Below are 144,179 nucleotides of genomic sequence, written 5' to 3' on the forward strand. Positions count from 1 at the left end.
TCAATTTAGCCCGCGCCCGGCTTAATTGAGTTCTGGATCACGGAGTGAGATTCCACTCCACCTCCCTTAACGCTGCAAGGGCGATCCCGAGTCTTATGTGCGGTGATCTGTTCAGAGTTCAGCTAGGCAGCGATTTAAGCGCCCCGCCGAACTAGAGGATATGGAAATGAAGTGTGGTGGAAATCCCAGGTAAATGTGTCTCTCTCGGTCTGGAATGTGGGCTCCTGAGGATTCATCCGGATGAAACCGGTTTAAATCCAGATTCCTCAACTTGAATGTGTTGTGGATGAGAAGTGTCCCTCCCCCGCCCCGGGTGCCACAAGGAAACTGACTCTCCATCCCTCGACACTGAAGCAATCTGCCGCAACAACTTCACTGCCCGGTGAATTCGGAGCGCAACGGATTCGGTCCTGCTCCGCTTAAACCGTCCCGACCCTAACCACGCGCGCAGCTCCAAAGTAACTCCCTGGTGTTTTTAAAGGGGCTTACTCCGGAGTAAGAGGTCAGAGGGTCGCCTCCAAGTTCTGCCTTGGAAGTAAACCCGAAAAGGAGCCTTTGAAAGCAAAGAGTTGCGTTTCGGGGACCCGTGTACTCCGCCTCAACGAGGTCGCGCGGCTCTCTCACATACACACTTAAGCCGGCTGCTTGGGAATAACGCTGTTGGGCGCGAGCATTTCCTTCCGCTCACACATAATAAAATAAAATATCATTGCATCCAAACGCCAACCTAGCGATGATTTAGTCGGGTAAAAGCAGAGATCGTTTGAACGATGACTACTGGAACGTTTCGCCGTGGGGGGCGAGCAGGCGTGGATGGGGGGGGGAGAGAGAAAGAAAGATCGACCCCCCCCCCCAGATCACACCGGTTCCTCAATGGATGTCTCGCCTTGGCTGAAAGTTCCTGAATTCCTCCGATTTTGTTTCAAATGTAAAACAAGAGGGTTGGCTTGCCGGGGGTGGGGGCGGCGGCGGAGGAGGAGGGAAAGTCCTTTGAAAATGATTATTAATAGAGCGGGAAAGCGACTCTTAACATTGAGCAGGAACCTGATGCTGGTGCGTGGGAGCGATAAAACACATATAATAAATAAATATTTATTTAGTTATTTAGTTATTTATTTCAGGGGAGTGATATGCACACCCGCTCCCACATGCAAGGAAAAGATCGACGACTCGGGTCTTTATAACGACCCCCATATTTTATAGGTGGATTTCCTCCCCCCCCCCCCCTTCTTCTTTTAAAGCATTTTAGTGGCTCCTTCTACCCAGGGAGTGAAGTCCGGACAGGTTGTTATAGCTACCCTGAGCCACAGGGGTCCCCCCCTGTCTATTTAAACCCCCTAAATCTTCCTTTCCCCTTTTCTTCTTCTCCGCCCCCCCCTTTTCTTAAACCAACCCCCCTCTCTACTTCCCATCCTCCCCACCCCTCCGGGGGCTGGTGGGCCAACATGTCCTTAATGAGTATTAAAACACTATCTCTTCGCAATTAGCTCATTCCTTCGCCTGGCTTGCTGGATTGACGCACAGCGCAGAAGGAGCTGGAGAAGCCCCGGCAATTTCCCCTTTGGCGATAAGTGCTGATTGGGTCTCTCGCTCAAGCAAGCCTGCTCCAAACTTTTTTCTTCTTCTCCCTCCTCTCTCCCCTGCTAAATGTTTGCCTTTAGTGTCTCTTGGCTGCGAGAAGAGGGATTTCCCCCCCCGTAAAAAACCCACCTCTCCGATATTTATTTTTTTTCTTATTTATTGTTTTCGTCTTCTTTGAGAGAGAAGACGAGAAAGAAGATAATTTCTATATAGATATTTGTATATACCTATATACACCCATAGATAGATATATACAGAGAGAACTAGCTACCTGCTTGGGCTGGGTTGGTTTTTAATTTTTTCTGGGGGGTGGGGGTATTTTCTCCGCCCCCCTCCCCTGCACCCAAGAAGAGAAAGTTGGACGTTTTGCTGGTTTTAGAGGGGGCAGATATAAAAAGGCTTTTTTTGCCAACTTTTGGGGGGCGAGATGGCCCTTTTGGGATATTTCCTGTTTCTTTGTGGGTTGACCCAAGGTCTCTCAAGCTATCCCATCTGGTGGTAAGTTGACTTTCTTATTGATTGATTATTTGGGGGGTAGGGTGAACCCCTTTTTCTCCCTCTAGCGCTCGCTTTTCAAAGATGTGTTGGATCCCTCCCGTTCCCGAATATGTTGAATGTGGAGGGAAAAGAGATTGGGTTTTTTTAAGAACGCGCGCCCCAGCCCCTGTCGAAAGTCTTTTATTTATTTAAGCTGTATGTTTATTTTGACTGTGTTAGCCCTGATCTACCGTTCTCCTACTGTAAAGTTAAAAAAAACCCTAAAAACCTGAAAAGGTGGGGAGGGGGTGAGAGAGAGAGAGAAGAGATCAGAGTTGCTGGGTTGTGTTTTTTAAAAAAAAAAAAAAACTTGCTTTGATCCTCTCCTGCCAAGAACAAAAGGTACTGAGTGAATTAAACAGATAATGATACAAGTCGACACGAGTTTTTCAAGGTGATTTTAAGCTAGTCATGTGGAAGGAGAGGAGGAGGAAAGCAAACGCTCTCCCGACAAGAGGAATATATATATGTATAGATTGACGTGCAAAATAATGTGTACGTGTGCGTTTTAAAAGCACGAGCAAAATATTGTACAAGCGCGCAAAAGATTTTTTTTCTCGTGGCGACCGAGATGGACTTGCCTTTCCCTTTGGTAAGGCGGGAGCCTCCCCGCCCGCTTCTTAAATAACAACAAAAACAACAACCGACAATCGTGGGATCTTGAAACTTGGAACGAAATTCCTAAATATTGTGCCTGGATGAAATTCTGTCAACATGTGGGTGCCAGGACCTGCGTCAATGCTCGCTCTTTCCGTAGAGGTGTGTGTCTGTAGATACCTATCGCCAAAATATACACATTTTCCTCGGTGTCTATAGTAGCTGCAGGCAGATTCAGTGGGGACAGGGCATCATCGACACCCCCCCCCCAAAAAAAATCCTCTATTCCGATTTGAGACAGTGAAGGTTCTTAAGCACTCAGTGCAGAGATATGGACTCTGTATCTAGATCCCTAACTGCCCGGCGTCCTCTCTCCTTCGGTATATCAGAGATGGTCCTACTTGGGTTCTTAGGCTATTCGATCTCTCTTTTTACGCCTGGGTCGAGGCGCCTTTCGGATCCGGCTCTTCCTCCAAGGAAACGGCTGAGAGCCTTGTGCGACTCGCTGGTTCAGTCTGGGGAGTCCTCAACTCCTGGAAAAGGATCCCCTTTTCTCTCTTTCTGTCCGGGGGAGCCGCGCCAGGCTGCACAGATACTGTAGGCGGCGGCGTTTGAAATGGACCAGCCTAAAGACTTCGGGAAGGGAGGCGAAATTGACTGGGGTTTGCGCGGGTGTCCGGAAGGCAAAGCCTCTTTTTCCTCTCTCCACTTCACCCCGCCCCCGGCCCGCAACCATTCCCAATGATTCCTGGAAGCAAAGAGAAACGCGACCCATGAAGGAAATCTGATTGAGGGTGGTGGCGAAAGGTTAGGCAAAGATTAGGGTTTGGTGGGGGAAAAGGATTGCCCTCGGAATGGAGAAACCATCAAGACTCTTAAATGAATGGCTGTCAGACGCTCGCTTCCTCCATCAAAGCGCAGAGCGCTCGCCCAGTTGGTGTTAATGTTTCTGATAAAAAGTCTGGGAAAGGTAACTGGGGAAGGCTAGCGACGCTGCGCCCTGCCCCTTTAAGAGCTCGGATTTGGGGCTTTTTGCGGCCAAATGTGAAGGGACTAAGGGAGAGAGAGACTTGGAGAGAGAGAGAGGAGAGTTAGGCGCGCGGGCGTGTTGCGGCACATCAGCCCGATCGGCGGTAATTACAGACTCCAGGGAGTCGGGAAGGAGGAAGGAGGCGGCGGCGGCGGCGGCGGCGAAGCCACCGCGGTCGTTCGCGGGCTTCAGCCGGGAGAAAAGTGCGCCCCCGAGCCGAGCGCCGCAGGAGCGAACCCGAGAGAAGGCTTCGAGGGGGGCGGGTAGCGCTCTTCGCCCGCCGGGGCGCGCATTCACACGAGCGCAGAGGGAATCGAGGCCTTGGCGAGCGCTGCAAGTTCTTACTAGAGGCTGGGGGCGTTCCTGGAATTTTAATAGCCCTCCGCCACCCCCATGCCCGGAGGTATTGCCGGAGCGCCACCGACTAGCAAGCTGCAGAGCCGAGTCTTGTGTCGAGTCGCCCCGCAGGCAACCCCACACAGAAGCCCCACACACGCACGTGCTCCCGGCAGAGGCTCCGCTGGAGCAGTTGGTGCACTCGGTAGAATAAAGCGGCATAAGGGTTCACGGACTGGGACACTTTAGGCAGCCGTGGGGTGGGGGGTTGGAGGAAGGGGAATGGACCCGCACGACCGTCGTCCCGCCGGCAAATTTCCTTGCACATCGAAAAACAGCACCGTCTTCGGGAGTACAAGAAAAGGGTGTGTGTAAGAGGGAGAGAACGCAAACCGAGGGTGCAAACCTCCCCACCGCCCAAGTGGTGCAGTCCGGGTTTAGCTTCACCACTTGCTCGCAGTTTGCGCATAAAAAGGCCCTCTGTGCGCAAATCCACCTGCCTGTTTGTGGCTCAGATGCCCTTTCTTAAAATGTTAAAAAGTGTGTAAAAGGTCTAAACTAAAGGCAGTTGGTTTACACGTACATGGATGGTTTCCTGGTTTCTCAGTGTTCTGCTTCTGGGGATAATCTTTAGAACATTTTTAAAAATTAAATTAGATTTGGATCTCATGAGTGATGCCTTGTGTCAATATAGGCAGGCGTGAGCACTGGCGAAGACGGTTTTTGCAGAGCATCTATGCACATCGTATTAAAATATTAAGCCCGGCTGCTGTCTGAAACACAGGACAACATAAGGAATGGATGTTCATTTCGTGAGGGTGACAGAAGAAGGTTGATGCACTCGATCAATCTCTTTTTTTATGCGGTCATAAAGCCGAACAAGCTGAGACCCTAGCAAAAGTCTGTGTAGGGAATACAAGAAGAGCTTCTGCTGGTGTCCAAAAACGCAATTTCCCTTGCACACACTTAAAAGAAGAGAAAAAAAGCCGCTTTAGTCTCCTTAAGACACCTTGCTTTTTAAAATCCTCAGGAAAGGACAAAACTGGCATCTCCTAAAAAGCTCGTGTCTGTGTTTGTACTCACGACTCGCCTTTATGTCAAAATGCGGGGCGGAGAACTAGGGTCACCCAGATTCCCAGAGGAAACAGAAGGGAGTTAAGACAGTTTCTTGAGAGTAATTCAGTACTCAGGTATATAATGAATTACTGCTTCTACAGCTCTATATATGTGTGTAGGACAGTGGCAGACTGAAGCACACTTGACTTGCACGTTCAGTTTTCATTGAAAACAACAGACCATTCCTTGCAAGTAACCGTGTTTATGAGGATCAGCTTACAAAGGCTCCTTTTATAGCAGGTCCGAAAGTGGAGACAGAATTTTGGGGGCTTTTTATACATTGTTTGTGTGTGTCTTTTTAGAGGCACGGATAAAGCAATTTGAAAGAAGCGGCTCCCTTTACTAGCAGTGCAATCCTTTACATGTCTACTCAGAAGTAAATCCATTGAATTCAATAGGAATTGCTCCCGGTTTAGCAAGCATATGATTGCAGCCTAAATGATCAGCAATATGTGCGAGATTGCAAATACGACTTCGACCCAAAATCCAAAATACTGTACTTAAAAAATCGCTTACAAACATTCCCTCCCCCCTCCGGAAATAATTCCAAAGAACATTCGTTTATTCCATTCCTTAAAGAACGATATTTAATTAATATACAGGAAACTGGGTGGGCAGGGGGAAGGAGGGAGAATCTCTCCTTTTAGAAAATAAGATCGATTAAGGCTGCAATCCTATAGCCAATGGGGCTTGCTTCTGAGTAGACCCATAAAGGAACGCGCTGCGGGGAGAAAGTAGCAAGGCGGGCGTGTGAAGAGGGAACGCGGTTGAGGAAAAGGCCACCGTGTCTGTCAAGCGCGTTTGTTTTGTCTGGACTCCTATAATGTACACGTCTCTGAACATACATTCTCTCTCTCTCTCTCTCTCTCTCTCTCTCTCTCTCTCTCTCTCTCTCTCTCTCTCTCTCATTTTCTTTCGGGGGGTGGGAGGCGGGCGTCGTCGACGGCAGAATTCCCCAAATAGTTCAGGTATGACAGAGGGCACAAGATAATAAAATGTAAATATTAAATCCTTGATAAGACAGGTTACCTCGCACACCTGGGCTGCAAGCAACGTGGGGGCAGGGAAGCAAGTAGGTACTTATTTATTCAAATTCGAAGAAAGCCCCAATAAGCGCAGCCCTTCAATTTGACTATAAATGCCCCCCCCCCAAAAAAAAAAAACTATGGAAAGCGACAAGGAAGAGGAGGGCAATTTCCTTATATTTTCGCTCAACCCGCCCCCTATCCCGCCCTAAAAAATATAGGTTACGACCCTACTTACCTAGGAGTAAGTGTCATTGAACTCAGAGGGCTTACTTCTGAGTAGGCATGGCTAGACTTGCACTTGCAAGTCAAGACCAGAATCCTCTGTGCAAGCGTGATCTTTACAGGGAAATCCTAATCAGATTTATTCAGAAGGAAATCTTTCGGATCTCAGCAGTCCTGGGATTTATTTTCCAGATAAATATGCTCAGAACTGCAGCTTCTGTTTCTTAAGGCGGGGGTTCAAACCTGCCTGGAAATGATACTCGCTGTCTTCGCCCCCAGTCTGCAAATGAGACGGCAGTGTTTAGTCGGCAAGCGCTCTACACATGCTCAAAGGCACTAAAATCAGATTGAAATGCTGAAATCAAAGTATATTTTATATTCCTCGCCGTCCAAAACAGGTTACACAGCGAACAATTTATATTAAGCATCTCCGCCATGCCACCAAACACGCACTGTATTAATTTTATTTGTGGGGGTAGAGAGCTCTGAAATCTTAACTAGTGTTCTTCCAAACTGGGGTGGTGGGGGTATCGTGGCGATGCTCTCCATCAAGGTATAAACCAGCGAAATAGGTGCCCCAGTTTACAGTCTGTCTGGAAGCCTTAGTACATTTGCACCTTTTCACACGTGACGTCTCTTTGCTTGTTTAAAATCGTGTGCGTTGCAAATGCAAACCCATTGTCAACATAAACATACATTTTAGAGTCTTTTCACACCATATGCTAAAAGTGACTTTGAAGTTCTGCTATTTGTGGCACGTGTGGATGTTGTTAATCCGAGCAAGAAAACTGAGTTGTATCGAAGCTACACACTGTAGCCAAGGTTCTACAACTCCGTTACAGACCGACTGAAGGAAAAGGCTCTCTTTCATCACGTGCTACCCCATTCACACGTGTATTAAACAGGCAATATCCTTTTGGGGGCACGTGAGAAAACAGACTTCAGGTGTTGAAACCTGGCTATTGTTTTTGACAGAGGACTAGTAGATTTCGTTGAACTGCGGTTTTTTTCTTTACTACCGTCTGCCCCTTTTAAAACTGGCTCAGACCTGCTGTAATAAATAAAACCCTGTTTCAAAATAAAATAAAAACCAAAGGACGGGGGGAACTCAGATTTGTAAAGTAACCACTCATATTAAATTCAGGTAGCTTATCTCATACCTCATCCTCCTAAACATGATTGCTTGGGAATAAGTAGACTGGAGGGCACAATTTTAATGTTCAGATCCAAACGTTCCCATTTAGGATTACCCTCCATTGTAACCTTATTTCCAAGTTAGGACAAAATCCTTGCCATGCATATTTCCTTGAGAGCAAATAACCCTCATGGATGAATACAGCGGGATTTACTTTCAAGTAAACACACACACAGGGACATGGGTGGCGCTGTGGGTTAAAGCCTCAGTGCCTAGGACTTGCCGATCGAAAGGTGGGCGGTTCGAATCCCCGCGACGGGGTGCGCTCCCGTCGTTCGGCCCCAGCGCCTGCCAACCTAGCAGTTCAAAAGCACCTTCGGGTGCAAGTAGATAAATAGGGACCGTTTACCAGCAGGAAGGTAAACAGCGTTCCGTGTGCTGCGCTGGCTCGCCAGATGCAGCTTGTCACGCTGGCCACGTGACCCGGAAGTGTCTCCGGACAGCGCTGGCTCCCGGCCTATAGAGTGAGATGAGCGCACAACCCTAGAGTCTGGCAAGACTGGCCCATACGGGCAGGGGTACCTTTACCTTTACCTTTTTAAACACACACACACACTGTGGGTAAAACCTCAGCGCCTAGGACTTGCCGATCGCATGGTCGGCAGTTCGAATCCCCGCGGCAGGGTGCGCTCCCGTCGTTCGGTCCCAGCGCCTGCCAACCTAGCAGTTCGAAAGCACCCCCAGGTGCAAGTAGATAAATAGGGACCGCTTACTAGCAGGAAGGTAAACGGCGTTCCGTGTGCTGCGCTGGCTCGCCAGATGCAGCTTGTCACACTGGCCACGTGACCCGGAAGTGTCTGCGGACAGCGCTGGCTATAGAGTGAGATGAGCGCACAACCCTAGAGTCTGGCAAGACTGGCCCATACGGGCAGGGGTACCTTTACCTTTACCTTTAAACACACACTAGACCTGACTGTGTCTGCCTTTGGAATCTGCAGTGAAATGTCACATTCAGAAGAATTCTAAACTCTTGGAATGCGATGGGGACCATTTTGGGGGGAAGCATGATAAGTTCCCCTTAGTTCGCTTACCCAGGAGTAAACCTCAAGAATTTAACTAACAACTTCTGATCATCTGGCTGGCCACTGTGAGAAGAGGATGCTGGACTAGGTGGGCCCTTAGCGTGATTCAGCAGACTCTTCTTGTGAGTAGACATCATCGCTGTGAGCCGCTGGTCTATAAATTGAAATAATGGGATCCCTTTAGAGAGTACCTTTGCTCACACCCAGCCTGATCCTATGCATGTTTATTCCCACTGGGTTCAGAAGTAACACAGCATCATAAGCATTTTGACTCAGAAGAAGGTTGTATTGAATTGAATGGGTCTAGGATTGTAGCCCAGAAATCCTCCGCTTTTGTACCCCAGTTCCGTCTTCTCTAAAAGCGGTTGTAAAAGTCACACTCCTCATTAGCAGCCCTCATCACCTTTGTCCAAAGCCTCCTCTCCCCCAAAACCCAGCCATTTCCATTTGATTTAGGAACCTTATCCAAACCATTTCAGCAGCAAGAGCCACAGACAGCTTTTTGTTTTGGTTTTAACCGGCCTGAGTGGAAAAATCCAGCAAAACCAAGGCTGCCATTCCGTCACCACCCCGCAAAAAAGTGAAAACATTTTAATTTCACAATCATAATATAATAATCCCTGTAGCGCCTGCCTCTAGAAACCTGTGCTATTTTTATTAACGCATCTGGAGTCACGCCTCTTTTGAATTATAATTTTTTTAAGAACAAATTGTGGGGTGTTTTTTTTAAGAACAAAGACGTTTTCTCTTATAGAAAAAGCAGAGAGAGAGAGAGAGAGAGAGAAGGCCATCAAATCTTGCATCTCTTGGTGTGCATATTTCTTCTCCATCAGACCAAGATTTGAACTGCAAAGGGCGGAGGGGGGCGTGTCTGGAGGTGGATGTTGTGGAAAATGCAGTCACCTGCCTGCTGAGCAGTCACCCCCGCACACCTAATTTGTTTCCCTGTGTAAACTAGTTTCTGGAGAGTTAATGACATTTAATTATTATTTTTGGGTGTGTGTGCTTGTGCGAATAGGCAAACTGTCCTGGACAGTTAGTTAATCCAGCTTCTCTTACCCTTTCCCCATTTCAGCTCTGTGTGTGCACATCTGCCTTAGCGAGTTGGGTTGGAGCCCAGGTCACACGGCCTCTCGGAATTCTCCACCCTGTTTTGTGGGCATGGAAACCTGGGGGACCAGTTCACCCCATTTTTCTCCAGAAATGGAGGAGAAACTGTCCCAACAGTTTCCATTTTGGGGTTTAGCAGGAAGTACTTTTTACAGAGCACGTAAATTATGGAACTTGCTCTCACATGGAGCAGGGACGGCCACCAACTTGAATGGCTTTTACAAGAGGATTTAGACAAATTCATGGACGAGGGGAGAGGGCTCTTGCGCTCAAATCCTGTTTGCAGCCCACCCACAATCGGCAGCTGCTTGGCCAATGTGAGAACAGGATACAGTGGTACCTCAGGTTAAGTACTTAATTCATTCTGGAGGTCCGTTCTTAACCTGCAACTGTTCTTAACCTGAAGCTTTAGCTAATGGGGCCTCCCGCTGCTGCCGCGCCACCAGAGCACAATTTCTGTTCTCATCCTGAAGCAAAGCTCTTAACCTGAAGCACTATTTCTGGGTTAGCAGAGTCTGTAACCTGAAGCGTATGTAACCTGAGGTACCACTGGACTGGACTGGACTGGATGGGCCACTGGCATTATTCAGCAGGCTATTCTTATGTTCTTATGTTCCCCTTCCAGCTGCATCCCATGTTGGCATCCCATGGCCATCATTTTGCATCATCTGTAATGCCCAGGACCCTGGCTTCATTTCTGGCATGGTGAGGGGAGGGGAATGGTCTCTGTCACCAAAACATGGTTGAGACTATTCAGAGTAAAAACCACAAAGTGGCCCTTTTTGGGGGGGCGGGGAATAAAAATACCATAAATGTTCTCAAGAAACACATTCTCTGAGAAGCTTCTTCTCAGCTCTACGCTGGTGGAAAGCTTAGGCCTTTGCACAAATCCTAGAGACTAAGGCTGTACCTAGCCCTTCCCCCCTTTGCCTTGAAGTAAGCTGCATAGGTCCTCATTTGTCGGGACGCGGGTGGTGCTGTGGGTTAAGCCACAGAGCCTAGGACTTGCTGATCAGAAGGTCGGCGGTTCGAATCCCTGCGACGGGGTGAGCTCCCGTTGCTCGGTCCCTGCTCCTGCCAACCTAGCAGTTCGAAAGCACACCAGTGCAAGTAGATAAATAGGTACCGCTCTGGTGGGAAGGTAAACGGCGTTTCTGTGCTCTGCTCTGGTTCGCCAGAAGTGGCTTAGTCCTGCTGGCCACATGACCCGGAAGCTGTACGCCGGCTCCCTCGGCCAGTAAAGCGAGATGAGCGTCGCAACCCCAGAGTCAGCCACGACTGGACCTAATGGTCGGGGGTCCCTTTACCTTTAAGCTGCACTGAACTCAATAAGAGTTACTTTTGAGTAGCCTTAGACTAGCATTAAACTCAGTGGGACAAGAGCAACAGTGCACAGGGTTGTTTGGCACAGCTGGATTAGTAGTGTTGAGTGCAGAATTAAGATCTGCTTTGTACCCAATATTTATTCATCCAGCAGCAGTAGATCCAGGAAACACACTGGATGTTGTTATGGCAGTCAGCGGTTTGCCCCCTAGCATTTTGTCCAGAAAGATTCAAACATTTTTCCTCTGAGGGATTCTAGGATTGGCCAGCAAGTGTTTTAGTAAGTAGCCAAGTTTCTCAAATAGCTCACCAGGGACCAGCCATCTCTGCTATGTCAAGAGATTTTGCTCCAAGTGAAAATTGTGAATTGAAATCTGAGGACTTTCCCCTATCAAAATATCTGAGGAATTTTGTGAGAAGCTCCCCCTTCCCCCCCCCAAAAAAAAACATGGAGGGAAGGGAAAGCAAGCATAAGAAGAGTCCTATAGCTTCAGGCCAAAGGCCCATCTAGTCCAGCGTCCTGTTCGCACAGTGGCCAACCATTCACCATGGATATTTTGTTAACCCTGGTTGATGGGATATTGAATGGAATAGTTAAATAGTGCCGTTGATCTATTAGATTCACTCCCACAAGCTAAAGCGATGGCCAACAACTGGGGTAGCTTTAGAAGAAAACTTGACAAATCCACAGAGAACCCCCCCCCCCTCTGAGTGCACAGAGTTCTTCTAAACTATCAATTTGAACTGGGTACCACCTTTTGAAAAGGGATGCGGGTGGCGCTGTGGGTTAAACCACAGAGCCTTGAACTTGCCGATCAGAAGGTCAGCGGTTCAAATATCCGTGACGGGGTGAGCTCCCGTTGCTTGGTCCCTGCTCCTGCCAACCTAGCAGTTCGAAAGCACGTCAAAGTGCAAGTAGATAAATAGGTACCACTCCGGCGGGAAGGTAAACGTGTGCTACTCTGGTTTGCCAGAAGCGGCTTAGTCATGCTGGCCACATGACCCGGAAGCTGTACACCGGCTCCCTCGGCCAGTAAAGCGAGATGAGCACCGCAACTCCAGAGTCAGCCACGACTGGACCTAATGGGCAGGGGTCCCTTTACCTTTACCTTACCACCTTTTGAAGGGAGGCAGCAGTGTGAGCTGCATGCACTGAGTCCGTTGCTGGGTGCATTGGTGGTGCTGGAGGCTCTTATCAAAGCCTCCAGACTTGACTGTAGCATGGGAAACTCTGCAGCCAGGATCCGACACCGCAAAGAACCTTCTCTGGTTCTACCTTGACCCAGATTGTGGGCCAGGGGAAGAGCAAATGAAGGTGACTTGAGGGAACCAGATGACTGGAAGTGGTTCTCCATGGTTCCAGGACAGGGGTCTCTCACAGCCCTACCTGGAGATGCCAGTGCTTGAACCCAGGACCATCAGCATGCAAGTCAGCTGCAGTAGCACTCAGCTACAGCCCTTCTCCATACAAGGAACATAGTGAACTGCCTTGCACCACCAGAATGTCGGTCCATCTTGCTCAGTATGGTCTGCACTGACCAGCAGCGGTTCTCTAGGGTCCCAGGACAGGAGTCTTTCCCAGCCCGCCCTGGCGATGCCAGAGGTTGAACGGCCCTTACCTGAAGTATTCCCACCAAAGGTATGCATTAAGTTGAAGGAGTTAGAATCACTCTTTCTGGAACTATTTAAAACTGGATAGGACAAAGCCCTAAAGAATTTACAGTGGGAAACACGTCCCCGGGGAGAATGGAACGCATGAGCTCATCGTAAACCTTCCACACTCTGCGCTCAGGTATGTGAGTCAGGGAAGGAAATGTCTTTTTAAGTTTATGGGAGCTGCAATGTTGTCACAAAACACAGGCTGGGTAGGGATCACAGCAAGTGCCATACCTTTGTAAAGGGTGATGGCTATGTTCTATCTCCACTGTTGGAGGCAGCAATGCAATTCTGAGTTTCAGTTGCAAGAAACTGCAGGAGGGGTGTGGGTGGGTGGGTGTCCTTGCATTCATGTCCTGCTTGCAGGATTCACATGGGCATCTGGTTCGTCACTGTGAGAACAGGATCCTGGACTAGACGGGCCACTGCTCTCATCCACCAAGGCTTTTCTCACATCCTTAGGAGAGAACAGCAATCCTCAGGAAAAGAAAGAACACAACATCTTTACTGGAGATGTCTCTACATTGGTTCTTGTTCCTAGAATGCATGGTTTGAGTAACAAGCCTGCTGACCTGAAAAGGACTTTATGAGCCATAATAATAGCATTTACCAAACATTTCACAAGCACGTGTCGCAAAGGGGAAATCCTCTCTGAGTCACACTGCATCATGTTTGGATGGCTGAGGTTTTTACTCCCACCAGGTGTGCAGGTGCTGGGGCACCTGAATGAGAATATGGCATTCCACGGTCCATCCACAGACACCGCTGGGATGTTTCTTAAGCTAGGCCTGTGCTTTGCAGGAACCTGGCCTCTGTTTTGTCAAAAGCTTCCTCCCTCCACCCAAAGAGGCTTCCATTTTTCGGCCTCCTTTTTCAGGCACTTAAGAATTTCTTTAGAGTCCCCCTTATCATTGAAAGGTGAATTGGGGGTAGGGTTGCTAGACATCTGGATCTGACCTGAAGCCTCCAAATTTGCCTGGCCCCCACCAGGTGGCAGAGGGAGGGCTTGAATCTCCAGGTGGACAGGAGTGTCTTTAAGTTTAAAAAAATATTAAGAAGGCTATGCATACAACTTGCAAGCTTCAGACAATTATTCCATTGTCTCGGGGAGGTGGGATCTATCCTCTTCTGCTCCCTCTCCCAATTAACCTCCATCTCCAGGGCTCAGTGCTGGGAGGGAGAACAGAGGAAGAATCAGTACAGCTCATCCCCATAATATCTTTGGGGATGCCCCTAGGTCTCATGTTTGTGCCCTGAAATTTGAGGGTCTGGGCTGCTCCTGAGCTGGCAACCCTAACGGGGGGTGGTGTGTAGTATAAGCTGCCTTATAATAATTCAGACTATTGGTCCATCTAGTTCAGTATTGTTTTCACTGAGTGGCAGTGACTCTTCAGAGTTCCAGATAACGGTACCTCCAAATGCTACCCGGAGATGCTGGGGTTTGAACCTAGGACCTTCTGCATGGAAGTCAGATGCTCTACTACTGAGCTACAGTCCTTCCCAATATGTTTGTTTGGTCAACCAGCAATGTCTGGAGGGCCACACGTTCTCCATTCCTCCTGTAAAAAAAAAAAAATCGCCAGCTCTCTGCAGCCTCCCTGCCTGCCTAATCCCCAGGGTAGGAGTTATGTAGTAATGTCTTTCCATGTTCTTTAGTGGAAGTACAGGCACCCAGTAAGGCTGCTGATTGCAGACAAGTAGTGAGATGATTTGTAGAATGAAAGGAAGGACACTCGCAAACACCCCACATCCATATTATGGGGCCCAGAATGGAGCTATACAAACATACAGACACAGGGACATTGCAGTGAGAACAAAACCTGTCCTTGGGGAGAGGCTGCCATTTGCCTCTGAATATGAAGTGTAGCAGGCACCTTGCATTCTATGCCAGGGGGTGTCTGCGCCACACAGTCCTGCCCATCCGAGTGACAGGCATTTCACTAACTGAAACTGCAAAGGCATGACTGCAACGAAGGCTTTGTGTGTTGCTCTTTTCCGACAGTGTGGAGCTAAATGCTGGCATCATCTTCCAGTGTGGAATGAAAAGCGGTTAATAGCTGTCTTCAGTTGATGTTGGCAAGCAGACAGAGTGGGCCACCTCCATCGCTATTATGATATCAGCTTAGCTCTAACAAAGTCATATTAAGTTACAGCACGGAGGTGTCTGTGCCAAGGAGCAAGCTACTGATATACGCCATTAATTTGTGGGTTTCCCTCCACATTCTGGCGCTGCCTAAACCTAGTCTTCCTAAGGGCCTCCACAAAGCAGTTTGCCACACTGGGTGGTTGGACCTTCCTGTCCCCTCAGAGAAACAAAAATTAAAAGTAAAATGCTATGAGGAGACCAAACCCACCCCACCATTTATGATTGAGAAGCTGAATGTTGGCAGATTCAGAACATATAAAAGAAAGTATTTCTTCATGCAGTGCGTTGTTAAACTATGGAACTTGCTTCCACAAGAAGCAGTGATGGGCACCAATTTGGATGGCTTTAAAAGAGGCCTGGACAAATTCATGGCGGAGAAAGCTATCGAGGGTTGCTAGCAGTGCCAGATTTATGTATAGGCTAAGTAGGCTGAAGCCTAGGGCCTTAGATGTACTTTCTTTAAGAGATAAGTTTAGGATAAAAGCCTTTATTCCTATATTAGATGCACTTGAAGCCAATTTAAAAAGAAGTACTGTATACAGTGATGTTGCACAATTGTTTTCCATTCTTGCTACTCTGAAAGCATCTAAGCAAGAAATTTAGCAAGGTGTTGAACTGTTGATGGAAGCATACCCAGAAGATATGGACCTAAAACTTATTTAACTTTGCACTTTCACCTGTACGTGAGACAAAGCCATAGGCTTACCGCAGACCACTCTCTGTCTCATACAGACCTTTATAAAATTATATACAAGGACAAAATTCAGGTGGCCTTTCCTAACGTGGAAGCAATCTTGCGGCTATTTTTTAGCTTTATGGTCACTAACTGCTCGGGAGAGAGGAGTTTTTCAAGACTCAAAAGAATTAAAAATGAATTAAGGGCCATGATGTCTCAAGAGAGGTTGTGCGCACCGAGCATTCTGTACACTGAAACTGACAAACTTAGACAAATTTTGATGAGGTTTTCTAATATCCTTTAGAGGAGAAAATGTGAATTGCAGAATTTTAAACACCCATAATCACCCTTGGCTTCACTCAGGTTTTTTTATAGCCCTACCATTTTCTTCTAGTTGTGGGGGTGGGGGGCTCACAAGTGGAGTAGCCTAGGGCCTCTCTTCATCTAAATCCGGCCCTGGTTGCTAGACACGATGGCTCTGCTCTGCCTCCTTGGCAGAGGCAGAAATGCTTCTGAATAACAGTTGTTGGGAGCCATAGGGGGGAAGAGTGGTCAGATCCTGCATGTGGGATTCCCACTGCTGGTCACTGGGAGAACAGGATGGTAGACTTGATGGGCCATTAGTCTAACTAAGCAGGCTTATGTTCTTAACGCAAGCAATTATGGAACATTTTTACCAACTGGAAACCAAAGTTGCGTATGGACATTGGGCATAATCCAGCAAAGTGTGAATGAATCATGGAATGGAGCTGAGGACAGGGTAGAGGACTTAGCCATGATTTGGTGCCATAGCTCAGTGGTAGAGCATCTGCTGTGAATGGTCACAGGTTGCATCCCCAACATCTCCAACTCGGATTGAAGGAGAATGCTCCCTGAAACCCTGGAGAGCCACTGCATGTCCATGTAGACAATAGTGAGCCTGATGAACCAATGGTCTGACTTGGTATAAGGTAGCTTCCTATGTTCCTAACAAATATCTCATTTCTTTCATTGGCACTTAATAGTGACCAGTTTTTCAGGACTGTGCTGCATTAGTTATCTGGAGCAACAAGAAGACACACACTTACCCCTATCATTAACACAACACTATTCAAGTACATTGGTAGTGTGGCAATGATACAAATGTAATGAAGGTGAAGGTGTGGAGGACTCCTGATGTTGCTGAACTACAGTTCCCATCAGCCCCAGCAAGCATGATCAGTAGCCAGGGATTATGGGAGTTGTAATTCAGCAACATCAGGAAAGCTGAAGTCCACACCTAGAGTATCTCTTCTGTCTTTCTCTCCTCCTAAGTGCAGTTACCTCCAAAGCACAGCCTCATGCAAGTTAATGGAATGGTGAAATTGACTAAACCAGACAAGTTTGGTCTAGGCAATTTCATGCATCAGGGGAAATTCAAGTTTGCTGAACATCCTCTACAGCTTGAACAATCCACACAAGTGTGGATATGAGGATCAGTGAACTATACTAATTGTTGTAATTGTGAAGCTAGAACATTACTGGTGTAAGGGCAATTTCCATGAGTGCTATGTGTACAGTGGTACCTCAGGTTAAGTACTTCATTTGTTCCAGAGGTCCGTATTTAACCTGAAACTGTTCTTAACCTGAAGCATCACTTTAGCTAATGGGGCCTCCTGCTGCTGCCGTGCTGCCGGAGCCCAATTTCCGTTCTCATCCTGAAGCAAAGTTCTTAACCTGAAGCACTATTTCTGGGTTAGCGGAGTCGTTAACCTGAAGCGTATGTAACCTGAGGTACCACTGTACTTGAGTGCATTATAATGTTGCGAAAACAACTCTCGTTGATGTCTAATGTCCAGTCAAGTGCAATAATACAGGTGCATAAATTTGTGTGTGTGTGTTCAGGACACTCCAAAACCATGAAATGTTCCCAGAAAGAAGCCTCCCATGAAAGATATAGCAATCTGCTGTGAGCAAAAATCCAGTTTGATTGGTAGAGGTCAAGGGTCTTTGAGTGACCTTGCATGACCTCAGCGACTTACTTTCCACCTTCTGTTTCCTGCTGGATTATCCACCTTTCCTCAAACTGCTTCTATATAGCTGGGCTGTGGTTTCTATCTTCCCTTCAACTCAAAGACTCTCTGTTGAAGAAAAGGGTGATATATGGACCCTCTATTCCATATCTCTTTGTAACACTTCTATATTGCTGTCTGTGCTGTTATCTGGACAAAAAGAGATCAGCACAGGTGAAGAGAGGCTACAGGACTGGAACAGGGGAGGTGATGTGTGGATTTGAGTGGCTAAGCTTAAGAGACATGATCTATAAACTGTGTGATTCCTTAGAAGTGCTGCAGATAGTGGCAAAGAGAGTGAACTAAGAGATTCTGAATTCTAATCTCAGGGACTCAGAAGATGGTCTTAGAACAACCTTGACTGCTGAGCCTCAACCTCCCAGCTGCAATATGCTACTGGCTGACCTGCCAGGGTGATTCTGTTTGTAAGGATTACCAAAAGAATATTTGTGAAGTGCTCTGAAAACATTCAAGTATTAGATAGGTAAAAGGTAAAGGGACCCCTGACCATTAGGTCCAGTCGTAACCAACTCTGGAGTTGCGGCGCTCATCTCGCTTTATTGGCCGAGGGAGCCGGCGTACAGCTTCTGGACCATGTGGCCAGCATGACTAAGCCGCTTCTGGCGAACCAGAGCAGCACACAGAAACACTGTTTACCTTCCTGCCGGAGTGGTACCTATTTATCTACTTGCGCTTTGACGTGCTTTCGAACTGCTAGGTTGGCAGGAGCAGGGGCCGAGCAACGGGAGCTCACCCCGTCGTGGGGATTCGAACTGCCGACCTTCTGATTGGCAAGTCCTAGGCTCTCTGGTTTGACCCACAGCGCCACCCACGTCCCTTCTCAAGTATTAGATAGATGCCAAGTGTTATTAATTAAAATACTGTGCCCTCCAAAAGTGGGATTCTATCAGGGCCAGGCCACCCATGAGGAAAGATGAGTTGACTGCCTTATGCAGCAGGATCCATAGGAGCATCAGATCCTAATGTATCTCTTTTAGTTTCCCCTGCCATTGTTCCTGATGTAGATCTTCACACACTCCTTCTTTCCTGGTGGGAAGGGGGCCCCATTTTGTGATTGGGCTGTCCCTGAATTCTACTACCTGTGTACACACTGCAGCTTAAACAATTTACATACATTTCCTTAACTTGTGTAATATCTGCAGCTTCTGGTAGATTTTTTTTTTGGGGGGGGGGAGACATAAGGAACACAGGGACGTGGGTGGCGCTGTGGGTAAAAGCCTCAGCGCCTAGGGCTTGCCGATCGAAAGGTCGGCGGTTCGAATCCCCGCGGTGGGGTGCGCTCCCGTTGCTCGGTCCCAGCGCCTGCCAACCTAGCAGTTCGAAAGCACCCCCGGGTGCAAGTAGATAAATAGGGACCGCTTACCAGTGGGAAGGTAAACGGCGTTTCCGTGTGCGGCTCTGGCTCGCCAGAGCAGCGATGTCACGCTGGCCACGTGACCCGGAAGTGTCTCTGGACAGCGCTGGCCTCCGGCCTCTTGAGTGAGATGGGCGCACAACCCTAGAGTCTGTCAAGACTGGCCCGTACGAGCAGGGGTACCTTTACCTTTATAAGGAACACAGGTCACAGAAGCCTCATTTTCCAAGCACTTCACTCTCTATCATTCCAGAGACTATCACAGCCATTGCCAAGACACTTTAAAGTTTACAGTAAGCATAAGGAAACATAAGAAGAGCCTTCTGGATCAGGCCAGTGTCCTACCTAGCCTAGCATCCTGTTCTCACAATGGCCAACCAGATGCCAAATATGGGAAGCCTAAAGGCAGGAACTGAGGTTTCCAGCAAGTGAGATTCAGAAGCTTCCCCGCCTCCATTTGTGGAGGCAATCACAGCCCTCATAGCTTCTCTGCATGTATTTTCAGGGAATCCTGAATCTTTTGTGAATCAGTTTTCAGACTGAATACAGATTTCTGTGGGATGCGGGTGGCACTGTGGGTTAAACCACAGAGCCTAGGACTTGCCGATCAGAAGGTCAGCGGTTCGAATCCCCGCAGTGGGGTGAGCTCCCGTTGCTCGGTCCCTGCTCCTGCCAACCTAGCAGTTCGAAAGCACGTCAAAGGCAAGTAGATAAATAGGTACCGCTCCGGCGGGAAGGTAAACGGCGTTTCCGTGCGCTGCTCTGGTTCGCCAGAAGCGGCTTAGTCATGCTGGCCACATGACCCGGAAGCTGTACGCCGGCACCCTTGGCCAATAAAGCGAGATGAGCGCCGCAACTCCAGAGTTGGCCACGACTGGACCTAATAGTTAGGGGTCCCTTTACCTTTACCTTACAGATTTCTGCAAGGAGATCATTGCTGCATTTTCTTGCAATGCATAGATCATGTAAACAACAGACAAGCCACCCCCAATGCTATATTACATGCAACGAAATCCCATTTATACTCTCTCCCGATGTTTGTGAGAGAGTGAGTATAACTTGCACCCGACCTGTGTTTGTGATCTATCATGTGATGGTTTGGCCGAGCTATACATATTTTGCTCTTTGAAATTCCTCATCCCCTCTGGCCTTGCTTTCAGCACCTTGAACTCCCTCCAGTCTGTCTGCACCTATCTGGCAACAACACAAACGCGGAGTCAAATGCAACCATCCCAGGTGCAAAAATCCTTAACTACAAAGCTCGGGGGCCTCCGTCCTGGTCTACGAAGGGCCTCTTAGAAGCTGCAGGGGGGAATTCTGGTGGGCAAAAACCTGGGCTGTTGTATTTAATGCTGCACAAGATCCTCCATCCACAATGGAGGCTCTCCTCTGTGGCAGGGATGGGGGACACTCACCAGTCCCAGACAGCATAGCTAATGGTCAGGGATGTTGGGAGCTGACCTCCAGCAACATATTCTCCACCACTGCTTTGTTCTTTGAGCCATGGTGATTGTGTGGGTGGGTGGGGTATGGCTGGGCCAATCAAGGCCCACCACATTTTAAACTGTAGCCACTATTGTGACTTTTTATTTTATCCATTATGAGTAGGGTTGAGTAGGGAGAATTCCAGAGGAAACAGAAAAACAGGAGCCCAAATTGCCAGTGTTTGGTTATTGACCCCATGTCTGGAATGGAAATCAATCTGTTGTTGTCGCCTTCCATCCACAAGCAATATGTAATTGATTACATCCTCCGCCCCATTTACGTTGGGTTTCCCTTGCCTTGAAACTAATGGAGTGGAATAATGTAATGACAATGTTAAGTTACATGATTTTGCTGCAATGGACAGCACAATGAATTGACCCAGTTTTTTGATGAAAGGCGAATTGCAGGAGAACAGAAACCCCGCTGCAGGCATGCGGTGAATGCAGGGCAGAATGGAAAATGTTGCTTTCTTACATCTCTAGTCATCCATGTTTATTGCCATCATCAATAGCTCTTGTGAGGGTGAGCTCCCTAATTTAATTATGCACTATGTAAATAGGTACTTTCTTTGATTGTTCCTTCCAACATTCAGCTTCACTGGGTGCAAGTATAGTGGGGGAGGGAGGAAAAAAATCAATGGAGGAAAGAATCATGTTGTTGTTGTACTATTTATATAGCACCATCCGTGCTCATTGTGCTTTACATACAACAGGTCCTTGAGGACAAAGGGGTTGGTAGAAATATGCCTATGGGGCACAGGACCCAAATTGTTTTATTTATTTATTTTTAAATTCATATCCTGCTTTTCATCATGTAGGCTTCAAAGCAGCTTTCAACAATAAATTACAGAATTTATAAAATTTAAAACATAAGTAGAACTTTCAGTATTTAAAACCTCATATTTTTTATATTTTTAAAAATGTAAACATCTGAGAAGCATACAGGATGTAAAGGCCTCCTGAAGGAAAACAGTTTTGACCAGGTGTCTGAAACTCACTAGGGATAGTGTCTAACATGGGGGGGGCACTTCTGTAGAGCTGGGCCCCAGCTGTTTCTGGGTGTGTAATGAATTTATGGGGAAATGAGTTGAGTGGGGGATATTAAATTGGGAAATCAATTTAATTTCAGAAATTTTTAAGAGATGATTTGTGGGGGCTAGTGAAATGGGGGTGAAACAAAGAGAAATTGAATTCTTTTGAGGCCACATCTGTTGGGAATTAATTGGGAGTAAATGAATGGAGGAAGAATTCTATCAGGGTGGGATGCAACTGAACTGAAGAATTTATCTGATTTGGAGAGGTAAATTACTTGGGTTACATTTGTATTATCAATATGTGTGTGTGTGTTTATAAGTATATGCCAGTTGTATGCACATTTGTATCTATTAGCCCACGCCCTGAATCTTTTAAGTAGTAATACTCTTTCCCGATGAGCTTACAATCTAAAATTAGAGACAGGGTCGTGGGTGTACACTGAAATGGAGGGAGGGGGAGGGGAGGCAGGGGTAAACATCAGGGAAGCAATGCATGGTTGTATCAGTTGAACATGCTTTTAAAGGGTTCGTCCACACTTCCGCTTTTGTTGTGACAAGAAAGTATGGGTCCAAGCAGTTTCTCCCTTGCTCTGTTCGTTTCAAAGGGAAAACCCACTCTTTAACATTAGATCGGAACAAATGGCAATCTGGGGAAACCTAAATTGCCATTTTCTCCGGTTGAGCGCTAAAGAGCAGTTTCCCCTGGGGAAAAGCAGCAGGACAAGTGGAGGTGTGGATAAGCCCAAAGTTTAGGAAATTTGCAGACGGATGCAGAAATGTCATGGAACTTAAGATTGTAAGAATGAGAAACTGAAAGAAACAGAAACTGACAGATTTGTCCATCCGGATTCACAACCAGTGAATAGCTTCCTTCAGGGAAAGGGTTTCCTTGGGAGAAGATCCAATTTCCAGGCAGATTTGAAACTCAGGACTTTTAATTTCAAACAATAAAACCTGCAAGGTATCCATCATGGACATAGTTTGGGAGCCGCTGGAGATGAGCTGCAGGCAGAGCGTCAAGGCCACCGCAGAGAGGGAATTTCACAAGAGGTTGCTCTTTGGAAATTTCCAACCCAAAGTTTAAAGCACCTGGGGACCTGGTCTCTCAGTGAAGCATCCGAATAATTTTGGGTGCTTATCTCAAAATGCCCCAAACTTCATTGACTTTCATCATTTGATCTTTGCAAAAGGACCCAAAGGGAGAAATAACTGCATTGACAGAAGACAGAAAACTCTCATGAATGGCAAGATTTTGCTACAGGCTGTTTCTATCCTTTTCAAAAATCCATATCAGATAGATAACAATAAAGGACACATATTTTAGCTCAGGTGATCAGCCTTACAGTTCAGGTGGTTATCAAATTATCTGGCTGTATTTCACATGTCTGTGAGCCCATCACACATGGAGAGGAGCTGGAGTTGTGTGATTTGGCATCCGCAGCTTTCTTGATAAAAGTTGGTAACTAGGCTTCTAGCCCTCAAGGTGGTGGAGATAAGTCCAGTGTGTTTCTTGAGCTTGGGAAGAATTAAAACTTGGAATAATTGTTGTAAAAATCTCAGAAGAGCTTTTTCTGACTCGAGATCTTTAACTCTACTCGTGTTGGGGGATTGTCCCATGTTCAGATGGATGTGGCACAACGACAGACTGAAGTTAAGATGTCCTGGCTCACCGTATATAGTCCATGATCATCCCCGCCTAGGTGTGTCTGGCACCTTCATTGTATAGCTTTTGTCTTATACGCTGAAGATATACCTCTTTACCCTGGATATCACATTTGCACCATACATTTAAATGATGTGGTTTCCCCAAAAGAAGCCTGCAAACTCTAGTTTACCCTTCACAGAGCTACAATTCCCAGCACCTTTAACAAATGACAGTTTCCAGGATTTTGCGGGGATGCTGTGCTTTGAACATGCTATGGATGTGTGTGTGTGAGAGAGGCACAAATACAAGATGGGAGACACCTGGCTTGAGAGCAGTACATGTGAAAAGGATCTAGGAGTCTTGGTTGACCACAAACTTGACATGAGCCAACAGTGTGACGCGGCAGCTAAAAAAGCCAATGCAATTCTGGGCTGCATCAATAGGAGTATAGCATCTAGATCAAGGGAAGTAATAGTGCCACTGTATTCTGCTCTGGTCAGACCTCACCTGGAGTACTGTGTCCAGTTCTGGGCACCACAGTTCAAGAAGGACACTGACAAACTGGAACGTGTCCAGAGGAGGGCAACCAAAATGGTCAAAGGCCTGGAAACGATGCCTTATGAGGAACGGCTAAGGGAGCTGGGCATGTTTAGCCTGGAGAAGAGGAGGTTAAGGGGTGATATGATAGCCATGTTCAAATATATAAAAGGATGTCATATAGAGGAGGGAGAAAGGTTGTTTTCTGCTGCTCCAGAGAAGCGGACACGGAGCAATGGATCCAAACTACAAGAAAGAAGATTCCACCTAAACATTAGGAAGAACTTCCTGACAGTAAGAGCTGTTCGACAGTGGAATTTGCTGCCAAGGAGTGTGGCGGAGTCTCCTTCTTTGGAGGACTTTAAGCAGAGGCTTGACAACCATATGTCAGGAGTGCTCTGATGGTGTTTCCTGCTTGGCAGGGGGTTGGACTCGATGGCCCTTGTGGTCTATTCCAACTCTATGATTCTATGATTCTATGTGTGTATTTTTAGTGGCTTATTTTTAGTGAACTCCAGAGTAACTATGTGCTGTGTGAATAGATGCTTTCTCTGGCCTCCCTTGAATCTTTCAGCATGTGTTATTTTAAAAAGGTAAAGGACCCCTGACAGTTAAGTCCAGTCGTGAACGACTCTGGGGTTGCCGTGTTCATCTTGCTTTACTGGCCGAGGGAGCCAGTGTTTGTCCACAGACAGTTTTTCTGGCTCATGTGGCCAGCATGACTAAGGCGCTTCTGGTGAAACCAGAGCAGTACATGGAAATGCTGTTTACCTTCCCGCCAGAGTGGTACCTATTTATCTACTTGCACTTTGACATGCTTTTGAACTGCTAGGTTGACAGGAGCTGGGACCAAGCAACGGGAGCTCACTCCGTCACGGGGATTCGAACCGCCAACCTTCCGATCGGCAAGCCCTAGGCTCAGTGGTTTAGACCACAGCGCCACCCGCGTCCCTCATGTGTTATTTTAGTTAGCTGCAATACCAGTAGGCTGGCCACGTGTCCTTCATTAGAGGAGCAGTCCTCTACCCACATTGAAAGTCTGGCAAGAGGACATTATAATGATGGGGTGGGATTGAGTTGTCTCACTCTAAATGCTGAGCGCTGACTGTGGCCCTTTTATAAAAAGAAACAGTATGGAAAGGGCTTATATGGCTGGAAGCTATGGGGAGGCTTATCCAATGCTCATCTGGGTAGCTATTTATGACAGGGCATGCTTACTGGATCATTCCTCTTATCTTAACGCTTTGCCGCCCCGCCCCCCAAGGATGTTTTGCGGGGGGGGGGGGCAGTTGTTGATTGCATACAGTGGTACCTTGGGTTAAGTACTTAATTAGTTCCAGAGGTCCGTTCTTAACCTGAAACTGTTCTTAACCTGAAGCACCACTTTAGCTAACGGGGCCTTCTGCTGCCGCCGGAGCACGATTTCTGTTCTCATCCTGTAGCAAAGTTCTTAACCTGAAGCACTATTTCTGGGTTAGCGGAGTCTGTAACCTGAAGCGTATGTAACCTGAGGTACCACTGTACATTGGGAGCTCGGTTCATGATGCTGTGCGGTGCTTGAGCATGGATCCTGGAGATCTGAGCCGGGGAGAGGGGAGAGGGAGCCTGGGTCAGGAGAAATTAGTAAGGGTTTTGTGGAGGCCAGAGGTAATCTGGAACTAGGGGTTAGGGGAAATATGATTCCGTTTACATTTAAAGGTGTACCTGCTTAATTCACACTTTCCAAAGCAGCCATCCTTCAAAATCCACACTTTGGGGAATTTTGCAAAGCAGTTCTCCAGGCAAGTCATGTGTACAAAAATGCATATAGAAGTGTCCATTCAAATGAGTAACTGAAAGGAAACATTATTTTAAGGAAATTGCTTTGCATGAATGTGAATATTAGGCAGAACTGCATACAAACATGTACATATGAGGAGAAATCCACACTAACATACTGATGAATCTTCGTGAGGACTTTTTAAAAATGCAGACTGATGAAGAAATATGAAGAACTGAAGTTTAGAAACTGAAAATAAAGCAGTCTAATGGATGGTGCAAGGAATCCTGCAAAACCCATGTCAATGGGGCTCCAGCAATGTAAGCAAATGTATGATTTGCACAAGTTGCTTAATTTCAATCAACATCTGGGCTGAATGGTTGATTAATATGCCCGTTAACAGAATAATCAGTTGTTCAGTTGATTACATCGAAATATATCTGCCAGCACTTCAATTAACATGTCTTTTAAGCACAACTAAAGAAGAATAGGAACTTTCCCTTGATTTCCATACTTCAGACTGTAAGTGCCAATAATTATGAAGCCAAAACAGCACCATCCCAAGCACAAGAGAAAGAAATTGGCAGAACAGAAGTAAAAAAACCAAAAAGATTTTAAAAAAAATTTAAAAATTTTTTGGGTGGGTGGCTAAGGGATTGCCAAGACAGAGTAGTGAGGAGTAAAAGTGCTGAGTGGCCACAGAACACTGTCCCACCTGTAACTTACAATTTACTAAGTAAATCCTACTGCTCAGCGGCCACATGCACACCATATATTTAAGGCACATTTGAAACACATCCCTTCCCAAAGAATCCTGTGCACTGCAGTTTATCCTTCACAGATCTACAATCTCCAGCACGCTTAACAAACTACAGTTCCCAGGAATCTTTGTGTAGATGTGACCAGTGTTAGGTTAGATAAGGGATGCGGGTGGTGCTGTGGTCTAAACCACCGAGCCTCTTGGGCTTGCCTATCAGAAGGTTGGTGGTTCGAATCTGCACAACAGAGTGAGCTCCTGTTGCTCTGTCCCAGCTGCTGCCTACCTAGCAGTTTGAAAGCATACTAGTGCAAGTAGATAAATAGGTACCACTGTGGCGGGAAGGTAAATGGCATTTCCGTGCGCTCTGGTTTCCGTCATGGTGTTCCGTTGCACCAGAAGCGGTTTAGTCATGCTGGTCACATGACTTGGAAAGCTGTCTGTGGACAAACGCCAGCTCCCTTGGCCTGAAAGAGAGATGAGCGCCACAGCCCATAGTCTCCTTTGACTGGACTTAACCATCTAGGAGTCCTTTACCTTTAACCTTTAGGTTAGAATCCATCTCACTGATGGGGTAGATCTCTGTCTTGGAATCATAGAAGAGTACAGTTGGAAGAGACCCTGAGGGTCACCTAGTCCAACCCCCTGCAATGCAGGAATCTCAACTAAAGCATCCATGACAGATGGCCATCCAACCTCTGCTTAAAAACCTCCAAGGAAGGAGAGTCCATCACCACCCAAGGGAGTCCGTTCCACTGTCAAACAGCTCTTAGAAAGTTCTTTGTGATGTTCAGTTGACATCTCTGTTCTTGTAACTTGAAGCTATTGGTTCACATTCTACCCTCTAGAGCAAGAGAAAACGAGTTTGGTCCATGTTCCATGTGACAGTCCTTTAGATATCTGAAGTTGTTAGTTTGGGCTCAGTTCTCCAATCTGTTAAGGTCATTTTGAATCCTGATTCAGTCTTCTGCAGCATTGGCTACTCTTCCTGGTTTGGTGTCATCTGCAGATTTGATGAGCATTCTCTGAATTCCTTCTTCACGTTTAGAAAGGTGTTGAACAGCAATAGGCCCAGGACAGAACCCTGTAGCACCGGGTTTTTCCAGGATGATGAGGAACTATTTGGGTTTGATCAGTCAACCAGCTAACAGTTATCTCATCCAGCCAACATTTTACCATTCTATGCAAAAAAAATACATTTGGGTACTTCATCAAAAGCCTTACTGAAATCAAGATATACTGTATCCACAGCATTCCCCTGATCCGCCAAATTTGTAACTCTATCAAAAAAGGAATGACTTATTTTTTACCCCTGCTGGATCTTAGTAATCTCAACATCCTTTTCTAAGTGCTCGCAGACTGACAGTTTAATTATCTGTTCTAGAACCCTTCCTCGTATTAATGTCAAGCTTTAGTCAGTGGTTTGAGTCTTCTTTTTCTCCTTTCTGAAGCTGGGGTCCACATTTGCCCACTCCAGTCTACAAGGGTGTCACCTGTTCTCCAAGAAATCTCAAAGATTATAGACACAGGATCTGAGATTACATCTGCAAGCTCCTTTAGTACCTTTGGGTGCAGCTCATCAGCCCCTGGACATCTGAATTCATTTAAAGTAGCTAGGTGTTCCCTTACCATCTCTTTTTCTATCTTGGGCTGCAGCTCCATCCTTGCTTAGTTTATTCTGTTATCACCAGGTTGGGCACTGCTTTCTCTCTCTCAAATTTTATTTTGCATAGAGTCCACACCACACCCCCCGGGCAGTCTGAAATGGTGTAATCGACCCTCAGCTGATGTTCTCCTCCATGAGAACTAGGAGGGCCATCCAAATCCCTGATCCTCTTTCCTGGGGTTGGAAGCACAGACCCAGCTTTCATAGAATCATAGCCAGAAGATCAGTAGTAGTGAGCAAACGTTCATGAGATACAGCTTGCCCACAGCTCCCTTTTTTCCTGCAGACCCAGGAGGATGTTGTGTGTGTTCCAGGTAAGGATCAGCAGATCTGTCACTTTCACTCAATTCCTCCTTTTACAGTTCCCCACATTTCCACATCAGTTTTGTTTTGTTTTTAAGATGGCCAAGTCCTCACATTATGGAAAACAGGTGAGGGCTCCAGCTACTGTTTGAGCATAAATATAGAATTGTGCCCTTCTTCTGTTGTGGTTTACAAGGGATACCCTAAGGGACAGACATACACATGCTTAATGGGCAAGTGTGGTTGACCTGTCAAGGATGGGGAATATGTAGCCCTCCACATGTTACTGGACTACAACTTCCATCATCCCTGACCATTGACCATGATGGCTGCTGGGATATGTAGTCTGAGACACCATCTGGATTGCCACGGTTCTCCAACCCTTTGGTATCTCAAAAAGGGTGGGGAAACTGGAAGAAAGGGCATCCAAATAAAGCTATAACAAGTGGGAACACTACTGAAAAGACACCAAACATTATTGAGGTTTAAGAAATGATGCATGCTGTGCGGGAAATGGATAAGAGTGTTTCTCCACGTCTCAAAATGCTAGAACTCAGGAGGATCAGCTGATGAAACAGATTCAGAAACAGAAGTGGGGCAAAAATAACCAGAAAAATCAGAAAAATAAAACCAGAAAATCTGTGGCCTAAAAAGTTATGAGATTTCAACAGGAAATTATGAGATGTGCACTGATTGGAAATGAAGCCATGTGACTGCCGCAAACCTGCAAGTATTATTGAAAGTGGGATGCATATGATTGCCCTGATAGCATCATGAGCACAAATCATCATGAATGAGCAATTAAAAAGACACCTGGAGGGACTCTTAGTTGCTTTTAAAGGGGGGTTAGAGACATGAATGGTGGAGGAAAGGTCAACTATCAGCTATCAGCTGTGAAATAGAACCTCCATGTTTTGGGGCATGATACTTCTGATGGCATGATGTTAGGGGTAAAAAAACAGAAGACATCTGTTCCTTTATGCCCTGCTTTGAGAGCATCCTAGAAGCATATGACCATTAGCTGCTATAGGGAGCAGGATACTGGGCTTGATCTCATCCTGGCTTTGCTCAGTCAGTGATGCTGAGGTTCTCCAAGCCCCTGGAACCACCGCTTTCCAAGCCCAGAACGCCATAGGGCTTCCTTCACAGGCCCCGTTGTGCAAGGATGTTACAACCTCTGCACAGCCGCCGCTCACCTGGATGTCTCTCCCTTTTTTGCTTGCTGTGGCTTTTTCCTGTGTGCTCCAGATAAATAGCTTGGGGTGAAGGCCTGCTGCTGTACATTCTTTATTAAGCAAAAAGAAAAAATGCTGTCAAAGTAAGGAGGCAAAATCTGTGGCCCGGGGCACCATGTGCAAAGGAAAGCGTCTCCGATCCTTTGCACGGGCTTGTTTGAAATATGCAGCAACAGCAGCCGAAGTAGCTGTCTTCTGCTTGGAAGGAAAGCGGGGGAGGTGGGGAGAATCATCCAGTTTGGTCAAGCAAGCAGATCAGCATGGAGGTGAATGGGGGTGCCATGCCTGGCATTTAGCAGGACAGTCTTAAACACACCTAATTACATATCCACGTCCCAAAATGCTAGAACTCAGGAGGATCAGCTGATGAAACAGATTCAGAAACAGAAGTGGGACAAAAATAACCAGAAAAATCAGAAAAATAAAACCAGAAAATCAACTAGAAAATCTGCGGCCTAAAAAGTTATGAGATTTCAACAGGAAATTATGAGATGTGGACTGATTGGAAATGAAGCCATGTGACTGCCGTGGATATCCAAGTGTGTGTGTGATATGTATATATTATATCTTATATATATTTATATGCACACATATGCTCTGTGTGTATGTATATGTGTGTGTATAATACTTGGGGCTGTGCCTCTGCTCACCAACCCACCCGCCCCGCCATTCCTCCCATATTAACCCCCTAGAGATTCTCTCCTCCCACTCTTAAGCAACTATTAAGTTCACTTTTTACCTTCCCAACTCCATTTCTTCATGCAAATCCAGGTTTGATGCAGCAGTACAAATCCTCCAATGGGAGCTGTGCAATGACAGCCTAACATTTTTATGTATATTGAAAGAGATACGCATATGGCTTAGGTCTCCTTTACACATCACCATAGCAGAGCTGCTTCTGACTTCCCCATGACATTGTCTCAAGTCACCCCACAGATGTTTAAAAGCCCAGAACAACATAAGATGAAAGGAGCCAGTTTTGTGGGTCCTTCCCACATGAAGGCCACACAACTGAGAGGGTGATGATTGGTAGGAAGAGCCCAACTGATCAGCCTCGCCCCTGCGGCCCATAGCTTCTGTGGTGGCGGCAGCATGGGAAAAGGCTACGGGGAAGTGGGGAAGCCTAGAAAAGGGAGGGAACACTTATTCCATTGTAGTTTTCAGGATCATCTGAGCACAGTCTCTTGATTTTATCTTCATTCATGACAGGGATGCTAAAGAGGGGACTAGTTATAGCTCAGTGGGTGGAGCACATGCCTTGCATGTCTCCCAACTTTAATCCCTGGCATTAACCATAACTACATTCAGAGTAGAAAATGCTGGGCTAGATCGTGGCTGGGGAACTTCAAATGCAGCCCTCCAAACCTGTCTGCCTGAATCTCGGGATTGTGTCCCCAGGCCACACACACACACACACACACACACCCTTAAGACCATCCTTGGACAATTTTGCCAAAGTAAAATGTGTCCTTGAACTCTGATACTGTCTTTGGTTGCTCCCTGTGTTGAAGTTGAGAGTCATGGGCATGTCCAACTGGATTTTGTTAGGCTGTTTTGGTTATGCTCAGAGAATGACATATGGCACCTTCCTGTGTGAGACCAAGATTTAGCCTTGCAGAGGCCCTTGGCTCCTAAATTCCAGCCCCAACATTACCTCTGAGTGTAGAACCTCAGGCCAGGGGGGAATGAATGTGCTGCCCTAGACCTCTGTACTGGGCCCAGATCCCCTCAATGACCTGAGTGTTTTTCTCTTGCTGGAATGTGTTGTTGAACTCTGATAATGTCTCTTGTTCACCTGGATGGAGGACGGAGAGGGGTGTATGAGTTAGAAACTAGCCTAGTGTACAAAATAAAAATTTGCATCCATTACTGTACCCACTTTTGCCTCTGGCCCTGCTTACCACTGGCCTGTGGCCCTCCGAAGATTGCCCAGAAAGAAATGTGGTCCTCAGGGTGAAAAAGCCCGTCTGCCCCTGCTCTAATGGATGCCTACAGCTTAGTCCTTATTGGCGTTAGGTACGGCCAATCCAGAGCCTTCATCTTGCCAACCAATCATAGAAGCCAAATGTTGCATGCCTGTTCCTTTCTGTGCTTGAAGGGGTCTCCGAGGTTTGAACCCCGACTGTCCAAAGTAGCTCGTTAGGCCAGCTTCAGTTCACAAAGTTCCTTCACCAGAGTTCTGCGGGTTTCTTTTGGGTCCAACCCTCTCTGCACATCCTACCAAGGTGGCTTCCACGCCCTTAGGCCTTCATAAGCACTTTTAGTTCTGCACCTGACTTTTTTATGTCCCCACCCTGCCAGATCTTCCCCTGACAACATTCTTCACCCCATCCCTAATCCTCCAGTGCTTTGGAGCTGTGAAAGGAGTGTTTGTTGTTCTCCTTCTGGATTCCAAAGCTCTGTTCCGCAATCCTGGAAGTCTTACGGCACCCTCCCAAGAGTCTTAATTCCTCCTCCTCTGGTACAAATGTTAGTTTAGCAGCTGTCAGGCTGGCACAGGTTCAAGCATCTCAAGGAACGGAACAGGCACGGGTCTCCTCAATTTGTTTTTGAGAACCAATATTTGCATTAGCTTTGGCCTCCTGGAGAATTGCCTCCAAGTACTCATTTGTGACTCAGGTCAAGAGAATGGCTTCTTTGCAAGCTGAGATTCCTCAAGGGTAGATTCCTTGCCTAACGGAGATCTCCCATCACTCAACGGAACCACGTGGGACTCCAGTGGAGATGATCCTTCCTTAGTTGGGCCAAAGTTGAACAAGCTCTTAATTTGTGTGCCTCCCGCTGTCGATTAGCAACTAGGGTCAGGAGCAGTTTTTAAGGAGGAAGATGCAAAAAGAATTGCATTTCCATTTATTTATGGTTAAAAGAGGGGTTTTGGCCAAAGTAACCCCAAAGCATTATGTGATATTAAATGCAAACCTTACAACAAAATAGAACAGTCAACATGTGCAAAATTCATCTCTATTTCCCCCTCTCTCCCCAAGTCTGTGTACATACCAACCCATTATAGCACCAAAAATATACTTTTTCTTAATCAGGAATTGTTCGTGCTCATCCTCGGCATGCTTTCAATCTAGATTGATTCTAGTTGCTGCTTCCTACAAGGGTGGGTGTGGCGCTTGATACATGTTCGGAAACCCTCCTCTTGATTAGGCTATCCCCACTTCTTTCCTCCTGAACATGCCCCAGGTGAATGAAGAAGGAAATGGGGATTGTGATCAAAGTCACAGGGCAGGGATTAGGACCACCTGTATTGCTAGGACCCTCCATTGCTAGGACCACCTATATCTGTTTCCACCTCTTTTGAAATGGATGCGCTGCAAGGTAATCAAGAAACAATCTGCAATGAGCTTTTGTTTTCAAAAGGAAGCCAGGTTTTCAAGAAGCGTTTTTCAAGAGCAAAAAAGGGCGATGGATCTAGATTGTGTGTGGACTATGGGGGGGGGGGGTGAAACCCCAAGTACCCAGTCTCCATTGATTCTAGAATAATATATTACGCACCCCAAGCCAGCAGCAGCAAAACAGCGTCAGAGTTGCTTACTTGCATCGCTTCTTGGCCTTTTGGCTAAGATCAAGTGTAGTATCTGTTCTTATCAGAGTTGCTTACTTGGAAATTTTTTTGGGGGAAATAAACAACATGACTAGAGAGCTGCTCTAAGCAGTTGTAAAACATTGAAGGTAGAAATAGCCAGTCCACATACCACCTCTGAAGTACTTTTCATTCTTTCTTTAAAAGGGCAGGTTTTAAAATGATTTAGTCCTTTTAAAAATTCTGCCCACAAATGGGATGAAATGGAGCCAGTTTTGCAACAAAGGCAACCAGCAGGGGATGGAAATACACTGATCCCCAAAGGAACCTCTACCGCTCAAGGTCCCTTTCTAAACAACCTCCATTGCAGCCCTGGCCAACCTGGGGCTGATGGGAGTTGTATGGCCCCATGTTGGCCAAGGCTGTTCCACTCGGATCTCCAGCACTTGTGAGATGAAAGCAGGACATTGACACCCTAAGCCCTAGAAGCTGCTCCTTTTCTGTCCATTCTTCTCACTCAAGTAGTCTAATCATGGCCCTTATTGCATAATCCTCCAAGGCAATTGTACCATCAGACTGACAGGTAACACACAAGGAGCCATCTGTCAAACCCAATAACCCTGCCACTTTTATCACAAGGAGGAGGAGAAGAGGGTTTGTCTCCGGTTTCTAAAGCAAACACACATGGGATCTTGGCACAGGCCTTTGGGGATTCGCTCAATGCCGGCTCGCTGCTTCTTCCCCTCCTTTGGCAAGTCAAAGCTGGTATCTCTAGCTAACCGTGAGCAAGTGGCTGTGTGTGCTAGCAGATCACTAGCTGGAGGCCAGCCAGAGCTTCTGCAGTGCTGTGTGAAAGAAATCATTAATGGGAGTTGCACTGCTGAAAGACAGTTGGGTGCTGTGGAGTCTGCATGCTGCATGAAGCTGAGCGTTCCAAGATTCAGGACAGAAGACAGAAAGTACTTCTTTTTGCAGCACATACTTAGAACTATGGAATTTGCTGTAACAAATGGTAGCGGTGGCCACCAAGTTGGATGGCCTTGAAAGAGAATTAGACCAAACCATGGAGAAGGCTATTAATGGCTAATGGCCACAATAGCTATGTTTTACCTTCACTGCTGGCTGCAGTATGATGTTGAATACCATCCATCTAACATTTGTTAAGAAACCTGGAGCGTTTCAGTTAGGGATTGTAGGAAAAGACCTGCCAAGGAAGTTGAAAAATATCTTCATGTATGCGACAACGGAGGCGAGAGTTTTAATAGCACAAGGATGGAAGAACGAGGAAACCCCGACTAAAGAACTATGGCAAGAAAAACTGATGGACTATGCAGAACTGACAAAACTGACACATAAATTATGGGACAAGGATAACTGTGACTTTAAAGATGAATGAGAACCTTTTACAAAGTACTTAAAGAAGCAACAAAGTGAACTGGACTCCTTGGCAGGCTTTGAATAAACACTCACAAACTCTTTATTGATAATAACTAGTATAACTAGTCAGATAAATTAAGGGTTTATACAATTTTGTAACATGCAGAGAATAGCATCTATAGAGAAACCAGAGATTGGAACTGAGGGAAGTCTAGGGGGGAGGGGAGGGTGGGTTGTTGTATGGGGGGAAATGGGGGGGGGGGACTAAGGATGATATGTTGTAAGCTAATATGTTGCGTTTAAATTCCTAATAAAAAATAGGACTCATGTTTTGCTTGCAGGCTTCCCACAGGTGTCTGGTTGGCAACTTTGAGAACAGAATGGTGGACTAGATGGGCCACTGGCCTGATCCAACAGGCACTTCTTGTGTTCTTGTTATACCTCTTATCCCCAGGCTGCACCCATTACTGGCCTGGCTTTGCACACTCCTCAAATGTTTTTTTGTCTGGCTGGAATGTATTCCTGGCCTCCAATGATGCTTCTTGCTTGCTTGGATGGGGATGTGCAGGTCGGGTTCTGCTTTCAAACTTCCTAGGCACCTGGTAGTCCACAGTGAGAACAAAGTGCTGGACAACATGGTCCGTTCACCAGATCCAGCAGCCAGGCCCTTCTTAGAATCATAGAATCATAGAGTTGGAATAGACCACAAGGGCCATCGAGTCCAACCCCCCGCCAAGCAGGAAACACCATCAGAGCACTCCTGACATATGGTTGTCAAGCCTCTGCTTAAAGACCTCCAAAGAAGGAGACTCCACCGCACTCCTTGGCAGCAAATTCCACTGTCGAACAGCTCTTACTGTCAGGAAGTTCTTCCTAATGTTGAGGTGGAATCTTCTTTCTTGTAGTTTGGATCCATTGCTCCGTGTCCGCTTCTCTGGAGCAGCAGAAAACAACCTTTCTCCCTCCTCTATGTGACATCCTTTTCTATATTTGAACATGGCTATCATATCACCCCTTAACCTCCTCTTCTCCAGGCTAAATTCTTATGTGTTATGTGCTCCTCTTAACCTGGACTCTTTGATGTTTTCTCCCCATCTACCCACATCCAATGGAATATCCCTAGCTTGAACCTCAGTCATTTTGTCCCTCAAAATACCCATGCAAAATTTTAGAGAGATGCTGATGCTTTCTCTGGGTGTTTTAATCCTGTTAATCTTTGTTTATTGTTCTATATATATAAAAAACTGTTTTCTATTTTGTAAGCTCTTTGGGAGCTTAGGTGGGGTAAAAAATGTAAACAAAATGAAGTGTGTGAACAGGGTGTTGCACAGACACAGAAGGCCCTCAGCAGGGGAGGCAGGAGTGGGTGACGTCCTTGCAGGCGTTGTGAAAAGCACCCATTGACAAAGAAGTGTCACATCCAACATCTATCCAGTCTTCTGCTCAATTGGTGAGTCTCCCAAGCTGATAGCTGTGTGCTAATTTTCACACGTCCTGCAGCCAGCCCTCTCGATTGGGGGATTTGACTAAGTAAGAAATGGACCAGCCGGATGAAAGCAATAGGGAAAGTTCTCCCATTGCTATACACATTGTAACCTGGTGAGGGATTTTGGGGTGGGCAGGGGGAATAGAAAAACAGGATGTTTATCAATCTCCTGATGGACCCTTGTACTTAGCTAATGTGCCAGTTGCTGGAAACCACAGAAGAGGAGAATGCTCTTGTGCTTGAGTCTTGCTTGAGGGTTTTCCACAGGCATCTGGTCGGCCACTATGAGAATAGGATGCTGGACTAGATGAGTCATTGGCCTTATCCATCAGGGCTCTTCTTATGTTAATGGACAGTATTTGGCTTGGAAAACCACAACCTGTGTAAGAGCCCTTCTGGGTCTTCTTTTTATGGTGCATTGATGATGATTTGTGCTTAGGTTGTATTGGAGCAGCTATATGCAAACCCACTTTTAATACCATTTGTGCTTGCAAAAGTTTTGGTGCGGACATACTGCTTTGTTTCCAACCAGCGTATGCCCCCAAATTCCATGCTGAAATTCTGAAACTTTTCATACCACAAATGTTCCGGGTTGGGTGTGTTTGCCCTACTTTTGTTATGCTATAATGACACATGACCCGGAAGCTGTCTGCGGACAAATGCCGGCTCCTTCGGCCTATAGAGTGAGAAGAGCGCACAACCCCAGAGTCATCCGCGACTGGACCTAACAGTCAGGGGTACCTTTACCTTTAATGAAAGAGTGCCCCTCCATATGACACTATTGGGGAAGCGTTGCATAACAACTAATAAAGTGGAATGATGTGTAGATGGTCCAATATAAATCCACCACTATGAGTTTATCCACACATCCCTTGCCCTACTGCTCTCCCCTGGGGGGAAACTGCTCTTTAGTGCTCAATCAGAGCAAATGGCAATTTGGGATTTCCCCAGATTGCCATTTGTTCCGATCTACCACTAAAGAGCAGGTTTTCCCTTGGAAAGGAGAAGGGCAAAGGGGGAACTGCTTGGACCTGTGCTTTCCAGGCATGGCACAAGTGGAAATGTCAATGACATATTGCAGAATATACTCACAAAAAAATAGCGCCCAGGCTTGAGGACCCTAAGCATCTTTTGTCCTGTGCTTTCCCTCCCAATACACCTTTTATTCTATTTTATTTAATCACTTCATTCCTTTTCTTTCCCTTCCTGCCCCTTTCTCTTTCCTCACATTTGTTCATGGTCTTGCCTTGCACCTTGTCTAGCAAAGACCATGGCTTTCTCAGAGAGATTTGCTAATCGTCCTTATACCTAGTCAGAGTATTTTAATAGCAAGTATGTCTCTCTCTCTTAGGGACGCGGGTGGCGCTGTGGGTTAAACCACAGAGCCTAGGACTTGCCGATCAAAAGGTTAGCAGTTCAAATCCCCGCAATGGGGTGAACTCCCGTTTTTCGGTCCCAGCTCCTGCCAACCTAGCAGTTCGAAAGCACATCAAAGTGCAAGTAGATAAATAGGTACCACTCTGGTGGGAAGGTGTTTTCGTGCGCTGCTCTGGTTCGCCAGAAGCGGCTTAGTCATGCTGGCCACATGACCCAGAAGCTGTACGCCGGCTCCCTCGGCCAATAAAGCGAGATGAGCGCTGCAACCCCAGAGTCGGTCACGACTGGACCTAATGGTCAGGGGTCCCTTTACCTTTTTATCTCTCTCTCTCATAGGGTATATCTTGTTGTTGTTGTTGTTGTTGTTGTTGTTGTTGTTGTTGTTGTTGTTGTTGTTGTGTTGTTGATGATGATGATGGTATGGAACTCGCTCCCACAAGAGGCACTGATGGCCATCTTGGGTGCCTTTAAAAGAGGACCAGATAAATTCGTGGAGGAGAAGGCTTTCAATGGCTACTAGCCGCAACAGCTATGCCGCTGTCGGAGGCAGCAATGCTTTCAGAAGAAAGGAGGGGAGAGAGCTCTTGTGCTCAGGTCACACTTTGCGTTTCCTGCAGGCATCTGGTTGGCCACTGTGAGAACAGGATGCTGGACTGGATGGGCCATTGGCCTGATCCAGCAGGTTGCTCTTACCTTAGTATTATTATTATTGGCTACTCTAATTATTTGCCTGGGATACTGAATTTTAAAACTGCATGATTCTACCATTGTTGTAACTTGTACTGGGAAGGCCAAGCAATCAATCATATAAAAAAATAAATATTGGTTCATCTCACCTCAGATGCTCAGCTCTGACTCACCATCACCCTTGGGGAATCCACCTTTGGGGTTCCTGTCCAGTGTTAGGATTCAGTGGTATTCCATCAATCTTCACCACCAACCTTCTGTATTGCAAACTACTGACTCATCATCAGAACTAAGACTTACCCAATCCTGATAAAGCTCCGTGGTGATGAGAGACAACAGGCCACTGAGTCACCCAAGAGGTGCCAAGTGATGTATTCTGCAGTTTGGGAGAAGAAAAAAGAATAAATCTGGTGAACAGGCATGTACAGCCTCCTCTTGCCTCTCTGCCAATTGAAAAGGTGGCACATTTCACGGGTTGTAGATCATTGTCTTAAGAACTGGGCGCAGTTCCCACCACCTATCTAGTTTTTAACTAAAACACTAGTGAAGGAGGCATGATGACCAAAAATTGATCTGCCCACTCCCCCTCAAAATAAAGAACTACTCTGGTGCCCTTCACATTCTTTGGGACATTTGAAGCAAATTGCTATTTTATTTTGTCCTCTAAAATGCTTGCAATCCATCCTGGTTTTGTGCCACTGTGCATTTCCGTTTATGAATGCTCTTCCAACTAACTTTTAAGGGAAGACAGTTGGAAAGCTAAGATGCCACAGAAATTGCAAGTACTCCTAAGTACCGTGTTAAAATCTGACGGTTTTGTGTTGCTCTGCACAGTCCATAGTGTAAGATATGTTTTGCAAATCTATAGATTTCTGTGGATTTTCATCATGCCTGCACAATGTATAATCCAGTGCATGTGCATTTACGCAGGAAGACGTGATAGTATTGCAGCAGTTACTGTATTTTTTGCTCTATAAGACTCACTTTTTCCCTCCTAAAAAGTAAGGGGAAATGTGTGTGCGTCTTATGGAGTGAATGCAGGCTGTGCAGCTATCCCAGAAGCCAGAACAGCAAGAGGGATTCCTGCTTTCACTGCACAGCAATCCCTCTTGCTGTTCTGGCTTCTGAGATTCAGAATATATTTTTTTTCTTGTTTTCCTCCTCCAAAAACTAGGTGCGTCTTGTGGTCTGGTGCATCTTATAGAGCGAAAAATACAGTATATGTGATCTTGCTTTCAATAGTGTTTCCGCCTGTAAAGGTTTTGGGGTGGGCATACTCCTTTGCTCTCAATCAGTGCATGTTGCACAATTTCCTGCTGAAATCTTGTAACTTTTTATACCACAAATTCTCTGCAGGGGTGGGAGGATTATACTGCTTTTGTTGTGCTATAGTGCAAAAGTGCCCCTCTAGACAGCAATAATGCAGTAGCATTGAAGAACAACGAATAAAGCAGAACACTGTATGGATGATCCAGTAAAAATTTACCACTAATGCACTCTTATTGTGTACATGGCATTTGAAATTCAAGGTGGCCTACAACATACATACATACATACATACATACATACATACATACACACACATAATTTTATTTGTATGCTGCCTTTCCATAGACAAAATCATGCTCAAGGTGGCTTACAAAATAAAATAAAAAAATACAAAATTACGAACAAAACAAAATCTGTGTATCTGAAGAAGTGTGCATGCACACGAAAGTTCATACCAAGAACTAACTTAGTTGGTCTTTAAGGTGCTACTGGAAGGAATTTTTTTTGTTTTGAACAAAACAAAAGTAGTCATAAATAATAAATAAAATATCAAAAAGTACACAGCCCAATAAACAATTTCCACATAAATCATAATGAGATCTAAAATAAAGATACAAAACATTAATATCAAAAACAGCAACAATACCCTCCAAACAATACCTCAACCCAGGAGTCTGTTAAGCAGCCTCAGCTTTTGTAGCTGGAGTCAACCGGGGCCCCGTACTCCCAGGTCAGGTGGAAACAGGCCCGCAAGGCAGGGAGCGGGTTTTCCAGGACTCCCAGCCCAGATGGTATACAAAAGTAAGTGCAAGGTAATAAAAACAAACTACCTTCTGATCGTGTCTTGCACAAGGGTTATGTTCTGGGGATGGCACATATACACAAAATCACGTATACCTTTTTATTTTGCAATCTTACTTCCCAGTCCATCCCTAATGGGTTGTTGTGTAGTACAGTGGAGTGTGTGGTGAACCCAGAAGATTCAGGGCAGATAAAAGAAATTACAGTACTTCTTCACATAACCACATAGTTAAACTACAGAACTCGCTCCACTGGAGGCAGGGATGGCAACCAGAGAGACAAGGGTAGTCTATCACTGGAGACTTAGCAACTGTTGGAAGTCTAACCAGGAAGCTTTTGTAGGGGGTCAGGTAGGAACCACATAACAGCAGTGACATAGCGTGGGGGGTGCAGGGGGGGCTGGCCGCACCGGGCGCAACATCTGGGGGTTAGGGTTAGGGGGCGCAAATCCACCGGTTAGGGGGCGCAAATCCACGGGTTAGGGGGCACAAATTACTTGCCTTGCCCCAGGTGCTGACAACCCACGCTACGCCACTGCATAACAGCACATTCTGATCTATTGTCATTTTCCTATTGATCTATTTGGCTGTGCCTTATTTGGTCAAGAGTTTTGCAGTGCCAGCTGCAGGCAAAATCACAGCTTCATATCTCTTGGGACCAGTGGGCAGATTCTGTCCAAAGCCCCTCTCCCCAAATATGGGAATACTACTGGAAAAAGGAATAGTTCGGTGGAAGAGCATCTGCTTTGCATGCAGAAGGTCCTGGATTCAATCCCTGACATCTCCAGGTAAGGCTGGGAATATCTCCTGCCGGAACTCCTGGAGAGCCACTGCCTAGTACTGAGCTGGATGGACCATTGGTCTGGTTCAATATAAATCAGCCTCTGAATTCAAGCACAGGGCGAGGGAAAAATTCAAGGAGGATAACATTTGTGGTTCCATAAACAGCTGTAAGGTATGTCTCGAGTCGAGTCTGACCGGTCTACGTTGACAAGGCAATGCCTCCAATTATACAGCATGCTCCGGCCTGCAAGAGAAAAATCAATTTGCTATGTATATTTATTTATTTCTTGTTATGAGAGTATGGAGGGGAGGTGGTATGCACATTTCTGAAGGCTGGGAAACCCACTGCAAACCAGAGAAGACTCTGTATGAATCCTGTGATTTATGAGATTCTCATCCGCTCCCTCTTTTAAAACTAAGAACAGCCACAGAAGGAATTATCTGGATCTAGACCACGGCCCGAGGGGAGTTATTATTATTAATTTTAAAAGAAAGACACCTATACCATGCAACATAAAATAAATTGCTCGGCTGAATTTATACATAAACATAATAAAACAACCAGAAAGCTCATTAAAAGTACATGCAAATGGGGCAACTGCAAAACAGCAGAGCAGACGGAAACATTTAAAATGTTGGAACAAAGAGGTAGCTTTTAACTTGAGATCCAGTGTAGCGCAGCGGTTGGAATGTCATACTTTGTTGTTTAGTTGTTTAGTCCTGTCCGACTCTTCGTCACCCCATGGACCAGAGCATGCCAGGCACTCCTGTCTTCCACTGCCTCCCGCAGTTTGGTCAAACTCATGCTGGTAGCTTTGAGAACACTGTCCAACCATCTCGTCCTCTGTCGTCCCCTTCTCCTTGTGCCCTCCATCTTTCCCAACATCAGGGTCTTTTCCAGGGAGTCTTCTCTTCTCATGAGGTGGCCAAAGTCTTGGAGTCTCAGCAGGGTTTGAATCCCAACTCAGCCAACATAGCTGAATGGTTGACCTTGGCCTAGTCAATGTCTCTCAGCCTAACCTACAGGATTGTTGTGATGACAGAGTGAGGAGGGCAGGGAGTAACCCTAAGCTTCTTAAAAGAAACGTGGGTTATAAATGTAGCAATGACATAAACTTGGTGCCTGACTTATAACAGTGCCTGCCATGCTTCAGAGCAGAGGGCATCCCACAAGAAAGGGACCACCACCAAAAAAGGCTCAGTCCCACATTGCCACACAACAGACTTCATCTAGCTGCAAAGCATGGAGAAGATTCCCTGAAGATCTTAAGGCACAGCTGACCCTTCTCCTTCTGTACCATTTTCCTGATGAAAATTGCCCCCCAAAGCTATTTGCTCCTATTGGCAGCTTAAAGGGAGGAGGAGGGGTGGGGGATTTTCATCAGGAAAATGGCATGGAGGAGAAAGGGCTAACACTCCCTCCCATGTGTATGGCATGGTCAGCCAGTCATGGGGTTCACAGGACCCCTCCAGAAGGGGTTACTCTGCTTTCATCTTGATTTGCTTGCAAAAAGCTTTCGCAGTGATTAGACTATGCCCAATATCCATTGAGCATTCTTATGATTTGCTTATGAGGCTCTTAATTTCAGGGCCATAGGTTTCAGGCCCACATTGGGCAAAAGGAATCCTGCATTGCAGGGGGTGGACTAGATGACCCTCAGGGTCCCTTCCAACTCTACGGTTTTGTGATTCAGTACAGTCATGAGCACTCATACTTCCTTCATCCTGATTTGCTTGCAGGGTGATTACGCGCCTTCCCGCGAGTCGTTTGTTCATCCCATACGTTTCCCTCCCACTTTCCAAACTGCAAAGAGCCTGATGTTTGTTGTTGTTTTGTGGGGAGAAAAGGATTTGTTCTTCTACCCCAGGCTTGGGGAATCTATGCCTCTCCAGACGTCGCTGAACTACAACTCCCATCAAGCCCAGAAAGTGTGGCCAATAGCCAGGGAGGATGGAAGTTGTAGTTCTGCAACAGTGTGGTGAGAGCCAGTGTGGTGTAGTGGTTAAGAGCGGTAGTCTCGTAATCTGGGGAACTGGGTTCGCGTCTCCACTCCTCCACATGCAGCTGCTGGGTGACCTTGGGCTAGTCACACTTCTCTGAAGTCTCTCAGCCCCACTCACCTCACAGAGTGTTTGTTGTGGGGGAGGAAGGGAAAGGAGAATGTTAGCCGCTTTGAGACTCCTGAAGGGGAGTGAAAGGCGGGATATCAAATCCAAACTCTTCTTTTTCTTCTTCATCTGGAGCAGCAATGGTAGGACGACAGAATGCTTTAATTCATTACAGTTGTGCAAACCTCAAGTTTTCATCCCTCCTGAAAATTACTGACAGTCTGGAGGTGCACATAGAGTGTTGTTGAACCCAAAGTGTCCCATTTTGGGCTGGGTCCTATTGGGGTATTCTGGCTAGGCATGTCCAAGATTCAGGTCAGTGCACAGATGGGGGCTTCAAGCATGGGGGTCAAATGCAGCCACCCAGGCCAGTCTGGCCTCTGGGGCTCTTCCTCAGCTACACCCCTTCTTCCAAGATCACACCCATCACCCATCTTGCTTTCCACCCTCCTTGAATGTTTTTGCCTGACTGGAATGTATTTTCCGACTTTGATAATAGTTATTACTTGCTTGGATGGACGGACAGGTGCATAGATGGCTAGAGAAGGCTATGCAGGTGTGTAAAGAAATTAGCCTACAGTACAAAGGAAAAAAATTCACGTCAAATGCCCCACCCACTTTTGCATCTGGCCCCACCCACCATTGCCATGTGGTCCCTGGGAGATTAGCAAGTAACTAATCAGAACCACGGAGAGCTCACTGGGAATCTGGATGCACAAACAGGCTTGATACCAGAATATAGTCATACCTCGGGTTGAAGTCGCTTGAGGTTGAGCCTTTTCGGGTTGCGCTCAGCGGCGACCCGGAAGTAATGGAGCGCGTTACTTCCGGGTTTCGCTGCTCATGCATGCGCACACGCTCAAAATTACTTCAAGTGCATGCGCAGAAGTGGCAAATTGCGACCCGCGCACGTGCAGACGCGGGTTGCGTTCACTTCAGGATGCGAACGGGGCTCCGGAATGGATCCCGTTCGCATTCAGAGGTACCACTGTAACTGAAAAACCGGGGACTTAGAGGGTAGCCACTGGTTTGCTGTTGACTGAGCGTTGAATAAGTGTGGAAAAGAGGTGTGTAAAAGGTAAAGGTAAACGGACCCCTGACCCATTAGGTCCAGTCATGACAGACTCTGGGGTTGCGGCGCTCATCTTGCTTTATTGGCCAAGGGAGCCGGCGTACAGCTTCCGGGTCATGTGGCCAGCATGACTAAGCTGCTTCTGGCAAACCAGAGCAGCGCATGGAAACACCGTTTACCTTCCCACCAAAGTGGTACCTATTTATCTACTTGCACTTTGACCTGCTTTTGAACTGCTAGGTTGGCAGGAGCAGGGACCGAGCAACGGGAGCTCACCCCGTCACGGGGATTCGAACCGCCAACCTTCTGATCGGCAAGTCCTAGGCTCTGTGGTTTAACCCACAGCGCCATCCGCGTCCCCTAAGAGATGTGTATGTGTGTTTAAAACTCCACTGCCCCTGAGGGACCTGCCCATGATTTAAAGGGGCAGTACTCTATTATGGCAGCATGTGTGGGCGTAGTCTCAATGGACTCTTGGCATAGTGTTGCTAATAGCTCCCCTCCTAGTCCTGACCGCTCCTCTGGCATATCACATGCCAGTGTCCACCATTACTGTGGCCCAGGGCCAGCACACTCTAGGCACTAGAAACTCCCTAGCCCTGGACAGGCATACCTGAACTGGTACAGCAAGATTGTTACTGGAAGCCAAGCATGGTGGATCATCTACTTAGCATACAGAAGTTTCAAGTTCAAACCTCAGCATTTCCAGATAAGGCTGGGAGAGATTCCCTAGAAGGCTGCTGCCAGTTGGTGTAGATAATATTGAACTAGATGAACCTTTGGTCTGTTCCTTTATAAGGCAGCTTCCTGTATTCCTGATATACTACACCCATGATGCAATACCCAGCCAAGGAAAGTGTGTGTGTGTGTGTGTGTGTGTGTGTGTGTGTGTGTGTGTGTGTGTTCCTAGCAGGTGCAGAACCAACCAGGATCATCACCCACACAGTCAGGATTGACAAGTGTTGGCAGGCAATGGTAATGGTGGCAGCAGGGGCCCTAGGTTAGGTGGTATTATTCCTGGTGGCCCTGGCAGTTGCCTGAGTAGACCAGGTGCTGACACCAGGTCTGGTTGTATCCCAGCATGGCTGGGATGGTTATGGTCCATGTGCTTGGTGGATGGGTGGATCTTCCTGGGCCACAGGTGGGTCTGGGGAGGTTGGAGAGTCAAGTACCTCACTGCCCCCTGGAATTTTTCACCAGTAGACATTTCTAGTGGGGCAGCTACTTCACTGATTACCCCATTTACTTAAATAAGTATCCATTTCATTTCTGCCCCACTTTTCCTCCAATGAGCTCGAAGCAGCGTATATTCTCACCCCTCCTACACACAGGTTTTTTCTCACAATCACCCAGGAAGGTTGGGCTAAGGGAGAGTGATGGGTTCAAGGTGCCACAATGAGATTCATAGCTGAGTAGAGATTTAAACCTGGATCTTCCCAGTACTAAGATGATCATCTAACAGTTAGAGAGACCTACCACAGCACCACACTGCAATGATTCAGGACTACCATCACTGAGTCCTTGGAGCTCTTCTCTGGGGTGTGTGGGGTGGGGGGACGTCCTGGTCTATGACACAAATCTGTGGCAAGTTCTGGTCTGCAGCTATGATGAGGAATGACTCCAAACATGCCAACATTTCCCTGAAAAAGCCAACTAATCTTGACTTACCACCCCACTTCATGAATTGCCCCAGGCTCGTCTAGAAGAGATGTGCTTTGTAAAGGCAGGATGATGACTCCAGTATGGAATTGTCAGTCCTTTGCAGCTCTTACCCCCAAAGTGTCATTTCCCCCCCTCCAGCACACTGCATTTCTTTGGGAAATAAATCACTAATCGGCTCATTACTCATTATCTAGTGAAGTGCCTTTCAGAAGGGTGGGTGAAAAATAGGGAAGCTGCCTGTCTAAAGGTGTGTCCGGACCAACACATTCCATTTCTCATCATGGTGGCTGATTTAATTTGTCTTCTCCCAATACCCAAAACAGTTTACAACAATTTTTTGAAAACGTAATAAGCATCCTCCTCTTTAAAAAGTTAAAATCATCTCTATGATCAGTTGCTGTTCAAACATGCAGGAGATTACAATGGCAATTCACTACTTAAACGTGTGTGTTTTTCTGGCGAGGTCCGCATTCTGTTCAGAGCAATCTGTCAGGGGCCACATGCTGGCCTTTGCAGTAGCCGAGGTGAAACCAGAGACAAAAGTTTTCTGGTTGAACCAATCTGGAAAGCCAGGTGCCCACCTGCCATGAGGGAGCTGGTCAGGTGGAGCAGCATTCTTACAGCCCTTGTCTACACAATCAAGGAGTCCCTGAGTGTGTCTAGCACACACACACAACCTTTCCAGACCTTTGTGGTTCACTTGCAGGTCACAGAGCGCCTTTAGGGAGTAGGGAATTCCAAGTATCAAAGATGATCATTACAGTTGTACCTCGGGTTACAGATGCTTCAAGTTACAGACGCTTCAGGTTACAGACTCTGCTAACCCAGAAATAGTACCTCGAGTTAAGAACTTTGCTTCAGGATGGGAACAGAAAACGTGTGGCGGTGGCACGGTGGCAGTGGGAGGCCCTTTTAGCTAAAGCGGTATCTCAGGTTAAGAACAGTTTCAGGTTAAGAACGGACCTCCAGAACGAATTAAGTTCTTAACCCGAGGTACCACTGTACTTTGGAAAAGAAGGCAGCACTTTGAAAGGAGCTGTTGAAAACCCAGCAAGCAGTTTCAGAAGCCCCTTTCCAAGCACAGCAAACCCTCCTCCTTTGGGGCAGGTGGGTGTGGCTTGGCTGGGACAGGCCTTGTGGGCCTAATTAGGCTTGTGGCCAGAGGTTACCCACTCCTGCTTTGTTGTTGTTGTTTAGTCATTTAGTCGTGTCCGACTCTTCGTGACCCCATGGACCAGAGCACGCCAGGCACTTCTGTCCTCCACTGCCTCCCGCAGTTTGATCAAATTCATGCTGGTAGCTTCAAGAACACCATCCAACCATCTCATCCTCTGTCATCCCCTTCTCCTTGTGCCCTCCATCTTCCCCAACATCAGGGTCTTTTCCAGGGAGTCTTCTCTTCTCATGAGGTGGCCAAAGTCTTGGAGCCTCAGCTTCAGGATCTGTCCTTCCAGTGAGCACTCAGGGCTGATTTCCTTCAGAATGGATCGGTTTGATCTTCTTGCAGTCCATGGGACTCTCAAGAGTCTCCTCCAGCACCATAATTCAAAAGCATCCATTCTTCGGCGATCAGCCTTCTTTATGGTCCAGCTCTCACTTCCATACATCACTACTTTACTCCTGCATCACTACTTTACTCCTGCTTTAGATGATCATGAATTCTAAGAGGAAGAAGAAATGAATCAAAACCCATTGGGGTTGGCTGGTGATTCTTTTTCAACTCATTCCGACCTCTGACTCACCACTTGAACACACAAACCAACAATGTGCTTGAAGTGAGTTCAGGGGGTGACTGCATTTCAACCATTTATATCTCACCTTTCTGCACTGAAGTGTTCATAAGGTGTCTTGCAGCAAAACACCAACAACTAAGAAGCTTAAATACAAATTGCAAAAGCAGATCAACAAAATAATGATTTAAACATTCAGCAATTAAAATGTTAGTAGAGACGCCAGATTAAATCAATGCTCAGGGGAATGGGACAACGTGGGAGCCAGCTGCACCTCCCTTGGGAAGCTGGTCCCTCAACTGGGGCCATACCTGAGAGGGTCTCCCCTCTCTCATGTCCACTCAGTGCCTCAGAGGGTCTCCATTTATTAATGTTATGTAGAAATATTCATAAAGTGTGTAATCAAAATGTGTACATCAAATAAATTTTATTTTATTTGACAGAATTTGCACCCCACTGAATCGTAAAAAAACTCCAGGCAGTTTACATAAAATTTAAGTGTAATATAAAACAATTATCAAAACATGGTGAAAGTTCCTAGGACAGTTTATGGAGGTCTGCATATTGTGCAGCCAAGATCTGCCACAAATATGTCGCTGAGTACGGATCTGAAACCACCTCTTAGGGCTCTTCCATACTTCCGCTTGTCCCACCACTTCTCCCCATGGAAAAGCAGCCCTTTTCCGCTGAATCAGAGTCCAACCACATCTGGAGGGCCACATTTTAGGCCATGTATATCAAACCATCTCTCAGGAGTTGTCTCCGGAAAATTACAGATCTGCATAGGCAGGCTGGATGTGAGAGGCAAATGGGCTTGCGGAAGGGCTTTGGTTCTCTGTTAGTCAACTGATCCCTTCTCTTGAGAATGGAAAGACCACACTGTTCTCCTTCTCTTTTTAGGTCCTTGGCGATTGGCCATCAATATTCCTCCTTGGGAACTCAGCCCATCCTTTGTGGCAGCATCCCTGGCTTGGTGCCCAAGCAACTACGGTTCTGTCGGAACTACGTGGAGATCATGCCCAGCGTAGCCGAAGGGGTGAAAATCGGCATCCAGGAATGTCAGCACCAGTTTCGTGGTAGGAGGTGGAACTGCACCACTGTAAACGACAGCTTGGCTATCTTTGGGCCAGTGTTGGATAAAGGTGAGTACACAATGTTCTAAAATGAATGACAGAGATGATCAATTTGAGAAAATGGAATTGCGGGGTGAGTTTAGCTGATGAAATCTCTTGAGAAATAGACAATTTCTCTGTGTGTTTTTTCCTGTCTGGGGAATCAGACTGTGCTTGTGATTTCAGTTATGCTCCAATGCAGTTGTTGTTGTTTTTGTTGTTGTTGTTGTTGGCATCCATCTGTCTTGACATACAATGGAGTGCACCTCTGGGGGTAAAGTCAAACTGCTATGTTAGCAGCACCAAAGTGACCTCCCTGGGTGCAAGCCTGGACAGTGTGTATATAGGGCCTCAGCTGCCCAGACGACAGAACCCTCCTCTCAGCTTCACTGATGTGGTTCAAGGAAAAACAGATCAATATGTTTAGCATCAGCTTTGCTGAAGGAGTTGCTGGAAGGAGGCATGCAAGGCACCATCCAACTGTCTTAGGGACTCCACTCTGGATTTGTGTAGGGTTTTCTCTTTAGCCTTTTCTTCTCCCAAAGAAGGCAGTAGAGGTTTAGGATCAAAGCTTTCCTTCTCCTACATGGGCTATTTTCCCAGGTTGATGAGCCCCATCTGCCCCTCACTTCCCTCTACAGCACATGCAGAAACTACCTTCTTGACCGTTGGACCCATTATTGGTCTCGTCCACTCAATCTACTGGAGCAGGTCTTCACATGCAGGAGATGTTTTTAACTCACCAAGGCTTTGAGACCCACCAGGTATCCTCACCTAGTTTAGTCAGGCAGTCGAAACAGTTTCCTGGGGTGTGGCTGTTGTCTCATGCAGTAGTAGAATTTTGAAGACGGTGGTAAGCAGGCATTGGTACCTGAAAAGATGAGTATTATGCCCAGGGAGGGTAGCTGGGGAGTGCAGTGGCCAAGGGCAGATGGCCAAGGGCGGAACTCCTTCTAAGATGATAGGGTGGCTATCGCCATCTGGTTGCCACCACTGTGTGAACATACAGCACTCACAGTGCTGAGTTTGGATGATGTTGTGGAATGTTCCCAAACATTCTCACTGATTAGATGCAAGTTGACCATTAGAGATGTTTGGCCACGTGTAGATTTGGTGACAGAAATATAAGATCAGCTTGGATGGGAGGTAAACCTTCCACAGGATGTTGGGTCAAGAATGTCTATGTGTTCTTGATAGGAAGGAAGCACCAAAGCACAAATATTGAGGAAGTCTGGGTGCCAAGTGAATTCAGATGGAAGTAAACCAAGGGACATGGTGTCCAAAACACAGGTTGGAAGGCTGAATGCTCTATATGGCTTTGAAAATCTCACCCAAGATATAGAGATGCTGGTTGGGGAATCAGGATTTGTTCTCAAAGGTGCACTCAGTAGCAAGGTTTGCTGATGTGTAATGCATGAAATGGGACTTAGACTTCCTTATGCTGGCATTCGTTTGTTGATTTAGTTTATTCATTTATCTACCAGTTAGTGATTTGCATGAAATATGGAATATAAAGTTCCCAATAAAATAAGTTAGCCTTTCTTCAAAATAAAGTCAGCAGAGAGAGAGAGAGAGAGAGAGAGATTGATTATAAAATGAAATTACATATTAAAATACATGTCTGAGTAGGTTTGCTTAAACAAATTTTTTTTTAGCAGATGCTAAAAATAGAGAAGGACTCTGCTGAATACCATCAGGCAGGGAGCAGTCAAGTGACCATATTATGGGCTAAGGGAACCCTTCAAGTAAACTCAGTGGTGTAGCGTGGGGGGTGCAGGGGGGGCCGGCCGCACCGGGCGCAACATCTGGGGGTTAGGGTTAGGGGGCGCAAATCCAAGGGTTTTCCCAGGGAAAGTGGAGGGCAAACATAGAACCACTCAGACCCATGCCCAGAAAGCACAGCACAAGTGGAAATCCTCTCAAATTCGTGCTTTTTATGCATGATACAAGTGGAAGTGTGGACAAGCACACAGAATGCATTGCAGCACCTCTGCATTCAGTTATAGGTAAAGGTAAAGGGACCCCTGACCAATAGGTCCAGTCGTGACCGACTCTGGGGTTGCGGCGCTCATCTCGCTTTATTGGCCGAGGGAGCCAGTGTACAGCTTCCGGGTCATGTGGCCAGCATGACTAAGCCGCTTCTGGCAAACCAGAGCAGCGCACGGAAATGCCGTTTACCTTACCGCCGGAGCAGTACCTATTTATCTACTTGCACTTTGACGTGCTTTCGAACTGCTAGGTTGGCAGGAGCAGGGACCAAGCAATGGGAGCTCACCCTTTCGCGGGGATTCAAACTGCTGACCTTCTGATCGGCAAGTCCTAGGCTCTGTGGTTTAACCCACAGCACCACCCGCCATTCAGTTATACGTATCCCCAAAATTATTTTTTGAACATGACCTCTGTTGAGATCAAAAGCCAGAGTCCTGCTTTGGAAGGAAGCAACTTTAGCATAAACACAGGCCTGGTTTAACTGGACTGAACTTAAGCCTCTCTGGGTGTCATTATGGAAATAGTTAGCAGCCTCATACACTTCCCCAAGGGACTGACACTGCTGTTAAGATTATCTTACCCTAATGCTAGAGCAAACACCAATTGACCTTCCGTCAGAAGTGCAAGGCGACCCTTAGAATATGTTTAAGAGAGTCCATCTTGATGGTGATTTGTACGGTTGACCTTCTAAGTTCACCCTTGGGGGAGAGAAAGGCTAGGGCTTTCACTAGCAAACAGTGTATAGGGAAATTGTAGAAAGGACTCTCCTTTCCTTATTTATGTGTACTGAATGAGGCTATGAAGTTGGTTATAGCAATTCGTTAATAGCAATTCCTAGTTCCCAGTTTTGATTCAGTTGCAGTGGAGGAGCTGGGCTAGCCTGGACATCTCTGTACCTGAAAATAAGCGCTAAACTACCCCAAAATTATGTATCTCCACCATCAGCTGACACTGCCCCGCAGACTGCCCTAGCGGTGGTGCATCCCAGAACAAGCCTTAAGAACACAAGAAGCTGCTCAGCAAATTCCCTAGATAAGATCTAAGAAAATAGCTGTAGCTCAGTGGATGCAGCAACCTTGTTCTTGCAACCAATCCATATTGTATACGTACTTCATACATATCCAAAAACTTAGTGGCAGAGTACCCAGTTTGCACATGAAAGGTCTCAGGTCCAATCCCTGGTGTCTATAGTTAGGGTTGGGAAAGAATCCTCTCTGAAATCCAGAATAGTCCCTGCCAATCCCAAATAATGAGTTAGAGGGACCAACGGTCTTATTTAGTATAAGCCAGCTTCCTATTATCTAGTATGGGGAAGGGCTGTAGCTCTGAGGCACAGCACTAACTGGGACAGAAAGTCCCAGGTTCTTAGATACCATTGTGTGTCACACAGACCTCAAGGCAGTTTCCATACAACTATAATTATCATTACAAAATCAACAAAATTTCATAAAATACAAAATGCACGCCTTACTTTATAACCATTTCATGCCATTTAACAGCAGTAGCACAAGATAAAAATAGTCTTCCTCCAGAGATTTTTAAAAACAAATGAGCTTTCACCAAGCAACAAAAGCACATTGATGTTGTGGCCATGCATGCTTTCAAGGGGAGGCATTTCACAACTGGGGAGCCACTGCAGAGAAGGCCCTACTCCAGGTCCCTTTACAACAAGCAACACCAGTAGGGCCTCCTCTGTTGTTCTCCTATATACACAGCATCCCGCTCTGACTCCCAGCTTCTTTGCTTATGAGGGTTTGATTTCATGGTCTGGCTCCAGTGATGAGCAAATCTGCCCATTTCAATATCTTCCATTTTTTTCATTTTTCCAATCTAAAATTAAGTCCCCCACCCTTCCACATCATTTCCCCTAATATATGTTATTTTTATGAATATATGCATTTTAAAGGCATACTACTATAGCATTTGTATTTTTGTACACATTACTAGGCTGAAGAACTGCATTGCAAAATTCAGAGACATGCGAATTTCAAAGGATGGCTGTGTTTTGGCTTGTGTGTTGTTTCCAAAAGTGCATATTTGATAAAGGCATACTACTATAGCATTTGTATTTTTGTACACATTACTAGGCTGAAGAACTGCATTGCAAAATTCAGAGACATGCGAATTTCAAAGGATGGCTGTGTTTTGGCTCGTGTGTTGTTTCCGAAAGTGCATATTTGATAAATTTGCCTTTGAATGCAAGTTGAATCAAATTTCTCCCCCATTCCTACCTGGGTCCTCAACAAACCTACCCCCATCCTGAAAGTCCCACATTTCCTAGGCCCTCAGCTGACCAATGTTGTTGTTGTTTAGTCGTTTAGTCGTGTCCGACTCTTCGTGACCCCATGGACCAGAGCACGCCAGGCACCCCTGTCTTCCACCGCCTCCCGCAGTTTGGTCAGGCTCATGTTTGTAGCTTCGAGAACACTATCCAACCATCTCATCCTCTGTCGTCCCCTTCTCCTTGTGCCCTCCATCTTTCCCAACATCAGGGTCTTTTCCAGGGAGTCTTCTCTTCTCATGAGGTGGCCAAAGTACTGGAGCCTCAACTTCACGATCTGTCCTTCCAGTGACCACTCAGGTCTGATTTCCTTAAGAATGGATGCGTTTGATCTTCTTGCAGTCCATGGGACTCTCAAGAGTCTCCTCCAGCACCATAATTCAAAAGCATCAATTCTTCGGCGATCAGCCTTCTTTATGGTCCAGCTCTCACTTCCATACATCACTACTGGGAAAACCATGGCTTTAACTATACGGACCTTTGTTGGTAAGGTGATATCTCTACTTTTTAAGATGTTGTCTAGATTTGCCATCGCCTTTCTCCCAAGGAGCAGGCGTCAAGCTTAAACTGAAGAAAGTAGGAAAAACCACTGGGCCAATAGCCAACCCATATTTTGTGAATTGCACAAGAACTATGTGTAGTTTGATTTTAAATTATATTTGAGATTTGTTGCACCGGAAAGCAGTGATCTATGGGTTCCAAACAATTTGGGAGTCCTTTGGGAAAAGTACTATCAGGTCTGTGCTTGGCTTTGGAATCTTCTTCTCTGGGCCTTGATAGGCTATTGCAAAGACATTAGGTCTCACCGGACATCCTTTCTATTGTGTATGCATGAGGATTTGTGCCAATTCTGGTATCAGGACAGTTATACGCAACCCCACTTTCAAGAGTTTCAGGGCAAACATACTGCTTCATTTTCGATCAGTATATGTCCTGTAACTTCCTGCTGAAATCCTGTAATTTTTTTTTAATACCACAAATGTTCCAGTTTGTTTTTTGTCCCATTTTTGGTGTGCTGTGGCACAAAAGGGCCCCTGCACATGGCACTAATGCAATAACATTTAGGGAGCATTCCCAAAAACCCAAGGAAGGGACTGAGGCACTATTGCCTCAGTGACATGTTGCAGGAAGCAACCACCCACCCAAACAAAACAAAACAACACACCCGTAAGGAGGGGCCCATCTTCTCACCGGCCTAGGAAGTTCTGTGTAACCTTCACCCTTCAAAGTTATGTGGAAGGTGATGTGAGGAGGGCCCAATCTGTGCCAAATTTCCTGCCATCTCTAGAGATACCCTGCTTCATACTTCCATTGCTGCATGGTACATTTATGATCACTCTGCATATGGGAACCATAGTCAGAGGCCTTGCAAAAGCCCAACAAAGTGTTTAAGTTGTAGAGCTGCGGTGTGTGTATCGGAAGGCAGCCCTGTATGGGGAAGTTTTTCAGGCTTAATGTTTTTGTTTTAGATATGCTGCAAGCTGCTCAGAGTGGCTGGGGAAACCCAGCCAGATGGGTGGGATATAAATACTAAAATTGTTGTTGTTCACACACACCCTACTTTTTTGCTACAAAAAATAAGGTTATCACAAAAGAAATACAAAATGGCATCTATATATGTCTAATAATATTCATATTATATATGAATATTTATGTATTCAACTATAAATTAAACTATGCTTTAAAGAGCTTTGCATACACTTATTAAGTGTCCTTATTTATTATGTGGTTTTAAGCAGAATGTTAAATTATGTGAGTGAAAGCAATATATAAGGTTAGACACTGCTTTGTGATTTTGAGTTCCTATAATTGCACTATAACCGGACTACATTTTTCAATGAATTTGTTTCATGCACGTTCCCTTTTATAATATGTAAGCTTTGTCAACAAAGCTATATCCCATGCACTTTTATACCATTGCAAGGTATCATCTGGTTTATATAATTTCCGGTTTCTTGCTATGACTATCCTAGGTGCAGCAATCTTAGTCATTTCAAGTTTCAAACCTTTCTTGTTTGCCAGGCTTCCCAGAGATCCCAGTAAAGCGTAATTGGGTATAGCAGTGCCCTTAAATCAACCCCCTGAATAATGTTGAAATTTGAACCCTGAGGGTGGAAAGTGGGTGCCCATATAATACTATCCAATTCCACATGAATGACTGTGGCAATGGGAATTAGAGTGTAATAGGAATCAGAAAGGGACGCGGGTGGCGCTGTGGGTAAATCCTCAGCGCCTAGGACTTGCCGATCGTCAGGTCGGCGGTTCAAATCCCCGCGGCAGAGTGCGCTCCCGTTGTTCGGTCCCAGCGCCTGCCAACCTAGCAGTTTGAAAGAATCCCCGGGTGCAAGTAGATAAATAGGGACCGCTTACTAGCGGGAAGGTAAACGGCGTTTCCGTGTGCTGCGCTGGCTCGCCAGATGCAGCGATGTCACGCTGGCCACGTGACCCGGAAGTGTCTGCGGACAGCGCTGGCCCCCAGCCTCTTAAGTGAGATGGGCGCACAACCCTAGAGTCAGACACGACTGGCCAGTACGGGCAGGGGTACCTTTACCTTTAGGAATCAGAAATGATGAGAGAGAGCTTATGTATACACTACTGAAGTTCCCGTTGTTCCGACCAACTATTTCGGTGAATTCTACACCACACTGGCTCCATAAGTGCCCAGTGCTATTCCGAGATGTTGCAGGTGTAGGACAGCAAGACTGGACTACTAGAATACTGAAGGCTCCCCTAATATTGTTTTCTGAAAACATCCACCTGTGACACGGTGAAGTGGCAAATTTGGCCTTAGGGAGATGATTTTACAGCACATATTTTTTGTGTCATTTTCACAAGACCCTTGCTTACCTGGTTAGGCTGAGAAAGACGATGACTTGCCAAGAGGAGCCACTTAAGTGCCTTCACACCTGAGCAAGAGATTGATCCTGAGCTCTGACCCATCCATGCCTTTACCTACCAGTGGCCACCTCACCACACTGGAAAGTGAAATGTCTTCATTCCCCACCCCCGCCACAAACCAGTCGGGCAAAAAGTGGAGGGCAAGGAGTGTGTATGATGAGGCAGTGTTGCTACTATTTCATAATTGAAAAATGTTGTCCCTCAAGGGAGAATCAAGCCACCCTTCAGCTCTGCTTCACCTACAGCTGCGGCAGGGGGGAGGGAGGAAGATAAAGGAATAAACATCTCCGACGCCTTCTTCAGAGCTCCCTCAGGGGGAAAACATACTTGAGCTACCCAGGAAAGGGCTGGATTTCAGAGCTTAAAGCAACCGCCAACACTCTCACAGAAGCTAAGATTCTCCTCCAGTCCAAGACCACATTCACACCATACATTTAAAGCACTATACCACTTTAAACAGTCATGGCTGCCCCCAGAAAACTCTGGGTGATGTAGTTTGTTACGGGTGCTGAGAATCGTTAGGAGACCCCTGTTTCCCTCAAAGAGCTTAATTTCCAGAAGAGGGATTGATGGTTAAACCAACATTTTGGTTGCTCATCTCTGGACCTTTCACAATGCTGTAATATCTGTCACGAGGTGAGGCACCCAGAACTGTACACAGTAGTAATCCATATGTGGCCACACCATAGATTTGTATAACAGCATTATAATCTTGGCAATTCTATTTTCAGTCCTAAATATCTCTAGCATGGAATTTGCCTTTCCCCCACACAGCTGACTGATGTCAACAACCACTTCTGAGTCTCAAGAAAAGGGGGAGTGAAAATGTGCATCTATTTATAATAATAATAATAATAATAATAATAATAATAATAATAATAATAATAATAATTTATTATTTATACCCCGCCCATCTGGCTGGGTTTCCCCAGCCACTCTGGGCGGCTTCCATAGAAACCAAAAATACACTAAAATATCACACATTAAAAACTCCCCTGAACAGAGCTGCCTTAAGATGTCTTCTGAATGTCAGGTAGTTGTTTATCGCTTTGACATCTGATGGGAGGGCGTTCCATAGGGCGGGCGCCACCACCGAGAAGGCCCTCTGCCTGGTTCCCTGTAGCTTTGCTTCTCGCAATGAGGGAACCGCCAGAAGGCCCTCGGCGCTGGACCTCAGCGTCCAGGCAGAACGATGGGGGTGGAGACGCTCCTTCAGGTATACTGGGCCGAGGCCGTTTAGGGCTTTAAAGGTCAACACCAGCACTTTGAATTGTGCTCGGAAACATTTCCTATGTTAAAATGTGCATTTCCTATACATGTTGAGTGGGGAAGCAACTTTCTCTTCCTGTGGTTCCTCCAGCAACTGGTATTCAGAAGCATTGCTGCCTCTGACTGTGGAGGCAGACCACAGCCATCATGGCTTGTTGCTGTCAATAGCCTTCTCCTCCCTGAATTTGTCTAAGCCTCCTTAAGGCATCTAAGCAGGTGGCCACTATTGCATTCGGTAGCTACATGTTCCATAGTTTAAACTATGTGCTGCATGAAGAGGTACTTTCTCTGATGTCCATTTTTTCTAGTGTTATCCAAGAGGGAACTTTTCTCTATCAATTGTATTCATGCCATGCATAATTTTATAAACTTCTATCATGTTGCCTCTCACTTGCCTTTTCTCCAAACTAAAAAGTCCAAGTGCTGATACCCTTCAACCATTCTCTCCATGGCAGCTTCAGGAAGACATCCAAAGCTGCCCTCGGCGACTACATTACGCTAGCAATCCTGGTCCTCCTTTAGAGAAAGAGACTCTCATTATTCAATTAAATCCCCTCATCCACCCATTTACAAGATGCCAACTGCTCCAGTGTTTTCAAATGACCACTGATCTCCTAAAACAGCTTTTATTGGAAAATTCCTTCACTCAGAAAACTCCAGCCCTTTAAAAGTCCTCACAGCAGATAATTAACCCAGAATAAAAAGGTTCCCCTTCCCCTCAGCCCTCCCCTTTCCACTCAGAGTAAATTACTCACCGAGTATTTAAACCCCCCCTTCTTTTCACCCCCTTCCCAGCCCATTCATTTAAATGTTTCAAAAGGGAAGCCTTCTCCATCAGTTTCCTCTTGTTCCAGCCCCTCCCAGCTTGCCTCCTCTCGCTCCGCTACACACTGGCCAGAGCTCTAAACCTGCCAGACGGACTGAGAAATGGCCAAGAGTCATTGTGGAGAAGCAGCTTTTAATGAACTATTGGAAAGTGGATACAGTGATGGGTGTTGAAGTCACCCGGGTAAAGAAACCAGTTCTCAGTCTCAGGCTATTGTGGTGTAAATGCAACCCAGCCCCTCCTACTGTTTGGCCGGGGTTGAAGAGGAGAGGACAGAAGGGGGTCAACTTATAGGGTCTCTGCTCCAGTTAATCAATGTGATTGGATTAGGGTCACTGCGACCCCTAATAGTGTCAAAGGTCATGCCCAATGGGATTAGAAGCTTTGTTGAAAGGTAGCCCGTATCCTTTCAGGGCTTGGGGATGAAGCTTGTTGATTAGCGTTTAACACTCCCACCACCTTTGAGGGGAACAGCGTCCCTTTCTGTGGCCTTATGTCTTTGCCCATGTGAGAGGAAAGGAGGAGGGAGGGGAGAAGGGTTGTACGTCTGCCACACTTAGGTGTTCAGGCTGGCCTTCAGAACACATACATTAGATGCACACCAAACACATCAGAAAGTCATAACAGGAGATTCAAGGAGTGTGAATATGTTACCCTTTGGCCTACAGAAGTGGTTTTCAAACTGTGTCCTTAGGAATGCTTCAAGGATTCTTGAATGAGACCAGTCATGATGGACAAGCCACCTCGGAGGACCACTCATCCACCACTATCACCTTCCCCGACAATGCACATTGGCTGGGGGATGTTGGCTGCATTTGAGAACACACCTCTGTTTATGCAGAAGTGACCTAATGGGCCTGGTCAAAAATAGTGTGCGTACCCCAGAATGCTTTCCCAGGATCTTCTGCAACACACATAGGTAAAGGTAAAGGGACCCCTGACCATTAGGTCCAGTCGTGACCGACTCTGGGTTTGCGGCGCTCATCTCGCTTTATTGGCTGAGGGAGCCGGCGTACAGATGACCAGCATGACTAAGCCACTTCTGGCAAACCAGAGCAGCGCACGGAAATGCCATTTACCTTCCCACTGGATCGGTACCTATTTATCTACTTGTACTTTGACATGCTTTCGAACTGCTAGGTTGGCAGGAGCAGGGACCGAACAACGGGAGCTCAACCCGTCATGGGGATTCAAACCACCAACCTTCTGATCGGCAATTCCTAGGCCCACAGCGCCACCCACGTCCCGCAACACACATAGAAAGGCACTATATCAGATATGCAGAGGTTTCCTAAGCAAACAAGTACTTGTGGGAAAGGTCTCTGGGTGGCTGAAACTTTGAAAAACACTAGCATACCATTTCATGTTTGTGGACTTCCCACAGGCACCTCCCAGGCACTGGGAGAATGGGATGCTGGACTATGTGGGCTTTTGGTCTAATCCAGCAGGTCTTTTCTTATGTTCCTATGCCGATTGGTTTCATATTGCGGAATCGAATGATTTTTTTTCTGAGACAGGTTCACATGGCGGAAACTTTCCACAATGCCTTAAAAATCCCAAAGGCCAGTCAGTCAGTCAATGGCTTTTAGTCACGCTGACTGTGAACCCCTATCTCTCTGGGTACCAGTTGCGAGGGAGCAACAGTTTATTACCATCAAGTTCTGCTTGTGAGCTTCCTAGTGACATCTGGCTGACCACTGTGAGAGATAGGATGCTGGAATAAATGGACTCTTGCCCTGAACCCACAGGACTCTTGTTATGCTCTGTGTATGTGTTTGTGTGTTAGTGCACTTATTCTACTATAGGGAAGTATACAAATTTATGAATTAAATATCATTTTTTTAAAAAACAACCAACTTGGAGCTAAGGGTTGTGGTTGTGGGACAAGGGTGGAATACAGGCTCCACCCAACCTTTGACTAACTTTATTTAGCTATTTTCATAAGAAAACATAGCTCCTGGTACTTATCTTTATTTAAAAATGGGTCACTTGTAAATGTTTGGAGACTGAAAGGGAGAGAAGGCCTGTGATTAAGTAGAGTAAACCAATAGGTAGGCTGCCAATAGCTCTGCTTGTACACTGATCTCCTCATTGAGGAACCACTAATAAGCTTCAGAACTTCTCAGAAACACAGCACTACAGAAGAGAGACTCAATGGTGCACCTTTAGACCTTTTCGAGCATGCATTCCATTTTTAATAGCTCCTAATTTAATAAGAGTCCTGCAGGGATGGACTAAGATTCCATCTAGTCCTGTATTCTGTCTCCGGTGATGGTCAGTCCACAAGAACATGGGAAGCTGTCTTATACTGAATCAGACCCTTGGTCTATCTAGCTCACTTTTCTCTATGTCAACTGGGATTGACTCTCCAGGGCATCTTTCCTAGCCCTATTTACAGATGATGTGGGTTGAGGGACCACCCTATATGTGCATAGCCCACAAGCAGGCAATGAGGTCTTTCCCCATTTTATGTCGTCCCCCCCATCAACTGATATTCACAAGTAAGATGCCTCTGAATATTGATGCACCACTGGGCAATGATGGCTAATGACTGCTATGGATTTATCTATGAATTTGATGGCCCATTAGAGAGCCTTCTCCGTAATGCCCTCAAAACTGTGGAACTCCTTCTGTATAAAGGTGCACCAGGCACCATATGTTTACAAGCTTTACACAGTCACTGAAAATGTACCTCTTTCTCCTTGACCTTTGACAGTTGAACTATTATTAGTGTTCCTCCTATATACCTACTGCTTTGTTGGTAGGTAGGTATATTTGGATGGGCTTCTCTTATTTGGTTGACTGCCTTATATTGTTTAGATGTACTCTGCCCTGGGATCCTATGAGTAACTAATGTTCATCATTATCCTCCTTTGAAATAAAATTGTGTGAAAAGGCACATTGTATTGAATAACAGAGTGTTGATTAGTTGTTAACAGGGCCTTGTTAACCATAGGCGCCAGGGGTGCGGGGCACCTGGGCGCCGGGCTCTCAGGGGCGCCAGGCCGAGAGTCCGGGGCCAGAGAGTTGGAGTCCAGGGAAGAGCCCGTCCGTCGGCTGGAGCACTGCGATGGGCTCTTCTGCTGAGGGTGGCTCTGCGCCATGAGTTTGGGGGTGAGAGAGCCAGAGAGGCGCTGAGGTGGCCGTCCGGCTCCGCCCTCCTACACGACTGGGATTGGCATAGGGCTGTGGAGAAGCCTGCCTAGTGCACGCTGCTTACACCACAAGGCGCCTCGCCGACGCCTCAGGCTGGTTTGTTGAGCTGGGCTCCTTATGTTTCCTGTTTTCTTTTCCTGAGCAGAGATAAGTGTGGTATCAGATTCCTCCCTTAAAAAAGTCACTAACTTTGGGGTTCCCCCCTAAAAACAGGTATGGGCAACCTGGGGGGGGGCACCGGGCAGATCTTTGCACCCCGGTGTCACATATGCTTAAGATGGCCCTGGTTGTTAAGTAAGAAGGCAGGCAACTGAGAGCTGGCTGAGGACAGAATGAGGTTGGTGGGGCAAGTGCCCCATTTGTCCAAATGAACCATCCTCCACTGGTCTGCTCATAAGCAGTGCACAATGTTCTGAGCTATGCATGAGCCACACCGCTTCATGGTCCTCGGCTCCCAATCACATTGGGGCGTGTGTGTGCATATTGTGCGGGTGCAGTGATGCAATGGGAGGATTTCTAGTGGTTGTAAGTGGCAAAATGGAAGAGGCAGTGAGCAGTGGTGAGTTATCAGATGATAGAGTTGTGTGTTTCCATATGCTCTGTTCTACACCTACTAATCTAGCCTGCTCCCCTTGTAAGATCCACCGCCAGTCTGGTGGAAGATGGGGGGAGCACCATCTTGTCCTTCAACTCACAGTGGAATATGTCTTGGGCCAGCCCTGAGAGGTGGCCAGCACTGGAGGAAGATTTTCTTAGTAGAAGAAAGCGTGTTTGAGATGTTGAAGGAAAATCTGGAGGACTTGGCAACATCTTGAATATGGTAGACTGAGGAAGGGAAAATTGATGCTCATGTGAGGAGTATGTGTCTGAGAGAAATGGGAGATTATGGTGTCTGACAGACAGATAAGAACATGGGAAGAAATGATATTAAGCTGTATGCCAAATGCCTAGGAGATATCACAAAAAGGATATTTTGGGTTAGAACTATTTCAGTAGTTGTAAAAGTCCAGTCATAAGTGAGAAAGAAAGTGATGGTCCTTCTCTTCTCGTGCCAACTGGCTAAATTGTGTCAGAAGACACCAGAGCATTACATGTTTTCCAGAATTTTCTTTTCCAGTTGTCCCATTAGCATGAATATTTTCCAGAACATTCTTTTCCCACTGGTCCCATTGACATGGAATGTCATGTTCTCATGAACTGGAAATGAAAGAAGGATAGGTGAAAAAGAGGTGTTCGTCCAATTAATCATCACTAAATTTGTGTTTAATTGTAGGGGCATGTATAAGGCGAAAAGGCTGAGAAACGGTTGGCACTGTGATATTTGGTGAATCATTTCACATACTTCAGGTATGGTAACCTGGTCTCAAAATGGCTGTGCCTTCCACAGCTTTAGTCAGCCAAATGAGGGCAGGGTACCCTTCACATGCATATTGCCAAAGTTTCTAATAAAGGATCTGTATTTTCTGGGGTTGGGCCTTTCCTGGCAACAGACAAACCAATGAAATAATTGAGAACCCTCCCAAAGGCCTCAGGCCTTCAACCCAAGCCGGTCATTAACTGTCAGGAATTTCCCTTCCCATAAATCATGGCTGGGCCTTAATCATTCGCAAGTCGCTCCAGTTTTGCCCTAGTCAGTTCCCCAGAATCTTTGGAGCTTCCTCAAAAATCAGGATAATAGCTGAGTCAGGCCCCCGATATCCAAAGCAAATTGTGCTACTGGAATGGAAACTTAGGAAGATCAAACATCAAATGTTTCCTTCACTTTTTTGCTACTAAAATGGAGCCCTCTTGTTTCTCACTCACCTCCCAAACTTTCCTAGAGAATGCTTAAAGTTTGTGCTTTTGGAGCAAGGCTTGCTCCCACTACTCATCACCCTCCAGGCCTCTCTGTCTGGCCCTTAGGGTTCTCCTCCTCAGGCCACATCAACTCCCTATCATCTTGCATGCAAAGGACCCAAGTTCTGAAACCCTGGAGAGCTACTGTCAATCAGGGTGGACAATACTCAGCTAGATGGACCAATGATCTGGTTGGTGTAAGGCTGCTTTCTCAGTTCCCATAAACATGATCCTCTGATAAATATGATATTTTCCCTATAGGCATGATCCTCACTGACCCCTCTTTGCATTCACATTGAGTGTTTTTGCCTTGATGGAATGTGTCCTTGAACCCTTATAATGCTTATTGGTTACATAGATGCAGGATGGATAGGGGTGTGCAACTGTATGTAGAAATTAGCCTATGGCACCAAGGTAAAATTTACATTAATTGCATTATTCATTTTGGCCTCTGGTCCTGCCCATCACTGGTATCCTGGCCCCACATTTTTCATTTTAGCAGACCAGCACAAATGACTAATGCAGGTGGAGGGTTACCTGAATCACTTGCTAAATGGGTTTGTCTCAGGTTACTGTTAAAAGCATAGGAGCAGATCGGGGGAAAAGAAGTTGGCAATAACTACACAACAGCATGAGGTGGAATGAGACTTCATCAGGCGCTGGGTTTTCATTGTTGAACATTGTTGTCCTTTTTCTTTGCTTCTTTGGTGAGGGTGAAAGATACAAAAAAAAAACCAAGCTGCATCAATACCATCAGCATTTAAGCAGAGGCTTGACAACCATATGTCAGGAGTGCTCTGATGGTGTTTCCTGCTTGGCAGGGGGTTGGACTCGATGGCCCTTGTGGTCTATTCCAACTCTATGATTCTATGATTCTATGATTACAGCCCTATGAGATCATTGCATTGCACACTTTGGAGGTCTTTAAATAGCAATTTCATTTCAGAAAAGGATTGACCAATTATGCATTTCATTAATTGCAAGAAGGTTCAGTAGCATCTCCAGTTAGGGTTAGGCCCATTGGTTTTGTGATGATATCGCATGAGCTTCTAATTCCCCTCCCATGGATTCTAGAAGCTGGTGGTGGTGATGGTGGAAAATCTCAGGTTATTTACTTAACAGCTTGTCACCATTTGACTTTAAATAAGAATGCACAGGATAGCCCCTTTTGAGTGGGATGTTTCACTCAAAGAAGTTCTCCAAACCCAGCCAGATGGGTGGGGTATAAATATATTATTATTATTATTATTATTATTATTATTATTATTATTATTATTATTATATCTCATAATTTCATTTTAGGTGACATTCACTAATGACAGTAGTTACTTCAGACTGAAGAGCTTGTTGGGTGGTTCATCATGGCAAATGGCAGGGGCGGACTTTGGGGTCTCAAATTTTAACAGCATCCTGTGCAATGCCACAATTTGGTGTCCCTCCACCTTTCACCTTCCAGTCTACATAATAGTTGTGGTGCCCCTGAGGCTCTGCGCCCAGTGCGACCAAACCGGCCATGCTCTCCTAAATCCGCCTCTGCAAATGGGACATTACCCCACCAAACTCAGCCAGCCCCCATCAATCTGTCTTCCTACTTCTAAACAGTCCAGCGGGTGGCACTGCCTGTCTTCTTCCTCCTCCTTCATCTCAGTGTTACCCTAGCAGAACCCTGCAGGGAGGATGAAGTGGACAAAACTAGAATTAGTTGGTTCTGTCTGTCATTGGCTCTAGCGCCACCTACTGTTGGGCTCCCTGCTTTCTGACCCATCAGCCCCAATGGGCATCAATCATCACTGGCTGCAAAGCAATACATGAAGAAGTATCAAATTCTTGAGCCACTGCTTAATTTCATGCTCTGCAGAGGATATGTCCTTCTGCAGCCATTCGCCACCATGTTTTGTTTTTTTAAAAAAAACACCATATACTTCATGGCAACAGATTACAGGCCAATTACGACAATTCAAGTAAAGCAACCAGAAATGATAGCAGCAGAGGTAGGGGAACCCAAAGCACAATATTTAAAATGGCTGGATAAACAGAAATGCTCCACCAACCTGGTGTCCTCCAGATGTCTGGGACTCCAACTCCCATCCACCTCAGCCTGCACTGGGCTGGTGAGAACTGTATGGGGGGCACCAGGTTGGTGAAGGCTGGGGTAAGACAGAGGTTGCTAATGTGGCGTCTTCCAGATGTTTCTGGACTCCAACTCCCATAATCTCTTATTATTAGCCACATTGGCTGAGGCTGCTGGAGTCCAGTGGCATCTAAAAGGCACCATATTGGCTACCTTCAGGGGCACCAGCTATAGGGGGCGGAAGGGGCTTCAGCTCCCTCAAAATTTCTAAGCAGAGAGTTGAGCCCCCCCCCCCCCCAATATTTAGGGAGCCGCCATCCCCTGCTGCCCCCGGGCAAGTGCTCGCACGTAGCCTCAGTTCTGCTCCCGAGTCATGAGAGAGACAGTGGCAGCAGCATTGCCATGGTGGTACCCCTCTCCTGTGGAGAGCTGCACAGCCATATTTCCACTTCTGGGTCAGGTTTAACCCGGGAGGCGGAGAGATGCAGGAGAGTTGCAGCAGTGTTGCTGCCCCTCTCCTCAGCTGGGCCGCGCCTTGTGAACCGAGAGTGCATCCTAGAACAGGAGCTGATGGACTTCAACCCCATGGGATCTACTTGGCTTTTTACGAGAGTACCCCAGTGTCCAACAGCCGAGGCCAGGCACAAAAGGGTAGTTCACATGGGATGGAGCCAGAACCTCGGAACCCCAGAATAAGTGACAAATGTGTAGGTTTGGGTGAATTTGTTGACTTTGGTTCTCTGCATTTCTCATTTCTCCAATCTTAAATTCAATTATGCACATTGCCACAGCAATTTGCATTTTTTAAAAATAAAAACAAACCCTCATGAAAATTTGTATTACAATGTGAATTTCTCCTTATTTTTGTATTTTGTATGTCATTTGGGCTTATATTCACATTTCTGCAAAGCCATTTGCTGAAATATAACACATTTTTTTGTATGTTAGCTTCATTAATATATGCATTTGTATGCATCCTCTCCCCTAACATAATGCACTGGACACATTGTTGGGTTTGGGAAACAGATAAAAACACTTCTTCATGCAGCACATAGTTTAACTATGGAACGTGCTCCCACAGGAGCCAGTGATGGGTACCAAATTAGATAGCTTTCAAAGAGGACTGAATAGTATGACAATGAATACCAGTTGCAGGGAATTGCAAGTGGGCAGAGAGCTGTTGCACTCATGTCCTGCTTACAGGCTTCCCACACACATCTGGCTGGCTACTGTGAGAACCGAATGCTGGACTAGATGGTCACTATGCTGATCCAACAGGCTCTTCTTAAGTTCTTAAATGTGGCACTGCCCCATGAACCTCCGTTTGCCAGCAACCAGATCCCACCTAGCTATTATCTTACAGCCAGTCCAAAGGCTGGCACTGCATCCCAGCTTGCTCCTCCTTTGTCTTAGTGTTGCCCCTTGTAGCACTTAGCAGGGAGAAGAATGGGGCAAAACTAGAATTAGCTTGATGCTGCCTGTCACTCACTCTGCCTCCACCTATTGTTGGGCTCCTGGCTTCTGCAACCAGCAGTGGCAGGCATTTTCAGCATGCTTTTAAAAAAAGCTTTTTTGGTGGACTGTGTAAGTCTGGCCTGCATGGGGAACCCAAAAATTCAGAAGTGTGTGTGTGTGTGTGTGTGTGTGCATTTGCAGATTGTACAGAAAAGCGGGGGCGTCAAGAGTGCCTTGCTCACTCCACACACCCCAAATTCAGCACTGACTTCCAGGGTTGACTTTAAGAGCTGAGCAGTCTACAATTCTTCATACACATGGAAATGATAGAGGTGTCTTGCTGAAACAGTCCCCACTTTCTTTATAATACATTCGTGAAAATATGGTTGTGGTTTATTTTTATTTTTATTTTAAAAGCAAGATTCTTTATCATACTGAACCTGATGGCTTTGATTTTGGCAAAGGGTGGGGGTGGAAGAGAGAGAGAGAGAGAGAGAGAGAGAGAGAGAGAGAGAGAGAGAGAGAGAGAGAGACTTTGCAACATACTTTGCTGGCATATAGTTTCTAATTGGAATATGCCCTTTGGATATTTGAAAACTGGCCCAGATATGGTCTTTAATGAATAACACTTTAATTAAATTTTTACATATTTAGCATGCAGCAGGAGAAATAGTTAGGCAAATGGCACAAGCATTAATCACGTACAAGTGAGTCAGTCCGAGCAAGCATACATTAGCAGAGCTTAGGAAACACCCTTTCCTTTGAAGGTGATGTAGAGGATGCTGGAAAAGCAAGGCAAATAATTAAAATGGGAGATGGATACAAACGATAGGAGATAAAGCGTGTGTGTGTTGAGGGGTGTAGGGAAGTCTGAGTAGGAAACATTTAGAACCACAAAGGATGCTGCAAAATCCTTCGGTGAAAGCTTTCTGCACTTAAAAAGAGATATTGCTAGAGCTAGCTCTAACATGAATTGAGGTTGATATGCAGGTCCAGCAGCAGAAAAATGGCCCCAGACTGGGTCAGGGGATCAGGAGTGTTCTGAGGTTAAAGAAGATTAATCAGCTAAGATGTTTTTTAATTAGTTGACATCCCTGCTAAAGATGTTTATATTTATCTATTGCCCCCAGCCCTCTCTCTACCTTTGTTTCTTTCCCCTTTAGGGTGAAGGCAGACATATTTAAACACTGGGTACAACCAGTGGAGGCCGATCCATCAGGGCAAATAGGGCACTGCCCAATAACCTCAGACTAACCTCAGCCAGCCCCTACTTGCCTGATGTCTTGCTTAAAGCCAGTCCAAGGGGTGGCAATGCCTATTAGCTTCTCCTTGGTCTCAGTGGTGCATGTGCAAAAATCAGGAGGAAGGAGGATGGCAACAAAACTAAAATTAGTCAGCTTTGCCTGCAATTGCCTTTGGCTCCATCTACTGTTGGTCTCCCTGCCTTATGCCTGACCAGTCCCAATGGGCGCTAATCGCCACTTGGTACAGCACCAGTATGATCCTGCCTTTGCAACTGAAATTGCACCTGTATATACAGCCAAATGAGCACTGTATCAGTCTTTTCTTCCACCCACCCACATCCCCAATGATTCAGTTAATTGCTTACAGCAAGGCTGGAGACCCTGTTGCCCTTAATCTATTGTCATTTTGACTTCAATTGTTGTTATTTTTTTCTTATTGATCATTTTATTGTTTTATCTTTTTTGTAAACTGCTTTCAGGGTTGTTGTTTTTTCAATCAAGCGGTGTATAAATTTCATTAAATAATAATACATGTGTTGTTGGACTACAACTCCCATCATTTTCTGTTTATTGGATTTATATCCTGTTCTTCATCCTAAAGATGTCCAGGATGGCTAAAATAGTTCCCCACTACTGGTTTGTAACTATTTTCACTCAGCGCCAACAAACTAGAAATGCATGTGACATATGGTTTGGGGGTTTACTTGGCTGCAGGTGTGTGGGATTGGGTTCTGAATGGTATCAGAGCAGCAGAGGAGAGGAAAGATGCTTGTTTTAACTCTTTTCCTATGGTGTGTTTTCCCAATCAAAATATCCTTCCAGGTGCTTTCCTACCCATGGAGCTGATGGTACATGGGCACCTTTCTCCCTGTAAGGATAAAAGTAGTTGAGGCAATGGTGAAAAGGATTCACCGGAAAAGGAGTTAAGCATCTCTCTCCTCCCTGCGCCCCCTTAAGGTCTCCCATATTAAGTTGAGTTAAGGTCTGCTACTCACATCTAGTTTGGCATGTGAGATGCACATGCAAAGGACTGTGTGGTTTATCCTACTCCTCTTTCAAGGAGATCAGCTTACAAGTGTCTCCAATCCAGACATATATGTTTAGCTTGAACTTGATTACATGCTCTCCAGTAGTCAAATGTTGTGTACACACAGCATTTTAGTCTAGCATCAATGGAGATCGAGTACTTGTTTTTCTACACAGTCCACACACAATCCAGTCTATTACAGTGTGGTGCGGATATTGCCAAGGTTGCAGGTTCGATCCCCATATGGGAAAGCTGCATATTCCTGCATTGCAGGGGGCTGGACTAGATGATCCTCAGGGTCCCTTCCAACTCTACAGTTCTATGATTCTATGATTCTTGAGAAACTGGTTTCTTTCAAAAAATAAAAGCTTGATGCAGATTGAGTCTGCATTACTCCACAGTGTGTCCATTTGAAAACAAATATAGGTGATCCCAGCATTTGAGGAGGGGGGCGTATCCACGCCTGCCTCATGGTATGGGTGGGCATATATCAGTATCACAATCTCCACTTCCTTCTTCATTAACTTGGGGAATGTGCAGAGAGGAAAAGGTGTGCATAATCCCATAAGAGGAGGGTTAGCCAAACTTTCCTTTTCAAAGCAGCTTTTGAGTTGTAGATGGCTGGATTTTTTTATTCCTTAAATATGAAGATGCAGAATACAAATATAAATATAGAACATGTATACATATATAAATAAGTTGAAAATGATATAAACATACAATTTAACAGGATAAACAAGAAAACTACAAAGGAAATGATTCCTAATACTGTATTATTCAATTTATACTATTTCCTCAATAGCAAATAAGGATTTCATTCATGCTCCATTCTCTCATTCCAATAGGAAACAAACTCCATTCTTTAATCAAGGTATTATCACTTTGTCTTCCCTCACTAACTGTAAACATATTTATGAAGTTGATCATTTGGGCAATGTCCCAGATTTTATTTAACCAGGCTGTTTTGGGTACTCCTGGCTTTCTTGATGCCTGAACTATGCTCATTCATGGTACTTTATTGCATTGGTTTTTGAGAAATTCCTTGGGTACCCTACTGCACTGAGTGCATCCTTCCATGAATGGTCCTCACCAGTGCTTTTTTGCTTTTAAAAAATGTTTAGAGGTACTCTCATTTTCCTACCCATATTGAAATAATGCCCCTCAAGGAGATCAAACTTAGATTCACAAAATGTTTAGGGGTCTGCGTACCCCTGCATACCCTCAGAAAAAAAAGCACTGGTCCTCACAATGCCACCACCTACTGAATTACAGGGAGCAACAGGATACCCTTATATATGCTTATTTGAACAGATCCATGCAATATGCAAGGGGTGAGCTAGACTAACTTTAGAAACCACTCCTATCGTTGAAACATAAGCATTAATTCTAATTAGGAAACAGAACATTCAGAACAATGAGTAATTTTATGCAGAATACAAAGGGTAATAAACTTAATAAACTTAAGTCCACTGATTGCCATGGAACTGCTCTGAGTATGACTAATGTTGGGTATTATCCTAACACAACCATTTTTTCCTCTTTAACAGCTATCCTAACCCTTTACCTGTGCTTTTATGACCTGAGGAGACACCTGAGAATCCTGGTGGTCCACTTTCCCACCTCCCCAGGCCTGCAGTTCCTCACCCCTGTTTTAAATGATAATAAATAATCACCTACTTCATCAGATAGGCACATAAGAAGCTGCCTTATACAGTGTAAAGCCATTGGGCCATCCAGTTCAGTGTAAAAGGTAAAGGGACCCCTGACCATTAGGTCCAGTCGTGACCGACTCTGGGGTTGTGGTGCTCATCTCACTTTATTGGCCAAGGGAGCCGGTGTACAGCTTCCGGGTCATGTGCCCAGCATGACTAACCAGCTTCTGGCGAACCAGAGCAGCGCACGGAAACGCCGTTTACCTTCCCGCCGGAGCGGTACCTATTTATCTACTTGCACTTTGATGTGCTTTTGAACTGCTAGGTTGGCAGGATCAGGGACCGAGTAACAGGAGCTCACCCCATCGTGGGGATTCGAACCGCCAACCTTCTGATCGGCAAGCCCTAGGCTCTGTGGTTTAACCCACAGCGCCACCCGTGTCCCTCCAGTTCAGTGTAGTCTACCCTTAGTGGCAGCAGTCCTTCGGGGTCTCAGGCAGGAGTCTTTCCCAGTCCCACCTGAGGATGCCAGAGTTTTAAACAGGGACCTTCTGCATGCAATTGGGGCCTTCCCTACAGGATATTTGTGAAAAGTAATGGAGGAATGAGTGTTGCGCTCTTATATATAAGTGTTGTAAACAGGAGAGGAAAAAAGAAGCACCCTCTTCAGAGACTCCATTGAAGTTCTTAATGATCAGAGGGGGTGGGATGCACATGGAAGCTTAAGAGGCAACCCTATGTTGCCTCCCCCATTGGGCCCCATTGAGCTCAGCAGGACTTGGCTTTGAGTAAGCATGCAGAGTATAACTGGACTGTTAGGTGTTTTTCCATATTTCTTTTCAATATATGCATTTGTTTGTTTGTTTGTTTGTGATTCATATAGGTTCCCTTCAATAATAATAATAATAATAATAATAATAATAATAATAATAATAATAATAATAATAATAATTTATTATTTATACCCCACCCATCTGGCTGGGCTTCCCCAGCCACTCTGGGCGGCTTCCAAAAGAATATTAAAATACTGTGATACATCAAACATTAAAAGCTTCCCTAAACAGGGCTGCCTTCAGATGTCTTCTAAAAGTCTGGTAGTTGTTGTTCTCTTTGACATCTGGTGAGAGGGCGTTCCACAGGGAGGGCATGTACTGCAAAAAATGTGCTGCAAAAAACGACCCCAAAGTGGTTCCCATATATCAATCAAATAATACAAAAAGAAATGGAAAAAAAGAAAAGAAACATAATAAACCAACAGCAATCAATAAAGCTGAACAAGTAGAGACCAAGGAATCCCTCAGTGGTGTGAAATCTAATGCATCTAATGTTATTTTTACACAAATGCTTCCTACCCTATTCCATCGCGTCCCCGGATACCTCAGACTGAACCATAAAAATATAAGAGTAGTTCTAGTGAGTCAGAACAAAGACCGGTCTCCAATGTAAGTCTGAACAGAGCTTGAAATGGGATGAGCATCCTCTGCTGCCTGTTTCTACCATTTAGTAATTAGAGGTACACTGCCTCTGATCCTGGAGGCTCCATTTGTAGTGATCGGGGCCAACAGTCATTGGTGACTGCTCCCCTCAATAATTTTGCCTAAAAGCTGCTGATGTTGGTGGTCTTTAATATTCAGTCCACCCCAGGAAAAAATTAAAACACCACCAGAAAGCCAGAAATGAACAGAGCAATCCAAAGGAGATCAAGGAAATTAATTGTCGGAAATGAGTTTCAGGAAGGGTGTGTGTGTGTGTTTAAGCCAGGTCCTTGGGAACAACTCTGAGCTTCAGTCATCTTTTGAAAGGGGGGCTGGTAGACATCCCAAAAAACACGGGTTATGACCTGTGACCTTCCTATGAGAAATTGTTGCCTTTTAGGATGTGTTAGTAGGCCCATCCTTTTCATCAAATGCGTGTTTCTCCTGGCGGTGGGAGGCAATCACACCAGTATATCATTAACTTGCAGAGAAAAGGGGCCGTAAAAGGACATGATGGGGGACCTTAGCCCACACCCTGCTGGGGTCTGCTAGGAGCACAATATCCCAGAGACCAGGAGATTAAGCTAAAGAGAAAAAGTGAAAGTGCTTTTCACGATTCACACGCCCTTTAGATTGTTTTATTAAACCACTTGAATAGGGATTTCCCTTGCGGCCGGCGACGGGGCCCGGCCAACGCATAGTTCTAGGTTGCTATGACTTGGTTGGTTCTTGCTAATCAGTGCAAGGGCGAACTTCATATAAAATATCTCGGGCCATTGTTAGCCTAACGTGCCGTGACACCTCCATCACAAAAGGGGATTCATTCACCCCAGCAGGTAATAAGGACGACTTGCCATACCAACCAAGCTGGGCTGTCAAGAGAGATCATGCCAAGGGCGAGGGAGCTCTTGCATTCCGTTCTCAGGTGGGCTGAGGGCGATCCTTTTGTTTAGCAGAGTCTGCTGATCACAGAAAATGATTTTCTGTAGAATGGATGGGGGAAGGGGAGTGTTTTGGTTGGTTGGTTGGTTGGTTGGTTGTTGGGTTTTTTCTTCTTGTTTTCTTGTTTTTAAAGTCGCTGTGCAGACCCCAGAAGAACTGCAGAGGAAGACTCATGGGGCTGGAAATATGCAGATTGTCCTGGGACAGGATGCTGCCCTACTCAGCATCATAAGGGTTGGGAGAACAAGGATCATCGGGCTTCAAAATGGCCTTGTGGTGGCAGCTTCTACCTTAAGCGGCTTTTTAAAAGGATTAGACACTAGGGATCGGCAAATCTGTCAGTTTAGGCTCCTCTCGGTTTCTCATTTTTCCAATCTTAAATTTAAGCAGCCACATTTCCACATCAGTCTGCAATTATTTAAAGAAAACCATCAGCATTTTAGTGTGTATTTCTCCTAAGGTACACATTTTTGCATGGAAGTATATGTATTTTTATGCACACTTTCCCCTTAATATATGCAGTTTTGTACACATTTGGTTGGAGGATTGTATCACAAAATTTGGAGAGTTGCTAGTCTTTTGATATGCATGTTGTTTAAGGTAAAGGTAAAGGTACCCCTGCCCGTACGGGCCAGTCTTGCCAGACTCTAGGGTTGTGCGCCCATCTCACTCAAGAGGCCGGAGGCCAGCGCTGTCCGGAGACACTTCCGGGTCACGTGGCCAGCGTGACAAAGCTGCATCTGGCGAGCCAGCGCAGCACACGGAACGCCGTTTACCTTCCCGCTGGTAAGCGGTCCCTATTTATCTACTTGCACCCGGGAGTGCTTTCGAACTGCTAGGTTGGCAGGCGCTGGGACCGAGCAACGGGAGCGCACCCCGCCACGGGGATTCGAACCACCGACCTTCCGATCAGCAAGCCCTAGGCGCTGAGGCTTTTACCCACAGCGCCACCCGTCTCCCGCATGTTGTTTAGAGAACTGCAAATCAGGTAGGCTCACTTTCAAATGTGAACCAAACCAAGTTTCTCTTCCACCTTCATTACCCATATATTCTGTCCTTCCTATATACTATCCCCCCTCCCTTCATTTTGCCTTCATTCCAACCCTGTGTGGCAGGCAAAAGGGGAAGCAACTGATGGGCTCACGGTCAACCACTACGCTTTGTGGCCAAGCCCAGGGAACGGTTGCACTACAGGAGAACTGTGTCTCTGAATATCAGATTCAGGGGCAGGGGATACAATGACGGCTCTTCTGTGCATGCTCTTCTGGTGTGTTTCCCAAAGCCATCTGGCTGCTACTGTTGGAAATAAAACATTGTGCTAGGCCAGGAGTGGAGGGACGCGGGTGGCGCTGTGGGTAAAAGCCTCAGCGCCTAGGGCTTGCCGATCGAAAGGTCGGCAGTTCGAATCCCCACGGCGGGGTGCGCTCCCGCTGCTCGGTCCCAGCTCCTGCCAACCTAGCAGTCCGAAAGCACCCCTGGGTGCAAGTAGATAAATAGGGACCGCTTACCAGCGGGAAGGTAAACGGCGTTCCGTGTGCTGCGCTGGCTCGCCAGAGCAGCGATGTCACGCTGGCCACGTGACCCGGAAGTGTCTGCGGACAGCGCTGGCCCCCGGCCTCTTGAGTGAGATGGGCGCACAACCCTAGAGTCTGTCAAGACTGGCCCGTACGGGCAGGGGTACCTTTACCTTTACCTTTAGGCCAGGAGTGGGGAACCTCAGGTCTAGGGGGGGCAGTATGTGGCCCTCCAGGCATCTCTAGCTGGCCCTTCAATCTCTCCCCAGGTCACTCCCCCTCTCCCCAGACTAAGCACCTCAGTAGCCCTTTCTTTGTAGCCTTCTTCTGTGTTTTTGCCTGGCTGGAATGTGCCCTTGAACTCTGATAATGCCTCTTACTTGCCTGGTTGGAGGAGGAGGAGGTGGAGAAGGGTGTGTGTGTGTGTGTGTGTGTGTGTGTGTGTGTGTGTGTGTGGAAAAGAGTCTACTGTATAAAAGTAACATTTGCATTCATTGTTCCACCCACTTTTGCCTCTGGATGATTGCCCAGGAGAGAATGTAGCCTTTGGGCTGATCAATAGACGTTATTTGCGTAGCCAACAGGCCATAGCATCGAAGGACAAACATCGACAAGAATACATTACAAATATAGATACCATAAAATCTTATGACCTATTAAAACCTTAGGTAAAAACTGGATTATCATTCATCAATGACCCTCTGTCCCATGGGCGGCGGCCTTTTCTCTGGTAGATTGTTCCAGGTCGGTTAAGTAAATAGACCAGCCAAATTGCAAGATTATAAATATTAAATATAACCTCAAAGGGATGGTCAGGACAGGGAGAAAGATAATAATAACCAGATGCAGATAAATTAATAATCTCAATACTTAAAACTTGGCAGAGGTAATAAAATAATAGTAGTAAAACATAATGATAATAATAATAAGATCCTAGGCGAGGAATCCGGGTGACGACACTAATGTCATTCAGATAGCAGCTCTCAGTCCCATTGCTCTCTCGATAAATTTGGCAACCTTCTCTGTTGTCGAGCAACAATTTGGCTTCACAAGAGTGGCCCGGGATGGCAGATAGGAGCGGCGTGATGGTCTCGTCCCTGAGATCTTTATATAGGGAGCAAGACAAGAGAACGTGTGACACAGTCTCTACGTAGCCAGCTCCACAGGGGCAGAGCCGGTTCTCGAATGAAATTTTTTGATATCTACCTTCAAGAACAGCTGAGGGTAACATATTTAGTCTGGCCAGTGTAAAGGCCCGTCTGAATTTTGGAATGGTTGGGCTGAAAAGGGTTCCTCACCCTTGTGCCAGATGGACCCCTGGTATGATTCAGCACAGCATATTTCTGCATATTTAGCTACACACAAGCTCCCTAGTCCCCCGAGAATAAAGGTGTCACTGAAAAACACCAGCACAGCAAACACATCCTGATGACTCGAGTGAGTGAGCCAGGCCACACACAACAATAGGAAGCAAACAAATTAATATATAAATGAAACCCTCGCTCCTTAGAGCAAATACATTTCCTTTATGATGATGAGCCTGTTCCTGAACTTCTCCAACCCCACCCACCACGTTTCCCCATGGGAAATTGTGTTCTGCAGGAAGCCCATGCCATTCCTCACAACTATCTTTGTAGTCCCTGACAATTATTTGTCCAGATTTTTCTTTTGATACCTCCCAGGGAGCATATTCTCTAACCTCCCAAGGTAGCCTGCCCTATTGCTGAACTACCTCTTAGACTTTGGAAGTGGACCCAAATGTTACTTATATTATATTGTGATTTTGAGCAGTAAAGTCTCTTATACAGATTGGCTGAGCTGGTGTGATAGTAGAGAACATTCACAAACATTCTAACTTCTCAGTGAACAAAGAATGTTTGCAGTCCGATTTCTGTGAGGGGAGAAAATAGTGGTTGGTTGGGAGACAGCACTGGGACAGGCCAAAGTTAAAAGGTTCTAGGAGTTAGGGGACCTAAAGGGCAAAAAACCCAGAAGAAAGGTGGTGGTAAGGAGGATGTAGAGGAGCCACCACATTAAGAAACAGGAAGTGTAGTGAAAGTATGCTTAAGGACATGGGCAGAGGTGACAAATAAAGGAACTTCACATATTGAATGAGCCAACTAATAATTTTGGTTATAGGCTTCTAATATTATATTTCTTTCCTATAATTTAAACTTCATTCTCTACTGCCATAAGTAAATATGTTAAGTAGTCTTTAAAAACAACTCCTAAGCAATTTGGGCCCTGCATATTGTATGAACCGAAGAATTTCTTACATCCCTCTGCAATCTCTCAGAACTGCCAAGGCTACTAACTTGGGCTCCGAGGGCATAAAGCCTGGCAATTTCATTGGCTATCCCATAACCCCTCCCTGCAAAACATATGGAAATTCATGACACAGAAAATGCTATGGCTCACTGGTAGAGCATAAACTTTGCATGCGGAAGGTCCCAGGTTCAATCTCTGGGTAAGGCTGTGAAGGATTGCCTGAAACTCTGCTGATCCTCTACCTAGTCAATGGAACAATACTGAGATAATGGACCAATGCTGTGACTTGTTATGAGGTGGCTTAAGATGCTCTTAGGGACATGGGTGGCACTGTGGGTTAAACCACAGAGCCTAGGACTTGCCGATCAGAAGGTCAGCGGTTTGAATCCCCGCGACGGGGTGAGCTCCCGTTGCTCGGTCCCTGCTCCTGCCAACCTAGCAGTTCGAAAGCACGTCAAAGTGCAAGTAGATAAATAGGTACCACTCCGGCGGGAAGGTAAACAGCGTTTCCGTGTGCTGCTCTGGTTCGCCAGAAGCGGCTTCGTCATGCTGGCTACATGACCTGGAAGCTGTACGCCGGCTCCCTCAGCCAGTAAAGCGAGATAAGCACCACAGCCCCAGAGTCGGCCACGAATGGACCTAATGGGCAGGGGTTCCTATACCTTTACCTTTTAAGATGCTCTTATTTGTTTAGCTTGAACAGATCTTTTATCATGCATGGTTTTTTTAAAACAGGATGGGCTTGAGAACCAGATGGTCAGGAAGATGCATGCCCTGACCAGCAAGCATGGCCACCTTCAACCACCATGGCCAACTGTCAGGAATGATGGGAGTTGTCACCCAGCTACATCTGAAGCATCACGGGTTCCCCACCCCGGTATCTCTTTAACCCAACCATATGTCTTATCTTTTGTCAATTGTCTGTGTGGTATTCCTGGCATGATTTGCTCCCTTAATAATTTTCCCTTAATTATTTGCATGGCTGTTTATCTGATGGAAGCATTATGCCTCCTGAGGGTAATTTGGTGCATTCAGACTTCAGACATAACAAGGCCTTATCAAGAATTGCAGACAGTACTCTGACACTAAATCAGAGGTGGAACTTGGAAACCAGCAGAAATCTTCATAATACCTTACACAAGTCTCACAGTGAAGGCTGGTCCATTAGGATGCGTGGAGCACTGCCCCATCACGCTTAGTCTGCCCTCAAGCAGCCCCCACCCCACCAGCCTTCTTCCTTAACAAGCTGTCGGGGGGGGGGGTGGCTCTGCCTGTCATTGGCTCAGGTTCCACCTACAGTTGATCTCCCTACCTTTCAGCCTACAAATCCCAAGGGCATCACACACCACTGCTCTCTGAAGTGGGCATTTGTCACCCATGCACAGCTGAACATCTCTTGTTTTGAGTCAGAGTACCAAAAGGTACAAACCTAGACAGCATCTTAAAAAGCAGAGACATCACCTTGCCAACAGAGGTCCATATAGTTAAAGCTATGGTTTTCCCAGTAGTGATGTATGGAAGTGAGAGCTGGACCATAAAGAAGGCTGATCGCCGAAGAATGGATGCTTTTGAATTCTGGTGCTGGAGGAGACTCTTGAGAGTCCCACGGACTGCAAGAAGATCAAACCTATCCATTCTTAAGGAAATCAGCCCTGAGTGCTCACTGGAAGGACAGATCCTGAAGCTGAGGCTCCAAGACTTTGGCCACCTCATGAGAAGAGAAGACTCCCTGGGAAAGACCCTGATGTTGGGAAAGATGGAGGGCACAAGGAGAAGGGGATGACAGAGGACGAGATGGTGGGACAGTGTTCTCGAAGCTACCAGCATGAGTTTGACCAAACTGCGGGAGGCAGTGGAAGACAGGAGTGCCTGGCGTGCTCTGGTCCATGGGGTCACGAAGAGTCGGACACGACTAAACGACTAAACAACAACAACAACACCACAAGGTGCAGCATATTTTAGAAGAAGTGTGAGCTCATGAGAACAAACATGGAATCTTGGGTCAGGGTTTCATGCTCTTCTTGACTCAAAACCTGGTTCAGAATGTACACCAGGGAGGGGTGCATAAGGAGAGTCTGGCTGCTGTATCAGACTTGTAGCCCATCAGGTCCAGCACCCTTTCCTCGCACTGGCCAATCAGATGCCTACAGGAGTCAGGCAAGTAGAACTTGAATGCATCAGCAACTCCTAGTAATTAGTATTCAGGGGCATATTGCCTCCAACAGCGGAGGTAGTATCATAAACCTTCATCCTTACCTCTGATTATCTATCTGATAGAAGTCCTTCCTGGATCTGGCTAAAATTACAGCTAAAAGCCACCTGTCAATACACCACCCCATTTTTTTTCTCCCTTCATAGGCCCAAGGCTATATTTTGCTGGTACACATCCTATTGATTTGGCTGTGAAGTCATGAAGGTACATGGGAAATTCCCTCACCCAGGCACCTTTTTCTCCTGGGGCATAGCAAAGATAGAGAATACATGTATTTTTAAAGGCTTTTATGCTTACACAGGAACAGATAGTTTGGTAATCAAAACTATTAAACCTTGGCAGGGCACCAAGCCGAGATGGAGATCATCCCAGAAAACAAAATAAAAAAAAGAGTTAGAAGAGACTTGGAAGTCTTTGGCATGTATGTAATTTATGGAGAATGCTGGGAATGTGTGGAAGGGAGTGCCCAAAGGCGGGAAGGGAGTAATATGTTGCTTCCATCCAAAAAAAAGAGGAAGATCCAAGCTGTTGGGAAGTTGACTTCGCTTATGGCAAAAATATTGGGAACGTTGGAAACCAAATATTGACGCAAAGCTGCTTTTCAGGGTGAACTCAACTGAGGTAGTGAACTCAGCTGGAATAAAGTGAAGAAAGGTTTTTCTTCAAATGCATAAACCTTGTGACCTCCATTGCAGTTGACCAAGGTAAAATAAGGAGGTAAATCCTGTAGATGTAATGTTCACATAACATACTATCCCACTACTTGTAGATCAGGGATATGGAATGTTACCTCCAGACATTGTTCGACTCCAACTCCCACCAGCCTCAGACAACACGGATAATGGTCAGGAATGATGAGCAGTGGTGTTCCAATATCTGGAGAGGACCAGGTTGCCCATCACTATTATAAGCGATTGCATGGGCCTCTGGAAAGTTCTACTAAATTGTGGAGGGTGCTCACATAGAAAGCTCTTCTCTTCCTTGTCTCAGAGCTGTGCCTTTTCTATGGTGACAATCCTGGTGAGAAATTCAGGACCCAAGATGGGGAGGTGGAGCTTTTCGTGGGCCCGCAGGCCCATAACCAGGTGGGGAAAAACCCAAGGCATAACTGTAGAATGGGGTGAGGAACCTCAGGCTCACGAGCCAAATGTTGCCACCAAGGCCTCTCTACCTGGCCCTTGGAACTCTGTATTATCTGGACTGTCCAGAACTTACTAGATTTGCTTTTGAACAGAAAACACAATATTCAGAACCCAGATCTGCTTGATCCACAGCATGCAGACATGCGATGTGCATGTACAAGAGAGAGAGGGGGGGGGGAGGGAGGGAGAGAGAGAGAGATTGCAGTCTGAGAGACAGAAAGGGGTTCACCCCCTCACACACTGCAAGCACATGTGAGAGGTTTGTAGGGTTGTACTGATTAGCTCCAGACCCTTGCCAAGGCACTTTTGCAGACATCACCTTCCTCTTTTAAAAAAAGATATTTATTAAAGTTTCAGCATTTTACAAAAAGAAGAAAAAAGAAGAAGAAAAGAAAATACAAAGTAAAAACAGTTAAAAACAGATCAGTTTTTCCAAATCTTATCTTTCATTTGCTTGTTTCCCTGACCTCCTCACACCTCCCTTTTTTGTATTCCAGTTCAATTAGTTAATTCAGCAAATCCTTTCCCTCTTTGATTTTATCTTAATCTTTTATCTTAGTCTATCATAGCTTTAGATTATCTCCTGTTAACAAACCATTTTACATATTCCTTTATAACATTGCTACTAAAAACCACTTAACTTCAATCCAACATCATTCTAACATTCATTAATTTTGCAGTGTTTCTGTAAATAGTCTTTAAATTTTTTCCAATCTTCTTCCACCGACTCTTCTCCCTGGTCTCGGATTCTGCCGGTCATTTCCGCCAGTTCCATATAGTCCATCACCTTCATCTGCCATTCTTCCAGAGTGGGTAAATCTTGTGTCTTCCAATACTTTGCAATGAGTATTCTTGCTGCTGTTGTAGCATACATAAAGATAGTTCTGTCCTTTTTTGGCTGCAGACATCACCTTCCCATTGCACACACATTTTGGTTGTGAGTAGGGGGCATATGCATGTATGGTCCCTTCACAAATGCATGGTCAACAGGAGGCATGGGCACTAACCATTACAAACCCAAGATACCTTCAAGACATGAGGTCAGAGGCAGTGAGCCTCTGAAAACCAGTTGCTGGAAACCACAATGAATGGGGAAGTCCTTTTGCACTTGGGTCCTGTTTGTGGGCTTCCCATCGGAATCTGGTTGGCCACTGTGAGAACAGGATACTGGACTGGATGGGCCATTGGCTCTTATGCTGTTATGACAGTCCTTCATTTGAAGATATTTGAAGAGTTGAGCGGTCCACGTCCAGTTTAAAGATAATGAACTGCTAGAGGGGGCAGGAGGGGCCTTGAAGTTGCCTATCAACAGTTAGTAGCAGGCAGGCAGGTCTCCTGGTTACAGTCTTCTGCACTGGGATAAGATGTGTTGTATTTCTATTTCAATTATAGAAATTGTTTGAAATATGCATATATATATATATATATATATATATATATATATATATATATATGGTAAAGGTAAAGGTACCCCTGCCCGTACGGGCCAGTCTTGCCAGACTCTGGGGTTGTGCGCTCATCTCACTCTATAGGCCAGGAGCCAGCGCTGTCCGCAGACACTTCCGGGTCACGTGGCCAGCGTGACAAGCTGCATCTGGCGAGCCAGCGCAGCACACGGAACGCCGTTTACCTTCCCGCTGGTAAGCAGTCCCTATTTATCTACTTGCACCCAGAGGTGCTTTCAAACTGCTAGGTTGGCAGGCGCTGGGACCGAACGACGGGAGCGCACCCCGCCGCGGGGATTCGAACCGCCGACCTGACGATCGGCAAGTCCTTGGCGCTGAGGTTTTACCCACAGCGCCACCCGCGTCCCCATATATATATATATATATATATATATATATATATATATATATATGCAAATTTTGTACACACTCTTTGCACTTTTGGGGGGGCTGCCCAACTTGAAATCAAGCAACCAAATGCATAAACAGCTTAAACAAAGGGGCTTAAAGAAGCAGTAGGACACCAAGCAATCCTCTGGTTTTCTAAAACAGAAAAGGGAACATAGAACATAGTAGTGACTCAGTGAGTGGGGCCCAGGGAAATTAATCATGAGCATTTAGGAAAATGCATTTCCCAAGGAGTAGTACCAGCCTCATTCTCAGGTGGAATTTTGCCAACAAGTTAAAAGGCAGCTTATTTTTTGAAAGTGTTCTCTATTGGTTGATTTTATCTTCTTTAAGCTTGCTTTAAAGCAGTGATGATGTAATGTAGTTTTCTTACAGTTGGGGTTTTCTACTTTATATATGGCATTTTAGTTTATGATGGTTTTAGTTGGGTGGTTTTATCATTTGAATTCTGTACAAATGGCAAAGAATGAGGCCTCAGGATACCTAAATAAATGAGATGTAAATATTGCTGATTGGCTGGTTAGGTGAACAGTAGTCAGAACCTGCACAACAGTCCTACAAGACCATTTGATATGGCTTATGAATACAATGCAATTTTTAAAATATTATATAAAATCAGTATTAAAATAGCAGTTCCAAACACAGGTAGCAAAGAGTTCAGAGTCAGAAAAGAGCTGCTTTAAGTAAACAAAGGCATTATATACTTTATGAACAGTCCTAAATCTGGAATTTTGTTTGTGTGTTTAGTGGATTTTGCTTGTAAACTGATTATGTGAAAACCATAGGACTTGCTTTTAAAAATAATTTAAAAAAATATTTTTCAGAGTTACTTCTAGGAATGGGGGAATCTGCTAATATTTGTTTTTCTGGGTTTCTTATTTTTCCAGTCTTAAGTTCAGTTTGTGATTTCTTTTTTAGTTCTCATGAAAATTCATCAGCATTTTAGTAGAAATTTCTCCTAATAAAGGGTTTTTTGAATATAATTTTGCCTAATATACATATTTTTGCAAAGCAATTTCCCCTAAAATAATGCATTTTTCTATGTGATCTTCATGAATATATGTATTTTTATGCACACTTTACCCTAGCAACACATTTTTGTACACATTACTAGAAAACTGCCTTGCAAAACTCAAAGAAGTGCAAATTTTCAGTGCTCATGTTATTTTGGAAAATGCAAATTAGAAAGGTTTAGCTTTAAATGCAAACAGAATCAAACGTTTCCCTCATCTCTAATACATCCAAGGGATATTATATTGCACACCAAGGTCAGCCTTGGTGCATTGATATTGCATAGTGCGACAAGGACCGTTTCTCTGTAGCATTAGCTTTTAGCAGAGGTGGGGGGGGGACCTTTTTAAGCCTAAGGGCCACATTGCCTTATGGACAACTCTCCAGCAGCTGCATAGGTGGGGCCGGAGGCAAAAGTGGGTGGAGCAACAGATGTGACTATTACCTTTATCCAGAAGCTACATTCCAGGCACAGAAAAGTCAGAGGTTCCTATACACCCCCCTCTCTATCCAGGCCAGCAAGAGGCATCATCCTAGTTCAAAGACACTTTCAGCTAGGCAAAAGCACTCAAGGAGAACATGGATCAGGACAGGTGAGGAACGGAGATCTGGGAAGAAGGGTTGTTCCCTGTCCTGGTGGTGTTGCTTGCAGACAGTCTAAAGGGCTGGAAATAGGGCTGCGTTTGACCTCTAGGCCCAGGGTTCCCCAACCCTATCATAGCTGGCTTTGAAAGGGGAATAGATAAACTCTTTTGAAAGGATATGTGCCAATTACACTCCTCTCTCAGTGGGCCTTGTCAGGTTTCTCTGGCAAAGGCAGTGAGATCAGCAGCACTGACGCTGGAATTGTCCACAGTACTCCAGAGTGGTCCTGCCACATTGGGAGCATTGTGCAAAATTTAAAATGGCACCTAAACGCTGCTGCTTGGAGCACCAGGCCAAGCCCCAAATCTGCCGTGGACCCTACTAGGGTTTGGGGGCTACAGCAAGCAACCCAGAAATTCCAGGTGCTGATGCTACCAGTCCAAAGCAAACTAGTTTCACAAGCCTAACTTCTCCTAGCCCGCCTACTGGGTCTGTAATACAGGCAGCTTGCATCTCAGGTGAGGATTCTGTTCCAGATGTCCACACATAAATGCAAAAACATGTAAAGCCAGGAACCTCCCAGAACCGCCATTGTGCCAGGTGGAGGGCTGCCTACTCAGCTTTGGGAGGGAGGTGCAAGGGCTCTGGCATGGTCCCAGAGCCTTCCCACCTCCTTCCCAAAGCCTGGTAAGCAGTTGCTTGGCTTTGGGGAGGAGACAGAAGCACTCTAGGACCCTGCCAGGACCCTGCCGGAGACAGAAGCACTCTAGGACCCTGCCAGAGTGCAGAGCACTCTAGGACCCTGCCAGAGACCTTGCATCTCCTTTCCAAAGTCCAGGTCCTCACTTACCGGGCTTTGGGAAAGCCACAGCCCTCACACTGCCTTTGTCCTTTGCAAAGCTGGGTAAGCCCACCATCATAGCTTGGTGTGGAGGTGCGAGGGAGGGAATAATTGAAGAATAAGTTTCCTCCACACACCATTTATTTATTCCCCCCCCAACCCGTACAAAGCTGCAATCATGTAAGTAAGATAAGTAGAATTGTAGAGTTGGAAGAGACACTGAGGGTCATCTAGTCCAACCCCCTGCAATGCAGGAATCTCAGCTAAAGTATCCATGACAGTTGGCCAGCCAAACTCTACTTAAAAACCTGCAAGGAAAGAGAGGCCACAACCTTCCGAGGAAGACGTTTCCACTGTTGAACAGCTCTGACTGTCAGAAAGTTTTCCCAGGTGCTTAGTGTAAGATGCAAGTTACCAGTACAGTCATACCTTGGACTCCAAACATCCTGGAACTCGGATGTTTTGGCTCCTGAACGCCACAAACCCGGAAGGGATTGTTCCGGTTTGCAAATGTTCTTTTGGAACCCGAATGTCCAACGGGGCTTCTGATTGGTTGCAGAAGCTTCCTGCAGCCAACCAGAAGCTTCAATTTGATTTTCGAACATTTTGGAACTTCCAAGGTATGGAACTTCCAAAACGTTTTGGAACTTCCAAGGTATGACTATACTTTTCAGGGCGTCTCCCTCTCTCCTCACCATCCATCGCCACAGCCAAGCCTCTTCATAAAGTGCCCCCACAGATGTTCAGTTCAACCCCCCAATTTCCTCAGAGCCTTGGAAGGAGCTTCTTTGGAGGCTTCATGAGAACTAAAGAAGAGCCTTGCTTGATCAAGCAAGTCCAGCATCCTATTCTCACAGTGGCCAAACAGATGCCCCAATGAGAAGCTCAAAAGTAGGAATTGGGGGCCACAGCTGCTCTCCCCACCTGCAGTTCCTAGCAACTGGCATATGGAAGCACATTGCCTTTGACTGTAGAAGTAGGTCGTGGCTAGTAACCACTGACAGCCTTTTCCTCTGTGAATTTGCCAAGGTGTGTGAAATGGTGCAGGCTGGCTTTTCTCTCGCTTTCTTTTGAGCTCCTCTGTTAGGAATGCTCTCTGTTCCCTCTAGGTAAGGATTCCTCCCCGTACTTCTGTTCACTGACAGCTGACTTTCCAGAAAGGCCTCGTCTCTCTCAAGTCGCGACCTGCTGCCTGTCTCTTCTGCAGCTACCAAGAACCACCCAGGCTGGCTGACAAAAACAAGCCCTGCCGTTCTCCCTCTCCCTCCTCTTATCTCAGCCGAGGCTCTTACATTTTTATATGGCAGCTAAATAACCCCTCATTTCCATTACAAGTGCGTGCTTTTCCTCCTGTTTATCTTCATCTCCAAGGCCAGCCTTTCTCTTGGCCCTGAGGCCCAGGACGCCTCAGGTAAGCTCACCAAAGCTAAAGAGGGTCAGGCCAGCTATTAGCCATTGATGGTGGTGTGTGGGGAGGGGAGGGTTAGACAGACAGAGCCAAACCCTTTATCAGGCATAGGAAGCAATTCACAAGTCTCAGGGGCCTTTTCTCTCTCCCCTTCTCCTTCTCTGGGTCAAAGCTGAACCCAGATTGCTTGCTCCAGAGATAGAAGTGGGGGAGAAATTTGGTTTGGGATACATTTTCATGGAAACCTATGAAATTATTTGATCCAGTCTAAGTTCTTGTGTCCATCACTCAGGGAAGGCAGGAGTACAGAGCCTGGGCACGCAATAACTACAAAAATGCACATATTAAGATGCTTATATTAGTGAATATAATGTGTGAAAATGCACTATGTTAGGGGAAATTCCTTGCAAAAATGTGTAAATCAGGCAAAATTCCATACAAAATATGTGTATGATAAAGATAAATTGGCACTAATATGCTGGTGAATTTTCCCGAGGACTTTATTTTTTAAAGTAAATGCAAACTGATGTTGGACCACCCTGTGTTAAGGTATTCATTCATTCGTTCATTCATTCATTTATTTATTGAAGGTCATAGCTATTAAACAGGTTAGTTATTGGATTTAATTTGTACTGTAGACATGAAAAGGGCTCAGTGAGTCTTAAACAATCATATCCTGGGATGGCTATAGGTTTTTAATGAATGGCCTCCAATATTAAAGGGGAGGTTAAGGTTAAGGGTCCACATCTGAGTGTGGCTTCTGATTGGACATAAGCCCAGAGCAGTAATTCATCCAGAGCTGCAACCAGCAGCACACTGGAAATAATACTGGTTTCCAGTATTTCTAACTGGTACATTTAACTCCTGTGTATAATATTAATATAAATAAATAATTTCCGATTAATGTGGCTGATGAATTTTCTGCTCCAACCTTCCCAGTCTCCAAGCTATATTTGTGAAAGTAACCCCATTGTCCTTGAGTAACGGATACTGAGCATGACATTAATTTTCTTCCCACAGCCACCAGAGAGTCAGCCTTCGTTCATGCTATTGCCTCTGCTGGTGTGGCTTTCGCAGTGACCAGATCCTGTGCGGAAGGATCGGCCACCATCTGTGGCTGTGACACACGGCACAAGGGTCCTCCAGGGGAAGGCTGGAAATGGGGAGGCTGCAGCGAGGATGTGGAATTTGGGAGCATGGTGTCTCGGGAGTTTGCGGATGCACGAGAGAACAGGCCAGATGCTCGGTCGGCCATGAACAGACACAATAACGAAGCTGGAAGGACGGTAAGGAAAACCGTGGTTTTGTTCTATTCCCTCAGTGGTGACTGCAACACTATAATACAGTGGTACCTCGCAAGACGAATGCCTCACAAGACAAAAAACCCGCAAGACGAAAGGGTTTTTGGTTTTTTGAGCTGCTTCGCAAGACGATTTTCCCTAGGGGCTTGCTTCGCAAGACGGAAACGTCTTGCAAGTTTGTTTCCTTTTTCTTAACACCGTTAATACAGTTGCGACTTGACTTCGAGGAGCAACTCATAGCACGCGGTGTGGTAGCCTTTTTTGAGGTTTTTGAAGACTTTGGTGATTTTTGAAGCTTTTCCAAAACTTTTCCGAAACCGTGCTTCGCAAGACAAAAAAACTCGTGGAACGAAAAAACTCGCGGAACGAATTAATTTCGTCTTGCGAGGCACCACTGTAATTTAGCAACTTGCTTCAGATATGAAGCAGGCACCAAATTGCACAATCAGTGAATCCAGTTGATCCTGTTCTCCTTGGCTGCACCATTTAAGGCTGCTAGGGGGCAATCATCTGGCTGATGAACTTTTCCTCCATGGTCAGAGGAGGAGAGAAGGAAAAAAACAAGCAAGTTGCATAGTCACCTACAATCTCATTGTTTTCACTATACTTCTACTCTACAGCTAGCTAAGGTTTTACTGTCAAACATATTGGAAGCTGCCTTATAACAAGTCAGAGCCCTTGTCCTCTAGTTCAGTATTGTCCACATTGGCAGCAGCTCTCAAGGATTTCAGACAAGTCTTCCCCAGCCCTACCTGAAGATGCCAGGGACCTTCTGCATGCAAAGCACGTGCTCTTCCAAATGTCAAAAAAGACATCCCCATAGTGCCAGTTACAGATAGGTAGCCGTGTTGGTCTGCCATAGTCAAAACAAAAAAAATTCCTTCCAGTAGCACCTTAAAGACCAACTAAGTTAGTTTATCTGAAGAAGTGTGCATGCACACGAAAGCTCATACCAAGAACTAACTTAGTTGGTCTTTAAGGTGCTACTGGAAGGAATTTTTTTTTGTTTTATCCCCATAGTGGCAACTGCAACAGTAACAAGTAATGGTGGCAGGAACAATCAAATTGCTGTGTAGAGCAGAAAGGAGGAACCTCTGGCCTGTGGGTCTAATTAGGCACATCCAGGAGGACATTATGTCCAAGCTGCACCCACCTGCCTTACACCTGATGTCATATGTGACATCAGGTGTAGGGGAGGTAAAAGCCTGGTGCAGCTGAAGGGAATTTTACCCCTAATCTGCCTGATTGAGCTTCAAAATCTGACCTTGCACCTTAAAATCAGTTGGCAACTCTCAGGACATGGATATAACAAAAGTACTAAAGTGAGGGAAGATTTCTGGGTCCAGCAAATGCACGAATATTAGACTGTAAACTGGTACTTTGGCAGCATCCTAAAATGCTGAGATATTTGTTGTAGCCATTGGCAGAGCTGCGGCACACGCCTGACTTCCTGCCGCAAGTGTCATTGCTGTTTACCAAGGAGGGAAAGGGGTGAGGCCGGTGCTGTGCAAATGCACCAGCGGAGCCAATCTGTCATTCCAGCTGGTGCATTTGCACCGCAACCACCATGCTGCCAGCTCTCTGCTCCCCCTCCAGGTAAACCACAGAGAAAAGACAAGAGGTTAGATAAGCAGAATTGTACCACCAACCACTACTGGATAACTGGGAACTGCCAACCCTCCAAAGTTTAAAAATGCCATATTGAATGTTTCCTCATACTACAAACTAATGTTGTCTCTCCTTCTTCTGCCTTCCTTGCCATTCTTTTTCTTTCCCCCTTTCCTTTTTCAGTCCATTATTGACCACATGCACCTCAAATGCAAGTGTCATGGATTGTCAGGCAGCTGTGAGGTAAAGACCTGTTGGTGGTCCCAGCCTGACTTCCGGGTTATTGGCGACTACCTCAAGGACAAATATGACAGCGCTTCAGAAATGGTGGTGGAGAAGCATAGGGAATCCCGCGGCTGGGTGGAGACACTGCGGCCCAAATATAACTTCTTCAAAGCACCAACCGAGAGGGATTTGGTCTATTATGAGAACTCACCCAACTTCTGCGAGCCAAACCCTGAGACTGGCTCCTTTGGCACCCGCGACAGGATCTGCAACGTCACTTCCCATGGGATTGATGGTTGCGACCTCTTGTGCTGCGGGCGAGGACACAACACACGGACTGAGAAGAGGAAGGAGAAGTGCCATTGTATCTTCCATTGGTGCTGCTACGTCAGCTGTCAGGAGTGCATACGGGTCTATGATGTCCACACGTGCAAGTAAGATGGGATGGCCGTGGAAAAAGAATCAAAGATTACTTTTTTTCTATAGGAGAAAGTTGACTTCTTGAGATCCACACACACTCACTCGCAGAAGCTAGCATTGGTTGGCTAGAATAGATATCATTTCTTCTCGACCATCACATCTGGATGTTAACCTTGCAATTCCTGACAAACCGAGATGCCAACCAACCAGCTGTTTTTGACCTTTTGCCCCACAGGAGACTGGTTTCTTTAACTAGTCAAAAACATAGAGCTGGATAGTGGACGGCAAGCAGGTTTCCAGAAGGTTCTGGTGTGTCTGCTCTTTCCTTTCAACTCACATGGCAAAACTCGTGCTATTAAGTGTCCTTTGAATGTTGTGCATCTTCCTGAAACATGGCCTATTTGTGCATTATGAGCATGGAAGAAGCTTCTAGCGCAATGACTCTTAATGTTCCAGCCCAGCCTGTAGCTAAGTTTCTATGTATAGAATTAACAACAGGTGGTGTGTTGTTTTTAAAGGCCCTTGTTCAACCTCTCACAGGAACTGGAGGAACTTGCAAATGACTCTTCACTCTGTGGAACTGCCAAACTTTGTAATATATTCAAATCCTGAACTGATTGACGATTCAGACAATGCTTCTACTATGGGAGAAGGAAACAGGAAGCGAGGTGGCACTTGTGTGTTATGCTTGTTAAACAATGTAATAGACAGCCCACAACTGTGACATTATTTCCTATGGTAAAAATATCTCTCTCTCTCTCTCTCTCTCTCTCTCTCTCTCTCTCTCACACACACACACACACACACACACACACACACACACACTGTTACATATATATATATACATATGTACACCATCTCACAGTTTCAAGTGGGCATTGCTAAGGCACTGCTTATTAGCCCACTTGTACTGGGTGGGATTTTTACCATAGGAAATAATGTCACAGTTGTGGGCTGTCTACTGGGAATATAACATTGTGGCTTAAACAGTTGGCTCCCTCAGGATCAGCAGCAGGCCTCTGCGGACAAAATGGCTGCCAGGCCTTACTGCGGTAGATAGATTGTTAAATGACATTAAATCACAGTAATCAAGAAGGTAGGCAATTACACCCTTTCACCTTCATACCCTGGGTCTTCATCCAAGCCATGCAATATGAGAAGTGAAATGTTGAATGGGCATTCTTTGGAGCCATCATGAATGTTCAGGCAGGTTTCTGATCAATGAAACCATTTCAGCCAGAGTTTCTCAACTGATATGTGCAAATTGTCCTTTATCTAGACATACCCCCTCAAGCATAACCCCAGAATGGCGTATCTGCAGTTCCCACAAAATCAAAAACTTGGTAACTGACTCCTTTTTTATGTAGGTCATGTTTTCAGAAGAAAACCCTTCAAAGCTAACCTAGGGAGTTCGTACCATTTCAATTTTCCAGGGCAAAGATGCATATTTCCTCTTTTTTTCATCGCATGACTATTTGTGTGATCAGACAGCTGAAATTGCAGACATTGCAAACACTTTCCCCCCCTCAGATGGTTCAATTTCCTCAGCAAATACCTTGTTGCGGGTGTTTTCCTTGTTGATATATACAGGGGCCAACAGAAGTTGTTCCAGTCAACAAAGCTGGCCTCCCACATTGAGGACATAGATCTCTGAGGGGGCAGAAGTACCTGTCTTTCCCTGGCACACTCCCCAAGTTCCTGGTGTGCCCTGCAACACTCAAGCAAAAGTTCTGGAAGCCCTTTCAAGATGGAATGATGTGTTGGCTGTGGAGATGTACTTGAGGGTGAATACAGATAGCCATTTACCTTAGCCTTACGAAGATGTCCAGAAAAACCCATTGAAAATATGCTGACTAGCCTTCCCACACATTTCTGGATTTATCATGTGTGGCAGGGAGAGCCAACCTGGGGTCTCCAAATGCTATTAAACTCCAACCCCTAGCAACCCCAGCCAACTCCACCACTGAGATACAGTCCATGTAAAGGGAGGCAGAGAAGGGGAGGGAAAGCATTATTGGGGACGGTGTCGACACATCTTCTATAATCTCAACTACAGTGGTACCTTGGGTTACAGATGCTTCAGGTTACAGACGCTTCAGGTTACAGACTCCGATAACCCAGAAATAGTACCTCGGGTTAAGAACTTTGCTTCAGGATGAGAACAGAAATTGTGCGGCGGCAGCGGAAGGACCCATTAGCTAAAGTGGTACCTCAGGTTAAGAACAGTTTCAGGTTAAGAACGGACCTCCAGAACAAATTAAGTTCTTAACTGTAATGGTTTGATATAAATCGGGGATGGGGGATATGACAAGTTGGCTCCAGTCAAAGTTGCAACTATGACAAAGTTAAGCACACACTTAATTGTCTCCTACTGAAATGAGACTTTACAAGTTTCTCAGTGTCAGCAGGATTGTGCCCCCGTACAAGTGTAGATTTATGCTGGACTATGCGCTAAATAGGCATAGATCTTTTCAGTGCCCTCGATGGACTTGAAATGGAATTTTCTGTGCTCTTCCAGTGATCACAGATAGTTTAAATGGTAGAGAGCTTAAGAATCCCTCTGTATTCACCCCAGGGCAGAAACACAGCTGCAATCATAGCGGAAATATGATATGTTGAGTCTCAAAATGAATGAGGTCCTCTTCAGTGAGGTTGTTTCTTTTACTTTTGATTAGACATCTCTCTCCCTCTCATTCCAGCGTCCCAGGAGGCTTTCAAAGGACCCTGGAGAAGGCTCAACAGCCCTGCTGAGAAACATTTTAAAACCCTTTTGTTTCCATTTTTCCAAAATTCTCAACTCTATTTCTTCGTATTTATTTGTGATTGTGACTGACATCTTGGAATCATCTCTCACTGTTACAAATGGCCTTTCCCAGTCAGTAGCTCCTCATTCTTTAGCTGGAAAGACATCTCAGGGTGAATATGAGGAGCCTTAATGTAGCACCAACCTTGTAGGTCATGAGGAGCTCCCAGGAAACCCCTACCCTGTTCCCAGGCAACCATGGGCAGAACTACCTTGATTCTGCAACTTTATAAACCAAATCTCTTGTGCTTAGCAGCCACTCTAGGCTCACACAGTCGCAATCTATGACAGAGTAACATTGTGCCTTCCAAGTGTTGCAGATGCTCAACTCCCATCAGCTTCTTCCAGAATATTCAATAATCAGGGCGGAAGGGGGTTGTAGTCCACAACATCTGGACAGCACAAAGACCAGAAAACTGTGATCCTCCAGAAGCTATTTTTTGTTGCCCCACGAGAGAATGGCAAATGGTCGGGGATTATGGGAGCTGTAGTCCAACAACACAGGTTCTCCATTTCTGACATGGACTGTCACAGACCTGGTTTAGATTGAGGTGGTAAAGCTGTATTGCAACTGCAAGGGTGGGGTGGGTCACAAAATGTCCTCTTAACATCTAGTTTGTATGTGTGTTGTGCATGTGCTGATATGGGGTAGTACTGTAGTCAAGTCTGAGGTGGTAGACCCCAAACAAAAAATTTCTGCCTGTGTGAGACTAATGAGGTCACAGTCTTAAGAATCTACCATTCTTAGTGACAGATTATATAGATTGCATTTAGGGTGTCTCCACTCAGTATTTTGCAGGAGGTATGAATCTACCATTCTTAGTGACAGATTATATAGATTGCATTTAGGGTGTCTCCAGTCAGTATTTTGCAGGAGGGATTCATGTGCATACAAGCAAATTTAGATTTTTACAATTAAAGAGGATTAAAGCGTTTTGTTGTCCTAGAGCTGAATCCACACCATACATTTAAAAGCACCTCCCATCCCTAAAAAGGAATCATGGGAATTGTGGTTTGTTAAGGGTGCTAAGAATGGTAGTTCAGTGAAGGGTAAACTATAGCTCCCAGGTTTCTTTGGGGGAAGTCATGAGCTTGAAATGTGCAGTTAGGAAAGCAATAGTTAAATGCACTAAAAAGTGTGAGAGGAACAAATGACCAATGGGAAGACACATGAACACCATACAAGTAAAGCAGGATGAATGATCATTATTGTATAGCCTCCCTGCAAACAAATCAGAATGAACTCTCAATAAAGACCAGATAAAATCTAACTTCCTCATGAAGTTTGTGCAAGCAACTCTAGATGAACGCTGAATAAAGAGGAGGAGAGCTGGTTATTTTGTTGCTGTAAATTAGCAGTCACAATGGATGAGGAATGGGAACATGGTGAACGGAACAGCGGGGTTTAACACTTTCTCCATGTACTGTAATCCTGAAACCCACCCACCATATATATATATATATATTGAATATCTAGAAATTGGAGCCGGGAAATGGCACCCCCATCTGGAATCTGTGGCCACTAGCAGCTGCTTCACATTGCTTCATGACTGGCCCAACTCAGAACATCTTAGCAGTTGCCCCTATTTCCTGCTCAGCCACCCTTTATAATGAACCCATGTATTATCAAAAATAAAGCAAACCCTGAAATTCCAAAGCTATTGTACAAAAGAAGAGTCGCCACCTTTCTCTCTTTATCTTCCTCCCCCTCTTTGGTATTTTGTTAAGTCTGATGGGTTTTTTATGATTATTTATTTTATGAATAAATGTATATATTAGTAAGAGTATATATTTGCAGAAATAACTCCTTGGGAACAGTGTTGTCAATCTGCTACTTCTCTTGTCATCTAAGTAAGGAGCGATCTAGTAGATCACATGAAACTCAGCCTGAACAGGGCCTGCTACTATCTCCCTGTGTTTAGAAATATCCTGCACACACTCTGGAGATGCTTGTACAATGCTGTTGAAAATGGGGTGGGCCACCTTTTGCTCAAGTGGATCCCTTCCATTTGTGTGTTGCAGTCTGCAGAGTCCTGGATCATGGCCCCTTGTCTTTTTATCCTGTTTTTTACCGACAACCTGCTAGCAATGTCTTGTATTTTTTTTTTACCAGTTATGTTTCATAGATGTGTTTAACTTTATAATGAAAATTAAAAAATATGCATTAATTTTATTTTTGTTGCCTTAAAAGTTATTGTACTGGGGGGGGGGAACAAATGAGTTTTATTGTTTTAAAAGGCCAAACTATACACTTGGTGTTTATCATGTAGCTTGGGCTCAAGTGCTAGTGCTGGGGCCCAGTTCACAACAGGACACTGCATATCCTCCAACATTCCTCCAATGAAAACAGGGATTTCCTACCATGCCCTTCAACATTTCTCCAATGAAAATAGGGACATCCTAAGGGAAAGCATCCAGGGAGGCGGGTGGTGCTGTGGGTTAAACCACAGAGCCTAGGACTTGTCAATCAGAAGGTTGGCGGTTCGAATCCCCGTGACAGGGTGAGCTCTCGTTGCTCGGTCCCTGCTCCTGCCAACCTAGCAGTTCGAAAGCACGTCAAAGTGCAAGTAGATAAATAGGTACCACTCCGGCGGGAAGGTAAACAGCATTTCCGTGCACTGCTCTGGTTTGCCAGAAGCAGCTCAGTCATGCTGGCCACATGACCCGGAAGCTGTACGCCGGCTCCCTTGGCCAATAAAGCGAGATGAGCGCCGCAACCCCAGAGTCTGCCACGACTGGACCTAATGGTCAGGGGTCCCTTTACCTTTACCTAAGGGAAACCAGGACATTCCAGGATCAAATCAGAAACCCGGATGGCTTCTGTAAATCTGGGACTGCCCCTGGAAAATAGGCACACTTGGAGGGTCTGCAGGGAGGGGGTTGCACCCTGCTGTGGTTCTCATCTGGATCAGGCCCCCTCCTCAAACCTGTAATTTGCATTGGATGAGGGACTCCCCTTTGATCTACTGAGAGGTCCCCCCCACACACACACAATGCATTTGTAGGAATAGCAGGACCCCAATCACAGCAGGGGCAAAGAGTTACGGTAAATCATACCACCACTGATGTCTCATCCCATTCCATTCAAGGAGGAACCATGTGATTAGTGTCACATGTCATTTGGGCCTTGAAATCTGCCCACTGCCATGCTGAAGTATGAACGTGGCCAGAGGAGGGCAACCAAAATGGTCAAAGGCCTGGAAACGATGCCTTATGAGGAACGGCTAAGGGAGCTGGGCATGTTTAGCCTGGAGAAGAGGAGGTTAAGGGGTGATATGATAGCCATGTTCAAATATATAAAAGGATGCCATATAGAGGAGGGAGAAAGGTTGTTTTCTGCTGCTCTAGAGAAGCGGACACGGAGCAATGGATCCAAACTACAAGAAAGAAGATTCCACCTAAACATTAGGAAGAACTTCCTGACAGTAAGAGCTGTTCGACAGTGGAATTTGCTGCCAAGGAGTGTGGTGGAGTCTCCTTCTTTGGAGGTCTTTAAGCAGAGGCTTGACAACCATATGTCAGGAGTGCTCTGATGGTGTTTCCTGCTTGGCAGGGGGTTGGACTCGATGGCCCTTGTGGTCTAGTCCAACTCTATGATTCTATGAAGTAGATCAATGGTCCTTATTGTTGCTCAACAGTCTCCCTGTTAAGAACATAAGAGCATGTGAGAGCCTGTCTGCTGAATCAGTCCAAAGGCCCATCTGGCCCAGCACTCTGTTCTCTCACTCACCAGCCAGATGCCCCATGGGAAGTTTGCAAGCAGGACAATGAGCACAACAGCACTCTCTCTTCTTGTGCATGCTCTCAAGTTATGGCTAGTAGCCATTGATGCAAGCAGCCAATTAAAGTCAACTGGAATATAAGAAGCTGACATACGAGGGCAGACTATTTGTTCAATCTAGCCCTTTGACTGGCAGCAGCTGTTCAGGGACTCAGGTAGACAGGTCTTTCCCACTACAGTGGTACCTCGGGTTAAGTACTTCATTCGTTCCGGAGGTCTGTACTTAACCTGAAACTGTTCTTAACCTGAAGCACCACTTTAGCTAATGGGGCCTCCTCCTGCTGCCGCGCCACCGGAGCCCAATTTCTGTTCTTATCCTGAAGCAAAGTTTTTAACCTGAAGCACTATTTCTGGGTTAGCGGAGTGTGTAATCTGAAGTGTATGTAACCTGAAGCGTATGTAACCGGAGCTACCACTGTAGTCCAAGATCTTACAATCATCAACCAGATGATCTGGGAAACCCCTAAGCAGGGCCAATAGTCCTCTCCTACCATTGTTGTTGTTGTTGTTTAGTCGTTTAGTCGTGTCCGACTCTTCATGACCCCTGGACCAGAGCACGCCAGGCACTTCTGTCTTCCACTGCCTCCCGCAGTTTGGTCAAACTCATGTTGGTAGCTTCGAGAACACTGTCCAGCCATCTCGTCCTCTGTCGTCCCCTTCTCCTTGTGCCCTCCATCTTTCCCAACACCAGGGTCTTTTCCAGGGAGTCTTCTCTTCTCATGAGGTGGCCAAAGTATTGGAGCCTCAGCTTCATGATCTGTCCTTCCAGTGAGCACTCGGGGCTGATTTCCTTCAGAATGGATGTGTTTGATCTTCTTGCAGTCCATGGGACTCTCAAGAGTCTCCTCCAGCACCAGAATTCAAAAGCATCAATTCTTCGGCGATCAGCCTTCTTTATGGTCCAGCTCTCACTTCCATACATCACTACTGGGAAAACCATGGCTTTAACTATACGGACCTTTGTTGGCAAGGTGACATCTCTACTTCTCAAGATGCTATCTAGGCCTGTCATTGCCCTTCTCCCAAGAAGCAGGTGTCTTTTAATTTCGTGACTGCTGTCACCATCTGCAGTGATCATGGAGCCCAAGAAAGTAAAATCTCTCACTGCCTCCATTTCTTCCCCTTCTATTTGCCAGGAGGTGATGGGACCAGTGGCCATGATCTTCATTTTTTTGATGTTGAGCTTCAGACCATATTTTGCGCTCTCCTCTTTCACCCTCATTAAAAGGTTCTTTAATTCCTCCTCACTTTCTGCCATCAAGGTTGTGTCATCTGCATATCTGAGGTTGTTGATATTTCTTCCGGCAATCTTAATTCCGGCTTGGGATTCATCCAGCCCAGCCTTTCGCATGATGAATTCTGCATATAAGTTAAATAAGCAGGGAGACAATATACAGCCTTGCCGTACTCCTTTCCCAATTTTGAACCAATCAGTTGTTCCATATCCAGTTCTAACTGTAGCTTCTTGTCCCACATAGAGATTTCTCAGGAGACAGATGAGGTGATCAGGCACTCCCATTTCTTTAAGAACTTGCCATAGTTTGCTGTGGTCGACACAGTCAAAGGCTTTTGCATAGTCAATGAAGCAAAAGTAGATGTCTTTCTGGAACTCTCTAGCTTTCTCCATAATCCAGCGCATGTTTGCAATTTGGTCTCTGGTTCCTCTGCCTCTTCTAAATCCAGCTTGCACTTCTGCTCTCCTACCATTGGTCCCCTTCAAAAGTCTCACTTCTCCAAATTTTGCAGTGCAGTTCTCGAGCCAAGTAATATGCACAAGAATGCATATACCTGGATGAAGTGTGCATGGAATGCATTCATTAGCAAAAAAATAACATATAAAAATACATTATATTAGGGGAAAATGCTATACAAAATGTGTAGATTAGACAAGGTAAAGGTAAAGGTACCCCTGCCCGTACGGGCCAGTCTTGACAGACTCTAGGGTTGTGCGCCCATCTCACTCTATAGGCCGGGGGCCAGCGCTGTCCGCAGACACTTCCGGGTCACGTGGCCAGCGTGACAAAGCTGCATCTGGTGAGCCAGCGCAGCACACGGAAACGCCGTTTACCTTCCCGCTAGTAAGTGGTCCCTATTTATCTACTTGCACCCGGGGGTGCTTTCGAACTGCTAGGTTGGCAGGCGCTGGGACCGAGCGACAGGAGCGCACCCCGCCGCAGGGATTCGAACCGCCGACCTTTCGATCGGCAAGTCCTAGGCGCTGAGGCTTTAACCCACAGCGCCACCCGCGTCCCAGATTAGACAAACTTACCTGCAAAATTGTGCATATTAGGAGAAATCAGGACTAAAATTCTGATGAATTTCGATGAGGGCTTTGGCTTTTTTAAACGTACATGCGGAAATGTGGAAATGTGGAGAACTGAAGATTGGAAAGATGAGAAGCTGAAACGCATCCTAACGATCTCTCAGCCTAATCTACCTCACAAGGCAGTTCTGAGGATAAAAATCGGGGTGGGAGGACATGCGTATCACTTTAAGCTTCTTGGAGGAAAGGTGGGATATAAATGTAACGATAATTAATAATTTAATTAATTAATTAATTAATTGCCCCATTCATTCTCCCGCAGAGCCCTATCCTCTACAGAAACACCAAACACTGTTTGACTTTGCCTGTGTGAACCCAGTCTTAGAACATAATCAGCCACTGGACGTCTCCGTGCCCTGGCTCTGGAATTTGCTTGCTAAGGATACCTTACCCTTATTGGCAGGTGGAGAGTCAATGTGTGTGTTCCATTATAAATGCACTCTTAGGCACTCAGCCAGAATGCATTCCTTGGGGCTACAAGCTACTCTGGGGCTTACCTGTGTGTGTCAGCAGGTGAAGAGTGTTAAGCAATGAACTCTGTGGTGGGAGTTAAGGAAAGGTCAGCGCCGTCCATCAGAGGGCTGGCTCAGAGCAAGGAGAGTGTGGCAGGCAAGACTCCCGCCTCTAGTCGAAAATAGTCACAACAGACCAGAGCATTGACATACATCCCTTCTGTGGCCTCCTTGAACCACACCTGGGTGGGCATAGCATCAGTTCCAGCTCCACCCCCACTTCTAGTTTATCTTGTCTTGACTATCACTGATAGCCAGCCTGTAGCTGTTGAACATCCTCAACATATCTGACTTTTTAATTGCTTATATTGGTACCCAGGGACCTTCATGGACAGCCAGGGATTCAAACTCACAAAGGAAAATACTATTAATGGCTACTAGCCATGATGGCTGTCCTCTGCCTCCATGGTCAATGCAGTAATGCTTCTGAATACCACTTGCTGGGAAGACTGCTTTTGTGCTTGTGTCCTGCTTGTAAGTTTCTTTAGGGGAATCTGGTTGGCTACTATGAGAAAAGGATGCTGTACTAGATGAGCCATTGGGCGGATCCAGCAGGCTCTTCTTATGTTCTAATGCTTTTGTGAACTCATGTCTTTCCCATCCAAATCTGACACCGATATGTGGCTTGTGGAGTGGTGTGGTCAATGAGGGATGGACATATTACTATTTAATTAATTAATTAAGGAATCACTTCCTGTGAAGCATCACAAAGTAATTTCACAATGCAATTAAAAACATAAAACAGCTGCATCTATAAAAACAAATTTGTGAACATTACTCATATTAAAAACAGTTAAAACAAAACATACTGTATATAAAAAAGCAATTTCAAATCCAAGACAGGTATCAGCTGGGATAAGGATCTGCCTGCTGTGTAATGCGAAGGAGTTCCAAAGGTTAGGTGCCACTGCACTAAAGGCCCAATTCCAATATTTCCAGGATGGATCTCCTGATATCTGCAGGATGCCCTTTTGTGGACAGTTCGGTGACTGTTTTGGTGCAAAGAAACCTGGAAGGTTTCACATAAAGGGCTACTTCACACATGTGTCAAAGAATTATAGAATTGTAGAATTGTAAAGGACCACAAGAGTCGTCTAGTCTAGCCCCCTGCAATCCAGGAACCTTTTGCCCAAAGTGGGGCTCAAACCCACAACCCAGAGATGAAGAGTCTCATGCCCTACCAACTGAGCTGGATCACCCTGGTGCTTCCCACAGGAATATGTGAACTCAGAATGGAAAAGGCACATCACTGCATACATTTGAAAGGGCACGGGAATGTGAGTTCAATTCAGTTCTGATACTGAACAAAGCTTCTTAAGCACAGAATGTGCTCAGAAGTACCCTGTTCATTCATTATAACTGCATGTCTTTCCCACCTGGCTCTGCTTTGTAGATCTTGGGGCTGTAGTATAAAGCAAAGTACAGTGGTACCTCGGGTTACATACGCTTCAGGTTATAGACTCCGCTAACCCAGAAATAGTACCTTGGGTTAAAAACTTTGCTTCAGGATGAGAACAGAAATCGCACAGCAGTGGCGCGGCGGCAGCGGGAAGCACCATTAGCTAAAGTGGTGCTTCAGGTTAAGAACAGTTTCAGGTTAAGAACAGACTTCTGGAACGAATTAAGTTCTTAACCCGAGTTACCACTGTAGAGCCAACAAGGCTGAAGTCTGCACACCCCTGTTGTAGAGAAGTGGCAGGAAGAAGATAGGTTGTGGCCTACTGGACCATTGGCCAGTTTCCAGCATATCCTGTTGCTGCTGGGAATCTTGAGAAGATTGTTGGACTCGTCAGCAGTTGTTAAGAAAGTAATTATCACTTGGCATTTATTAGTAATGCCACACCTGTAAAGAGATCCTGACTGCTACTCTTGTTTTGAACACTGAGAAACAAAACATTGGCAGACCTTTTTCCCGGGGCAGAAAGAGCAAGAGACACGCAAGAGCAAGGTCCCACTGCTGTAGAAAAGAAATAATAATAATAATAATAATAATAATAATAATAATAATAATAATAATAATAATAATTTTATTTATACCCCATCCATCTTACAGCCCTTAAAAAATTGTAAAACATCAGACACTAAAAATTTCCCGATACAGGGCTGCCTTCAGATGTCTTCTAAACAGGGTGGACACCACTACAGAGAAGGCCTTCTGCCTGGTTCCCAGTACAGTGGTGCCCCGCAAGACGAATGCCTCGCAAGACGAAAAACTCGCTAGACGAAAAGGTTTTCCGTTTTTTTGAGTCGTTCCGCAAGACGAATTTCCCTATGGGCTTGCTTCGCAAGACGAAACGTCTTGCGAGTTCTTGCGAGTTTGTTTCCTTTTTCTTAAAGCCGCTAAGCCGCTAATAGCCGCTAAGCCGTTAATAGCCGCTAAGCTGTTAATAGCCGTGCTTCGCAAGACGAAAAAACCGCAAGACGAAGAGACTCGCGGAACGGATTAATTTCGTCTTGCGAGGCACCACTGTAACCTCACTTGCAGTGAGGGAACTGCCAGAAGGCCCTCGGAGCTGGACCTCAGTATCCAGGCTGAACTATGGGGGTGGAGACACTCCTTCAGGTATACTGGGCCAAGGCTGTTTAGGGCTTTAAAGGTCAGCACCAACACTTTGATTGATTGAAATATTCTGGGAGCCAATGTAGGTCTTTCAGGACTGGTGTTATATGGTCTCGGTGGCCACTCCCAGTCACCAGTCTAGCTGGTGCATTCTGGATTAGTTGTAGTTTCCAAGTCACCTTCAAAGGTAGCCCCACAAAGAGCACATTGCAGTAGTCTAAGCACAAGATAACTGGAGCATGCACCTCTCTGGCGAGACAGTGTGCAAGCAGGTAAGGTTTCAGCCTGCATACCAGATGGAGCTGGTATAACTCCCAGGCTGCGCACTTGGTCCTTCAGGGGCACAGTTACCCCATTCAGGAGCAGGGAGTCCCCCACACGTGCCCACCCTCTGTCCCCCAAAAACAGTACTTCTGTCTTGTCAGGATTCAACCTCAATCTGCTAGTCACCATCCATCCCCCAATCACCTCCAGTCACTCACACAGGACCTTCACCGCCTTCACTGGTTCGGATTTAAAAGAGAGGTAGAGCTGGGTATCATCCGCATACTGATGAACACCCAGCCCAAACCCCCTGATGATCTCTCCCAGCAGCTTCATATAGATGTCAAAAAGCATGGGGGAGGGGACGGAGCCCTGAGGCACCCCACAAGTGAGAGCCCAGGGGTCTGAACACTCAGCCCCGACACCACTTTCTGGACATGGCCCAGGAGGAAGGAGTGGAACCACTGTATAACAGTGCCCTCAGCTCCCAGCTCCTCTAGATGGACCAGACGGATGTCATGGTCGACGGTATCAAAGGCTGGAGAAGGTTCAGGGAATAGTGATTAAAATGCTCAGGAGCCTGAGCACACTGCCTTGTGGGGAAATGAGTTTTGCAGCTCCTGAATAAGAAAGAGAAGGACATTCGAGGAGGGAGCAAATGTTTATAAAATGACAGCTGATTTAGAGAGAAAGACAGAACCCAAGAGACCAGGGTTCAGATCCCCATTCAGCCAAAGAAGCTCACTGGTGGTGACCCAGTCAGTCTCTTAGCCTAACCTATCTCACACAATTATTGCAAGGATAAAAATGGGAGGGGAGGAGAACCATGTAAGACACCTTGAGTTACTTGGAGGATATAAAAGGTGGGATATAAAAGTAATAATCAAACAAACAAAGTAGCATCGACCAATGAAACTGACTGGAAGCAAAAGCAAACAAACTGTAGGCTTTTCATGGTGCATGGCTTCCTTGATTTTATGGGATTCAGTTCCACAGGATGTGATGGCTATTAGCTTAAACAGCATTAAAAGAAGAGTAGGGAAATTCAGAGGGTTTTAGCAGCTGAAAAAATGTTGCTTGTTCAGGGGCATGGTACTTCTTATTTCCAGTTGCCAAGGAAGAAACATGGGAGGCACGTCTAACACCACCATGTTTGTGAGCTTCTCAGGATGCCTGGAGACAGAACGCTAGGCCTGATGGACTTGTGGCCTGATGCAGTCAGGCCATTTCTAATTTTCATTTCTGCAATATGGAATATATTATTTGGATGCATCAGAAAGATTTGTTATCATTTGTATGCTTCTCCCTTTTTCTTCCCTTTGTGTGTGTGTTTGACCTCTCCTACATGCTACATATATTTTAACAAGATTTATACTCTAGGCTCAAAATAATAAATTATTACAAAACCACATTATGCACCACTGGTTCCCAGCAAATGTAATGGGCCCACATCAAAGGCAGAGGGGAAACACCCTCCTTATTCACCCTATGGTGTGATATTCGAGGGGGTGGGCGGCTAGGAGCCAACTGGGGCGGGGCAGGTTATAGTAATGCAAAAATTTCTTCTGGCCCTCAGGCATTATCCGCATTAGCCTAGGGATCTTCTCTCAGGTGGAGATGATGAGAGGGTTAGAGTAGTTCTGACTATTGGGGGTGGGTGGCAACGCAACCACCTCTGTTGCATTTACAGGGGTCATTAGTGGAGGGACCAGCTTCGCAAATGGTTCTCACGCCTCTGCCAGCACCCTCCCCCATGGCTTCACCCTCCATTTCACACCCTCTCAAGTACTTGCTAACTTCCATTTCCCTTTGGCCAAAGTGGCAGGCCCAAGAGCCTATATCCTCAATGAATAGAGAATCCAGGGAAATGGGGATGAGTTCAGGGCTCTATTGAAACCCAAAGCCATAAACCCTTTCAAAGGCAGCAAGGCACCCATTGATGCTGTCTTTTCAGTTGCAATTTCCAACTGCTTTTGTGGGCTTCAGCAGGTTTGGGGCAGGATAGGAAAGGGAGGGGCAGAGAGGAAGAGGAATTTTTCACCTAGAGCAGTCTTCCCAAAACTTGGTGCCCTCTAGATGTTTATAGCTCCCATTAGCTCCAGCCAGCACAGCTAGAATAAGGCTTTCCACCTGTTTTTCACACAGGTAGGACCCGGAAGGCATGAAGCCCCTGCAAGTGCTTGCTGTGCTAGCTGGGGCTGATCAGAGTTGTAGGCCAAAACATCTGGAGAGCAAGAGGTTGGGGAAGCTAGACCTAGGAAGAGCCCTATGACACAATGCAGGGCTCACACCAAGAAGACTATAGGGGATAAGGAAAAGGCATTAGATGTGTATAAGCTTCCTAGGATCATAGGAAGTTGCCTTATACTGAATCAGCACACTGGTCCAACTGGCTCAGTATTCTCCAGACTGGCAGTGGCTCTTCAAGTTTTCAAGCAGAGTTCTCTCCCAGCCCTACCTGGAGATGCCAGGGATTGAACCTGGGACTTTCTGAAGTCAAAGCAGATGCTCACCCACTGAGCTGTGGCCCATCTAGATCTAGAAGTATTTTCTTACTGCTGGGAGTTTCCTCTCATAGATTTGGCATGACATACTTTGATTACGACATCTGGTGTACACCTGCTGGCACCCTGGGGGTGGATGGGCTCCCAGCACCCATTTCTCCCATTGTTAGTGATGCTTAGCAGAGCTCACATCTGATTTCCAGGGTGGGAAAGTGGGCCCAATAGGAGGGCTGGATGCACAAGCAACCAGCCCTCTGTGAGCCACTTTGATTGGTGGGTGTACAGTCATTTTCAAGGGGCCAGGGGGAAAAGGAAAAACACATAATAATATTTTGCCTCTTGAGTATGGAGAAATCATAGTGAATGTTGGTTGGCAAAATTTGTGAAACATTATCTTGTCGCGTTACAAATACACATGCAAACATGTGCCATTAGGGGACGCGGGTGGCGCTGTGGGTTAAACCACAGAGCCTAGGACTTGCCATTCAGAAGGTTGGCGGTTCGAATCCCTGCAACAGGGTGAGCTCCCGTTGCTCGGTCCCTGCTCCTGCCAACCTAGCAATTCGAAAGCATGTCAAAGTGCAAGTAGATAAATAGGTACCGCTCTGGTGGGAAGGTAAATGGCGTTTCCGTGCGCTGCTTTGCTTTGCCATGCTGGCCACATGCCCCGGAAGCTGTCTGCTGACAAATGCCGGCTCCCTCGGCCAGTAAAGCGAGACGAGCGCCACAACCCCAGAGTCGGCCACAACTGGACCTAATGGTCAGGGGTCCCTTTACCTTTTTTTACATGTGCCATTTCCCACACAATCACTTAATTTCCATTTGCCCTGCTGCTTTCCCCCAGGAAAAGCCACGCTTTAGCGCCAAATCAGAACAAATGGCAGCCAGGTTTTCCACAGATAGCTGTTTGTTCCAATTTAGCATGTTTTCTGGGGGAAGCATCCAAAAAAGCATGTTTTCTGGGGGAAAGCAGCAGGGCAAAGGCATAACCGCTTGGACTTGTGCCTAGAAAGCAGAAAACCGCTCAGACCTGTGCTTTCAAGACACGGGACAAATGGCAGTGAGGACGAGCTCTTATTGTGAAGCAAGGCATCTAAAGCATTATGCTTTACTATAGCTACCAGCCTATTTTTATGTGGTCTTACCTTGAAGACAAAGCTTCATCTACTAATTTCGCTTTGACATTCTAAATTATCCTTTGCTGTAAACAACAATAAATCATGATAATTGAATCTCAGTTACTATAAATCATGGTATGCCACCCTCTTCATGAATAATCTTCCATCAATTAGGCTCTTTTTCATTTCCTTCATTATAAAGTCATCTGCAGAGGTAACTGCAGCTTCTCTCAAGCTTAACCTTAGGGAGAGAGTGCTTAAAAGTTTTATTTGTGCAGAGAACAGCAACACACACTACCATTACTCCTTTTTACCCTTAATGTTTACTCAAAGCAAGCACATCATACAGAACAGGACCACAAGATTAGCTCCTTATCACTCTCCAATCTATTTATACATTCATATTTCAGTTCTGATCTCTTAGTTCTTTAGGCTCACCACCTGTCTACTCCTGACCATGAACGCCATTAGCAAAATAGCTAAACATCTCAAGCTGTGTGCTGGTTCTTAAGGTCATAGTAAGACTGCCAGTGAGTGGTACTGCTTCAGATTCCAGATGGGGGCTTACATGATTGGCTTTCTGTACAAAATGGAAAACTATCATGTCAAGAATAAGAATTTTAGTCTGGACATCTCTTTAATATGCTAGTTTTCTACACACAATGATTGTTTTGGTTTTGCATGGAATCCCATTCAATCACATGAGCCCCACCCTACCCCTTACAGCTTAAACTGGCAGAGGCCCAGAAGTAGCCTCATCAAGAGCTAGGACTATGGGCAACTCCAGATGACCTGTTTATTGAGCATTCATCCTGATCTATTTATGAGGAGAAGGTCTGATGATGTCGCATGATGCAAGTGTTATTCCACACTTTCCTTATCGCAAAAGGTCTGATCTTTTGGAGAAGCAGGTTTGTTGTGCAAAACCTCCCAATTAACTGTAATCACCTGAATTTGCTGGTATGTTATTGAATCCCACTTGAAAATAATGACAGTCATGAAGTGCTCTATATTACTCCAGTTTGCAATGAGGATGTGCGTATTATATTTTTAATGTTCTCCCAGGTTGAAAACAAAGCCTCCCACTGTAAGGCTCCAAATGTCTTGAATCCAGGAGCGTGGTAGCAGGGCCCAACAATATCTTAACCCCTGTACAGTAGCTTGCACACAGCAGGGACCTAATATGTGCTACATGCAGCACCAGAAGATTTACAGAAGCTGTCCTGGTCCCACTTGTCCTTAGGTCTAGGACATCCCTATTTTCATTGGAGAAATGATGGAGGGTATGGAGTTATCTAGGGATGCGGGTGGCGCTGTGGGTAAAACCTCAGCGCCTAGGGCCTGCCGATCGCATGGTCGGCGGTTCGAATCCCCGCGGCGGGGTGAGCTCCCGTCTTTCGGTCCCAGCTCCTGCCCACCTAGCAGTTTGAAAGCACCCCTAAGTGCAAGTAGATAAATAGGTATCGCTTTATAGCGGGAAGGTAAACGGCGTTTCCGTGTGCTGCGCTGGTGCAGGCTCGCCAGAGCAGCTTCGTCACACTGGCCACGTGACCCGGAAGTGTCTCCAGACAGCACTGGCCTCTTAAGTGAGATGGGCGCACAACCCTAGAGTCGGACACGACTGGCCCATACGGGCAGGGGTACCTTTACCTTTATGGAGTTATCTAAGCCCTGAGTCATCTGAAAGCAGTCCTGTATAGGGAAGGTCTTTATAATGTTTAATGCTTTATTATGTTTTTATATGTTGGAAACCACCTAGAGTGACAACCAGACCCAAACTTTCCCCATCCTTGCATCCTTGGCTATCAAGCCTGCTTGCCTTTTGCTCTAGGAACACAGGATGACCTTCCATCGAGTCAGACCATTGGTCCATGTCAGCTCTGACCAGCAGCTGCTCTCCAGGTTTTCAAGAAGGGTTCCCTATCAGCCATAGCTGGAGACAACAGGGATTGAATGTGGGACCTTCTGCATGCCAAACAGATGTTCTGCCACTGAGCTACAACTCTTCTGCTGATAGATAGATTCCTAGGAAATCCTAAATTAGTGCCATCCCATTCAGTCATGGCCTGTTCTCAGGGCTGTCGAGAGGTTTATATCAGGAGCAAAGCTACCCGCTGTCCCAGGACAAGAAGCTTTGGGAAGCAACTGGACATCTACGAGTAGAGATGGTACAGAGAGGATTGTTGTGCCTCTTCTGATCTCAAGGTGGGGCTTTAAGTACTATCAGGCTGATGAAAGGCCTCACTTTCGGCAAAACTGCAGGAATGCTGGGGAATATCAGTTTTCCGAAAGAGGCAGCTAAAACCGCTAAATGGGCAGTTTCTCATCTTCAAGTCACCTCTGCCCTAGGTTGGCTCCTTGGCAGGAATATTCTGGAAAACCAGAATGCTGAGGTCCAGTGCCTGTTCATGGCCATAGCTCAGTGGCGGAGTGTCTGTCTTTCATGCAGAAGGTCCCAGGCTCATTTGCTGGCCTCTTCAGGTAGGGTTGCAGAAGGACACCTCTCTGAAACCCAGGAGATCTGTTGATAGTATCAGGGGTGCCAACTTGAATAAGATATGGGGAGGGCAGGTCAATCACATGACACAGTGCATGCACACCATTTGAATGGAAATCACAATCAACTTGGGGGGCGCCCCCTCAAATATTTTATGGAGAGGGGCGAAGACCCCTCAGCCTCAATGGTCAGTATAGACAATCTGGAGTTTGATGGCCGCAGAGGCATAACACTGTCCACAAACACCCTGGGTGGGGGTGTGCTCGTGTGCCCCCCCCCCCCGGAGTGCACTACCCCAGCACTTGTTACTGTGAGGGGGGGGTGAAGAGCACCCTCTACGTTCACCCAGCGCCCATCAGCTGACAGGGGGGCTTGTGCCGGGCACATGGGGATGTCTGATTTGCACACCCCAATATTCTGCGCCCAGGGCCATGGCCTCCCTGACCCGACCTCCCCCAAGCCACTGGATGGGCCAATTGTTTGACTCAGAATTCCTATGTTCCTCTCTTCCCAGGCCACATCCATCTCTGGCCTGATCTACACCTCAATTGCTTTTTGTCTGCCTGGAATGTGTCCTTAAACTGTGATAACATGTCTTGCTAGCCTGAATGAAGGCTGGAGAGGTGTTTTTTATGGGAGGATGTGGAAATCTTCAGACTTCTGCTTAGCTGGAATGTAGCCTACTGTACAAAGGTAAGAGTCACATCAATCACTCCACGCACTTTTGCCTCTAGCTCTGCCCCCCCCCCAGCATGTGGCCTCCCAGAAGGATGACCACTAGGAACCCCAGACTGAGAAAGGTTCCCCAGCCTTGGACAATAGCCTAACCAGCTAACTGAGGGAGTTCAGAGTGGTGAGCCCTCAGTACAGTGCAGAACTGTGCTATAGGGTCTAATCTTCATAGCAGAGATCGTGTTTGGATCCACAGGTGATTATTGGAAGATGACAATTACCACTGTTCCATACAGGTTAGAAGGTAAGTAGGTGTCCTTCACCTTTAGAGGCAAATTCTGTATATTCCAAGATCAGCCTCGGATGGCCCAGTCCTGAGGAGTTCCACATGCCATCCCGCCTGTCCATTATGTCTGGAGGGCAACTTCAACGCGAGAGGCGTGAGTCTGGCTGCTGCTGCACACAGAGGGTTAAACGCCAGTAGACTGAATGCCAAAGGACTTAATAACGATTTGCTGCTCACCACACTGCTCTCTGGGAGCAATGCAGCACAAGAAAAAACACGTCAAGAAATGCCAGAAAAATGCAGTGCACCAAATACACACACACACACACACACACACACACACACACACACACACACACACGGTGGGAAGACGGGGGATGTAAAAATGTAGAACCTTCATTAGCAGTTAGCTGTGGGCAACAGTGTTTCCAGCTGATATGGAGATAGACATAAAATTTTGGAATGTGCGATGCATGAGATATTAGTTCCTCCTCACTGACCTTAGAAGTGCCACCTCCCCCCCCCCCCCCAACATTGCAACCACCCCCTGACCTTTTACACTGCCCTGGTAAGTGATACAGGCTCTCTGTATGCTGGTAGCACTTTTGAGGGGAGAAAAGGATTGTTTATTATTATTATTATTATTATTATTATTATTATTATTACAATAACGATAATTAGTATAGCATTCCACTCTCCTTCCATTGAAGTCTCCTTCCATTGAAGTCAGAGTGATCTACAAGATTGTGGGTTATCCTTCTTCTTCCTCACAACAGCCCTCTGCAGTAGCAGGCTGAGAAAGAGTGAGTGATCTATAAGTTATTGATCTAGGATCACCTGATGAGCTTAAAAACACAAGATCTCTGCTGTAGCAGGCCAAAGGCTCATCAACTCCAGTAACCTGTTCTCACAATAACCAAACAGATGTCCCAATGGGGAGACCGCAAGCAGAATCTGAGTGCAATAGCAACACTCTCCACACCAGTGATTCCCATAAACTGGTATTCAGAAGTTTTCTGTAGACTGCTGTTTGCTCAGATTCAATGGTAAACAGTGGGTTTTCATGGGGAAAGTTGCAGGACGAAACAAAAAGCACTCAGACACAGACCTGTGTCTGGAAAGCAAAGCACAAAAGCAAGTCTGGATGAGCCCTTACTTAGAAGCCAGTCCTACTGAACAAAGTGAAACTTTAGTAGAGTTGGAAGGGACACCTAGGGTCATCTAGTCCAACCCCCTGCAATGCAGAAATCCCAACTAAAGCATCCATGACAGATGGCCATCCAACCTCTGCTTAAAAACCTCCAATGAAGGAGAGTCCACAACCTTCCAATTTACCATCAGAAAGGTCTTCCTGGTGTTTAGTTGGAATCTTATTTCTTGTAACTTGAATCCATTGGTTCGGGTCCTACCCTCCAGAGCAGGAGAAAACAAGCTTGCACCATCTTCCACATTACAGCACTTTAGATATTTGAAGATAGCTAAAATATCTCCTCTCAATCTCCTGTTTTTGGCATGCCTGACCTTCACCCTGCACATGTTAGCTCCTCATATATACTCCTCCTTCATGATTTCCTCCTTCTTCCATTTCTTATATATGCCCTTCTTATGTTCAATTTGCCTTCAGTACTCCAGATCAAGAATCTCTTCACAAGTACAAATCCTTTACATATAATGCTACCCCTCCTTCCTTCCTTCCTTCCTTCCTTCCTTCCTTCCTTCCTTCCCCTCAATTTCTACATTCCAGCTATAAGCCTCATCCCAGCATGTTTCAGTAATGCCTAGTAGGTTATACTGTATTTACCACCCTGTGTTCAAAGCTACAATTTGTCTTGCTTGTTTCTCATACCATGTGCATTAGTATAGGGACAACTGAAACCATGAGATTCTCTCCACCTGCTTCTTTCTTGTAGTTTTCTGCCCTTTAGCAGGTTTGGGGGCACCATCTCAGTGCCCTGTACATCAATGAAGCTATTATCCCCAGTACCAGGTGTTCTCTTGTTGTCTGGAATGTTGTCTCCCTCCCCTTCAGGATTTAGTTTAAGGATCTCCTGATCAGGTTTGTAAGACTCTTAGCAAACACATTGTTGCCAACCACTCTGAGATGCTGCCCATATCTTGCCAGACGTCCTTCCTCAAGGAAGTGCAGACCATGGTCCAAGAAGCCAAACACTTCCTGACAACACCACCTGTGAAGATAGTGGTTTATATCCAGTATTTTCCCCTGTCTTCCAGGGCCACAACCTTCAACAGGAAGGAGTGATAAAAAAACACCTGTGCCCCAATGCCCTTCAGCTTCTTGTCCAGAGTCTTATAGTCCCTTGTATACGTCAAATGTGTATAGCAATATTGTTTGTACCCACATGAATCAAAAGGAAGGGTTTGTGGCCAGTGGACTTTATAAGACTTGGCAACTCCTCTGTCAAATTGTGAATCTTTGCACCTCCCAGGACACCGCATTATTTCCGCACACTACCACCTCTATTCCCCTCAGTAGGGAGTCATCTACCAACACCACACGTCTCTGCTTCCTCTGTAGACCGCAGGAATGCTTGTTTCGGGGGGGGGGGTGATTTGTATATGATGATAAATGTTTTGGAATATTTTTGGATATTTAATAAAAATTATAATGAAAAAAGTGTGTACTTAAATCCCTGCTGCTGAAATAAATTAGAAGTAAAAGCCTTTTAGATGGATTGTGTCCATTACTTGGACCAATCTGTTAGGAGTATGGTGGATAGGCACAGAGATTTGGTTAACAAGAATTCACAATAGGCATCAACTCATGACTATCAAGTTCTTTCCAATCCTCCAGAGAACCCCAGCCAAAATTGCCACTTTCCAACAAATTCCCATTTCATTTCTTCTTCCAAGCCTGCAGCTACACAAGCATCTCTGTTAAAACTCCCAATCTCATCTTGAAATGAAAAATGAAACAGCGTTAGGGGTTTGGTTGTCAGCCAGCGTGTTGACAGAGCTCTGACATGGTTTCAATGGTTCTAAAGGGTGCAACGTTGCCAAACATCATCGGAATTGTTTTTCTTGATAATTGTTTTCCCCCAAATTATTTTTACAGTCTAATTAATTGCCACGTACCTTTTGTAATACAGTCAGCATAAAAAAACCAAGCCATTTTAACACATACTAAACAAACAAACAAACCACAGTATCTATGGACTATGTATAGTCTGTTGTATGGATCTTTAACGAGCAAAACCATAACAGGGGGCAGGGAGGAGAGATAGTTAAAATTTTATCCAGCCAGTTCATATCCACTCTGGCTGAAATACAGGAATGCCGAACAATGAGCTTGGTTCCATGCAGATAAATGCAAGCAACATGTATATGTCTTTGTATATAGAAAATTAAATGTAAACATTCACCCATTTTTAATATTGTGCACCATAAACTACCCAACACGAACAGTCTTTTAACTTTTCTGAAGTAGTTTAATATAATAGACTAGATGGCAGGACTAGTGGCTGAGAGAGGGGGGGGGGTTGGGGTCCCCAACTATAACCACTGAGACGCAGGTCAAAAAGCCTATGTTATCTCAACTTAATACATGAGACCCAACTGTTACGTGAAAGTGAGTCACCGAGGAACAAATACAAGAGGCACTGAGATTATGAAAGGCTTCCAGGCTGCTAAGGCTTCTGGGAAACAACCTCAACAACAACAAAAAAACCTTACAAGTTTTTAATGAACTTGTGCAACCCCCCCCCCAACTCTGCCCCTCCTGAGGAATGTGGCTGTTGCTTTGTCCATGTTTTGTAATTTGTGTGTGTGGCACAATTAAGAACTGATATGCTTAATATGAATGGAAATACTTGCGCTGAATAGAGACAGCAACTCCCGAAACACTGGGGGGGGGGGGAGTTCACTTCCCCCTAGACACCCCCCCACCCCACCTCCCGGCTTCCAGCTACCAACTCCGCCTGGGAGGGAAAGTTGTGTATCAATCTAGGCCTATAATGGTGTAATTTAGTAGGTAGGCCTGGACTCTGGTGGTGATATTGTACTGGAATGAATGAAACTGTGGGCTTCAGGCTGCGCCATACTGCTAGGCCCTGCCTGGTTCTATTCAGCCCAGGCCTAATCTGATTCATTTCTTCTCTACACCAAAGCTCCCTTCTCAGTAGTAGGTTTTTCTCTGGGTTTTGTTACTGTTTCTTAAAGAGCTCAGCTGGCTGCTGGGGCTGAAAAGAATCAAATTATTAAAGATTTTGTGGAAAATCCAGTGAGAATAGGGCCATGTAATAATGATAGCATTGTGCCACTGTGGACCATTCCCAGCTTCCACTGGGGAGAAATTGTCAAGTCTGCCTTTGTTTTCTTAACCCTTTCAATAGAAACAAAATAATATTTAGCTTAGCACAAAATACCTTCTTTTTTATTTCTAATCCTTTAAGGGCTTTTTTTCCCACCCCTTATCCCCTCCAACCCTCCCTCCCTCTCTTATTTTTTGGCTACTCTCCCAAAATAGATTTATATATTCTATACATTCTGCTTTCCCGAGCAATTGGCTGGAGGGCTATCTGTTATCAGGAAAGCACTACTTGTTAATTAGTATGTAAAATGAATAATTAAACCGGCAACCAGACAATACAGAGGTATCTAGGGGGGGGGGGGGGAGCGCATCAAAAACAAAAGAGAGAGACTTTTACAGCCACCATCCAACACAGTTAAGTATTTATATTTGGGTATTATTTTCCATCAGACATTCCTATGCATTGTTTAATTTAAGCGTTATGGGTAAATTTTACCCCTGCAAGCCTCAGTGAGCACTGGTGAACATGTGTGGGCTTCATGTGGGAGGGGTGGGGTGCACATGCAAGAACCGTCTCTGAAATGCACACTCTTCAGAGGTTGGAAGTAGGGCCAGTGAATTTTAAGGGTGGGGCACGTATGCCTTTGCTCCCTTCCCCACTTTAAGCCCACACATGTATATCGAAATGCCTGAATAGGGTTAGTTACAAGGTGGTTTCATGTGATTGCTGGGAGCCCCATGAAGGCGCATCGCTCAGTAGCAGAGCATCCGCTTTGCATTCAGAAGGTTGCAGATTCAATCCACAGCAACTTCAGGTAGGGCTGGGAAAGAACCCTAGAGAGATGCAACCAGTCAGTTTAGAGACAATACTGATCTAGATGCACCAATTGTCTGGCTCCAAATAAGGCAGGTTCCTATGCTCCTATGACTGTGAGCACTTCACAAGTGCTGACACTGTTATGTAAGAAGGATGCAAATTTAGTTAATGTTACACTCTGGAGCAGGGACGCGGGTGGTGCTGTGGGTTAAACCACAGAGCCCAGGACTTGCCGATCAGAAGGTGGGCGGTTCGAATCCCCGCAACGGGGTGAGCTCCTGTTGCTCGGTCCCTGCTCCTGCCAACCTAGCAGTTCGAAAGCACGTCAAGTACAAGTAGATAAATAGGTACCACTCCAGCGGGAAGGTAAATGGCGTTTCTGTGCGCTGCTCTGGTTCGCCAGAAGCGGCTTAGTCATGCTGGCCACATGACCCAGAAGCTGTACACCGGCTCCCTCGGCCAGTAAAGCGAGATGAGCGCTGCAACCCCAGAGTCAGTCACGACTGGACCTAATGGTCAGGGGTCCCTTTACCTTTACCTTACACTCTGGAGCTAATGGTATAAAGGACTCCCACTTTAGATGATCATGTGTAGCACATCATTTGTTTCAAAATGTGTCAAAGCTGCATTTGGAGGGGCCCCCTGCTCATGAGGTGGGATCATGGACTTCTGCCCCAGACGGCTTCCAGTACCATTGATTCCTTGGGCTAGAACTGTATTGCTAAACATGAGGCTGGATTCTCATTTGGTGCAACCATCTTGGCAAGATGTGTAAAGATGCCCAGCGAAGGAGGATGAGCTGCTTACACAGAAGGCTTTTAAATCAAGGCCACACTCCTTTCTTAAAGATACACATTTACCAGTTAGAAGAACCATAGCTTAGTGGTAGTGCTTTGTGTGCAGAATGTCACAGGTTCAATACCTGGCATCTCCAGGCAGGGCTGGGAATGTCCCCAGGAGATCCGCTGCCTGTCAGTGTAGACAGTATTGAGACAGATGGACCAATACTCTGACTCAGTCAGTATGTGGCAGCTTCTTGTGTTTCTATGTTCCTAAAGAGGTGGGCTTTTTAGCTTAGGCACCAGAGTGTTCACAAGACATCTCATATGCCATTGCTGGCGCCATTGTCCCCTCCCGTCTTTAAAATCCTACTGTCTGCAAGAACAATGCTGAGCTTTCCCACATGGTGAGCAGATAACAACATGTTAACATCAGTTAATAAGCTGTGCTTGGCCCTATACAGAATTCCTGTGGATTTTGATGGAAATTATAGGGACTGGAAGACCAGCTCTGACCGCTTCGATGTTCTTTATGCTGTGGGCAACACAATTTCATGGGCTGCAATTGTTGGCTAGGCGGGATGGAGGGGAGCAGACATGCCATAACAAAGCACAGGTCTATTTGCATCAGGCAGTGGGGGCAGGGATTTCATACAGACCCATCATGTTTTCCAAACAGCATTTACCGTTTTCCTAATGCATAATAAAACAAACAAACACAGATTGCAACCTCATGCTTAATAACAACAACAACAATATCAATTTCAAGAGGCTATGCAAGCCATACAGCTTGCTCCTGCAATGAAGTATAAAAGACTATTTTGAAAGGTTAAGTGAGTATTTTGTATACCTTTAATTCATTTCTAATAAATGCTGTTTTGTTTTTGTTTTTTTATTTTATTATTATGCCACCCATCTGACTGGGTTGCCAAGCCAAGAAGATAGGCAGCAGTTATCTCAGTATCCCTCATAGCATGTAAGGAAGTTCCCACAAAGGTCAGACTTTTTGCAATAAAGAAAGTGATGGGGAAATGTACTGGAAAGTGTTAAATCACCCTTGATTGATGTAATATCATCTAATCTTCCTGCAAAGAAATGAAAACAAATGCGCAATAAACAGGTTCTCTGGAAGCACCCGAGACACAGCAGCAGTTCTTATTTAAAACTCAGTATGAAGATGACTCTTTTATGGGGACCCCAAAAATCCCACCAGATTCCCACCAAATCCCACCCTGTCTCATAACAGAGACAGCCCTGAATTTACCTGATCACACCAATGGAATAGGGACATGGGTGGCGCTGTGGGTTAAACTACAGAGTCTAGGACTTGCCCATCAGAAGGTCGGCGGTTTGAATCCCCATGACGGGGTGAGCTCCCGTTGCTCTGTCCCAGCTCCTGCCAACCTAGCAGTTCGAAAGCATGTCAAAGTGCAAGTAGATAAATAGGTACCGCTTCGGCAGGAAGGTAAACGGCGTTTCCGTGCACTGCTCTGGTTCACCAGAAGCGGCTTAGTCATGCTGGCCACATGACCCGGAAGCTGTATGCTGCCTCCCTCGGCCAATAAAGCGAGATGAGCGCCGCAACCCCAGAGTCGTCCACGACTGGACCTAATGGTCAGGGATCCCTTTACCTTTACCTATGGAATAGAACATTTTTCAGTCACTTGTTTCACTTCTGCCAGACAGATGCACACATGCCAATGTGCTGGCAACCATTAGTTAGTGACAATGGAAGTAGGTCATGTTGGTCAATAGGGTCAGTTTCCTGCAGGCCCAATATGTCTCTCATGTCTCTCTCACCCTTTGGGGTGGGAGCATTGCAACAAAAAGATCTTCTGTCTCTTTTATCCAGCCTGGAAGCAGCACATTGCTTTACAAGGAGAATCCGGACCAGCCATTTCCCTCATAACACATGGGAGGGTACCATTCTGGGTGGCACCTTTGCCAGTTGGCTTCCAGACAGGCAAAGCTTATTCATGTTTCCAAGCCCCAGCCAAGTTCAGCAATGAAGCCTGGAATGTTTTAAAGTGGGAGGGGGGGAAAGGACTGGGAAAACATCCAGGACACACTGGGTAGTTTTGTGCCAGGAAGAGAATGGATATGTTTGTTATTTATTTCAGAGACAGTGTGAAATGTGTGTGAGAGGCTGCTTCCAAACTGGGCATTTACCATGGCATAGCCATACTTGTTTCATTCACAGGGCATCTGCATGACGTTGTGAACAAAACATCTTTCTCTCGTGTTTTCCCTGTTCAATGTCTGTTCCCCCAGAGCTCAGAAAATACAACTTTTTTAACTGCTTGGAATAGCTGCATAATTTATTCAGGCATAAACGGCCTATTGTGCAGCTATTCTAGCCAATAAGATTGCCCTAGAGTTTTTCTAGTTATTCTTCTTTATATAATAATGATAATAATAGTCTGTCTCTCCTCTCTAAGAATCAGCTCTATCACTTTAACCCTTCCCTTTCCGAATGCAATGGCTGTTATCTGTGATTCCCAAGTCCTAATTGCAGCATGGGAGAAATCATGGTTGCGGGGGGGGGGGGGGGCAGTGTTTAACCCTTTCCTCCTTCACAATGGTCCCAATGAAAATGGGGGGGGGGGCAACATGTGAGGCTGGATAAAGCAGGACTGACAGATGAGCTGAAATAAGGAGCTTACAGATGAGCTGAGATTTAAGAAGGGCCTGTATAAAAATGGAAGAAAGGGGAAAACACAAAGGAAGAGAATACATGAGTAGTCAACAGTTGCAGGGTGCAACTCAGGCTGGCTAAAGTTGCTGGCTAAAGTCAGGTTTGCAAGAGAGGTTAAAAATAATTTTTAAAGTTTTTTTGGCTGTGTTAGAAGCAAGAGGATGAAGGAGCAAGTGGTAGTTCCTCTATATGGAGATGACGGAGAAATGCTATTGGGTGACAGAGAGAAGGCAGAATTTGTTGTTGTTTAGTCGTTTAGTCGTGTCCGACTCTTCGTGACCCCCTGGACCAGAGCACGACAGGCACTCCTGTCTTCCACTGCCTCCCGCAGTTTGGTCAAACTCATGCTGGTACCTTCAAGAACACTATCCAACCATCTCGTCCTCTGCCGTCCCCTTCTCCTTGTGCCCTCCATCTTTCCCAACATCAGGGTCTTTTCCATGGAGTCTTCTCTTCTCATGAGGTAGCCAAAGTATTGGAGCCTCAGCTTCAGGATCTGTCCTTCCAGTGAGCACTCCGGGCTGATTTCCTTCAGAATGGATAGGTTTGATCTTCTTGCAGTCCATGGGACTCTCAAGAGTCTCCTCCAGCACCATAATTCAAAAGCATCCATTCTTCGGCGATCAGCCTTCTTTATGGTCCAGCTCTCACTTCCATACATCACTACTGGCAAAACCATGGCTTTAACTATACGAAGGCAGAACTACTCAACACCTATTTTCCTCTGTATTCACCCAAAAGAAAAATGTAGCCCAACCAGGTGATAACAGAATCATGTAAGGAGTGAGCCACATCCCAAGATAGAAAAAGAGATAGGAACACCTAGCTACTTTAAATAATTCAAATCTCCAGCACCTGATGAGCTGCACCCAAGGGTACTAAAGGAGCTTGCAGATGTAATCTCAGAGCCTTTGTCTATGATCTTTGAGAATTATTGGCAAACAGGTAAGGTCCCTGCGAACTGGAGGCAGGAAAATGTTGTCCCCATCTTCAAAAGGGCGGGGGGACCCAGGTAACTACCAACTGTGAGCTTGAGTTTAATACCACAAAATGTCCTAGAACACATAATTCAACGGTTGGTCTTTGAGCACTTAGAAAAGGATGCTGGGATTAATAAGACCCAATATGGGTTTCTCAAAAATAAGTCATGCCAGACAAATCTCTCTTTTTTATGGAATTACAAGCTTTGTGGATTAGGGGAATGCTGTGGATATAGTGTATCTTTGATTTCAGTAAGGCTTTTGACAAAGTCCCCTGTGATATTCTTGTGAGGAAGCTGGTAAAATGTGGGTTAAATGAGGTAACTGTTAGGTGGATTTGTAGCTGGTTGGCTGACCAAACCTAAAGAGTACTCATTAATGGTTCCTCATCATGATGGGGAAAAAACTGACAAGGGAAGGTTCTGCAGGTTTCTGTCCTGGACTCTTCATTGTTCAGCATCTTTATAAATGACTTGGATGAAGGAATTGAGGGAATGCTCATCAAATGTGCAGTTGACACCAAACTGGGAGGGGTAGCTAATGCCGCAGAAGACAAAATCAGGGTTCAAAATTACCTTAAAAGATTAGAGAACTGGGTCCAAGCTAACAAAATGGGCTAACCAAAAACAAAATTTCAATAGGGACAAATGTAGGGTTCTGCACTTAGGCAGGAAGAATCAGATGCACAAATGATCAAGGGTTTGGAAACCAAGACTTAAGAGGAACGGTTGAAGGAGCTAGGTATGTTTAGCCCGGAAAAGAGGAGACTGAGAGGAGATATGATAGCCATCTTGAAATATCATAGAATCATAGAATCATAGAGTTGGAAGAGACCACAAGGGCCATCGAGTCCAACCCCCTGCCAAGCAGGAAACACCATCAGAGCACTCCTGACATATGGTTGTCAAGCCTCTGCTTAGAGACCTCCAAAGAAGGAGACTCCACCACACTCCTTGGCAGCCAATTCCACTGTCGAACAGCTCTTACTGTCAGGAAGTTCTTCCTAATGTTTAGGTGGAATCTTCTTTCTTGTAGTTTGGATCCATTGCTCCGTGTCCGCTTCTCTGGAGCAGCAGAAAACAACCTTTCTCCCTCCTCTATGTGACATCCTTTTATATATTTGAACATGGCTATCATATCACCCCTTAACCTCCTCTTCTCCAGGCTAAACATGCCCAGCTCCCTTAGCCGTTCCTCATAAGGCATCGTTTCCAGGCCTTTGACCATTTTGGTTGCCCTCCTCTGGACACGTTCCAGTTTGTCAGTGTCCTTCTTGAACTGTGGTGCCCAGAACTGGACACAGTACTCCAGGTGAGTTCTGACCAGAGCAGAATACAGTGGCACTATTACTTCCCTTGATCTAGATGCTATACTCCTATTGATGCAGCCCAGAATTGCATTGGCTTTTTTAGCTGCCGCGTCACACTGTTGGCTCATGTCAAATTTGTGGTCAACCAAGACTCCTAGATCCTTTTCACATGTCTCAAGGGCTGTCACATGGAAGAGGGAACAAGCTTGTTTTCTCTTGCTCTGGGGGTTAGGACATGAACCAATGGCTTTAAGTTACAAGAAAGGAGTTTCCAACTAAACATCAGGAAAAACTTTCTGACAGTAAGAGCTGTTCAACAGTGGAATGGTCTCCCTTAGGAGGTAATGGACTCTCCATCTTTGGAGGCTTTTAAGCAGAGGTTGGATGGCCATCTGTCATGGATGCTTTAGTTTAGATTCCTGCATTGCAGGGGTTAGACTAGATGACGCTTGGGATCCCTTCCAACTCTACAATTCTATGATTCTAAAAGTTTCACTTTGTTCAGTAGGACTGGCTTCTAAGTAAGGGCTCATCCAGACTTGCTTTTGTGCTTTGCTTTCCAGACACAGGTCTGTGTCTGAGTGCTTTTTGTTTCATCCTGCAGCTTTCCCCAGGAAAACCCGCTGTTTACCATTGAATCTGAGCAAACAGCAGTCTACAGAAAACTTTTGAATACCAGTTTATGGGAATCACAGGTGTGGAGAGTGCTGCTATTGCACTCAGATTCTGCTTGCAGTCTTCCCACTGGGACATCTGTTTGGTTACTGTGAGAAGTCCACTAGGGAAGTCTGAAGTTGCTATTCCACTTCTAGGTTGAAGCAAAAAAGCGACAATTGGATGCTGCTATATCACATGTCACTAATGTAGCACCTTCAAGTGCCATGTGTGCCCATAGAAGCCTTTCTTGGTGCCTACAGAGTTGCATTGACCCACTGAGATTGGCCTTTGACCCATAGGAGGTCTTTTTCCAAACCTATTTGCAGCATGAGAGTGATTTCAGGGTGGGGGGGTCACGGCTGGGGAACAGAAGAGTTGTGACACACATGTGGTGCCCACAAATTATTTTTGGTGACCTCTGTGGTAAATCATCCATGTCTAGAAGCACCCACAAAAACTGAACTCAGTACCACAGGAGTCCAATAGAAAGTGGCCATCAAGTTATAAAACATGTGAGGAAAGTCCTTTCTCTTCCCCTCCTGCATACCATTATTGAAGATATGGTGGCCATCTGTTCCGCTTTGCATAGGGCATTCTTCTTTTGAAGGGCTGCCAGTCCAAGTCCAGTTTAAGGTTAAAGTGCAGTAAGAAGGGTGAGCAAGAGGGAACCTTGAAGTTGCCAATCAACTGGTAGCATCTACAATATAACTGACTGAGCAAACCTTATGCCAGTGGTGGGTGGAGCAAGAGGCAAAAATGGGTGGAGCAATAAATGTAAATATTTGAACAATTAACTGGTTTCACGTCCTAATTGGAAGAAAGGGCACTTGCACAGTCCTCTCTATCTTCAATCCAGGCAAGAAAAAGGCACTATTAGAGTTTAAGGACACATTCCAAGCAGAAAAAACAATGAAGGATGGTACAAAGCAGGGCTCATATTGGGTGTGGCCTAGGGAAAGGCATTGGGGAATTGGTGAGCCCTGGGGGGGGGGGGGGTTCCAAGGCCCAAAATGAGAGTCTGGAGGGCCACAGTTGGCCTCCACACCTGAGCTTCCACATTCCTGCTGTAACTACCGAAGAGGTACTTCCTTGTGTTTGTCCAAACCAACATCACTGGGTGATATTACATTTACTAGTTCATTGTAACAGTTCACATAGTCTCAAACTGTTTGTAGCCACTCACTTTCCTTGCCAGCAGTATCTACAGCTGAAACAAAATTTGGAGCAGGCCTATACTGAGAAATTCTGCGTCTTGAAGTTCTCAAATTTAAATTGCTCCACTTTGTAAACTTCACATAAGAATACTTGGTGCATTTTAAAGTACAATGGTACCTTGGGTTACATATGCTTCAGGTTACATACGCTTCAGGTTACAGACTCCCCTAACCCAGAAATAGTACCTCGGGTTAAGAACTTTGCTTCAGGATGAGAACAGAAATTGTGCTCCGGCGGCACGGCAGCAGCAGGAGGCCCCATTAGCTAAAGTGGTGCTTCAGGTTAAGAACAGTTTCAGGTTAAGAACGGACTTCCGGAACAAATTAAGTACTTAACCCGAGGTACCACTGTAAATGACATCTGGCATAAACTTAACCCATTTAATATTTTGTACATAATGTTTTCTCCTAAAATTTATCACATCCTCAGCAGTGAGGGGGTAGTAAAAGGAAATTTGAATTCATGATAATATATGTTCAACCATTTTTGTAAGAAAATGAACACAGGAAACCGCCTTATACTGTACTGAGTCAGACCATTGGTTCATCTAACTCAGTACTGTCTATACTGATCAGCAGCAGCTCTCCAGGGTTGTAGGCAGGGGTCTCTTCCAGAGGGTTGCCATTTCAAAAGTTGTTGAGCTTTTTTGGCAAAATAGCATTTAAAAAATGATGGTTTTGAGCTATTTTTAAGGAAATTGGCAAAACAACATTGCTGACATGGGTTGCCATACATCCGGATTTTCCCGGGCATTTTTATTTTTATTTTTGCCGATATCTACCCAGATACCTATCAGTTCAAAAGCACGTCAAAGTGCAAGTAGATAAATAGGTACCGCTCCGGCGGGAAGGTAAACAGCGTTTCCGTGCGCTGTTCTGGTTCGCCAGAAGCGGCTTAGTCATGCTGGCCACATGACCCGGAAGCTGTACGCCAGCTCCCTCGGCCAGTAAAGCGAGATGAGCACCGCAACCCCAGAGTCGGTGACGACTAGACCTTATGGTCAGGGGTCCCTTTACCCTCTACCTTACCCAGACACTGCTTCCGACTGCAGTATTCCATGTATGTCCAGGAAATTCTAGATGTATGGCAACCATACTTCCAGTCCCCAGTTAGGTAGAATTTGAATGCAATTTATCAGGGCAGATGGTTGATTTTGCATGGAGTTCCCAGAACAGGGAAGAGGGTGAAAGACACTCTCATTGACCTGGGACAGCAGCTTTCTGTCAGCTTGAAGCCATAGTCCAAAGCAAACCCTCTGACAACAACTCATCTATTCAAAGTATGAGAGGATTAAAAAACCAGCTAAGGTGTGTGCTTTGCGCTAACCGCAGGCAATACGTTCAACAACAACAGAAAGAATGAAAGAAAAAGAAACGAGAGAAAGGGAGTTTGGTGCAATAATAATAAAGTGAGGGATTAGGAAGATATTTTTAACACCACATCTGTCATATTAATGGCTAACTGCTGGTTTAATTGCTGTAATCTTCCTCCGTCTGTTTTGATTTCTTAAAAGGAATACAGCTATCCTTCCTCAAACCAAAGCTTCCCTTGACACCTCTAACACTCTTATTCAGAAACTGAAATAAGTTCCCTGGGGTACACAGAAGCTCAGTGGTCTCTCTTCTGGTACTTTGCAAAGTCACAGAAGTTGGATTTTGCTATGGCATTTTCTCAGGGTAGCTTTTCCAGGTGATAATATCCTCATGCAGTCAGAAGCCTCAAAAGTAGAAATGAGATTGATAAAGTAAAATCAATTGATATACAATATTGGTTCGGAACAAATACAGGCCATCCATGGCACATGGTTTTAATGCTTCCCTCCATCCAAATTCTCTGCACATAGACAACTAAGATATTATGAAAGATATCCGGAACCCATGTCCCTGAGATTCCAGATTTCCACGTGCATGGAGTCTTTGATCTGGGGAAGTATTCCAACACGTCATTCCCTATATAGCATTATGCTCTCTAGAATATGTGGCTATAAGAGAAGAAACAAAGAGTTCCAACCTAATATTTGGCTTTTGATAGATAAATATATGAAGTAGCTGCATATCTTAAGTAGCTAATGTTGTCTAAGTGTTTACTCATGGGTAGCAATATATCCACATGTATCCTGAAGTACTAGAATCTCAGAAGGCCTTTACCACATGCTTTTTTCAACATTTGGCTACATCTAGAGAAGGGATGAGGAAATTCCAGTCCAGTTTCAGAATGTGGCCTTTCAGACCTCTCTGTCTACCCAAAAGGATAGACTCTCTTCAGACCATGGCCACCCCCCATCCTGCTCTGCATCCTAGTTGAGTGTTTTTGCCTGGCTGGAATGTGTCCTTGAACTGTGATAATGCCTCTTCCTTGCCTGATTGGGGTGGGTAGTGAGGGTTGTACAGAAACCTGTGGCTGCTGTTCACTGTACAATATAAAGAAATACAGCTGTTGCTTCGCCCATTTCTGCTTGTGACTCCACCCACTAATGGGATGCAGCCTCTAGAAGGGTGCCCTCAAGGGAATGCAACATTTGAATTGAAAAAGGTTCCCCGTCATCTAGGATGTCTATGGCTAAGCTGCCCTCCTGTGGTGGTAGCATGTACTTTAGAAGTGAGGTCAACAGAAATCAGCAGCTGAAACTCATCATGGCATGATTATGAACAACATCAATTGCTAATGCCTGCAGATCAAGATGCTGTTAAAAGTACAAGTGCAGGTGCTGGCAAAACAACCCTAGAGTTGCAACCCTAATCTCTGTGCTCCAACATTTGCCCCAAGATCCACTGCTGCCCCCAAGGATAGCTATTTTATAGCTGCATTACATGCATCTGATAATGTCTCTGGAATATAATATTCATGAATATTAACAGATATTTATCTAGATATTGCTAAATAAATACTGAAGTTGGGAAAGGATATTTTGGCAAACTTCTATATGAAATCTGAAAAACTGTCAATGGTCAAATGCTAATTACGGTTGCATGTTCTTTCTCAAATGGTGTCAGATACTAAAAAATTGCAGGTCATCTCTCAAATGCTATACCATGTGCAAAGGCCTGTGCAAAGGGTGAGATATAGATTACCTAAATAAAATAAAATAATTTGGCTATTCCACATAGCTTGTTTGGTTGTAGACAATTCTGTAAGCAACAAGGTTCAGCATTTTCAAATCTCAAGTTTCAAACCCTAGGGTTCAAAAGACACAACCTCCCCCCGCTATCCCCCAAAACTTCCCTTGATTAATTTTGATTAATCAGTTTTCTGTAGAGGGTATCAGCAAGAACAGGTATGCCAGTTTCTCACACCACCAAGCCAGCCTTACCTGGAATTAAAACCTGACCCGTTCTGGCCTATTGGTACAAGGAAGCTTCCTTGGCCATGTGATTGGTTCCCTAAAGGTCCCTGAGTGGTGGCATGTGGGTGGGATCATGGGTGGCACTTGAGGGGCAGTACTGCAGTTCATTGATAGGACATATGTGTTAAATGCAGAAGATCCAAAGACAGAGACAAGGAAGAAATTTGGTTCTGTTCACATGCAAGCCTGCCCAATTTGCACTTCCGGAAACAAGGCACAAAAATGTAGCAGCCAACCTTCAAAATTAAACTTCTCAAAATTTTGTGATGCAGTTCACCGATCAATAAAAAGGGGGCAAAATGAGCATGGGGGGGAGTGGGCATTAAAAATGCATTATACTTGCAGAACTTGCTTGCAAAATGCATATATCCAGTGGCGTAGCGTGGGTTGTCAGCACTCGGGGCAAGGCAAGTAATTTGCGCCCCCTAACCCATGGATTTGTGCCCCCTAACCCGTGGATTTGCGCCCCCTAACCTGTGGATTTGCCCTAACCCCAGATGTTGCGCCCGGTGCGGCCGGGCCCCCCTGCACCCCCCACGCTATGCCACTGCGTATATCATGCAAAAATGCATACAAAAATGTGTATATTAGATTAAATGTGTACGAAAATGCTAGCAAATTTCGGTAAATAGCTGTTTTAAATTTGCAAACTGGTGTGAAAATGTGGTGAGCTCAGTTTAGGATTGGAAAAATAAAGTACTGCTGAGAATCACCCTTCCCTTTTCAGGGTCACTCCTTAGCATCTCTTGGTAGGCTCAGGCAGCCACTAACTGAACACCCTGGAAAGCCACTGTAAGCCTGTAGAAAGTGAGACAGACCAATAGCCTATGAAGGCAGTTTCATAGGTTCAATCCTTTCCTGACATCCCCCAGTTCACTTGTTTTGACCACCAGCAAGCTCTCATAATACTTCATGTGTTACTTTTGTAAAAATACATAAACCTAGTATTGTTTATGCGGGGGAATCAAACGAGGAGCCTATCAGTTCTGTGAACACAGTTACTGCTCATTACAGTTGCTGGGTGTGACAGCTACAGTAGAGGACAAGATCAGAGGAGGAACAAGTCACAGAATCCCCTGATGTCTCATTTCCTGATGCATCGGGAAGCTTTAAATGTTCAGAGCAGATCTCCAAGTGACAATCTGGCAACTCTATCGTCTCCCAGGCCGTGTACATTTGCTAACCAGTCTGGAGATTGAAGCTACGCTTCCTAGGCATTTCCTAGATAATTGTTTGGAGAAGCTTGCAGCTGAATATCATGCATGTAACACAACAGCATGTTCTGAATGAGTTAGACAATTGTGCATTTCCAACACAAGATCGCAGGCATGGAATAAACAAGCACGACTTCCGACACTCTCAACATTGGTGAATGCCTTCGGTTCCCAAGGAAATACATTGTTTTGCTCTGTTTAGTAGTCAGCAAACGCAAATAGAGGAATGGAATGCCCTCAAAATGTTTCCTTCATCTATTCCCCCCCCCCCCAATTGCTGCATCTTAAAAAAATAAAAATAAACATCAGCTTGGAGCTCAGTTTGTTGTCAACATTAAACAGAAAACCCTTGCTCTCGACCACATCCAACTTTGCTCTTGAAAACTGCAATCCAAAAGTAGATTTCTTAACTGCATGAACCACTGACATTGGCAAAAGGTTGCTCTCTTTTGGTCTGCATATACAGAAGAAAGAGACTTTGCAGTACCATAACACATTCCTGCCAGCATTGAAAAATGCAAAAGGATGGACTAGCCAAATATTCATCACTAGGGGACATAATTGGATGGGACTCCCACCTTACCCTAAGTCTGCACCTTGCCTGAGGGGGCTCCCAGGGAGGAGAATTAGGGCTTCCCCCTCTCTTCTATATTTCAGATTGCAAAGGGTTGTATTCCGCTAAGTTGCTGCGGATGACTTGTGCTTGCACAACACAACTTCCCCTCCCTCTCTGTTCCCTGCACACTCCTGCAGCCTCCCATCTACTCTAGTAGTTCCTCCAAACCTGGTACAGGGGGGTACACCAAAGGGGAGGAGAGACAGTGAAATTTCATTGCATGAGCAGAATTTATTCCGTTCATGCAATGACTTGGTTGGATTCAACTCAAACTGTTTATTTTGTCTCACAGAACATAATGGAATCCATTAAGAATCAAGTTGGTTCATAACTGCGTAGCCCCAACTCCTCATTTACATAGTGTTCACCAGAATTCTGTTTCTTGGTCACAAAAGAGAGTGACAGAAAGTTAGAAACAGGTTTTTTTGTTTTTACACAGGGCAAGAAAGAAAGAAAGAAGAGTAAGAAACCGGGTACTAGTGCCAGTTGTAAACAACCAGATTTACATAAATGCCCTTCATGTTTTGAAAAACATTTACTCATGTCAATCAACACAATACAATTAGTTTTTAAAAATAATGTAATACATTAAAATAATTGATAATGGTCATGAAATAGCAGCCACCATACATTTTTATTTTGTTTTAAAAATCAAATCAAGCATTACATTGCTATTGCCAGAGAAATTATATAACAAGTGAGTTTTTTATTTTAAACAAAAAATCAAATGCAAAAACTATCAAGTTTCTAAGAAAGTGTGCATATTCTGATTGACATATAACAAAACAAATGGCCTCTGCTATGCACGTTTAGATTTTTTTTAAAAAGGTTAGAGTTGTGTGGTGAGGTTAACCCTTCTCTTCTGAACTGTGACAAACATACCCCCAATCACACCACAGAGCATTAGTGGGGGTGCCGGGCAATGTGGGGAGACTATGGGTCATATGGGGATGGTCCATGGGCTAGAGGGTCCCCACCTCTGCTTTAAAAGGAGGAACTAAGAATATAAGAAGAGGCCTGCTGGATCCAACCAAAGGCCCATGTAGTCCAGCTTTCTGTTGTCACAGAGGCCAACCAGATGTCCCAAGAACAGGCGTTCAGAGGTGTATTACCTCCAACACCAAAAACAGATTCAAAGCCACCTCATAGATTCATAGATCCTGGAAAACACGGAGTAACAGCTTGGTTAACTCATGAATATCAGATTCAGGCAGGTAGCCCTGTTGGTCTGACGCAGTTGTTCTGGGTATAAGCTGCACACGAAAGCTTATACAGTGGTACCTCGGGTTACAGACACTTCAGGTTACAGACGCTTCAGGTTACAGACTCCGCTAACCCAGAAATATTACCTCGGGTTAAGAACTTTGCTTCAGGATGAGAACAGAAATCATGCTCCATTAGCTAAATCCATTAGCCAATCGAGGCCCCATTAGCTGAAGTGGTGCTTCAGGGTAAGAACAGTTTCAGGTTAAGAATGGACCTCCAGAACGAATTAAGTTCTTAACCCGAGGTACTGTACCCAGAACAAACTTAGTTGGTCTCTAAGGTGCTACTGGAGCTTTTTCGTAATTCATGAATATCAGTTAACAGAATGCATGGTGAATCCTAAGGTAAAGGTAAAGGTACCCCTGCCCGTACAGGCCAGTCTTGACAGACTCTAGGGTTGTGCACCCATCTCACTCAAGAGGCCGGGGGCCAGCGCTGTCTGGAGACACTTCCAGGTCACGTGGCCAGCGTGACATCACTGCTCTGGGGAGCCAGAGCCGCACACGGAACGCCGTTTACCTTCCCGCTAGTAAGCGGTCCCTATTTATCTACTTGCACCCGGGGGTGCTTTCGAACTGCTAGGTTGGCAGGCGCTGGGACCAAACAACGGGAGCGCACCCCGCCGCAGGGATTCGAACCGCCGACCTTTCGATCGGCAAGCCCTAGGCGCTGAGGCTTTTACCCACAGCGCCACCCGCATCCCTATGGTGAATCCTAGCAGAATGTAATTTCTTCCACCGTAGAATTAGTGTTAATCAGTGTTTGATCAGTTCTCTCTACAACAGGAATAGCCAATGTGGTGTCTTCTTGCCATTGCTGTTATAGGAGAACAAGAGAGGTGTTCACAGTGACTTCCGGCACCTTTTCTTCTAGAAAAATAGCATTGCAAATAAGGCCTCGAAATACTAAAGTAGCCAATGAACCAGTTAGAAGGTGGAACTACAGGTGTTTGTGTGTGTTTTAAGCAGTGCCTCTCCTGTCATTGCCCCACCTTGGCCCTCCTAAGCTATCTGCCAAATATAAAAGAGCATTTGTAATCTAATTAACAGAGCCATTGCCTGTTGTGGCTGGAAGGCAGTTTGAAAGACTATCCCCCTGTGCTTTCTTTCACCTGGAAAAGTTAATCTTCTAAAAGTTCAGGGGATTCCCGGACTCCTGAGCCTCCACAACATCTTTTATAGCTTTCTTCTTAGCCAGTCCTTAGCAATATGTTTTCAACCTTAGAGTGTTTCAGAATCTGAAGATTTTCCTTGGGGTGTCAAACACCTAGGTTTTCACATAAAAATAGCATTCTCAAATCTTATGTAACATTTATTTGTATATCCCCCTTTCCTTCTGTGATGAAATTCAAGGTGATGACCATGAATTCCCACTCAGGCACTCATCGCATGCAGACACTGATCACAGGCAAACCTGCTTAGCTTGAGCAACTTTGTCCTGAGGAGGAGGAGGAGGAGGAGGAGGAGGAGGAGGAGGAGGAGGAGTTTGGATTTGATATCCCGCTTTATCACTACCCTAGGGAGTCTCAAAGCGGCTAACATTCTCCTTTCCCTTCCTCCCCCACAACAAACACTCTGTGAGGTGAGTGGGGCTGAGAGACTTCAGAGAAGTGTGACTGGCCCAGCAGCTGCATGTGGAGGAGCGGGGAAGCGAACCCGGTTCACCAGATTACGAGTCTATTGCTCTTAACCACTACACCACACTGGACAAGGCTGGTGCCTCTGTGGATGAACAAGCAAAGCATGTAGGTGATGGCGACACTCCAGTCGCTTGCCCCCAGCATTTGCTATTCAAAGATATGTTGCATCTCAACATGGAGGAATGATTAAGCTGTCCTGGCTAACAGCCGCTGGTAATACCCTTGTGGTCAGTTACCAGAACAGAAAGATGTATTTAATGTCTTGTTATTCCCTACATCATTTAAGGCAAAGGTGGGGAACTTGTGGCCCTTCAGATGTTGCCGGACTACAATTCCCATCATTTATTACCATTGCCCATGCTGGCTGGAGGCCTAACAATAAGGGCCACTGGTTACCCATCGCTGATTTAAGGTGTTTAGAAAGAAGATGACGCTCTTCAGGGAGCACTCTGCATATGCTCAGACATAGCCCATGCCTTTAATTATCAGAGGGGAAAAGAAACCCTCTGATAGAAGAAAAAGAAACAACAAAACATAAAGAGAAAGGCACATTTAAACTTTCACAGAGGCACTCAGCTTAAGATGTAGGAACATTTTAACACAAAACATGGCAGCACTGGTGCACCCACAACACTGAAACAAAGAGTGGCTACTCTGTCCTCTACAGAAGAAAAGGTCCCAGGCCTTTTCTGAGGTGGTGCATCATTGAAGTTGTTGTTGTTTGTTTGTTTGTTGTTGTTGTTGTTAATTGAATTTATATACCACCCTACACCGGGGGATTTTGTATGAAATGAAGAGGTGCTCTCTTTCACATGACAAATTCTATGACGTTCATATGGGGCTGCATTTCAGACAAACTAATGCCCCTATGAAGGGATGCGGGTGGCGCTGTGGATTAAACCACAGAGCCTAGGACTTGCCAATCAGAAGGTCGGCGGTTCGAATCCCCGCAACGGGGTGAGCTCCCGTTGCTTGGTCCCTGCTCCTGCCAACCTAGCAGTTCGAAAGCACGTCAAAGTGCAACTAGATAAATACAGTGGTGCCCCGCAAGACGAACACCTCGCAAGACGGAAAACCCGCTAGACGAAAGGGTTTTCCGTTTTGGAGGCGCTTCGCAAAACGAATTTCCCTATGGGCTTCCTTCGCAAGACGAAAGCCCATAGGGAAATCTCCGGGACAGCGGGGAAGCGCGTCTTCCCCACTGTCCTCGGACCTCCTCCGAAGCCGGGCGGCGGGGCGGGAACACCTCCCGCCACCGCCCGGCTTCGGAAGGATGCTCCGAAGCCGGACGGGGGGGCGGGAACACCTCCCGCCGCCGCCCGGCTTCGGAAGGCTCCTCCGAAGCCGGGCGGCGGGGCGGGAACACCTTCTGAAGGCCGGCGGGGGGCAAAAGTCTTTGTTCCCCCCTGCCTGCCTTCCCGGGAGAGCGGAGAAACGCGCTGCGTTTCTCCGCTGTCCCGGAAGGCTTTTGAAGGCAGGTGGGGGGGAGCAAAGACTTTTGCCCCCCGCCCGCCTTCAGAAGAGGTCCTGGACCTCTTCTGAAGGCTGGCGGGGGGCAAAAGTCTTTGTCCCCCCTGCCTGCCTTCCCAGGGGCTTTTAAATCGCCCCGGACAGCGGAGAAGTCCTCCGCTGTCCCGGGGCGATTTTAAAATGCCGCCCGCCAGCATTTTAAGATCGCCCCGGACAGCGGAGAAGTCCTCCGCTGTCCCGGGGTTTTTTAAAATGCTGGGGGTGGGAAGAAAAGCCCTTGTCCCCCCCCCCCCAGCCTTCAGAAGAGGTCGGGGGACAGACTGTCCCCGGACCTGGTCTGAAGGCGGTTTCCATAGGAACGCATTAATTAATATTCAGGCACAGAGAAAACTAGAACAAGGAGAGAATGCTGAGGTAGAGGCACTAGCTTTCTATGTGCAGTTTTTAAAAAACAAATAATGAAGAGGAATGTTAGAGGCAGTTAAGTTGTACAGCACTGTTTGGCCATGGATCAGCCCTCAGAGAGATGCAGAATGCCCATTATCTCATTATCCAGCATATTATCCAAATTTTGTTCATTTCTTGTTAGATTTTAGATTTGAAAGACAATGAAGCAAAATAGTAGCCCCTGTCAATCATAAAAGGACAGCGAACAAGAGGATGGGACAAGAGCCTGTTGTCAATTTCCCCCACACTTTGCAAAGGGTCATCTCAGAGGTCCAAGACTTCCCATCATAGCAAGTCCATAGCTCACCTGAAACCATTAAGCAGGAATGCCACCACAGTTCATATAATTTCAGAGCCCATTGGGGCTTTTGGGAGCTCAGAGGCAATGTGGCAGATTACTGGGGTTTGGTTGGGGGACATTTACTGGAGAGCCAGGTTGCAGGGTGGGGGAGGGAGGAATGAAAGAAGAAAAGTTATTGAAAGAACATCAAAGCGGAACAAAGCCCCGTCCAGATGTGCGTAATTGCAAGGTCAGAGTGTTAATCACAGGTAAGAAGCCATACGACAAAATAGACCTGTTCACTTCACTGCAGTGGAGGGAGAGGGAGGGGGGACTGCAACCAGGAGAGGGATGGTGAAGCAGAAAACAAGGCTTTGATACAGTACCGAGAAGGCAGGCCTGAGAAATGTATTTTCCATGCTATTATGGAAATAATGACTCAGTCTCTCTCTTTTTTTTATTAAGGAAGCGGTGACCCCTATAATTGAAGAGGGCATTTTAATCTGAAAGGGCAGCATCAGGAAGATGGGTTTTTCTTTGGGTTTCATGACAATGTGATATGCTCACTCTCCCTCCCTGCCAACCTCAAGACATAAATTAGCTATGATAAGCTAAATGGAGCTTCCATGTTCAAATGCAATGTATCCTTAAACATTGCAGAGCGAATAACAGAGGAGAGACTTTTGCTGGTATGACGTAACATTCGTTGATCATTAGTGACAGAGGCCTTGCTGGCTCTACCACAGGGTGGCCAGTTATACATTGCCAAAAAAAAAGAGGATTTGCAAAAGCAAAAGAAAAGCGGGGTGGGGGGGGGGACAAAATATGACATCAATTTGCATAAAATTAACATATGGTAAGTGGTATGTACAAATGCAAATTTAGAAATTGTTGGCATCTGTATGTCTCAAGAGACAATGGAGTGCACCTCTGGGGGTTAAGTCAAACCACTGGAGAATCACAGTGCCTGCTGTGGCTGCAGAGACCAGTAACTCATAATTGCTACCTCCTGCATTGTTTTTGCTGTGTTAGCAGCACCAAAGTGACCTCTCTGGTGCGCAAGCCTGAGTAGTGTACATGGAGGTCTTGAGCTGCCCAGGCAACTACAATTTAAATTGAAGTATAGTACTTCTATGGGACGCGGGTGGCGCTGTGGGTTAAACCACAGAGCCTAGGACTTGCCAATCAGAAAGTCGCGGTTCGCATCCCCGTGGTGGGGTGAGCTCCCGTTGCTCGGTCCCTGCTCCTGCCAACCTAGCAGTTCGAAAGCATGTCAAAGTGCAAGTAGATAAATAGGTACCGCTCCGGTGGGAAGGTAAACAGCGTTTCTGTGCGCTGCTCTAGTTCGCCAGAAGCGGCTTAGTCATGCTGGCCACATGACCCAGAAGCTGTGTGAGGACAAACGCTGGCTCCCTTGCTATAGAGCAAGATGAGCGTGCAACCCCAGAGTCGGTCACGACTGGACCTAATGGTCAGGGGTCCCTTTACCTTTATAGTACTTCTATAGTATACACTGTAGTGGGGATTTGTGTGCCTGTTCAGCCTGCTGACCCAGGTGCAGCTAACTGTGGATAGGCAGCTTCAAGGTTCTTAAGCTTACTTTTAATGGTTCCTTATCTTTAAACCAGACTTGTACTGGACAGCTCTCAAATGGAGCACACCTTTAAATGGAGAACTGTCCTCCAAATGCCCTTCAGAACAGAGGACCGTGCTCTTTCATTTTGCATTTAATAGGAGCCGAAACTTATTTGCTCCAATCCATTTTCCTTGGATTTCTGTTCTGTGAGTTTTTATGTTAAATATAATTCTCAGGTATCTGCTGTATGCGCCGATGTTGGCTGCATATTTGCTGCATAACTGATATCTATAGTAGATACACTGTGATTTCACTTCACAATCTGCTAGAATTTGATAGCTGATATTGCAGGAGAAAGGGACGCGGGTCGCGCTGTGGGTAAAAGCCTCAGCGCCTAGGGCTTGCTGATCGACAGGTCGGCGGTTCGAATCCCCGCGGCGGGGTGCGCTCCCGCTGCTCGGTCCCAGCGCCTGCCAACCTAGCAGTTCGAAAGCATCCCCGGGTGCAAGTAGATAAATAGGGACTGCTTACTGGCGGGAAGGTAAATGGCATTTCCGTGTGCTGCGCTGGCTCGCCAGATGCAGCTTTGTCACGCTGGCCACGTGACCCGGAAGTGTCTGCGGACAGCGCTGGCCCCCGGCCTCTTAAGTGAGATGGGCGCACAACCCTAGAGTCTGTCAAGACTGGCCCGTACGGGCAGGGGTACCTTTACCTTTACCTTATTGCAGGATAATTTTTGCTCTTAATAGTATTTGATAGATGCAACGCGATAGTATCTAGAATGCAATGTAATGCTAACTACTGAGGTAAGGGCCCTAGCTCAGTAGTAGAGCACATACCTTGCATACAAACACTGGCGGAGGAAGAGGAGTGTGGGGGGAGCAGCGCGATCCCAGTGGGGTGCCATTGCGGCTGCCCCCCCTCCGGTGCTGGGCGCCATGCCCCTGCAGGCAGTGTACCCCGCCCCCAGGATGCATGCCACGCCCCCAGGACACGTGCCAGCTCCGCCCCCGCCTGCTCTCCGCCACTGCATACAAAAGGATTTTGGTTCAATCACCAGCATCTCCAAGTACCGCTGGCCCCTGACTGAAAACTTTGGAGAGCTGTTGCTAGTCAGTGTAGACAATACTGAGTTACATGGAGCACTGATGTAACTCAGTACGAGGCAGCTTCCCATGTTCCAATATTTGGAGCACATGTAATGATATTCACAGTTCAGAGAAGCTGGTGGTTTACACACTTGCATGTTTGATGCCTGACAAGGCATTCTGAAGTCTAAGCAATTTAATTTCACAATGTCCCACTGAACATGTATTAAAATTCTAAACTGGACAGTTCCCTTTCAGACTTTGTCCAAAATTTCAACACATTGCAGATTTTGAAAATGCTCAGTTCCAATTCTAATTCTTAGATTTTCTCCAGGATGCATTTTTTTCCTGCAGTTTTGTGTGTGCTCTGAACACACACACACACACACACAAAAGCACACAGTTGAATAGGTGATGTTTTCAACTTGCTATTTTAGTTGTCTGTTTTCATGCCTCAGCATCAGCTGTGTTTGGATAGGATTATTCTTTTGTTTTATTTTCCATAAAGATGATCGTGTCATTTTACAATGTATAGGTGACTATACCTAGTTCCATTAGCTAGTAGCTTTTATGCCTGGGGCAATCTTCCAGTTCCCCAATACCACCCTCTCCCTGCCATCACAGAAATTCAGAAGAGTTCTTTACTTTCTGGAAACTGTATTAAGAAGCTAAAGTGCAAGACAGGGGCTAACCCTGTGATAAAACAGCAATTATCCCTGGATTAACTGCTGTGGGAAATAATTAATAAAATCTGGTTGAGTCAAGAATGGGCCTTTATTTTTCTTCATGCCAGACTTCCAAGTTCTTACTATGATAGATGGCTCCTGCTGCTTGGTGTTCTACAGTAAGTACTGACTTTGAGCTGTAATGCCTCTAAGTTTCTAAACAGCTTTCTAAACAGCAGTACCCGCCTAGGATCTCATGCTTCCAATTCTCTGCTGCTGCCATCTGTAACATGAGATGAGATGGACAGACAGATCTTATTGGTTCAAAATATTTTATTCCCTGTTAGCAGGGTTAGTGTAAATTCAGCAGTTGAAAGTATTGAAGATATACAGGGGGAAGGGAGAAATATGAACAGTTGGGGTAATTAGAATATGCAGTTGTAATTGATAAATAAACAGAACCATGGAAAGGGGGAAGGGAATTTGAAGATTATGAATGTATGGTTATATTCAATGAAATGTGAAAAATTCTAATGGAAAAGTATAAATAAAAATTAAAACAAACAAACAAAACATTTTATCCCCTCTTTTGACCAAGAGGTCTCCAAATTGGCTTATGAAATAAAACATAGTTCAATCAGTACAGTGTGAGACTCTTAATTCTAGGGTCATGGGTTGGAGCCCCACATTGGGAGAAAGATTCTTGCATTGTAGGGGGTGGACTAGAGGACCCTCATGAACCTTTCCAACTCTATGATTAGTATTGTCACAAAAAATACAATTAGACAAAGACTGCTAAAGAAGAGTCAGTGTTGCTATCAATGTAATCACATTCTTAACTCAAACACTCTTATATGCCTGGGAGGAAGGAAACATTCTAGGCTGGTGCTTAATGTGGCAATATTTGATTTGATTAATTGTTCTTCGTAGGAAATTCCAGAGTTGGGGTGCTATCACAGAGCAGATTGCTTGTCTGAGAACCAGCTAGCTATCTCTCTTCCAAAGGTAGCCTCCAAAGAAGATTTTAAGTCAGGTAGGCACATGCGACCTTGAGATACTCTAGACCCAGACTGTTGGGAGGTAGAGAGAAAGAAACAGAGAATGTATGGACAAACTGATTAGAAATAGAGGTTTAGTGCTTAAACTGCTCTAAGGGTGCTTCCAGACTGTTACTAATGCAGGTGAGATTGAATCGCATACCAGCAAATTCAGGCTGAGTGATTACAGGGACGTCTTGTGCAAAAAAAACTGCTTTCCCAAAAGATTACACTTTTCATGTTAAGGAAACTGACATGAAAATGCACTGGAAAATGTGGGATAACATTTGTTTTGATGCAACATTGCCAAACCTCACTGTCATCTAATCCCTCTGCAAATTAATCAGGATGAATAAACAGGTCCTCTCAAAGTATCCTAAAAAATTATTTCAAGAAAGACTGATTCATCTTCCCTCATGTTTAGAATTAGGCACTGGCGTAATCCAGCGGTCCTGGAAGTTACTATCAACTGGTATTGGTTCCAGATTTGAGGCAGGGGCATTCAAGGTGCTCTTGGTAAGCCCTTGTGCCTGAGTAGGCCTCCCACTTTACCACTGTCATCACTGTTTCACTTTTACTCTCATTCTCATCCTAATCCATGCCACTGCCTATAAGAAGACAGCAAAGTAAATGGAAGCCACTGGTCCTTCTCTTCGCTCTTTTCACTTTCGGTATGCTTGGAGAGGGCAGGTAGGACTTGGAGAGGACAATAGGCCTGGGCAGGTGCCCATCATTGCCAATCTTTGGTGCCAGTCCAGAGGTTTCCAGCTGACATAACTGAACCATAGGATTGCACTGTAATTGAGTACAACTGTAGCCCAAAACATCTGGAAGGCACCAGGTTGGAGAAGGCTAGAGTGCAACATTTTAGTGTTCTCCTCCAATAGGACTGGCTAACAGTTTCCCCACTTCCCATTTTCTAACCACACACATCTCAGCACTTTGCTGGTGGCACAGGATGGAGTGGGTTAGAGACATCAGACATTTCTTTTCAGCTATGTTCTACCCACCCACATTTATCATGACACATCAGTTCCAAACCCAACTTTTGAGCCAAGAGGCATTTGGGGAGGAGGGGTGGGGGAAGAAAGTTTCAATGAAGTTATTTGGAAGTTGTAGAAGGATCCTTAATTCATGAGGAAAGATGAAAAGAATTAAAGATGTTTAGCCTGGAGAAACGATGACTAGCAGAAGATGCTAATGTTACGGTGGTGTATGTGAAAGCCATATATGTTGAGGAGGGCATAATTTAGGATGGTATAAAGGGAACAGAGTGGTTGCAAAAAAATATGCATTCAGTTAATTAAGAGGAGTACTAGAGAGGAGGCTCCCAGAAGGCAAGAATGGAGAGAGATGTCCTACAATAGACAAGACAGTGTGAACTAGAACATCAACAAGGTCTCACAAGCAAAAACATTCAGTACCTGTACAGACATCCCCCCACTTACACAGGAGTTACTTTCCAGGCCCCTGAGTGCATAAGGGAAAACTGTGTAAGTGGGGAACACCCTCCAAAAAGCCTCTAAAAGCTCATTTTCCCCTGCTCTCCAGTTCTCTCTCCCACTGTCTCCACACAAATATCTCTTCAACTAGAGAGCCAGCTGGAGGCTGGAGGATGCACGGGGAAATGGTGGCTGCTCCTGCACTACCATCCATGTCAACTGCTGGGCAGGGAGGCTGAGCAGCCTAAACAAAGTCCCAGTGTACCTCCAGTCTCTTTGGGGCTTCTTCCATCTCCTCTTTGGGCTCCAGAAAGGGCCTCCTCACGAGCCACATGGACTCTCCAGCTCTGTCCCATCATTTACTGGTTTGAATCTATATATTTATTTCATGGCTCTGCACATATACATGGTTGCACATGAGTTGATCACTTGTAAATGGGGGGAAGCCTCTATTGGGATCCAAATTCTGAGGATCTCTGTTTTTGTTTATTCAAAAGCAAGTTTCTAGTGCATATGGCTAGGGCAATGTTTGGTAAAGCATTGCCAGCTGTCTCAAAAGTTCACTTCTCAGAAGCCCTGTGCGTATATATGGCAAAGAAGTCTGTTGCAGATGTTATAATTTCCTATGAATGCATATTGGGTGTAGAGGTGGACTGAGCAACCTAATTCTGTGCCTTTTCAGTTTCACTGCCACTCAGTCTTAGGTCCATTCTTTCCCGATTGTATGGGCTGTTTAAAAAAACGAACAAAAGGTCCACGTTTAAATTGTAGTTACAGGTAGGTAGCCGTGTTGGTCTGCCGTAGTTGAAACAAAATAAATAAAATTAAATAAAATTTAAAAATTCCTTCCAGTAGCCGCTTAGAGACCAACTAAGTTAGTTGGTGTGAGCTTTTGTGTGCATGCACACTTCTTCACTTCTACAAAGAATGCATATTTTTCCAAAGCATGTTTTTTAAGGTATACATTTTGTTTCCATTTTTGTGTCAGCATGCTTCAGTTCACTTGGCCACAGATAGTCGGCACTGCGAACAACAGTGTGATAAAAGACTTCAAAGTGCTGCCAGGCCATAGCAGCAGCATTAGAAGACTGTGATGGGCAGCCGAGGTAAGCCACAGTGGAACAGTCATGACAGGCTAGGGCACACACACACACGCACACACACACACACACGCACACACACTCACTCAAACATACAAACACACATCTATATTTGCACACTAGACTGCACTGCAAAATCCAGAGAAGTACATTGGGAGTTGTGTTCCAATCTGCCAGCAAGTTTGGAACATTGGATTGGGTTGCTCTGCTGTGAAAAGCAGATCAAATTAATTCCTCCTCCAACCCTAATTGGATAGAGCATCTGACATTCCCATGTACATTTTTCCGCTCTGAAAGACTTAGGAAAGCTTGCCACTTCATCCTAGTATGGTTCTCCCTGCTCCACATTATTGGCTAATGCTGGTGGGATGTAAAAGCTCATCCAATAATGCCATAACATGTGGGGAGCATTCTGAAACATTACAGGGGAGAGATCATGCCACAGAGATTTCACAGCTCTGTACAGACATGCTTTGCATGAAGAATATACTAGTTCCAGTCCTGAATATCTCCACTAAAAAGGATCTCAGAGGGGATGGACCTGATCCTAAGACCGTGAAAAGTCACTGCCAGGCCAAGTAGTCAAAATGAGCTAAATGGATCAATATATGGCAACTTTATATGCCCATATAATGCTGGTTTTGGTGATACCCCTTAACAGACATGGTGTTCTCTCTCTCTCCAGAGCCGATACTGGTCAGAAAAGGCAACACCAGACTAGATGAACTGACTTCTTAATACCTTACTACCCACCCCACCCCCCGGCGTGCATTTGAGAGAAAGGCCTTTCCTCATCTACGGCACAAAGGGCAACCGAAATGGTGCAGTTGGTGCAAGCCGCATAATGATGCTCTTTGACATCAGCCCCATGGTAAACAATTATTTGCCTTGTGCCAGGCTTCAAATTAGTGTTTATAGCCGGAGTGGAACGCAAGCTGGTAGCATCAGATGTGCTAGCTAAGCAAGGTGCCCTTGCCCCAGCTCTCAGAGTAGCTATTTGCGGTGCGCACATATGTGGGGGGCGGGGGCCATGGTGGTCATCACAGAGGCAAGTCTGGACAGCGGCAACTTCCCTCCCAAGCTCCTATTTGTGGGGGCAAAGTGCTTCTGGTTGCAAAGATACACCTGAAAGTGAGGGGATAAGGGCCAGCTTTAGGGACGCGGGTGGCGCTGTGGGTAAAACCTCAGCGCCTAGGACTTGCCGATCGCATGGTCGGCGGTTCGAATCCCCGCGGCGGGGTGCGCTCCTGTCGTTCGGTCCCAGCACCTGCCAACCTAGCAGTTCTAAAGCACCCCCGGGTGCAAGTAGATAAATAGGGACCGCTTACCAGTGGGAAGGTAAACGGCGTTCCGTGTGCTGCGCTGGCTCGCCAGATGCAGCTTGTCACGCTGGCCACGTGACCCGGAAGTGTCTGCGGACAGCGCTGGCTCCCGGCCTATAGAGTGAGATGAGCGCACAACCCTAGAGTCTGGCAAGACTGGCCTGTACGGGCAAGGGGTACCTTTACCTTTAAGGGCCAGCTTTAACATTAGGAAAATAGAAGTAACTACTTTCAATAACAGATACTGGGGGGCAGCAGCTCCCAGCTGTTCCTTCTAAGCCCCACCTCCAGCCATTCCCTTGTTGCTACACAAAAGCCTGCCCTAGCCTGTGGTGAAAATGCTATCTCACCACCAATGTTGAAGGAAGATCAGTGGTGGCTGGGTCTGGTGCCCGTTAGAACTAATGAGGCAGAAGGCAGAGAGACCAACAGTAGGTAAAGCCAGAGCCAATGACAGGTGATGTAAACTAATTCCACTTTTGCCCCCATCTCGTTGAATTCTTTCAGGGTAACACTCAGACTAAGGTGGAGGAAGCCAGTATCCAAGACCACCTTCTGGACTGACTGGATGTAAGAAAGAAGGCAGGCAGGTGGAGAATGCCTGAGTGATTTTGGTGGGACAGTGCCACATTTGACCTAATGTACCAGCCTCCACTGAGTAAGAATCATTTGCCAATCCGGTCAAATGTGGAATCAGAGACTGCCACCTTGGCTTTTGCCCCAGACAGCAGAATATCTATGGCTGGCCTTGATCCTGCACCATAACTTCAACTATAGAAAGTCTCAGTTGTGTGGTCTCACACTAAGAGCTGGGAACTCCTTGCCAAGTCATTTCTCACAGCCCTGGGCTCAGTCGCAGTGCACAGCATGTATTGCTGCAGCTGAGTGGAGCTCAGCCTCGGTCCAGAGGCAAAAACATGAGAAAATAAGAAGAGACCTCTTGGATCAGTCCAACTAGCTCAGTATCGTGTACTCACAGTGTCCAACCAAATGCCTCTGGGAAGCCTGGAAGCAGGACATGAGCGCCCCAGGACTATCCTAATTTGTAATTCACAGCAACATACAGTCTTTGACAGTGGAGGTAGAACCTAGTCATTGTGGCTAGTAACCATGGATAGCCTTGTCCTCCATGAATTTGTCTAATCCTCTTTTGAAGCCTTCCAAGTTGGTGGCCATCACCGCCTCCTATGGCAGCAAATTCAATAGTTTAACCAAGTGCTGTGTGAAGAAGTACATTATCTTATCTATCCTGAATCTTCCCATGTTCAGCTGCATTGGGTGTCCATTTGTTCTCTCTACAATCAAACTTCGGTTGTCAAATGTAATCCATCCCGGAAGACCGTTTAACTTCCAAAACGTTCAGCAACTGAGGTGCAGCTTCCGATTGGTCGCCAGAGCTTCTTGCACTCATGCGGAAGCTGCGTTGGATGTTCAGGTTCCAAAAAATGTTCAAAAACCGGAGCACTTACTTCCGGGTTTTCGGCATTTGGGAGCCGAAACGTTAAAAAATGGAGCCATTCAAGAACTGAGGTTTGACTGTATCCACTTTCTCCATATCATGCATAACTTTATAAACTTAGAATCATAGAATCATAGAGTTGGAAGAGACCACAAGGGCCATCGAGTCCAACCCCCTGCCAAGCAGGAAACACCATCAGAGCACTCCTGACATATGGTTGTCAAGCCTCTGCTTAAAGACCTCCAAAGAAGGAGACTCCACCACACTCCTTGGCAGCAAATTCCTATCATGTCACCTCTTATTCGCCTTTTCTCTAAACTAAAAAGTCTGAATGATGCAACCTTTCTTCATAGGGGAGTTGCTCCATCTCCTTGCTCATTTTAGTTGACCTTTTCTGAATCTTCTCCACCTCTACAACATCCTTTTTGAGGTGAGGTGACCAGAACTGTATTCCAACTACTGTCATACCACAGATTTGTCTAATAGCATTATGATATCAACAGTTTTATTTCAGTTCTTTTCCTAATTATTGCTAGCATGGAATTTGTCTTTTTCACAGCTGCTGCATACTGGGTCATTGAGCTATCCACTATGACCCCAAGGTCTCATTCCTGTTAAGTCACAGACAGTTCAGACCCCACAAGCGCATATGTGAAACTAAGATTTTTTTTGCCCTGACATTCATCACTTTACACTTCTTCACACTGAATTATAGTTGTCATTTATCTCCTATTCACTCAGTTTGGAGAGGTCCTTTTGGGGCTATTCACAATCTCTTTTTGTTTTAATAATCCTGAATTATCAGCAAATTTGGCAACTTCACAGCTCACCCCTCACTCTAGATCATTCAGGGATAGGTAAAAAAAGTGCAGGTCTCAATGACAAACCTTAGGGGACTCTGCATCCCTCCATTTGGATAATTTTTTCCCTACTCTGTTTCCTGCTACTTAAACGATTATTGATCCACAAGAGGACATCTCGTTACTGGAACACATATGACTAAGCAAAGGTAGTTAAAGTCACCTACAAGTACAATGCTCCATCTTTTGGTTGCTTCCTTGCTTTCATTCTTCATCTCAAGATCTCCCTTCGCATTTTGAACAGTGGGGTGATAGTAAACTCCCAGTAAATTACTCTTACAGCCTGGTATCACCACCCACAACAGTTCTATGGAGTCTCCTTTGGGATTTCTAGGTTGCTGGACTCAGTGCCCTCTTTGATGTACAGAGTAATACCACCTCCAGTAGGTCCTTCCCTGTCCCTCCTATACAGTTTATATCTGAAGAAAACCATGTTCCACTGGTTCTCTCTGTTCCTCTAGGTTTCTCTTATGCCCATATACCAGTGCCATCCTCTGAAGACCAATCACTCCAATTTGCTCATCTTGGAGGCTTCTAGCATTGCCATGTAAACTTGCATACAGACTCCCTCTTCAAGTGTCTTTGGCAAGACTGCCTGGTAGCTTCACACCAAAGCGGCTCTGAGCTTCCCTGAAGGAAAAGTGCCACATAGAAAAGTCATAAATAAGCTTCACAATGAAGGCTTCAGACCGACAAAGGCAAAGGCGCATTTAGCCATTCCTGTGGGGCATATATCAAAAGTTTCCAGTGAGGTTGCAGAGGTGTGAAGAGCATCAGCTTGCATGCAGAGCTTCGCAGATAGGGAGGTGTGAGAATTGACAAGTCAAGCAGGAACTGACACCAAACTGAATGGGTTGCAAGAACATAAACAGCCCCAATGGTGCTAGGGAGATAGGATCCAAGTGCCTCAGGGACTCTCCCTTTTTTCTTTGCCCCTTGTGTTTTCTAGCGTGTTCTGTAATACACACACACACACACACACACACACACAGTTTATTTATTCATTTTATTAAATATATATTCTACCCTTGAACCCAAATGCAAGTGATAAAATTTAAAATACATAGCTCAATTTTACATAGCTCAAAATTTAAAATACTCAGCTCAATAACCTGACTCTCCAGGGTTTCAGACAAGGAGTCTCTCCTAGTCCTACCTAGAGCTGAGGGAGATTTAACCTCAGACCTTCTGCAGGCCTAGCAGATGCTCTGCCATTGAGCTACAGTCTTTCCCCTGTTTTTCTCCTAGTGCGCTCTGTAACCTGTGAATCTCTGTGGTGCAATAGGTAAGTGCGTCTGACTATTAACCCAAAGGTTGATGGTCTGAGTCTACCCAGGGATGGCTGTGGGCAGGATTCCTGCTTTGCAGGGGTTGGACTAAATGACTCTTGGGATCCCTTCCAACTCTACAATTCTATGATTCTATGATTTCCCACCTGCTACTTTGGGAAACAAAAGCAACAACTAGCAAATGAAATGTGAAGGGGACAAAATGGCAGCCAGACTGCCAACACAAGAGCTCTGATAATGCTATTGCTATTGCCACTGATGCTGCTTGTGGCAGCCACACACAACCCCCCCCCCCCCAAATCCCAATGAAAGTAGTGCCACTACTAACAGAAACATTGGAAGCTGTCTTGTACTGAGCAAGAGCACTGCTCCATTTAGCTCAGTGTTGTCAGCACTGACTGGCAGTGGCTCTCCAGGATTTATCCCATCCCTACCTGGCGATGCCACTGGAGATTGAAACTGGGACTTTCTGTATGCAAAGCACGTGCTCTACAACTGAGCTATGCCCCTTCCCCAGTTGCTAAGCTCCACCCAAGAAATTGCTGGGGAATTTCACACAGACACACACAAACACAGATATTCTGCAAAAGGACACCCCATCCCCAGTTTTCCCATCTGCAAACAGAGTGCAGAATTGCAGGATGACATTTTTGCTCAGCTCTAAGAACTGTCCAAAACACAAACATGATTTGTAGTCACGAAATGTTGGGAATCTGGTTGGCTGAATGAGTCCACTACATGATTTATTGCACCATCACGTGGTTACAGCATGCTAAATTTCTTCAGGTCATCTATCCTCTTCCACTTCGAAGTCAGATCACTGGATTCAAATGCAGCTCATGAGTCTTTAATAATATTTGCACTTCTTTTCAATATGCCCGGATCCTTCTTTTATTAAAAGGAAGACAAAGTGATGCATGATCTAATATGCTAATTCTAGTCTTGGAGACATCAAACAGCCTCTTTCGCTCCATCTCATTCTTCCCCCCAACCAAAGAAAAATCTAAAATGTTTGGCAAAGGCATTCACTATAAGCACATCTGAAATTACCAGGTTCACAAGTTGACTGTTCGTGTGGAGAAGCATTCGCTTTGATGCCAGAGATCCTGGCTGCCTGCCACTTAC

At 45.7% G+C, this 144,179-nt stretch overlaps 1 protein-coding gene and 1 pseudogene across 1 annotated transcript; both read left to right on the forward strand.

The window, feature by feature from the left end:
• The first annotated feature begins 1,401 nt into the window (after positions 1-1,401).
• WNT3A (Wnt family member 3A) lies at positions 1,402-93,878 on the forward strand. The gene is made up of 4 exons (XM_028750252.2): positions 1,402-2,079; positions 48,182-48,423; positions 86,369-86,634; positions 88,441-93,878. The coding sequence occupies exons 1-4, from the start codon at positions 2,009-2,011 to the stop codon at positions 88,918-88,920; spliced, it is 1,059 nt and encodes a 352-aa protein (XP_028606085.1). The 5' UTR covers positions 1,402-2,008; the 3' UTR covers positions 88,921-93,878.
• On the forward strand, positions 32,946-33,054 carry LOC114607935 (U2 spliceosomal RNA; annotated as a pseudogene).
• Positions 93,879-144,179: the final 50,301 nt, after the last annotated feature.

The sequence above is a fragment of the Podarcis muralis genome, chromosome 12 (assembly GCF_964188315.1).
Source record: "Podarcis muralis chromosome 12, rPodMur119.hap1.1, whole genome shotgun sequence".
In the NCBI taxonomy this organism is placed as follows: Eukaryota; Metazoa; Chordata; class Lepidosauria; order Squamata; family Lacertidae; genus Podarcis; species Podarcis muralis.

Bases quoted from the DNA above. Each gene is read 5' to 3' on its own strand.
- WNT3A (XM_028750252.2), top strand. From the start codon at position 2,009: ATGGCCCTTTTGGGATATTTCCTGTTTCTTTGTGGGTTGACCCAAGGT. The intron at 2,080-48,181 runs GTAAGTTGACTT...TTCTCTTTTTAG, and splicing joins TCAAGCTATCCCATCTGGTG to GTCCTTGGCGATTGGCCATC. The intron at 86,635-88,440 runs GTAAGGAAAACC...TTCCTTTTTCAG, and splicing joins ATAACGAAGCTGGAAGGACG to TCCATTATTGACCACATGCA.